This window comes from Cherax quadricarinatus, chromosome 62 (assembly GCF_038502225.1).
Source record: "Cherax quadricarinatus isolate ZL_2023a chromosome 62, ASM3850222v1, whole genome shotgun sequence".
Classification (NCBI taxonomy): Eukaryota; Metazoa; Arthropoda; class Malacostraca; order Decapoda; family Parastacidae; genus Cherax; species Cherax quadricarinatus.
In genome coordinates, this window is record NC_091353.1 from 16701323 (window position 1) to 16845501 (window position 144179).

General features: G+C 41.6%; 1 protein-coding gene across 1 annotated transcript; it reads right to left on the minus strand.

Moving 5' to 3' along the window:
• Positions 1-20849: 20849 nt before the first annotated feature.
• Positions 20850-112192, minus strand: Nelf-A (Negative elongation factor A). Its single transcript, XM_053774569.2, has 10 exons — positions 111977-112192; positions 101017-101138; positions 76652-76796; positions 61752-61917; positions 58582-58745; positions 37917-38157; positions 36102-36403; positions 29135-29362; positions 23348-23447; positions 20850-22639 (listed from the first exon to the last, which is right to left on the minus strand). Exons 1-10 carry the CDS (start codon positions 112184-112186, stop codon positions 22461-22463), a joined length of 1857 nt encoding a protein of 618 aa, XP_053630544.1. The 5' UTR covers positions 112187-112192; the 3' UTR covers positions 20850-22460.
• Between the last annotated feature and the right edge of the window lie 31987 nt (positions 112193-144179).

The following is a 144179-nucleotide window of genomic DNA, read 5'->3' on the forward strand; positions in this document are numbered from 1 at the left end:
TCACTGGAGTCCTGTCTCGCAAAATAACTGTGGAGAGAGCTCTGTTTCTGGCGTCTCTTTAACACTTCCCTAAAATGGCCCAAGACTTTGTCACTGTACATGTTGCCAACATGGCTTGCAACAACCTTGTCAGGGTGATGTTTCTCCATAAAGCTTTCCATCTTACCCAACATAGCAAAAATCTCTTTAATTTCTTCCATCTCTCTTCCTCCTCCTCTGCAGCAAGATTCTGAGCTGCAATCTGTTGCTGTTCCTGCTGATGTTTTTTTTAAATTCAATCGTATTTCTCACCTTCTTTACCACAGACTTGGCACTAGGAGCTTTCTTTGGAGCCATGGTAGCTTATTTAGTACTTGCAAGCACTGAGTGGAAAATTATGAAATATTTCGTAGGAGCACGTGAGGGGACCTTCGCTCACTGGTAAACAATGCCAGACTGGCTGGGTAGGGAGGCCGCCCCGGCTCACACCGTGCGTATGCGCCCCAGATGAACTACTATTCGCGGGTCAACCTATGATTAGTGAGCCCATGTTTATATGAAAATATCCCTATGATTTCCGAAATCTATGATTCCCGAGAACTACGAAAAACGAGGGACCACTGTATGGCACCCACGGAACAAGTGAGGCGGGCTCAGGCCGCATGTGGACGCGTCTCGAACGAATCGCGTTGAGCGAGTTTTTTAGCGCTAGCCGAGGCAAAATTTTTGCGTTAAAATGTATCACTAGGCGGATTTAACGTTATGCGATGCGTTCGTTAGGCGAGGGTCCACTGTATGTACTTTCATGGCACACATAAGTGCGATAAGGCACCTAAACTACTGGGAACAGTTGAAGGGCCTTGATCTGTATTCCCTCGAATGCAGGCAAGGGAGATACATGATAATATACACTTGGAAGGTCCTGGAGGGATTGGTACCAAACCTGCACACGAAAATCACTCCATATGAGAGCAAAAGACTCGGCAGGAGATGCAACATTCCTCTGATGAAAAGCAAGGGCACCACGAGTACACAGACACAACACAATAAGTGTCCGGGGCCCAAGACTATTCAATTGCCTACCAACATACACAAGGGGGATTACCCAGAAACCCCTGGCTGTCTTCAAGAAGGCACTGGACAGGCACCTAATGTCAGTACCTGACCAACCGGGCTGTGGTTCGTACGTCAGCTTGTGTGCGGCCAGCAGTAACAGCCTGGTTGATCAGACCCTGATCCACCATGAGGCCTGGTCTCAGACCAGGCCACGGGGGCATTGACCCCCAAAACCCTCTCCAGGTAAACTCCAGGTAATACGTTTGAATCGTTTATGGGTTAAAGGAGAGGCGAGCGAAATCACCAATTTTTTTTTTGGTCAATTTCAATGAGATTTTGACAGTGGATTAAGCAGCATAAAAAAACGTATAAGCTGTGTTTGTTTTGACTGTTAGCCTTCAAGTTAGAAAAAAATAAATTATGGACAATTTTTTGGATCATAAAACTTTCTTTTCTCTACTAAAATGCGAAGATGTACAATGCTCTAGTTAACATCAGATGAAAGATAAAGGCTAGATTATTATTATTATTAACCCAGGGTGTTTCAGCGATGTCAGTAGATTCCATAAAAAAATTTTTTTTTTTTTTTTTGGGGAAATAAATCATTAAAAACAAAGCTGTAAACAATATCACAAATCCCTCCTGGGAGTTTGTAGAACCATCAGTCCTCAATATGTGTGCAAAAATCTTGACAATCCTATTAATACATGTTGCAGAAGCAGGAAAACTATGTCAATAACTTATATCTGAAACTACAGTTATGACATGCCAAATGTGAGCGTGTTGCACTCCTCCTTCCTTGTTGACAGCCTGCAGGCTACTAAGGGAGACACTGTCTTCTGCACACAAGTTGCCATGTAGAGTATTTAGAATGAAACAATCATGAAAATGGCAATTTTTGGAGGAAAAAAAAACACTAATTTCCAACATGTATTTTTGATGACAGCAAGAACAAAAAAAAAATACATTTAATGAAAAACATACTTAGAAATACATATAGAAACAAGCTGATTACATCAAAATTTTGCACTATTTTTTAGTAAGAAAACATTTTTCTCCATAATTTTTCAATCTCAATTTCCTGATCACTGAAAAATGGCTCGCCCCTCCCTTAATGCTTCCTTATCATTATATTAACAAATCTTGTTGACTGCAGATGTTATACCTGTGGTATACTTGTGATTAGAGTTTTCTTACCCCCACAGGCTGGCCTGGGGCTAAGCTTGTCTGTTGATCATCTCTTCAGTCCAGGTGTTGGTGGCCTGCTGGGTAACATCCATCACAGCCTTGTCAACCTGGCACTACCTTTGAATACAAATACAGTGGACCCTCGATCAACGATGGCATCGTCTAACGTTAAATCCGACTAGCGATACATTTTAACACAAAAATTTTGCCTCGACTAGCGCTAAAAAACTCGACCAACACGATTCGTTCCATCTGAGACGCGTCCACTTCTGGCTAGTGTTTACAATCCAGCCAGCCACCGCGGTCCCATCCAAACATACAATCGGAACATTTCATATTATCACAGCATTTTTAGTGATTGCACCTGCAAAATAAGTCACCATGGGCCCCAAGAAAGCTTCTAGTGCCAACCCTATAGCAAAAAGGGTGAGAATTACTATGGATATGAAGAAAGAGATCATTGCTAAGTATGAAAGTGGAGTGTGTGTCTCCGAGCTGGCCAGGTTGTACACAAAACCCCAATCAACCATCGCTACTATTGTGGCCAAGAAAACGGCAATCAAGGAAGCTGTTCTTGCCAAAGGTGCAACTATGTTTTCGAAACTGAGATCGCAAGTGATAGAAGATGTTGAGAGACTGTTATTGGTGTGGATAAACGAAAAACAGATAGCAGGAGATAGCATCTCTCAAGCGATCATATGTGAAAAGGCAAGGAAGTTGCATGAGGATTTAATTAGAAAAATGCCAGCAACTAGTGGTGATGTGAATTTAAGGCCAGCAAAGGTTGGTTTGAGATTTAAGAATCGAAGTGGTATACATAGTGTGATAAGGCATGGTGAGGCTGCCAGTTTGGACCAAAAAGCAGCTGAAAAATATGTGCAGGAATTCAAGGAGTACATAGACAGTGAAGATTGAAACCTGAACAAGTGTTTAATTGTGACACTGACAATGTTGTGAAACACTTTAGGAATGTCATAAAGGAATGGGAAGTACAGGCCTCTATGGACAGATATGTTGTGCGACAGAGGTCCAGTGACTCTCAAGCTGGTCCTAGTGGCATTAAAAGAAGAGAAGTAACCCCGAAAAAGGACTTGCCACCTCAAGTCCTAATGGAAGGGGATTCCCCTTTTAAACACTAACACCATCAACACTCTCCCCTCCTCCCATCCCATCAATCATCACCAGATCTTCAATAATGGTAAATGCCATGTAACTGCGCATGTCTTCTTCAGTTTGTGTGTATTAAAATTAATATTTCATGTGGTAAAATTTTTTTTTTCCAATAATTTTGGGTGTCTTGCACGGATTAATTTGATTTCCATTATTTCTTATGGGGAAAATTAACTCGACTAACGATAATTTCGATTAACAATGAGCTCTCAGGAACGGATTAATATCGTTGGTCGAGGGTCCATTGTATAGTATTTCTTTGGCAACTCTACAAATATTAAGTTCAGAGGAGGGTGGGTGAAAGGAAGAAGCTAGGTATATGCATGTAAACATTATAATCATGGGAAAACACAAAGCTCTTAGGGATCATACAATGCCTGAGGAATGGGAAGTAATCAAGTTTAATCCAAGAGGAGGGTAGCTCTAATCATGGATCAAAACCTTTCACCAGCATCAAGTCACCCTATGAATAATTTAGTAACAATTAGTCTATACTCCAGACAAGAATATTTTCATTCTTGGGGTAAATTTAGGGATTAAATTGTAAATACACAAAGAAATAAACCTCTCACACTGTACGTGTCCTCTTTAACTGGATAACATTTACAGTATCACAAGCTTTGTCAAGTACTCACCTGTAAAGAACAAAAAGGCAATATACCATGATGAATAATACACAAATAACCCACACATAGAGAAAGAAATTTATGAAGACATTTTGGTCCAACTGGGACCATTAACTAGTGACACAATGGTCCAAGTCAGACCGAAATGTCATCATAAGTTTCTTTCTATGTGCGGGTTGTGTATTATACTCACCTGTGTTTCGAAAGCCAATACATAGCAGTCACTGCCTTTCAACTCTGTGGTGTGGCATCTATGCCACACCACGTGTTTCTCCTTCGAAAATCACCTCTTTCATCAGACTTTTGGACTACCCATGGGTTCGCCACTCAGTGCAGTCCTGGCGAACTTATACATGGAACATCTAGAAGCCGAACGTTTCTCCACCATTATTCCTTCGTCTGTCACCTGGCTCCGTTATGTTGACGACATTCTCCTCATAACTCCTAAACGCTTCAACGTTCAAGCTCTCCAAGACAAGCTCAACCAGGTCGAGCCTTCAATCCAGTTCACACTTGAAGAAGAAGTTGACAACACTCTTCCTTTCCTTGATGTTCTGCTCTGCAAAGCTGACCACGAACTTCGTTTTAAAGTCTATCGAAAACCCACCAACCAAAACGATTTTCTCCACTTCTACTCTCACCACGACACCAAAACCAAATGTGGTGTGATTATAGGCTTCTTCCTACGTGCACTCAGAATCTGCAGCAATGAGTTCCTTGAGGAAGAATGCACTATAATTGAACAAGTATTTTCTAAACTCCACTATCCTCGTCACTTCATCAGAGACTGCAGACGGCGAGCATTAAACATCTTCAACACACCCAGAGAAGACACTGCCAAGAAGAGATACATAGTCCTCCCCAACAACTCCATTGCCAAACATGTTTCCAACATCTTTGCCAAAACATCATTCCAAGTATCTACCTCCACAACCACGACCATCAAGGACATCACCAGTAGTAGACAGGACAAGCCTCCATCCTCTGCAGGGGTATACATAATCCCTTGTAATGACTGCAACAAATTATATGTGGGCGAAACATCAAGAGACCTCCAAACACGCATTTCAGAACACCAATATGCAAGCAGGACTGACGATACAAGGAATGCCTGTGTACAACATCGCAATTCACACAACCATTTAATTAACTACAGAAACTCAAGACTTATAGCCACAGAAGACAACACTCAATACAGAAGAATCCTGGAATCATCGCTTATCTCTATAACCAACAATTTCAACCAGAACAATGGCTTCTATAACATAGCTGAACCACTCGCCAAGAAACTTCTTCATCGCTATCCCACATAAGAACATGGAACACTGCAGAAGGTCTACAACTTGTCCAATACCCCTGCCAAGCTACCCAAGACTCTATAACCCCACCCGGTAGATCAGATGCAGCATTCTCCACCTGACCTCAACATTCTGACTCTAAATACTCTCGTACCTTCCAACCCCAGGTAGATCCGTGTGTGACTTGAAAAAGCCCACTGTGTGGGTGAAACGTTGTCAATAAAGGATCACATTATACTGCATTTGTGTTTATATTTCCATTGTGTCGGTATTTTATACCATTTATTGCCTTCTGGTAAGATGTTGAATCATCTGGAGCAACAGATGTTGATAGTGCTCTCTTATTGTGCCCATTGCACCCCTGCTTTACACCAGGTTTGTTATGTACTTCTTCCCATATCTCTCACTCCAGTATGTTACAGCAGTGTGCAGATTTGGGACATGGCCCTCAAGTACTTTCTTGGTATATTAGCATGCATTTCTTTCTCCTCCACTCCAGTGAACACATATTTAATTAAGAACAAGGATTTCCCAGTAATTTAAATGAACTGCAGTATACAGAAAACTAAACAAGAGTATCAGCAACACCAAAAAATTCACATTAGAGAACAGCATTAGTCATCAATAACCTAAAATTCATTTCATATACAGTGGAACCTCAAATATCTAACTTTCTTTGCTCCAGAAGGCTGTTTGAGTGCCTTTACCGAATTAATTTATTCCCATGAGGAATAATGTAAATTAGGTTAGTCCATTTCAGACCCTCAAAAATACACTTATAAAAGCACTTACAAAAATACACTTACATAATTGGTTGTGTTGGGAGCAGTTCGATTTTTGAGGTTCCACATTTTTTAAAGAATATCTATAGTTTAACATACATATAGTATTAAATGAGTAATACACTACATAAATAAACATTTAAAAATCACATTTACGTACCTTCATTGAAGACTCTTGTTGGCATCTGGAAGATAGGGAGGACGAGAGAGAAGTACAGTGGACCCCCGGTTAACGATATTTTTTCATTCCAGAAGTATGTTCAGGTGCCAGTACTGACCGAATTTGTTCCCATAAGGAATATTGAGAAGTAGATTAGTCCATTTCAGACCCCCAAACATACACGTACAAACGCACTTACATAAATACACTTACATAATTGGTCGCATTGGGAGGTGATCGTTATGCGGGGGTCCACTGTACTTATTATTGCCTCAACCACTGTGCAAGGGAAAAGTTAAATATAGGAGTAAGGAAACTATGAATGTATGGTGATGGTTGTTTGTTGGCAGTCTGCTAGTTAAGGCAGGTGGTGTGTCTAGCTCCTGCAACCCCCCCCCCCTCTTTTCACCCGGTGGGAAGTGAGGTGTGAATTTCCAACCAGTGGAGAAATCACTTGACTAGCTGCTTCCATCAAACCTGTAAGTATGCGTTCCACTCCTGTACTATTTATCTTTTTCTTTGTTTGCTTTAAGAGCTTCACTCTTATTTAGGGCTGTACACTTGTGTTTATTCCTGCCTTGCTTTGAATTTAACGTCACTTTTTAATCCTCACCATTTCTTTTAAAGGCTGTACGCCTATCGTGTGAGTGATTAAGCGAGCAGGTTGTATTTATTTCTTAATTGTAGCCTTGATTTATCGACGTAGGTCATCTGACATGGGCAAGGTGAGGATAAGGACAGCAGGGATCTGGCAAAGATCTAGTAAGCTAGCCACACATACCTACAATCCAACCGCCCCCTTCCACACTTAACTGATCACCCTAGCCAGCTACACACCCAGCGTAACTAAGTGTCTTGTAATAATAGTGGCTATCCAGCATTTTCAGCACTGTGGTGATCAGAGGATAAGTTCACCTTGGCAGAATTGTATTGTGGGAACCGTCTTGTGTCATGAACAGCTGTGACGACCCCCCCCCCCCCACCTTCTCTTCAACAACAACTCCAATGTTTCGACAATCTTCAAAGAGCAGTGTCAACAACAACGGCACGCCCTTGTACAACTACATCTGTACAAATTAGCTTTGAATTCAAGTATTTTATATATTTCATTTTTCAATTTTTTTTCAAATAGGATTAAGTGTTTTACATTTATGCTTTAAATCATGTATGTAATAAAATGTTTATCTTCTCATGTTATTATTATGTTTTCCATCATTTATTTACATAAGGAGGAGCCAGCATTTCAATTCCTTAGGAGCTGACAGGGCTGAGTAAACATAAGAAAGGAGGAACACTGCAGAAGGCCTGTTGGCCCATACTAGGCAGGTCCTTTACAATTCATCCCACTAACAAAACATTTGCCCAACCCAATTTTCAATGCTACCCAAAAAATTAGCTCTGATAACTCTATCCACTCATATGCAAGTCTCACTCAAATCCAACCCCTCTCTCATGTATTTATCCAACCTAAATTTGAAACTACCCAAAGTCCTAGCCTCAATAACCCAACTAGATAGACTGTTCCACTCATCAACTACCCTATTTCCAAACTAATACTTTCCTATGTCCTTTCTAAATCTAAACTTGTCTAATTTAAATCCATTACTGTGGGTTCTCTCTTGGAGAGATATCCTCAAGACCTTATTAACATCCCCTTTATTAATACCCATCTTCCACTTATACACTTCGATCATGTCTCCCCTCATTCTTCGTCTAACAAGTGAATGTAATTTAAGGGTCTTCAATCTTTCTTCATATGGAAGATTTCTAATGCTATGTATTAATTTAGTCATTCTATGTTGAATGTTTTCTAACAAATTTATGTCCATTCTGTAATATGGAGACCAGAACTGAGCTGCATAATCTAGGTGAGGCCTTACTAATGATGTGTAAAGCTGTAATATAACTGCTGAACTTCTGTTGCTTACACTTAAGAACACTTAAGTGTTCTTCTAAACCTTCACACACTGCTTCAACCACTGCTTCAACTGCCTCCACCACTGCCTCAACTGCCTCCACCACTATGTAATTTCTTTGGGCACATGGTGGCTTATTTCACAGTCACAATCAATAAACAAGCACTAAACAAGCACATGAATTTATTTATTATTGTTCGGATGAGAGCGCAGGGTAATGTTCACTCAAGGATAAACAAAGCTAGACTGGCTCATGACGCGTGTGGGGGGAGGTGCGCAGGCGCGGGCAGGTCTGGTACGCCAGCAGAAACACGGGACAAAATTTAGCCAAAAAAAGCGGTTGAAACTCGAAGCTGCTGAAACTCAGGGTTCCACTGTATATATAAATTTACAAATGCAAATGTACATATATACATGTTTAGAATTCGCAGAACAGGCAAAATATTTACAAACACTATTCTCAGGCTGAAGGAGACTCGAACCTATGAACCTTGAAACAGGGTATGCAGTGCACTACCACTGTACCACAGTGGTCCAATACCTTGATGCCCAGCTAACGCTAGATGTGTTGGTCCAAGGTCAAAAGTCTAGTGTTAGCCGAGTGCCAAGGTATTGGACCAGAGTGGTACGGTGACAGAATACTGCATACGTTGTTCCAAGATTCATAGGTTCGAGTCTCCTTTGGCCTGAGATTAGTGTTTGTGAATATACACCTGTATATGTAGGGCCAGAGAACAGGCCAAGTTCCACACTATAGAAACCAAAATTCCCTCCATGTTAAAACCTACAAATCTGTCAAGATTCTTCTGCAAAGGGACTATAAGGTACATTAATGGGAAATGTTAGGGGTATGCAGGTTTGATTCAAGGTAAAGGAAGTGCCAAATCCTCAGCTCAGTGGATTAATGGGGTTTAAACTACACTAGGGTCATTAAGGCTGCATACGACCTTTTCACCACCAGTGGACCCCGGATTACGACATTAATCCATTCCAGAGAGCATGTCTTATAACGAATCTGTCGTATTCCGAATTAATTTCCGCCATAAGAAATAATGGAAATCCAATTAATCCGTTCCAGACACCCAAAAGTATTTAACAAAATAATTCTTTTACATGAAATATACATTTTCCTACACAGAAAACAATGAGACATGCAGAATAAATAAATAAATAAATAATAAAATGACACATACCTTTATTGAAGACGTATTGATGAGTGATGAGACGGAAGGAGGGGAGAGGATGGAGGAGTTTACAATTGTTTGGAAGGGGGATCCCTTCCATAAAGACTTCAGGTAGCAAGTTCTTTTCAGGGGTTACTTCCCTTCTTTGTTTATTAATGGCACTAGGACCAACTTGAGAGTCACTGGACCCCTGTCACACCAAAAATCTGCCCAGAGAGCTCTGTTTCTGGCATCTCTTTAAGATTTCCCTAAAATGGGACACAACACTGTCATTGTAGATGTTGCCAGCACGGCCTACAACAGCTGTGTCAGGGTGATGTTCATCCATAAAGGTTTGCACTTCAATCCACTTTGCACAAATGTCCTTAATCTTTGAAGAAGGCGACTTCCTCCATCTCTCTTCCTCCTCCTCTGAAGGAAATTCCTGAGCTGTTGTCTGTTGGTGTTGCACCTCAAGCTCTTGCAGCTCTGTAGTGGTTAGCTCTTAATCGTCGTCCTCCGCCAACTCTTCCACATCCTCGCCACTAACCTCCAACCCCATGGACTTCCCCAATGCCACAATAGATTCAGCCCCAAACCCTTCAAAATCCCTCTCTTGTACACATTCTGGCCACAGTTTTCTCCAAGCAGAGTTCAAAGTCCTGCAAGTCCCTTCCTCCAAAGCCTTACCTATAAGGTTTATGCAACTGAGGATACTTAAGTGATCTTTCTAGAACTCTCTTAGGGTCAATTCATTGTCTGAGGTCACTTCAAAGCACTTTTGAAACACTGCTTTGATGTACAGTTTTTTGAAGTTTGAAATGACCTGATGGTCCATGGGCTGGAGGAGAGGGGTGGTGTTAGGAGGCAAAGACTTGACTTTGATAAAATTAAACTCCCCCACAATTCACTCTTCCAAGTCTTGTCCACTAGCTGGAGGCACTGGAGTGGCAATTTATTTTCCAGGAGGTATTTTTTCACATTGGGGACAAACACGTCATGGAACCAATCGAGGAAAATGCCCCTAGTGACCCATAGCTTACTGTTGGGTCTCCACATCACATAATTTAGTCTTGACGACACTGTTTTTTTTTGAACACTGGGAGTTTCAGAGTGATACACGAGTAAAGTCTTCACTTTGCAATCCCCACTAGCATTACTACAAAACATGAGAGTTAGCCTGTCTTTCATAGGCTTGTGTCCTAGGAGTGTGTTTTCCTCTTGAGTAATGTAGGTCCTGTTTGGCATTTTCTTCCAAAACAGGCCTGTTTCGTCACACTTGAACACTTGTTGGGGTTTTAATTTTTCAGCCTTATCACACTGTGTATGCCACTACGATTCTTAACTTTCTCAAACCAGCCTTTGCTGGCCTTAAATTCATAAATATCAGCACTAGTTCCAGGCATTTTCTTAATGAGATCATTATGCAACTGCCTTGCCTTTTCACATATAACTGACTTCAAAACACTATCTCCTGATAATTGTTTCTCGTTGATCCACACCCACAACAGTCTCTCCACATCTTCGAGTATTTGCGATCTCTGTTTTGTAAGCATATTTGCACCTTTCGCAACAACAGCTTCCTTGATTGCCTTTTTCTTGGGCAAGATAGTAGCGATGGTTGTATAGGGTTTGTTATACAACTTGGCCAGCTTGGAGACACGCACTTCACTTTCGTATTTTGCGATGATCTCTTTCTTGAATTCAACAGTATTTCTCACCCTCTTTACCACAGGGCTGGCACTAGAAACTTTCTTTGGGCCCATGGTGGCTTATTTAGCAGTTACAAGCACTAAAAAAATGGAATAATACAAAATGTATCGCATGTACGTGTGGAACCGTCCTCACTGGCTTGTAAACAATGGCACACTGGCTGTACATGGAGTGGCAGGGCCGCTCAGGCTGCGTAGACACGTTCGGGACGAATGACTTTAACCAAGTTCTTTGTCGTTAACCGAGCCAATATTTTGATGCAAAAACGTTACTTAATCCAAATTTTACGTAATTCGATGACATCGTAATCCGGGGGTCTACTGTACTTCAAATTTCTAAAATGGGAATTAAAGTAAATTATTTTTTTTTACATGTCTGCCATCTCCCACCAAGGCGAGGCGACCTAAAGAAACACTTTCACCATCATTCACACATAATCACTGTCTTTGCAGACATGCCCAGATATGACAGTTTAGATGTCACTCCACACAGCCAATATCCCAAACCCCTCCTTTAAAGGGAAGGCATTGTACTTCCCACCTCCAGGACTCAAGTCTGGCTAACCAGTTTCCCTGAATCCCTTCACAACATATTACCCTGCTCATGCTCCAGCAGCTCATCTGGTCACATATCCATTCACCTCCATTCATTCCTAACACGCTCACACATGCTTGCTGCATACTTTTATACCTTTGAAGAGTTTCGAGAGTTTCTCTACTCTCTGAGCCCGGCCATGGGCCAGGCTCATTTGCTGCTTGCCCGGTCAACCAGGCTGTTGCTGCTGGAGGCCCGCTGCCCCACATATCCATCACAGCCTGGTTGATCTGGCACTTGAAGATATTTTTCCAGTTTCCTCTTGAAGGCTTCTACACTCGTTCCAACTATGTTTCTGATATCTTCTGGTAAAATGTTGAATAGTCTGGGACCCTGTATGTTGATACAGTGTTCCCTTATCATCCCCACTGCACCCCTGCTCCTCGCTGGGTTTATTTAACACTTCCTCCCATATCTCTCACTCCAGTATGTTGTTATGGCAGTGTGCAGATTTGGGACCAGGCCCTCGAGTACTTTCCAGGTACTGTATATATTATCGTGTATCTCTCTCTTCTCCGCTCCAATGAGTACATGTTCAAGATTTGAAGGCGTTCCCAGTAGTCTAGGTGCTTTACTGGCTCAATGTGAGCCATAAACGATCTCTGTATTTGTTCCAGCTCTGATATTTCTCCTGCTTCGAACAGGGCTGTCAGCACTGAGCAATATTCTAAGTGAGGGAGCACTAGTGATTTGAAGAGTGTCACCATCAGCATTATTTCCCTTGTTTTGAAAGTTCTCAATACTCACCCAGTCATCTTCCTGGCTGTCATGATCTTTGTCTTGTTATGGTCTTTAACAGAAAGGTCAGCTGACATAATTATTCCCAGGTCTTTTACATATTCCTTACATTCTATTTGGTGACCCTCTTGAGTTTTATATATAGTGTTCCTTTTGAGTTCTTCATTCTTTCTATACCTAAGCAGCTGGAACTTATCACCATTGAACGTCATGTTGTTCTCCACTGTCCACTGGAAAGCCCTGCCTATGTCTTCCTGTACTTTTTCAGTATCCTCTACCGCAGTAACTTTTATGCTTAGTGTCATCTGCAAATGATACAAAAGTGTGCCGGGTGTTTTTATCTACATCTATGAGGATGAGAAACAACAGAGGTGCCAGGACAGTGCCTCAGGGCACTGAGCTTTTGACCTTGCTGATGCTGAATTTTGCCCTGTTCACTACTACTTTTTTGTGTTTGTGTTAGAAACCCGAAAATCCATCTGCCTACTTTCCCTGTAATGCTCAAGGCCTTCATTTTGTGCGCTATCATTCCACGATCGCATTTGTCAAACGCCTTTGCAAAATATGTGTAAATCACACATGCGCTTTAGTTGTCTTCCAATGCCTCTGTAATTCTGTCATAATGGTTCAGCAGCTGTGACAGGCATGATCATCCTGCTCTAAAACCATGCTGGTTGTGCTGGTCCATGAAATTTGTAATCTGCCGTCTCATCACTCTTTTGAGTATTTTTATGATGTGAGAGGTTACGGCTACTGGTCTAATTTTTAGCTAGTGCTCTACTACCTCCCTGATCCAAAGAAGCTATGTCTGCACTCTTTAAGGCCTCTGGTATTTCACCTACATCTAAGCTCTTTCTCCAAAGAATGTTGAGTGCTCATGCTAATGGTACTTTACACTTTATAAATAGAGCATTCCGTGAATCTGGTCCAGGTGCTGAGTGAGTGGGCATGTTGACCATTTCTTTTTCAAAATCTATGGGATTTACACTAATGTCAGTTAGTTGGTCTGTGCGGCCTTCTTCTGGAGCGAAAAATATTTCTGCATTTTCTACCTTGCTGTCATTTAGTGGGTTGCTGAACACCAACTCATACTGTTCTTTTAAGATTTCACTCATTTCCTGTTCATCATCAGTATACAAGTCTCCTCTCAGCAGTGGTCCAATTCTACAGGTAGTTCTTAGCTTGGATTTTGCATACAAATAGAAATATTTTGGGTTTCTTGCAATATCATGTATGGCCCTTTGTACTTCTGTTAGGTATGACATCCTAAGTTTTTGCTCTAGTTCAATGATCTCTTGTCTAAGCCTATCTATCCTCTGCTGAAGCATATTTGTGTTTTTAAGCAATTCAATAACCCGTTTTCTTCTTCTATACCATCTCCTACGCTCTCTCCCTATATCTGATCTTCTTCTGGGTTTTCTCAATGGTACGTGCTTCATACATACCTTGCATGCTTCTCTATTCAGCTTCTCTAGGCACTGTGAGAGTAAGACACATGTGCAACATCTGGGTATCTTTATTGTAGACGTTTCGCCATCCAGTGGCTTTATCAATACAAATTCTAGGACATAACTTGAAGACAGTAGAACTATGTAGAGAAGATGAGGTAATCAGTCCCTCAACCTAGGAGTAGGTGCGAACAGCACCATAGTCGTGGAGATTCACTGATGAGGATTTAGGTCGCTCATGTCTGATTCCCAGGATATGTCTGATACCTCTTGGTTTATTTTTTCCCAGTCATTTTTATGGTTGTTAAAATTAAACTTACTGAACAACCCGTCTCTAACATTAGTGACACAGTTTCCTAACCCTGAATTAATACTCGTTTGAACTTCTATGATGTTGTGATCAGAGTATATTGTTTTTGTAACTCTTATGTCTCTAATTAGTTCCTAGTTGTTTGTGAATATCAAATCCAGGGTATTTTCATTTCTAGTGTGATCAGTTATCTGTTGCTTTAATGAATACTTTTCACAAAGCCTCATTAGTTCCCTGGTATGTGGCATGTCCAAGCCCCTTGCACACAAAGCCTCATTTACCCCTCCATCCTTTCCTAGGATGACCCCTTACCCCTCCTCCCCTCTGCTACAGATTTATACACCCTCCAAGTCAATCTATTTTGCTCCACACTCTCTAAGTGACCAAGCCACCTCAACGACCCCTCTTCAGCCCTCTGAATAATACTTTTAGTAACTCCACACCTCCTCCTAATTTCCACATTACAATTTCTCTGCATAATATTTACACCACACATTGCCCTTAGACACGACATCTCCACTGCCTCCAACCTCCTCGCTGCAGCATTTATAACCAATGCTTCACACCCATATAAGTGTTGGTATCACTATACTTTTGTACATTCCCTTCTTTGCCTCCATGGATAATGTTTTTTGTCTCCACAAATACCTCAAAGCACTACTCCTTTTTTTCCTTCATCAATTCTATGGTTAACCTTATCCTTCATAAAACCATCCATTGACAAGTCTACTCCCAAATATCTGAACACTCCCTTCCTCCCTCCAATGTAATATCCAATTTTTCTTTACCTATCTTGTTTGATACCCTCATCACTTTACTCTTATGTTCACTTTCAACTCTTCCTTTACACACACTTCCAAACTCGTCCACTAACCTTTGCAACTCCTCTTTACTCTCAGTATATACATGCTGACAGAAATATATCTGTCAGTGTAAAATAGGCATCATAAACATGCACACACAAGCAGATCACACAGAAAACAAGGCTGCTTACCATAGCCTATTGTTTTAAATATATAAAGCTAAAATATCCTGGGTAGTAGGTTGGTAGACAGCAACCGCCCAGGGAGGTACTACCGTCCTACCAAGTGAGTGTAAAACGAAAGCCTGTACTTGTTTTACATGATGGTAGGATTGTTGGTGTCCTTTCTCGGTCTCATAAACATGCAAGATTTCAGGTCCATCTTGCTACTTCTACTTACACTTAGGTCACACTACACATACATATACAGTGGATCCCCGAGTTTCGTGATTAATCCGTTCCAGAGAGCCTGCCGAAAGTCGAAATTCACGAAACTCAAAACCATTTTCCCCATAAGAAATAATGGAAATAAAATTAATCCGTTACAGACGCCCAAAAATATTAAAATAAGATATTTTTTTCAAATTAAATAAAGATTTACATACTGAAAACAATCAGAAATTAAGTACATGCATTTAAAATAAATAATAACATTACACTTACCTTTACTGAAGACTTTTGGGTGGATGGAAGACGGGAGGAGGGGATAGGAAGAAGTTGTACACTATCGTTTGGAAGGAGAATCTCCTTCCATTAGGACTTCAGGTAGCAAGTCCTTTTCTGGGGTTACTTCCCTTCTTTTAATGCCACTGGGAACAACTTGAGAGTCACTGGACCCCTGTCGCATTAAATATCTGTCCAGAGAGGTCTGTTTCTGGCATTTCTTTATGATTTGCCTGATGTGGGACAAGGTTTTGTCACTGAACATGTTGCAGATATGGCTTGTTTCAGCTTGGTCAGGGTGATACTTTTCAACAAAACTTTGCAACTCATTCCACTTTGAAAACATGTCCTTAATCACCGAAGAAGGCACCTCCTTCACTCTCTTTTCCTCCTCCTCTGAAGCAAGTTCCTCAGCTGTGGTCTGATGCTGTTCCAGTTGAAGCTCTTGCAGTTCGTCAGTGGTTAGCTCTTCCCTGTGGTCCTCCACCAACTCTTCCACATCCCCGTCACTCACCTCCAACCCCATGGACTTGCCCAATGCCACAACACCTTCCACAACAGGCAAAGGGTCAGCAGGGTCAGGGTCTGCCTCAAACCCTTCAAAATCCCTCTGGATCACGTTCTTCGCTTTCTTTACCAAAGGGCTTGCACTAGCTTTCCTTGGGCCCATGGTGACTTATTTAGCAGTTGCAATCCCAAAAAACAATGGATTATTATGTATGAACCCGCGGGGTGATGGTCACGTGTTGGTAAACAATGGCACACTGAGCGTGAATGGCGTGGGAGACTGGCTTTTTATGCGTGGTGACGGGCGGACAGGTACCGGACGGTTGCCAAATCACGAGTCTAATCACGAAACTCGAGGCCAAATTTTGCCGAAAAAATTTGCCGAAAGCCGAATTTCACGAAAGTCGATGCTGCTGAAACTCGGGGGTCCACTGTACATGCATTTACATATACACACTCCTCTGGTTTTCTATTTTCTTACTAGTTCTTGTTCTTGTTTATTTCCTCTTATCTCCATGGGGAAGTGGAACAGAATTTTTCCTCCATAAGCCATGCATGTCATAAGAGGTGACTAAAATGCCGGGAGCAAGGGGCTAGTAACCCCTTCTCCTGTATAAATTACTAAATTTAAAAAGAGAAACTTTCATTTTTCTTTTTGGGCCACCCTGCCTCGGTGGGATACAACTGGTTCATTGAAAGAAGAGAGAATACTAAAATATATATGTGTTCCTCACCTAAACCTGCCACACCTGCTTAACCCTTTGACTGTCAGTGTTGTATAAATACGCCTTACGAGCCAGTGCTTTTGACGTATTCAAATGCCAAAATTCTAGCGGCTTCAAATCAAGCAGGAGAAAGATGGTAGGCCCACATGTGAGAGAATGGGTCTGTATGGTCAGTGCGTGCAGTATAAAAAAAAAATCCTGCGGCACGCAGTACATTATGAAAAAAAAAAAAACTCCAACAGTGTTTCTGGATTAAAATGCCGACTTTGAGATGTACAAGTATTTTCGTATAGTATTCATGGTTGTTTTCTCATTTTCTTGGTCTCATTTGATAGAATGGAAGACATTACAAAAATAGAGATGATTTTGATTGGTTTCATGAAGAAAAGGGCCTTGAAATTGAGCTCAAAGCAGCGGAAATATTCGATTTTTGTCTATGTTCAAGAGTAAACAAATGACATCACCATCCAATAATTGTCCAACTAGCCATTCTAATATACAGTCACGAATGGGTTGACATTATTTATACAATTATTACAATAAAAATTCAAAATAGAAAGCAAGAATAATATAAGAGGGACCTTGAGATGTGACTAATGAACAGAGAAAATGTTACTTTAGTGCCAGGAATGTCTGTATTGTTTATTATGGACCCTATTTTGAAACTGGCACCTTTTTTAATTTGCGTGAAATTGGCCAAATTGCCAATTTCTGACCACTTTATTGGGTAGTTGAAATTGGTAAATGGCGGTTTCTCGTACTCAATCGATAGAACAAATGGAGTCCTAAAGAAATAGCTATGAGTTTGGTTAACTGGAACAATGGAATTGGCCGAAAATAGAGCTCAAAGTGGGCAAAATCGTGTGTGTATATATAGCCAAGACCACTAACTTTATGAGAGCGCAATTCAGTAAGTTTCCTATCAAATTTCGTACTTTTGGTGTCATTGCCACCGGGAAAAGATTCTCTATGATTTCATGAGAAATTTTTTTTTTTTTTTTTCGAATACATGTATTTTGTGACACAGACACACACTTCAGGATTTGGGGTCTTGACAGTCAAAGGGTTAATGATACTTGAAAGATTTTGGGATTAGAGGACATATCTGGGAATCCCCTTTGACCCATGCATGTCAGGAGAATTGATAGGGAACAGTGTAGTAAAGAAAGCGAATGCCAGACTGAAGTTCCTGTATAGACAAGCACAGTGTCTACCTACTGAGGCTCGCAGGACCCTATGTCTAGCCCTTATACAATGCCATATGGATTACGCATGCTCTTCATGGTACTCTGCCTTGACAAAAAAACTGAAAGATAGACTACAAATCACCCAGAACAAAATCGTAAGATTCATCCTGGGGCTGGGACCAAGAGAACATGTAGGCCAGGATGAATTACAACAGTTGGATATGCTGAATGTTGAAGACAGAGTAAAACAACTGAAGCTAAATCATGTTTATAAAATTGCTCACAAACAGTGTCCAGAATATCTTGCTGTCAGTTTTGTCAAGGTTGGGAACCAAAGCAATCATAGTACAAATGTTATAATATTATAATGTGCGAGTGTGGTGAAAGTGTTGAATGATGATGAAAGTATTTTCTTTTTGGGGATTTTCTTTCTATTTTTTTTGGGTCACCCTGCCTCGGTGGGAGACGGCCGACTTGTTGAAAAAAAAAAAAAATAAGGTAAAAGGACCTCAATGGAAATAAGTCACTCTGTCTGACTTTTTTGGGTTATCCCAGGTTCTCTACACATATGCTGCAATGTATGATAACTCTATGTAACTGTATTTGTGTATACCTGAATAAACTTACTTACTTATTCATGCTGCGATGCTTACACTTAAGTTCCCAAGTGTTTTGTCGGATGCAAATCCAATGAGTTTCCATGCCAGTCACTGAAGTGTAGAAAAAATCACAATAATTTATCCAATTCCTCGTCTTTGGTAGTACGGCAAGGGGCACCGTCTTCCATACTTAAGTTGCCCCAATACCTCTTGTATATGTCAGGCAAAAATAGTCTGCTAAAAGCATACTTACAGGTATGCATATTTATGATGCCTACTGTACATCTTATATCCTCCCTCAGCTAAGGAGCTGTTCACCAGCATCAAGACACTCTTTGAAGGCACAGAAAATGAAGTTAGGCTTAGGTTAAGAGAAGTGTCATCCAAACTGAGTTACTTTGGTGCATCTATTTTGAGACAGTTTTGCATCCTACAGTACTGGTGCCCTTATTAACTTTTATCTATGAATAGAGGGATTTCAGATTATAGTAATTTTAGCCAAAAACTTGGAGCCATTACAACAGTTTCCAAATGGACTTTAAGGCAATTAATATCACAAAAGGGAGAGCACTAAATTTATACGAGTCATACAGCTCCTGGAAAAATGGAAAGCAATTAGGTTTGATCCAGGGTGAAAGTGCCTCTCACCAGCATCAAGATACCCTTTTAACCCTTAAACGGTCCGAACGTATATATGTTTTTTCAACATTTGAAAGTATGTAAAAAATTGTACATCATCTTTTGTTTTTTACATTTGAAAATGTGCAAAAAAAACTTTTATCTACATTTTTTTTTGTTATATTTGAAAATATGTAAAAAAAAATAGATCTACTTTTGGAGCACTACGGATTTGAACATCGATCTATTTGGACCGTTTAAGGGTTAAAGGAGAGGTAATGACCTCAGGCATAATAACTAAAGCATACACCCTGCATCGGTGAGAGATGGCCAGTGTTAAAACAAACAAAAATAAGGATAATGAAGTTCAGGTTGGAGGTATGTAGGAAAGAGGGAGATTATTTTCCAAAGAAGCATGATGTCACCAGTAGACAAGATGCGTGATGTCACCATGGTTGACACATTTATAGATGGTTTGTAAAAGAAGCGAATGCTGGGGTGTTGGGGAGAGGTGCAGGATTAAAATATGTGGATTCTAATACAAAATGGGAATTGCCACAGCTTTAAAGCCAATAACACTGCTTCTGGGAGATTCTGAAGGGTAAGTAAAAGGAAATTAAATGCAAATATAGGAAAGAGCAAAGTGAAGAAGTAACAAATGATTTAAGTAATGAAAGACTGGATATCAGATTGGAAGGAGGAAGTATGGAGGAAGTGAATGTATCCAGATATTTGGAGTGGACGTGTCAGCAGATGGGTATATGAAAGATGAGTTTTATTATTATTATTATAATCATGGGGAAGTGCTAAACCCAGTGGATTATACAGTGCCTGTGTAGGGATGAAAGGTATTCAGGATTAATTCAGGGAACTGGAGCACAGATCCAATTCCCTAGATGAAGAGCCCCTCACCAGCATCAAGGAATCTCTCTTGAGCTAAAGAGTTCTTTGTCTCCACTGAGGCATCAGTGGAGACAAAGAACATTATCCATGAAGACAAAGAGGAAAATGTACGAGAGTATAGTGGCACCAATACAGTGGACCCCCGCATAACGATTACCTCCGAATGTGACCAATTATGTAAGTGTATTTATGTAAGTGCGTTTGTACGTGTATGTTTGGGGGTCTGAAATGGACTAATCTACTTCACAATATTTCTTATGGGAACAAATTCGGTCAGTACTGGCACCTGAACATACTTCTGGAGTGAAGAAATATCGTTAACCGGGGGTCCACTGTACTTACATGGGTGTGAAGTATGGGTTGTCAGTGTTGCAGCAAGGAGGAGGTTGGAATTGTAGAATTTGGAATATAGAAATTTGAAGATGTGGTAAGACAGTTATTGAATATTTTTTTTTTAGTCACCCTACTTCAGTAGGGATATGGCCGGTGTTAAAAATCACAAAAAAAACTTTGTGGCACAAAAAAAAAAAAATGAAAAGCACACATCTTGAACTGAAGTGGTCAAATATCTTCTCTGTAAAGTTGAACCACTTAAGGCTAAGAAATGGGTCTCCTTGACTTTTATGGTCAAATATTTTCCCTATAAAGTTAATGAACCAGTAAAAGGCTAAAAATGTCTTTGAAATGTTAGAAAAAGCTATACATGTATTTACTTTCTGATGCACTTGTATTGATAGATACTGAAAGTGCACCCCTGTTTTATTATCAAATCACTTTTTTTGTTACAAGTCATTACAGTATAAATAAATTTGGAGGTTGCTTATGTGCCTCTGCATCCAATTTAAATCAAAATGCTAATAAGAAATAAAAACAACACTTATGAAGCTTAAAAGCATAGCAAAATATGCTAATATAACAACATTATAGGTTACATATTAACGGCAATTTTTTTTTGTATGAATGAACAATCAACTTATAGGTTTCATATATGCTTTTACTGAATAGAGCCATACACCAGGAAAAGTTTATATACAAAAGAAAAATATATATATTATATATATATATATATTTTTGCTATCACATGTGCTTCAAAGAAGCATTGAACTTACACAAGTTACTCGAACATGAGTTTCACTATGTTAAAGTTCCAGCAGTAAAAATGCCATTGAATTATAAGGAAATACGACAAAATGAAAAGTCTGTGTAAAGAGAATGACTTTGGAATGGAGAGTGGCTGTAACTTTCCATATGCAATTCAAATTTGCACAAAAAAAGTGTGCAAATCAGCCAGTACATCTTGATTCATTCTACATGTTGATAAATTTAGTGGATATGGTGACAGAGGCTGGCAATGAGATCTCAAAGGCAGTCATACAGCAGGTGGCAACTATGGCCAATGCTCACCTGCTTTATGTCACCGGACTAGAGGTTGCTTTTCAGTATTCCTTATCCAACATGGCAAGAATTTTTTTTTATGTACAAGAAAGACAACTGAGAGAATCAGAACAGGACAGATTAATATACACTAAACTAAGTTATGCAGGTACAGCATCTGAGGTTAACCTCCCAGGGAAGTCCTCCTCAAGTGGCCTTGGCCCCAGGACCTATTTCACCATTTCTGGCAAATTTGGCCCTCTTTGCCAAAAACTCAAGTTACTCGTTTATCTAATATATAAAAACAATACATATAGCATGTGCTAAATAGTGTAATTCTCCAATATGAAGGAAATAATTCCATTTTCTCTTATAAGTATTTCAGAAATAATGGTCCAAGTGACATGTGATAATTATCTCCCTTAATAGAGATAAGTTTATGGTATTAACAATGACAGCACAAACTATCACAGCAGCTCTGTGTTGCTCTTAGGCAATGACAACAAAACTGTTCTTTGCCAATCAGAAGCTCTTTAAATATACATTTTTCTGTTATACACCATATTCCAAATGTGGATAGTGCTCAGCATGGTAAATGTTCAGCAAAATTCAAGTGTGGTCTCATTTTTCTCTATTGCAACATGGAGAGGTCATTAAATCTCCCACTGTCCAATACATGGGATGAAACTTAAGAGGTCCCCCAGTGTCTCACTGTTTCTTTCAATAGCACCAGAGAACAGTACAAGTGTGCTACAACTTTTCTACAACTAGATAATCCACTTCACTCCATGGGCACTTGGTTACCATCCATCTGCTCACTGCACCGGTTCCTTGGAACAGTAACTCAACAGGCACATCTTAGACACGGTGCTTCACATTCACTTGCAGAACTATGGGATGGCCACGTCTTGCATTATAATCTAAGAAGAATTCTCGTGACATCACTCCGCTGGAAGTGGTCTGTACTTTTTGATGCGTTTCCACTCTCCAGTGTTGTAATTCATCTGGAAGTGTGTCTCGGCAAGCATACTGATAAACGTTCCCTCTGGTTGTGACACAGTCTCTTCTCCTTCACTCAGCTTGATGGTCACTATGTTACCCAGATGTGGACAGGGATTTTCTGCAATGAATATTATGATATTATAGCTTTAGTCCCAGTAGTTCTATAAACTTATCTTCTAGCTACAACATATATATATCTCTTAAAAGACCTAAGGCACATGATTTGGTTTTAATTATTTCTTCAGCTGTACTCTTTTTCTCTTGATCTCCTGATTCTGTTCTTACTGACAATGCGCAATCAGTAATACAGTAGAACCCCCGTATCCATTGATTCGGTATCTGCGGTTTCAGTTATCCGTGGTTTACTGTGGCTCAAAAATACCTCTTAATTTTGAATAATAATGGACCCAAAGCACAAAAGTAAGAGAAGCTGGCAGCTCTTCAAAGTCTAAGAGAAGCCGTAAAGTGCTTCCCATCCACAGCAGGTCCTTGGAAGGTATTCCCGAAGGATATGCAGGTCCTACTGTATACAAAATTTAAAGTCATATGCTTTATGTCACCGCTTGTGCTTTACCTAACACTATTACATCTTCTATTTAAAAAGCTTTACCAAACTAAGGTTCCACTTCTCATTCCTACCATATCCCTGACTACTTGCTAATCACTACATACAATCCCATGGCCACAAAGTAATTGTCTTACAATGAACTAGCATTCATAGATCATTTTCACATGATAATCTCTGCATGAAACAAATTATAGCTACCTGCTGCTCATAGGACTAGGTCTACAAAATATGACTTGCTGCCAGGAATATACAACTTACCTCTGGATCCAGCCATGAAGCCAAGGATAAGGGCCTTCTCTGGTCTTGTAACTTTGTTGCTGGTGCGGAACATCTCCTGTGCCTCCAACATTTGTTCTCTCTGTAAATGCATCGAGGATTATTTATCTGGTGTCAAAAAACACATGCTTCCAAATTCATGTAAACAAATACAAGTTATATGAACATGATACACTACTTATACAGAAAGAAGGGGACAAATGAGAGCATGATGAAAGCCCATAGTTATGCAAAGTATTTCAGGCAAGCTTAAGCCTAACTTAAGACTACATAATTATACATGATTATAAGAAGAAACTTGTTGGGTTTTAGTCTAGTAAGTTTACCCGTACTATTTTTTACATTAGATGGCAGGGGTACTATTTTGTACATTAGATGACATGGGTACTATTTTGTACATTAGATGACATGGGTACTATTTTTTACATTAGATGACATGGGTACTATTTTTTACATTAGATGACATGGGTACTATTTTGTACATTAGATGACATGGGTACTATTTTTTACATTAGTACATGGGTACTATTTTGTACATTAGATGACATGGGTACTATTTTTTACATTAGATGACATGGGTACTATTTTTTACATTAGATGACATGGGTACTATTTTGTACATTAGATGACATGGGTACTATTTTTTACATTAGATGACATGGGTACTATTTTGTACATTAGATGACATGGGTACTATTTTTTACATTAGATGACATGGGTACTATTTTGTACATTAGATGACATGGGTACTATTTTTTACATTAGATGACATGGGTACTATTTTGTACATTAGATGACATGGGTACTATTTTTTACATTAGATGACATGGGTACTATTTTGTACATTAGATGACATGGGTACTATTTTTTACATTAGATGACATGGGTACTATTTTGTACAGATTACTATTTTTTACATTAGATGACATGGTTTCTATTTTGTACATTAGATGACATGGGTACTATTTTTTACATTAGATGACATGGGTACTATTTTGTACGTTAGATGACATGGGTACTATTTTTTACATTAGATGACATGGGTACTATTTTGTACGTTAGATGACATGGGTACTATTTTTTACATTAGATGACATGGGTACTATTTTGTACGTTAGATGACATGGGTACTATTTTTTACATTAGATGACATGGGTACTATTTTGTACATTAGATGACATGGGTACTATTTTTTACATTAGTTGGCATGGGTACTATTTTGTACATTAGATGACATGGGTACTATTTTGTACATTAGATGACATGGGTACTATTTTGTACATTAGATGACATGGGTACTATTTTGTACATTAGATGACATGGGTACTATTTTGTACATTAGATGACATAATAGGTTAAGGGTCATAACACAAAAAGATATAAAGTTTGTTCTCTCTTTTCCATCATTCATACATCAGAATGAGATCAAACACTGGGTACAAGAAATAAATAACTACCTACTAATTATCAAATAAGGTAACAATACAGAAAAACAGAGATGAACAATAACATAAAAATGACAAAACCAAAAAAAATGTTTTCCTTTATCTATCAAAGGTTTCAGGGATCATAGCCTCACTCTACAGCCAGGTCTCACAGCAGACCTCCATTCAATCCCTATGTCAGAGAACAATCATCATTAACCCTTTCAGTGTCATGACCCCTGCTCGCAAACTTGCTCTCAAGGTCGAAGAATTTAAAAAAAAAAATATTTTCTCTTATGAAATGATAGAGAATCCTTTTTCAAAGATAATGAAACCAAAAGTATGAAATTTGACGGAAACTTGCAGAATTACACTATCGCAAAGTTAGCGGTCTGGAGTTTATCTGGAGTTTATCTGGAGAGAGTTCCGGGGGTCAACGCCCCCGCGGCCCGGTCTGTGACCAGGCCTCCTTAGGTCATTGTCCCAGGATGCGACCCACACCAGTCGACTAACACCCAGGTACCCATTTTACTGATGGGGAACATAGACAACAGGTGGAAAGAAACACGTCCAATGTTTCTACTCTGGCTGGGAATCGAACCCAGGCCCTCACCGTGTGAAGCGAGAGCGTTAACCACCAGGCCACCAGAGCCTGGTGGCTCGGCAATATCTATGCATAAGTGATTTCACCCACTTTGAACGCTATTTTCAGCCAGTTCTATTGTTTCAATCACCCAAACTCATGGCTATTAAAGTAGTACTCCTTTTATTCTATTGATTGAGTACAAGAAACTGCCCATTTACCAATTTCAACTACCTAATAAAGTGATCAGAAATTGGTAATTTAGCCAATTTCACACAAAATGCAAGAAAGACCAATTTCAAAATATGGTCCAGAATAAACAATACAGACATTCCTGGAACTAAAACAACATTTTTCTCTGTTCATCAGTCACGTCTCCGAGCAACTCTTATTTTACACTTACTTTCCATTTTGAATTTTTATTCACACACAAAATAGAAGATTTACCACTATGCAGACTACTGCATAACATGTTTATACAGGGCCACATTAACTCTCTCCATATACAAGAAACAGCAACCAGAATTAGGCAAAACAAAATAATTTCTTTTGGCTTTATAAAACTATTTTTAAAAACTTGATTTTTTTTAAGAACTAAAAACAAAACCTTATTTTTCTCACAGGGATGTCACTTAAAATGCAGTTTTCAGGAACATAACTGATGTGTTGTATGAGAGTTTACTGAATGCAAGGCTAGTAGATACAAATGTAATAAAATCTATAAACAAAGCTACCATTTGCACTCTGCTGAAATAAACAGCTAACAGGCAGCTGGTGGTAGCCAGAGCAGTTGCCAAAGCAGACCCCGCCACTACAGTTGTGAAGATGCAAAATAATGGATAATTTTCTTGCAAGATGTATGAGGAAAAACTGAAAGTGTTCAGCACTTGTGAAGTCTTGGTGTAGCTCACTGTTCTCCACCTTTACCTTCTTCCTCATCCATCACCTTCTTTCTCCTCCTTCACCTTCCTCCTCCTCCTCCTCCTCCTCCCTCCTACCATAGCTCAAGACAATGTTTGCATATGTATATACTTAGCATCACATGAAGCATTCAGCAAATGTGCAGCATTCTATTTTACTAAGTTATAGACGAAACCTACACCACTCATGCTATAACTGAAATTAAGTTGCAGTGGCCACAGCCATCCACAAGAGTCACCACCAGACATCGGTGTTACTACTACCAGTCAGCTATTTATTTGAGCAGGACACCTTTGTTTAGTCATTTTTTCTATTTTCTTCAGTTAACAATGCTTGCAAAGTATAATAATGACAACAGTTATGCAGTGAAACCTTGGTTTTCATGATTAATCCGTTCCAGAAAGACTGATGAAAACTGAATTGTACGAAAACTGAAGCAATATTTCCCATAAGAAATAATGTAAATCCAATTAATCTATTCTAGACATCCACAAATATTAAAAAAAAAATACATTTTATAGAGAACAACTATAGTTTTACATACAGAAAACAATGAGAAATAAATATAAATGACTAATGAAATGGAAAAATGAACATCTAACATCACTTTTAAACAAACCATACCACGGGCGGGACTTGAACCCGCGGTTAGAGAGTCTCAAAACTCCAGACCGTCGCGTTAGCCACTGGACCAGCTAGCCACAATAAGATTCGTCCAACTAGGTATATTTCTACACCATAGGAAGGTTAGCATAAGCACCACTGTGATCACAAATGCAAGTTTTTACAGACGAATCTCCAGCTAGCGTGGCCATGATGAACTCTAGCTCAAGTCCCCTCAAAGCCGTTAACATGACTCACGAAATCATAATGACACGATTGCAAACAAACCATACCACGGGCGGGACTTGAACCCGCGGTCAGAGTGCCTCAAAACTCCAGACCGTCGCGTTAGCCATTGGACCAGCTAGCCACAATAAGATTTGTCCAACTAGGTATATTTCTACACCATAGGAAGGTTAGCATAAGCACCACTGTGACCACAAATGCAAGTTTCATAGCATAGGCACCACTGTGGTCACAGTGGTGCCTATGCTAACTTTCCTATGGTGTAGAAATATACCTAATTGGACGAATCTTATTGTGGCTAGCTGGTCCAGTGGCTAACGCGACGGTCTGGAGTTTTGAGACTCTCTAACCGCGGGTTCAAGTCCCGCCCGTGGTATGGTTTGTTTACAATCGTGTCATTACGATTTCGTGAGTCAAGCAACATCACTTTTACTTTTATTGAAGACTCTTGTTGGTGTATGGAAGACAGCAAGGAGGGGAGAGGGAGGAGGAGAGGTTACTGTTTGAAAGGGAAATCCCTGTCCATAAGGATTTCAAGTATCAAGACCCTATCCAGGGTTACTTCCCTTCCTTATCTTTTACTGGCACTAGGATCAGCTTGAGAGTCACTGTACCCATCACACAATAAAACTGTCCAGAGAGGTCTGTTTCTGGCATCTCTAAGATTTACCTAAAATGAGACAAGGCACTGTCATTGAACATGTTGCAGACAAGGCTTGCAACAGCTTTGTTAGGGTGATATTTCTCCACAAAGCTTTGCAACTCGCTCCACTTTGCACACACATCCTTAATCTCTTAAGGAGGCACATTCAGAACTTTCTTTGGCCCCATGGTGGCTTATTTAGCAGTTGCACTCAATAAACAAGCACAAAACTGTTGTCCAGAGGGCTGAGGAAGGGTTGTTGAGGTGGTTCGGACATGTAGAGAGAATGGAGCGAAACAGAATGACTTCAAGAGTGTATCAGTCTGTAGTGGAAGGAAGGCGGGGTAGGGGTCGGCCTAGGAAGGGTTGGAGGGAGGGGGTAAAGGAGTATTTGTGTGCGAGGGGCTTGGACTTCCAGCAGGCATGCTTGAGCGTGTTTGATAGGAGTGAATGGAGACAAATGGTTTTTAATACTTGACGTGCTGTTGGAGTGTGAGCAAAGTAACATTTATGAAGGGATTCAGGGAAACCGGCAGGCCGGACTTGAGTCCTGGAGATGGGAAGTACAGTGCCTGCACTCTGAAGGAGGGGTGTTAATGTTGCAGTTTAAAAACTGTAGTGTAAAGCACCCTTCTGGCAAGACAGTGATGGAGTGAATGATGGTGAAAGTTTTTCTTTTTCGGGCCACCCTGCCTTGGTGGGAATCGGCCGGTGTGATAATAAAAAAAAAAAAAAAAATAAAAAAATAATGGATTATTACGAAATGTTTCGGATGAATGAGCGGAGTAATGTTGTGGGATGCTTTGTGTAGGCACAGGCAGGCAGACGCGTTTGATGCGGCAGACCATTGTCAACTCTAAGAAAACCGAGCGGATGTACGAAAACTGGGACAAAATTTTGATGAAAAAAGTTGTCAAAAACCGAATTCTACGAAAACCAGGGCACACGAAAACTAAGGTTCCACTGTAGCTATAAGCCTTGTGTATAAACTGGTTAATGGTAAGTCCAGTTATTAATGAGCAAGTTTTATCTGATGATGCAAAAAATGTGTGTGAAATTCTAGCATAATTTTAATGAATGTCAGTTGCTAACCCCGGTGTTTCACCTCTTAGCATCACATAGCATATTACTTACATAAGGACAAAACCAGCAGGAATTTATACTGTTTATTTTGCACTTTTATGTTTCGGCTTGTTCATTTTTCCTTGAGAAATTCCTTTAGATTTACCTGCTCAGTACCACTTGACAAAAAAACATCAAGACAGCTTCCTTCCCAGAATGAGCTGAGCTTACAGTGTTGCACTGTATTTACTCTTAGACTGAGGTGTAAAGTACATAAACAAACTCACCGTGAGTGAGAGTCCTCGCTTTTGCTGAGACTGTTGCTGTTGCGTGGTGACAGCTGTTTGGTTGATGGGAACTTGCTGAGTTTGCTGTGCCTCGGGTTGTGGTGTCACAGTGATAACTTGGGTAGCTTGCTGCTGCTGTGTTGGCTGTTGAGGTGCTGGTGATGCTGCTGCAGCAAGAGCTGCTGTGGTCAGAGGGGTTGCAGTATACACCATTTCGGGCTGTACAGGCTGCAATGGTAAAGCAATAATGTACTGTACACTACCACACACACACACACACACACACACACACACACACACACACACACACACACACACACACACACACACACGGATTCTTCAAACCATTATTTTTGATATAAAGATCTGACCACAATACTTAATTCTAATAATACAACAAACATTGTCCTATAAAAACGAAACAGATCACAAACAAACGGCTTGGTTGTACATGGCTAACCAGCACCATTCTGAAATCCATTGACAAGAAACACCAATATGAAAAGCAATACAGACAGGGCTTAATACACAAAGATATTCTTAAACACTATTCATCAGCTCTCACCAAAGTAATAAAGAAAGCCAAACAACTATACTACTCCAGTAGATTCACAGACACTAGAGGAGATATAAAAAGACCTGGAAAACACTCTCTCAGATTCTAGGAACCCACAAACTGAAAAAAAACAAGAATATTGTCCTAACTAAACCTAATGAAACACCACTACATCCCACTGACACAGCTAACAAAATAAACGACTTCTTCTCAACCATAGGATCTAATCTCGCCAATAAAATCCCACATACTAATGCCCATGCCGGGGACTACCTAGATGGGAATTTCCCAAATTCCTTCTATCTTGCACCAACTGAGCCCTCGGAAGTCACCGAGATTATAAAGTCACTTAAAAACAACTCAGGGAATCTGTCTAATGTCCCACCATTACTGTACAAGCGAGTGGCCCATATCCTTTCGCATGCTATTTCATTACTTTTTAACAAGTCCCTAGAAACTAGCACCTTCCCGAAACTACTCAAGATGGCAAGGGTTACACCAATACATAAAGGTGGTGACCCTACAGACTTAAACAACTATAGGCCAATATCAAACTTACCATTGCTATCCAAAATTTTTGAGAAACTCGTGCACAGGAGACTATATTCATTTATAACAGCACAAAACATACTCAACCCCTGCCAATTTGGATTTAGGAAAAATAAAAGCACTAATGATGCAATCATAAAAATGCTAGATCTGCTTTACACAGCATTGGAAAATAAGGAATATCCACTAGGAATTTTTATTGACCTAAGAAAAGCTTTTGACACAGTAGACCACGACATCCTACTCCACAAACTTGACCATTACGGTATAAGAGGCCATGCGCTTGCTTATTTCAAATCTTACCTTACTAATAGGTATCAGTATGTTACCATTAAAGACACAGCATCAACAACACGGCCACTTGATACTGGAGTTCCGCAGGGAAGTGTCCTTGGTCCCCTGCTCTTCCTCATATACATCAATGATCTTCCAAACGTATCCCAACACCTGAAACCCATTCTCTTTGCTGACGACACGACTTATGTCATCTCTCACCCTAATCTTGCCACCCTCAACACCATTGTTAACGAGGAGCTGATCAAAATATCGACTTGGACGACAGCCAATAAACTTACGCTTAACACTGACAAAACCTACTATATTATGTTTGGTAGCAGAGCAGGAGATGCACAAATTAACATTAAGATCGACAACACTCTAATTACCAGACATAATGAGGGCAAATTCCGAGGCCTATACCTTGACAACAACCTGAATTTCAGCACCCATATCCAACACATAACCAAAAAAGTATCCAAAACAGTTGGGATCCTCTCCAAGATACGATACTACGTGCCGCAAAATGCCCTTCTCACACTATACCACTCACTTATTTATCCATACCTCACCTATGCTATTTGTGCTTGGGGATCAACTGCAGCAACACACCTAAAGCCAATAATAACCCAACAAAAAGCTGCAGTAAGAATAATCACTAAATCCCATCCCTGGCAACACACCCCCCCACTCTTCATAGATCTAAACTTACTCCCTGTTCAGTACATCCACACTTACTACTGTGCAATCTACATCTACAGGACCTTAAACTCCAATATCAACCTTGACCTAAAACGCTTTCTTGATAGTTGTGACAGAACCCACAGGCATAACACCAGACACAAACATCTCTACGACATTCCCCATGTCCGACTAAACCTTTACAAAAATTCAATGTATGTCAAAGGCCCTAAAATCTGGAACACCCTACCTGAGAACTCTAGAACTGCAGACACATTCATCACCTTCAAAACTACCATTAGAAAACATCTTATCTCCCTGATAAACCCCATCAACTAACTACACGAATACCACCTGGTGGTTCACACTTACACTCACCCATTTGACCATAAACAGAAATATTAATCTCATGAATCCTATGATACTCCAATACTGAAACTATGTACTGTGCCAAAACAAAAGCATTCACATTGCTAAACTCACAAACTAGTATTTAGTCACTTAGCCATAATACCAACTTACCTCATAATTTGTAATATTTTAAAATAAAGAATTAAACTAAGTCTGCCCGAAATGCCTAGCCATGCTAGGCGTTCTAGTGGTACACTCTGTAATCATTATTTAACTACATGTAAACCACACAACAACCAAATTCTGTAAATTCAACATTGTAATCTTTATAAAGAATAAACTTTGAATTTGAATGTTGTAAGAGTACAACAGAAAAACAATTCTCAAATAAACTATTACCTTATATGATGCATGTATAAAAAAAAATCATATTGGTTTAAGTGCTTATTATAATTCTTCTCAAATCCCCACACACATCAAAAATATACAAGCTATGTAATTAAACTATGTTCTCAAAAATGCTATATAAGCTACATAATTAGGTACTTCAAAAATGATATTAACTAACACAGGTACTACAAAATTTTTATTTATTATTTATTATCACACTGGCCGATTCCCACCAAGGCAGGGTGGCCCGAAAAAGAAAAACTTTCACCATCACTCACTCCATCACTGTCTTGCCAGAAGGGTGCTTTACACTACAGTTTTTAAACCAACATTAACACCCCTCCTTAAGAGTGCAGGCACTGTACTTCCCATCTCCAGGACTCAAGTCCAGCCTGCCAGTTTCCCTGAATCCCTTCATAAATGTTACTTTGCTCACACTCCAACAGCACGTCAAGTATTAAAAAACATTTGTCTCCATTCACTCCTATCAAACACGCTCACGCATGCCCGCTGGAAGTCCAAGCCCCTCGCACACAAAACCTCCTTTACCCCCTCCCTCCAACCTTTCCTAGGCCGACCCCTACCCCGCCTTCCTTCCACTACAGACTGATACACTCTTGAAGTCATTCTGTTTTGCTCCATTCTCTTTACATGTCCGAACCACCTCAACAACCCTTCCTCAGCCCTCTGGACAACAGTTTTGGGAATCCCGCAGCTCCTCCTAACTTCCAAACTACGAATTCTCTGCATTATATTCACACCACACATTGCCCTCAGACATGACATCTCCACTGCCTCCAGCCTTCTCCTCGCTGCAACATTCATCACCCATGCTTCACACCCATATAAGAGCGTTGGTAAAACTATACTCTCATACATTCCCCTCTTTCCCTCCAAGGACAAAGTTCTTTGTCTCCACAGACTCCTAAGTGCACCACTCACCCTTTTCCCCTCATCAATTCTATGACTCACCTCATCTTTCATAGACCCATCCGCTGACACGTCCACTCCCAAATATCTGAATACATTCACCTCCTCCATACTCTCTCCCTCCAATCTGATATCCAATCTTTCATCACCTAATCTTTTTATCCTCATAACCTTACTCTTTCCTGTATTCACTTTCAATTTTCTTCTTTTGCACACCCTACCAAATTCATCCACCAATCTCTGCAACTTCTCTTTAGAATCTCCCAAGAGCACAGTGTCATCAGCAAAGAGCAACTGTGACAACTCCCACTTTATGTGTGATTCTTTATCTTTTAACTCCACGCTTCTTGCCAAGACCCTTGCATTTACTTCTCGTACAACCCCATCTATAAATATATTAAACAACCATGGTGACATCACACATCCTTGTCTAAGGCCTACTTTTACTGGGAAATAATTTCCCTCTTTCCTACATACTCTAACTTGAGCCTCACTATCCTCGTAAAAACTCTTCACTGCTTTCAGTAACCTACCTCCTACACCATACACCTGCAACATCTGCCACATTGCCCCCCTATCCACCCTGTCATACGCCTTTTCCAAATCCATAAATGCCACAAAGACCTCTTTAGCCTTATCTAAATACTGTTCACTTGTATGTTTCACTGTAAACACCTGGTCCACACACCCCCTACCTTTCCTAAAGCCTCCTTGTTCATCTGCTATCCTATTCTCCGTCTTACTCTTAATTCTTTCAATAATAACTCTACCATACACTTTACCAGGCATACTCAACAGACTTATCCCCCTATAATTTTTGCTCTCTCTTTTGTCCCCTTTGCCTTTATACAAAGGAACTATGCATGCTCGCTGCCAATCCCTAGGTACCTTACCCTCTTCCATACATTTATTAAATAATTGCACCAGCCACTCCAAAACTATATCCCCACCTGCTTTTAACATTTCTATCCTTATCCCATCAATCCTGGCTGCCTTACCCCCTTTCATTTTACCTACTGCCTCACGAACTTCCCCCACACTCACAACTGGCTCTTCCTCACTCCTACAAGATGTTATTCCTCCTTGCCCTATACACAAAATCACAGCTTCCCTATCTTCATCAACATTTAACAATTCCTCAAAATATTCCCTCCATCTTCCCAATACCTCTAACTCTCCATTTAATAACTCTCCTCTCCTATTTTTAACTGACAAATCAATTTGTTCTCTAGGCTTCCTTAACTTGTTAATCTCACTCCAAAACTTTTTCTTATTTTCAACAAAATTTGTTGATAACATCTCACCCACTCTCTCATTTGCTCTCTTTTTACATTGCTTCACCACTCTCTTAACCTCTCTCTTTTTCTCCATATACTCTTCCCTCCTTGCATCACTTCTACTTTGTAAAAACTTCTCATATGCTAACTTTTTCTCCCTTACTACTCTCTTTACATCATCATTCCACCAAACGCTCCTCTTCCCTCCCGCACCCACTTTCCTGTAACCACAAACTTCTGCTGAACACACTAACACTACATTTTTAAACCTACCCCATACCTCTTCGACCCCATTTCCTATGCTCTCATTAGCCCATCTATCCTCCAATAGCTGTTTATATCTTACCCTAACTGCCTCCTCTTTTAGTTTATAAACCTTCACCTCTCTCTTCCCTGATGCTTCTATTCTCCTTGTATCCCATCTACCTTTTACTCTCAGTGTAGCTACAACTAGAAAGTAATCTGATATATCTGTGGCCCCTCTATAAACATGTACATCCTGAAGTCTACTCAACAGTCTTTTATCTACCAATACATAATCCAACAAACTACTGTCATTTTGCCCTACATCATATCTTGTATACTTATTTATCCTCTTTTTCTTAAAATATGTATTACCTATAACTAAACCCCTTTCTATACAAAGTTCAATCAAAGGGCTCCCATTATCATTTACACCTGGCACCCCAAACTTACCTACCACACCCTCTCTAAAAGTTTCTCCTACTTTAGCATTCAGATCCCCTACCACAATTACTTTCTCACTTGGTTCAAAGGCTCCTATACATTCACTTAATATCTCCCAAAATCTCTCTCTCTCCTCTACATTCTTCTCTTCTCCAGGTGCATACACGCTTATTATGACCCACTTTTTGCATCCAACCTTTACTTTAATCCACATAATTCTTGAATTTACACATTCATATTCTCTTTTCTCCTTCCATAACTGATCCTTCAACATTACTGCTACCCCTTCCTTTGCGCTAACTCTCTCAGATACTCCAGATTTAATCCCATTTATTTCCCCCTACTGAAACTCCCCTACCCCCTTCAGCTTTGTTTCACTTAGGGCCAGGACATCCAACTTCTTTTCTTTCATAACATCAGCAGTCATCTGTTTCTTGTCATCCGCACTACATCCACGCACATTTAAGCATCCCAGTTTCATAAAGTTTTTCTTCTTCTCTTTTTTAGTAAATGTCTACAGGAGAAGGGGTTACTAGCCCATTGCTCCTGGCATTTTAGTCGCCTCATACGACACGCATGGCTTACGGAGGAAAGATTCTTTTCCACTTCCCCATGGACAATAGAAGAAATAAAGAAAAACAAGAGCTATTTAGAAAAAGGAGAAAAACTTAGATGTATGTATATATATATATATATATATGCATGTGCGTGTCTGTGAAGTGTGACCATATAAATTGACTATATAAATTGAAATAGAATATACTGTAACTGAGAAACAAAACTCAACAATATCTAAAACTAACTTTTTATGGTATTTTTAAATTTCATGAATTTAATGAATCTTTCAATAATTTTTATGGTAAAAATACAAAAAAAAACAAAAGTAAAACTGATAAATTACCCTAGACAATCAAATAATCCTAACCTCCTCCTATGTAGGATACACCAGCATCGAAACTTTTGAAGCCTATCAGAATAGGCTTTCTCATATCAAATAAAAACCAAATCCAGGAGTGGCCTATATAAAATACACCCAAGAGCACCTGCACATGTTGTGTGAACCTTTCTGCAGCTGCAGTACACCAGTGTTGAAAGTTTGAAGCCAATTACATCAGGTGTTCTTAAGCTATAAAAAATACTTGGAGCAAGAAAATAGAAAAACCAGGCAACTACTTCAGGGTTACCTGATGAATTCAAAATTGCTCCAAAATGGTATATATTTTGAGATGTAAAATATGATAATAATGAAGAAAGCATAATCTTTACTTACCTGAAGTGTGGCATATTGTGGTTGTCCAACAGTAGCAGGAGCATCTCCAGTGCTCGGGGTCACAGTAACAGCTGTGGCAGCCTGGACAACTTCTGCCGTCGTGAGCACCGGAGTGTGTGTCACTGTGCGGTACACAACCGTAGGTGATCCTGCAGCCTGCGTACTTGGCGTGACAATGATACGTTGAGGGGTGGTTGCACCAGAAGGGGGTGTGGGAGTAGAGGGAGTAGATCTCCCTCCTGTACTGGAACTCTGCTGTATTGAAGATCGCGCTGCTATAGTGCCAACAGCAACAGCATTGGCTGAAATAATAACCACCTTTGAAACCCTAAACATACTAAATAGCAAGTGGCCTTTTGGCCCTATGATACAAATGGCACTAAATACTATTTTTTTTTTTTTTTACCTCAATGGCTGTCTGCAAAGACATGGCAACCTAAAGAAAAAATACATTCACCATCACTCATTCACTCACAGTCCTTACTGAAGTGTGCTGACATCACAATTCTGATTACCCTCAAGCTCCAATATCTCCATTCCTCCATAGTTCAGGCACTGCCCTTCCCACCTCCAGAACTCAAGTCTGGCTAACTGGTTTCCCCAAATCACATTATAAAAGTTACTTTGATCACACTCCAACAGCACATCCATTAAAATCCACTTGTCTCCAATCACTCCTATCTAACAAGCTCACAAAAGCCTGCTGGATGCTCAAGCTCCTAAAATTCAAAGCCTCTTTTACCCCCATCCCTCCAACTATTCCAAAGATGAACCTTACCCGTAATACCTTCCCACCTCAGATTTATACACCCTCTTTGTCAACGTATCCCTCTCCATGCTCTCTACATACTCAAACAACTTTAACAACCCCTCCTCAGCCCTCTGAATTATACCCTTGGTCACCCCACATCACTTTCTAATTTCTACGCTTAGTATATTCACACCACACACTGCTCTCAAACATGACGTCTTCACTGCCTCTAGCCGCCTCCTCACTGCAACATTCAAAACCCATGCCTCACACCCATGTAAAAGTGCTCGTACCACTATACTCTGCTACATTCCCTTTTTTGCCTTCAAGGATAAGCTTCTTTCTGTTCACACATACCTCTACACCTAACCCAAACATTTTATTCTATGGTTCACCTAGCAATAAAATTTAGATAGTAAAAAGTACTAAAATTAAAGGTGCTAAATTTTTATAAGTTTGTAACTCATGATCTTTGTAAGTTCTTAAATAACAAAAATGTTATTTAATGCCTTGGAAAGTGTTTACCTTGATTTATAATGAGGAGATGTTACAATTTTAATAAAACACTAAATTATTACTGAAAGTATCGATCTGCATTCACAATGTGTAATACACAGTTCTAACCAAGAATACAGTGGTGTGTGTGTTAGATACTAAATGAGGCCTATGAAAATAGGCCTGTTCTCTTCGGAAGAACATACTATGACACAGCTTATATAAGTGTGCTTCTTCTCAGCTTACTAGTTTCATTAACCTTGTTCCTTAAACTTTTTTTAAGTTAAGACAGAAATAGCTGTAAAACACTTATGACTAGTTTTGATAGTTTTATACTATCATAGTCCAACCTGATACAAAACTTCCTAACTGACTGCCTTGTCAACCAGGCTGTGTTGCCAGTGAACCCACAAGTACACACAGCCACCACAACCTGGTTAATCAGAAAGTTACATTAGAAAATTATGAAATGGCCTATTCTTCCAGAAATGAAGAAGTGCTGTTAACCATAGGAAAATGTAACACTGCAGAAAAAAAGGCTGCAAACCTCAGAAAAATGTGGGACTTACTGTGTAGGGTGGATGCCCCTCCAGCAGTAGCAGAAATGAGAGGAGTGGAAGGCGTTGGAGGACCAGGTGTAGGGGGGTTAGAGGGAGTGAGACCAGCAGCGTAATCTGGGGTTGCCTGCTGCTGCGCCTGTGTTGTCTGTGTTGTCTGCTTCCCATCTGTTTGTTGCTGTTCTTTTCGCTTCTCCTCAGCATCTGCAGCTTTAGCATCAGCTGTGTCTTGCAATTTTCTTCTTTTCTTGGCCTAGCAAAGTTGCAAAAACTCTTGATTAAGAAACTAGTTAATTATGATAATATAAGAAGTCTAAGTTACACTCGAAGCATTCATCTTTATTTAGAAAAGTTCATCATGTACAGTCATACCTCACTTTAAAGAACTTCATCAATATGGCTCTTTTCAATTATGACTCATGAAATTGTAATAACACAATTGTGCTGGCCTGGAGTTTTACGACTCACTCGCCGTGAGTTCAGTCCCCACTCACGGTATGGTTTCTTTTCAATTACGTATATTCACATCTATTATTTTTTGCTCTTAAGATGGTTTATAGCGATGATGCTCATTTTTGTATTTATCGTATTTTTGTATCTTAGTATTTATCGTCTTTCTAGACCTACTGCTTTTGCACAGTTAATAAATGATAGTGTAAACATATTTTTAGGCTTTTATATGCACTGGCAAGTGAAAAAAAAAAAAAGGTTGTGATTCACTTTATGTGAAATTCGCTTTATGTAATATTCGCTCTATGGTGAGAGTCCGGAACCTAACCCACTGTATTAGCAAGGTATACCTGTACATCTTTAAATCCCTCACTGCCTTCAGGATCCCTGAGATCCAAGTAAAACCATCCAAAGTAATACAGCTACAAACCATATCTACTTCTCAGTGTTCTATGCTTCAAAAAATAACCTGAAATACTTGCTCAATTATCATAACCATGAAGACACTTTTGACAACAACATGAGAGATCAATTGATGCAAAGAATGAAATAACTAGTGAAATATTGCAAAGCTGAGTAATCTCATAACCACTAAGTGTATTGCAAAGCTGAGTAATCTCATAACCACTAAGTGTAGACAAGTAATTCTATACTATTCATATCACTGTCCCATAATATGCTGTCTATCTTGAAATATCTGCTGTCAATAACAAACATAAATGGCTAAACAAATTTTCATTTAACATTCTTTGTCTGCAAAAAGCTTTGAAAACTATACGTGAAACAGAAAATAGATGTATTCAGACACACAAACAAAAACTTGAGAAAAAGGACCAGACGCTAAAACTCAATCCCTGCAGCCACATACAGGTAAGTACACACACAGCTACTAAAGCCAATGTTTAACAATGAATTTTCAAGTAGGCCTTAACCCTTTCAGGGTCCGTCCCGTAGATCTACGCCTTCATGTTCAGTGTCCAAATCGTAGATCTATGCCAAAATTCTAGCGCTGTCAAATTTAGCGCGAAAACGCTCATAGGTCTACATGTGAGAGAACGGGTCTGCGTGGTGGGTGCGCGCCATAAACAAAAAATCTAGGCGCCCGCATAGCACTGTGGGAACGCCGGCTCAGTTACCCTTGTTCACCATGCCTTGTCGCAAGGCAGCTCTCACTCCAAGGAAAAGCTCTCACTCCCAGGAAAATTGGGACTCTCCTCTTCCTATCTGATAGTTCTGACACTGATCGAAGTGGAAATGAAGACGAATTCTTTGGCTTTGATCAGTTAGTGACCGAAAGGAATGACCAGGATGTCGATAATAGTGCAGAAAACCCTGACGATCCTCAACCTTCTACCTCTGGTGTGGGCACTCCTCAATCACGGTCAGTTGTACCTCAACACAAGAGAAAACTATTATTTTCGCGTGGCCAGGCCTCTGACTTCAGTAATGATGATGATAGTGACATGGATTGTGATTTTATTGCTCTTGACGATCATTCGAGTAGTGATAGTGAGGAAACATATTCACCAGTGAAGCGTCGGTATGTATGCCGCCGCATGCGCTCGGGTAGTGTACCCTATGCAGTGCCCAGGGGACGGAGTACATCCCGGAGTACATCCCATGGCCCTACACCAGGAATAGACAGTGAAAGTGAGGATGATGTGGCTACACTTGGCATGGATAGACCACAGGCATCACTAGATGGTGGTAGTGGTGATGGTAGTGCCACAGCCATGCGTGACTCGCCAGCCTAGGCTGGGACCCACGCTGCTGACTCCACAGTTCAAGGACAAAGCGGAGCGTCAGCCACAAGCCCACCACAACCACAACTACCCGCACAACCAGCCTATGATGTCTAGTAACCACAAGCAAACCGTATCTGGGATTGGCAGCAAAATCCCAATTTTGTTCCCAAGCCCCACCACTTTGATGACTCTCAAAGTGGAATTCTACCTACTTGTCCCCTTGGAAACACAGTCAATGAACTGGAATTTTTTGAAATATTCTTTGACCAGCCCTTGATGGAAATTATTGTCAGGGAAAGTAACAAGTATTTTGAGTACACCATGGCAAATATGATGATATCACCACAGTCAAGACTACACCGGTGGAAAGAGACAACTGTTGCAGAAATGTATTTGCTTTTTGCAACAATAATGCTTATGCCTCATGTCTATAAGCATAATTTAAAAGCATACTGGTCCACAGATCAGCTAATTTCTACCCCAGTCTTCAGTGAAATCATCCCAGTGAACAGGTTTATCTTACTGTTACGTATGTTGCACTTCTCTGACAAAACCAGTGACAGGTTATACAAGATTAGAAATGCTTTTATGTATCTCAAACAAAAGTTCAGCATGTACTTTTATCCATTCAAGAATCTCGTAATTGACGAGTCTTTGATTTTGTTCAAAGGTAGGCTGTCATTCAAACAGTATATACCGAGCAAGAGGAAACACTTTGGTATAAAACTGTTTGTACTCTGTGACTGTGACTGACAGTGGCCTAGTATTGGATATTGTTGTATACACAGGAAGTAAAACATTGAAAGATACCAAGATGTTATTGGGTATCTCAGGTGATGTAGTGAGAAGCATGATGGCACCTTATCTTGGTAAGGGGCATCCATTATATACCAATAACTGGTACACAAGCCCTTTACTCAGTGATTTCTTGCGAGTGAACAAGACAGATGTGTGTGGCACAGTGCGTTCTAATCGTAAACATATGCCCAGGCTCAACGCAGGTGCTCGTGGTGATGACGTGCAGGTGTTTACTGCCAATGACATCATGGCATTACGGTGGCATGACAAACGAGATGTCATGTTGTTGACAACCATTCACCGTAACGAAATGCAAGACTGGCAAAGTTGATCGAGTGACTAATGAAAGTATTCGAAAACCAGTGACAGTGACTGATTACAGTGGACCCCCGCATAACGATGGCATCACATAGCAATTTTTCCGCATACCGCTTACTTTTATCGCAAAATTTTTGCCGCGCATACCGATTAAAAACCCGCTCACCGATTTTCGTCCGAGACGCGTCCAATGTGCATTCACATGTGCCGCCCGTCCCATTGTTTACCAGCCAGCCTCCGCGGTAACATCCAAGCATACACTCGGAATATTTCGTATTATTACAGTGTTTTCGGTGCTGTTTCTGGAAAATAAGTGACCATGGGCCCCAAGAAAGCTTCTAGTGCCAACCCTGTGGTAAAAAGGGTGAGAATTAGTATGGAAATTAAGAAAGATTTTGAAGGGTTTGGGGCTAACCCTGAGAAGCCTATGCCAGTTGTGGAATCCATTGTGCCTACTTCAAAGATTAAGGAAATGTGTGCACAGTGGGTTGAACTGCAAACCTTTATAGATGAAAATCACCCTGACACAGCTGTTGCAAGCCGTGCTGGTGACTATTTCAATGACAATGTTGTGGCCCATTTTAGACAAATCGTAAAGGAACGGGAGGTACAGAGCTCTATGGACAGATTTGTTGTGCGACAGAGGTCCAGTGACTCTCAAGCTGGTCCTAGTGGCATTAAAAGAAGAAGGGAAGTAACCCCGGAAAAGGACTTGCTACCTCAAGTCGTAATGGAAGGGGATTCCCCTTCTAAACAGTAAGAAGATAATGCTCTCCCCTCCTCCCATCCCATCAATCATCACCAGATCTTCAATAAAAGTAAGTGTCATGTAATTGTGCATGCCTTTTTCAGTTTGTGTGTATTAAAATTAACATTTCATGTGGTAAAAAAAAATTTTTTTCATACTTTTGGGCGTCTTGCACGGATTAATTTTATTTCCATTATTTCTTATGGGGAAAATTCATTCGCATAACGATTATTTCGCATAACAATTATCCCTCTTGCACGGATTAAAATCGTTAACCGGGGGTCCACTGTATACATAAAACATGCGCTTGGTTGACAGACGTGACTTGCAGATTGGCTTTGTTGATTGTGTTCGTAAAAGTTACAAGTGGTACATGAAACTTTTCTTCCATCTCATGGACATTTGAATGTTCAATGCATATAATATGTACCAAATGAAGACTGGCAACAGAACACCATATGGTGAATTTTGTTTGTCTCTTGTCAGATAACTCATAATGAAGTACCAGGTAACAACACCTGCTATACAACAAGGTCCTCGAATTCCAGAGAATATACCCAAGCGTTTGAGGAGGGAAGGTGATCATTTCATAGTACAGCTTCCTTAAACTAAGAAGAAATTTGCTCAGAAGCGATGTGCTGTCTGTGCACAAACAAAACGACGGCAACAAAGACGAAAAGACACTCGGTTTATGTGTGAGGAATGTAAGGTACCTCTGTGCATGGTGCCTTGTTTCAAGGACTTCCACAAGCTCCAGCAGTTCTAAAACCATGTCCAGTGATTGAAAATATGTAAATATATGATAGAACATTAGTACAGTGGACCCTCGCCTAACGATATTAATCCGTTCCTGAGAGATCAACGTTAGGCGAAATTATCGTTAGCCGAATTATCTTCCCCATAAGAAATAATGGAAATCAAATTAATCCATTAATGACACCCCAAAGTATGAAAAAAAAAATTTTACAACATGAAATATTAATTTTAATACGCACAAACTGAAGAAGACATGCACAGTTACATGACACTTACCTTTATTGAAGATCTGGTGATGATTGATGGGATGGGAGGAGGGGAGTGTGTGAATGGTGTTAATGTTTAGAAGATGGAATCCCCTTCCATTAGGACTTGAGGTGGCAAGTCCTTTTCTGGGGTTACTTCCCTTCTTCTTTCAATGCCACTAGGACCAGCTTGAGAGTCACTGGACCTCTGTTGCACAACATATCTGTCCATAGAGGCCTGTACCTCCCGTTCCTTTATGACATTCCTAAAGTGTTTCACAACATTGTCAGTGTAATAGTCACCAGCACAGCTTGCAATAGCTGTGTGAGGGTGATTTTCATCAAAAAAACGTTTGCACTTTAAGCCACATTGCACACATTTTCTTAATCTTTGAAGTAGGCAACTCCCTCAATTTCTCTATCCCATCCTCCGGAGCAGTTTCCTCAAGTGTGGCCTCTTGCTGTTGAAGATGATCTAGCAGCTCATCAGTGGTTACTTCTTCATTGTCCTCCTCCACCAACTCTTCCACATCCTCCCCACTAACCTCCAACCCCAAGGACTTCCCCAATGCCACAATGGATTCCTCAGTTGGCATAGGATTCCCAGGGTTAGCCTCAAACCCTTCAAAATCCCTTTTGTCTACACATTCTGGCCACAGTTTCTTCCAAGCAGAGTTCAAGGTCCTCTTAGTCACTTCTTCCCAAGCCTTACCTATAATGTTTACACAATTGAGGATGCTAAAGTGATCTCTCCAAAACTCTCTTAGAGTCAATTGAGTTTCTGAGGTCACTACAAAGCACCTTTCAAACATAGCTTTTGTGTACAGTTTCTTGAAGTTGGAAATGACCTGCTGGTCCATGGACTGCAGGAGAGAAGTGGTATTAGGAGGCAAAAACTTGACCTTAATGAAGCTCATTTCTGCAGAAAGTCGCTCTGCCACGTCTGAAGGATGACCAGGAGCATTGTCTAATACCAGGAGGCACTTAAGGTCCAATTTATTTTCCAGGAGGTAATTTTTCACAGTGGGAGCAAATGCATGGTGTAACCAGTCATAAAAAAAAGTCCCTAGTGACCCATGCCTTACTGTTTGCCCTCCACAGCACACACAAATTAGCCTTGAGGACATTGTTTTTCCTGAGCACTCTGGGAGTTTCAGAGTGATACACCAATAAAGGCTTCACTTTGCAATCACCACTAGCATTAGCACACATCAACAGAGTAAGCCTGTCTTTCATAGGCTTATGTCCTGGGAGTGCCTTTTCCTCCTGAGTAATGTAGGTCCTGCTTGGCATTTTCTTCCAAAACAGGCCTGTTTCGTCACAATTAAACACTTGTTCAGGTTTCAGTCCTTCACTGTCTATGTACTCCTTGAAGTCCTGCACATATTTTTCAGCCGCTTTGTGGTCCGAACTGGCAGCCTCACCATGCCTTATCACACTATGTATGCCACTACGATTCTTAAATCTCTCAAACCAACCTTTGCTGGCCTTAAATTCACTCACATCACCACTAGTTGCTGGCATTTTTCTAATTAAATCCTCATGCAACTTCCTAGCCTTTTCACATATGATTGCTTGAGAGATGCTATCTCCTGCTATCTGTTTTTCGTTTATCCACACCATTAACAGTCTCTCAACATCTTCTATCACTTGCGATCTCTGTTTCGAAAACAAAGTTGCACCTTTGGCAAGAACAGCTTCCTTGATTGCCGTTTTCTTGGCCAAAATAGTAGCGATGGTTGATTGGAGTTTTGTGTACAACCTGGCCAGCTCGGAGACACGCACTCCAATTTCATACTTAGCAATGATCTCTTTCTTCATATCCATAGTAATTCTCACCCTTTTTCCTGTAGGGTTGGTACTAGAAGCTTTCTTGGGGCCCATGGTGACTTATTTTGCAGGTGCAATCACTAAAAAGGCTGTGACAATATGAAATGATCCAATTGTATGCTTGGAAGCGACTGCGGTGGCTGGCTTGTAAACACTGGCACCCACGGAACAAGTGAGGTAGGCTCAGGCCGCACGTGGATACGTCTCGAACGAATCGCGTTGAGCTAGTTTTTTAGCGCTAGCCGAGGCAAAATTTTTGCGTTAAAATGTATCACTAGGCGGATTTAACGTTATGCAATGCATTCGTTAGGCAAGGGTCCACTGTATTATACAAGATTTGTGCATGTTTATTGTAATAAACAAAAGTGGTAAACAATAATATAACTTTAGTGCAGTTATTGTGTTCAATACAGTGAGTTTATATATATACTGTACATTATATACAGTATTGGTCTCTCAGGCCCCAAATGTTAGTAGGAAAAGAAAAAAATTAGAAAAGAAAAGAAAAAACTACAAAAAACGTTAAATAAAGTAATGCGCGCATGTGGAAATCGTCGATATTGCCGCCACCAGGTCATTTTTGGTAAACTTCTCGGCACTGTATCTCAGTAAGTACTGATCAGAAATTTTTTTTTTGTCTTATTACCTTCACAAAAATATACTCTAATTCTGTAAGAAAAAATAATTTTTTTTTTTTTTTTTTTATCAAAATTTCTTGGACACTGGAGCACCACTTCAGATTTTGGCCTTGGACCCTGAAGGGGTTAAAAAGAAGATTTCACAAATAAATAAATTTCTTATTTAATCTAGGAGAATAACAGAATGCTTTATTAAAACTAAATTTAACACAAAAAAATTTGCATTGCATCAACTCAGCCAAGTAAAATGTGATATCATTTCACAACCCATAGCATTTAGTTTTTTTTTATGTAGGATGGGTTTAAAAAAAATACTGTATTCCTGGAAATCTATTATCTCAGCACTTCCCATAGTGTATAAACTGCACAGCTTATTACATTTTTGATCAAACATTAGTAAACAACAAAATGGTAATGAGATGCCTGCAAGATGAGGTACCTCTGCCCATTCTACAAACCATGTAACTGACAAGAGTACAAAACCTCCAGAATATAAAAAGGCAATAAAAAACATGGCCATACATGAAGCACCAGGGCCCGATACATTTTTTTTTTTTTTATTATCACACCGGCCGATTCCCACCAAGGCAGGGTGGCCCGAAAAAGAAAAACTTTCACCATCATTCACTCCATCACTGTCTTGCCAGAAGGGTGCTTTACACTACAGTTTTTAAACTGCAACATTAACACCCCTCCTTCAGAGTGCAGGCACTGTACTTCCCATCTCCAGGACTCAAGTCCGGCCTGCCGGTTTCCCTGAATCCCTTCATAAATGTTACTTTGCTCACACTCCAACAGCACGTCAAGTATTAAAAACCATTTGTCTCCATTCACTCCTATCAAACACGCTCACGCATGCCTGCTGGAAGTCCAAGCCCCTCGCACACAAAACCTCCTTTACCCCCTCCCTCCAACCCTTCCTAGGCCGACCCCTACCCCGCCTTCCTTCCACTACAGACTGATACACTCTTGAAGTCATTCTGTTTCGCTCCATTCTCTCTACATGTCCGAACCACCTCAACAACCCTTCCTCAGCCCTCTGGACAACAGTTTTGGTAATCCCGCACCTCCTCCTAACTTCCAAACTACGAATTCTCTGCATTATATTCACACCACACATTGCCCTCAGACATGACATCTCCACTGCCTCCAGCCTTCTCCTCGCTGCAACATTCATCACCCACGCTTCACACCCATATAAGAGCGTTGGTAAAACTATACTCTCATACATTCCCCTCTTTGCCTCCAAGGACAAAGTTCTTTGTCTCCACAGACTCCTAAGTGCACCACTCACTCTTTTTCCCTCATCAATTCTATGATTCACCTCATCTTTCATAGACCCATCCGCTGACACGTCCACTCCCAAATATCTGAATACGTTCACCTCCTCCATACTCTCTCCCTCCAATCTGATATTCAATCTTTCATCACCTAATCTTTTTGTTATCCTCATAACCTTACTCTTTCCTGTATTCACCTTTAATTTTCTTCTTTTGCACACCCTACCAAATTCATCCACCAATCTCTGCAACTTCTCTTCAGAATCTCCCAAGAGCACAGTGTCATCAGCAAAGAGCAGCTGTGACAACTCCCACTTTGTGTGTGATTCTTTATCTTTTAACTCCACGCCTCTTGCCAAGACCCTCGCATTTACTTCTCTTACAACCCCATCTATAAATATATTAAACAACCACGGTGACATCACACATCCTTGTCTAAGGCCTACTTTTACTGGGAAAAAATTTCCCTCTTTCCTACATACTCTAACTTGAGCCTCACTATCCTCGTAAAAACTCTTCACTGCTTTCAGTAACCTACCTCCTACACCATACACTTGCAACATCTGCCACATTGCCCCCCTATCCACCCTGTCATACGCCTTTTCCAAATCCATAAATGCCACAAAGACCTCTTTAGCCTTATCTAAATACTGTTCACTTATATGTTTCACTGTAAACACCTGGTCCACACACCCCCTACCTTTCCTAAAGCCTCCTTGTTCATCTGCTATCCTATTCTCCGTCTTACTCTTAATTCTTTCAATTATAACTCTACCATACACTTTACCAGGTACACTCAACAGACTTATCCCCCTATAATTTTTGCACTCTCTTTTATCCCCTTTGCCTTTATACAAAGGAACTATGCATGCTCTCTGCCAATCCCTAGGTACCTTACCCTCTTCCATACATTTATTAAATAATTGCACCAACCACTCCAAAACTATATCCCCACCTGCTTTTAACATTTCTATCTTTATCCCATCAATCCCGGCTGCCTTACCCCCTTTCATTTTACCTACTGCCTCACGAACTTCCCCCACACTCACAACTGGCTCTTCCTCACTCCTACAAGATGTTATTCCTCCTTGCCCTATACACGAAATCACAGCTTCCCTATCTTCATCAACATTTAACAATTCCTCAAAATGTTCCTTCCATCTTCCCAATACCTCTAACTCTCCATTTAATAACTCTCCTCTCCTATTTTTAACTGACAAATCCATTTGTTCTCTAGGCTTTCTTAACTTGTTAATCTCACTCCAAAACTTTTTCTTATTTTCAACAAAATTTGTTGATAACATCTCACCCACTCTCTCATTTGCTCTCTTTTTACATTGCTTCACCACTCTCTTAACTTCTCTCTTTTTCTCCATATACTCTTCCCTCCTTGCATCACTTCTACTTTGTAAAAACTTCTCATATGCTAACTTTTTCTCCCTTACTACTCTCTTTACATCATCATTCCACCAATCGCTCCTCTTCCCTCCTGCACCCACTTTCCTGTAACCACAAACTTCTGCTGAACACTCTAACACTACATTTTTAAACCTACCCCATACCTCTTCGACCCCATTGCCTATGCTCTCATTAGCCCATCTATCCTCCAATAGCTGTTTATATCTTACCCTAACTGCCTCCTCTTTTAGTTTATAAACCTTCACCTCTCTCTTCCCTGATGCTTCTATTCTCCTTGTATCCCATCTACCTTTTACTCTCAGTGTAGCTACAACTAGAAAGTGATCTGATATATCTGTGGCCCCTCTATAAACATGTACATCCTGAAGTCTACTCAACAGTCTTTTATCTACCAATACATAATCCAACAAACTACTGTCATTTCGCCCTACATCATATCGTGTATACTTATTTATCCTCTTTTTCTTAAAATATGTATTACCTATAACTAAACCCCTTTCTATACAAAGTTCAATCAAAGGGCTCCCATTATCATTTACACCTGGCACCCCAAACTTACCTACCACACCCTCTCTAAAAGTTTCTCCTACTTTAGCATTCAAGTCCCCTACCACAATTACTCTCTCACTTGGTTCAAAGGCTCCTATACATTCACTTAACATCTCCCAAAATCTCTCTCTCTCCTCTGCATTCCTCTCTTCTCCAGGTGCATACACGCTTATTATGACCCACTTCTCGCATCCAACCTTTACTTTAATCCACATAATTCTTGAATTTACACATTCATATTCTCTTTTCTCCTTCCATAACTGATCATTTAACATTACTGCTACCCCTTCCTTTGCTCTAACTCTCTCAGATACTCCAGATTTAATCCCATTTATTTCCCCCCACTGAAACTCTCCTACCCCCTTCAGCTTTGTTTCGCTTAGGGCCAGGACATCCAACTTCTTTTCATTCATAACATCAGCAATCATCTGTTTCTTGTCATCCGCACTACATCCACGCACATTTAAGCAACCCAGTTTTATAAAGTTTTTCTTCTTCTCTTTTTTAGTAATTGTATACAGGAGAAGGGGTTACTAGCCCATTGCTCCCGGCATTTTAGTCGCCTCATACGACACGCATGGCTTACGGAGGAAAGATTCTTTTCCACTTCCCCATGGACAATAGAAGAAATAAAAAAGAACAAGAGCTATTTAGAAAAAGGAGAAAAACCTAGATGTATGTATATATATATATGCATGTGCGTGTCTGTGAAGTGTGACCAAAGTGTAAGTAGGAGTAGCAAGATATCCCTGTTATCTTAGCGTGTTTATGAGACAGAAAAAGAAACCAGCAATCCTACCATCATGCAAAACAGTTACAGGTTTTTGTTTCACAGTCATCTGGCAGGACGGTAGTACTTCCCTGGGTGGTTGCTGTCTACCAACCTACTACCTATGGCCCGATACATGGAACTTTATAAATAAAAATGCAAAATACAGTACTATTAGCACTTGGTGTTCTTGGAGAAAGAGTTTAAAATCTAGGTGAATTCCCAGAGGCCTTAAGAAGTGCAGATATTAGCTCCTGCACAGAGGAGACAATAAAGTGCTGGCAAAAAAATTACAAGTCAGTAGAACCAACATCACAAATTATAAAGGTTTTTGAAAGGGTGATGATATACCAAATCACAAATTTTATAGAAAAGCACAACTCAGGTCATGCTTATCACAACTACTAAACCATTATAACAATATTATGGAGACTTTGGAAGAAAAGCAAAACACAGAGGTGATCCACATGGACTTCACTAACAATAAGGTCAACAAGTATAACAGGATGAAGATAAATGGTAGAAAATACTGACATGATGGAGAAACAAACACAAAAGCAGTATAATGTGATCCTTTATTATACTGCATCTGTGTCTATTTTTTCCAAGTATAACAGGAAAATGGGGAAGTGCAAAGAATTCTTCCTCCATAAGCCGAGTGTATTAAGAGGCGACTAAAATGCCGAGAGCAAGGGGCTAGTAACCCCTCTTTCCTGTGTAAATTACTAAATTAAAAAAAAATAAAAAACTCTCATATTTCTTTTTAAGTTACCCTGCCTCAGTGGGATATGACTGGTTCGATGGGAAAAAACAGAATAAGAAAAAACGAATATTCAATTTTCTTAAGAAAAGAATACAAAAGTTATTGAAAACAAAGTAAAAAGTTCAGTACTCAAAGTCATAACCATGGTGCTTTTAGTATTTCTCTTCCTTATAGCAGAAAGATAAAAGCACTAACCATAGCTTTATATAATCTGTTGAAGACTATACCAAAATAAACATGAAAGTAGCCTCAGTAGAAAACATAGAAAATTTACAAACAAATATCAACAAAAACTTCCAGAGGATATAGAAAATAACAGAGTACATGCTGTAGGTAGTAGGTTGGTAGACAGCAACCACCCAGGGAAGTACTACCGTCCTGCCAGATGACTGTGAAACAAAAACCTGTAACTGTTTTGCATGATGGTAGGATTGCTGGTTTCTTTTTCTGTCTCATAAACACGCTAGATAACAGGGATATCTTGCTACTCCTACTTACACTTTGGTCACACTTCACAGACACGCACATGCATATATATATATACATACATCTAGGTTTTTCTCCTTTTTCTAAATAGCTCTTGTTCTTTTTTTTATTTCTTCTATTGTCCATGGGGAAGTGGAAAAGAATCTTTCCTCCGTAAGCCATGCGTGTCGTATGAGGCGACTAAAATGCCGGGAGCAATGGGCTAGTAACCCCTTCTCCTGTATACATTTACTAAAAAAGAGAAGAAGAAAAACTTTATAAAACTGGGATGCTTAAATGTGCGTGGATGTAGTGCGGATGACAAGAAACAGATGATTGCTGATGTTATGAATGAAAAGAAGTTGGATGTCCTGGCTCTAAGCGAAACAAAGCTGAAGGGGGTAGGAGAGTTTCAGTGGGGGGAAATAAATGGGATTAAATCTGGAGTATCTGAGAGAGTTAGAGCAAAGGAAGGGGTAGCAGTAATGTTAAATGATCAGTTATGGAAGGAGAAAGAAGAATATGAATGTGTAAATTCAAGAATTATGTGGATTAAAGTAAAGGTTGGATGCGAGAAGTGGGTCATAATAAGCGTGTATGCACCTGGAGAAGAGAGGAATGCAGAGGAGAGAGAGAGATTTTGGGAGATGTTAAGTGAATGTATAGGAGCCTTTGAACCAAGTGAGAGAGTAGTTGTGGTGGGGGACCTGAATGCTAAAGTAGGAGAAACTTTTAGAGAGGGTGTGGTAGGTAAGTTTGGGGTGCCAGGTGTAAATGATAATGGGAGCCCTTTGACTGAACTTTGTATAGAAAGGGGTTTAGTTATAGGTAATACATATTTTAAGAAAAAGAGGATAAATAAGTATACACGATATGATGTAGGGCGAAATGACAGTAGTTTGTTGGATTATGTATTGGTAGATAAAAGACTGTTGAGTAGACTTCAGGATGTACATGTTTATAGAGGGGCCACAGATATATCAGATCACTTTCTAGTTGTAGCTACACTGAGAGTAAAAGGTAGATGGGATACAAGGAGAATAGAAGCATCAGGGAAGAGAGAGGTGAAGGTTTATAATCTAAAAGAGGAGACAGTTAGGGTAAGATATAAACAGCTATTGGAGGATAGATGGGCTAATGAGAGCATAGGCAATGGGGTCGAAGAGGTATGGGGTAGGTTTAAAAATGTAGTGTTAGAGTGTTCAGCAGAAGTTTGTGGTTACAGGAAAGTGGGTGCAGGAGGGAAGAGGAGCGATTGGTGGAATGATGATGTAAAGAGAGTAGTAAGGGAGAAAAAGTTAGCATATGAGAAGTTTTTACAAAGTAGAAGTGATGCAAGGAGGGAAGAGTATATGGAGAAAAAGAGAGAGGTTAAGAGAGTGGTGAAACAATGTAAAAAGAGAGCAAATGAGAGAGTGGGTGAGATGTTATCAACAAATTTTGTTGAAAATAAGAAAAAGTTTTGGAGTGAGATTAACAAGTTAAGAAAGCCTAGAGAACAAATGGATTTGTCAGTTAAAAATTGGAGAGGAGAGTTATTAAATGGAGAGTTAGAGGTATTGGGAAGATGGAGGGAATATTTTGAGGAATTGTTAAATGTTGATGAAGATAGGGAAGCTGTGATTTCGTGTATAGGGCAAGGAGGAATAACATCTTGTAGGAGTGAGGAAGAGTCAGTTGTGAGTGTGGGGGAAGTTCGTGAGGCAGTAGGTAAAATGAAAGGGGGTAAGGCAGCCGGGATTGATGGGATAAAGATAGAAATGTTAAAAGCAGGTGGGGATATAGTTTTGGAGTGGTTGGTGCAATTATTTAATAAATGTATGGAAGAGGGTAAGGTACCTAGGGATTGGCAGAGAGCATGCATAGTTCCTTTGTATAAAGGCAAAGGGGATAAAAGAGAGTGCAAAAATTATAGGGGGATAAGTCTGTTGAGTGTACCTGGTAAAGTGTATGGTAGAGTTATAATTGAAAGAATTAAGAGTAAGACGGAGAATAGGATAGCAGATGAACAAGGAGGCTTTAGGAAAGGTAGGGGGTGTGTGGACCAGGTGTTTACAGTGAAACATAAGTGAACAGTATTTAGATAAGGCTAAAGAGGTCTTTGTGGCATTTATGGATTTGGAAAAGGCATATGACAGGGTGGAAAGGGGGGCAATGTGGCAGATGTTGCAAGTGTATGGTGTAGGAGGTAGGTTACTGAAAGCAGTGAAGAGTTTTTACGAGGATAGTGAGGCTCAAGTTAGAGTATGTAGGAAAGAGGGAAATTTTTTCCCAGTAAAAGTAGGCCTTAGACAAGGATGTGTGATGTCACCGTGGTTGTTTAATATATTTATAGATGGGGTTGTAAGAGAAGTAAATGCGAGGGTCTTGGCAAGAGGCGTGGAGTTAAAAGATAAAGAATCACACACAAAGTGGGAGTTGTCACAGCTGCTCTTTGCTGATGACACTGTGCTCTTGGGAGATTCTGAAGAGAAGCTGCAGAGATTGGTGGATGAATTTGGTAGGGTGTGCAAAAGAAGAAAATTAAAGGTGAATACAGGAAAGAGTAAGGTTATGAGGATAACAAAAAGATTAGGTGATGAAAGATTGAATATCAGATTGGAGGGAGAGAGTATGGAGGAGGTGAACGTATTCAGATACTTGGGAGTGGACGTGTCTGCCGATGGGTCTATGAAAGATGAGGTGAATCATAGAATTGATGAGGGAAAAAGAGTGAGTGGTGCACTTAGGAGTCTGTGGAGACAAAGAACTTTGTCCTTGGAGGCAAAGAGGGGAATGTATGAGAGTATAGTTTTACCAACGCTCTTATATGGGTGTGAAGCGTGGGTGATGAATGTTGCAGCGAGGAGAAGGCTGGAGGCAGTGGAGATGTCATGTCTGAGGGCAATGTGTGGTGTGAACATAATGCAGAGAATTCGTAGTTTGGAAGTTAGGAGGAGGTGCGGGATTACCAAAACTGTTGTCCAGAGGGCTGAGGAAGGGTTGTTGAGGTGGTTCGGACATGTAGAGAGAATGGAGCGAAACAGAATGACTTCAAGAGTGTATCAGTCTGTAGTGGAAGGAAGGCGGGGTAGGGGTCGGCCTAGGAAGGGTTGGAGGGAGGGGGTAAAGGAGGTTTTGTGTGCGAGGGGCTTGGACTTCCAGCAGGCATGCGTGAGCGTGTTTGATAGGAGTGAATGGAGACAAATGGTTTTTAATACTTGACGTGCTGTTGGAGTGTGAGCAAAGTAACATTTATGAAGGGATTCAGGGAAACCGGCAGGCCGGACTTGAGTCCTGGAGATGGGAAGTACAGTGCCTGCACTCTGAAGGAGGGGTGCTAATGTTGCAGTTTAAAAACTGTAGTGTAAAGCACCCTTCTGGCAAGACAGTGATGGAGTGAATGATGGTGAAAGTTTTTCTTTTTCGGGCCACCCTGCCTTGGTGGGAATCGGCCAGTGTGATGATAAAAAAAAAAAAAATGCTGCAAAGGTCACAAAAATGATAAGAGTTGATAATAAAAACTTTCAAAAGAAGAGAAATAATGTCAATGGTGAGTAATATTCAAATCACTTGTGCTCTCTCATTTAGAATACTGTTATGTGATGACAACTCTGTTCAAGGCAGGAGAGACAGATGGAGAAAGTAGATTGTTTACTGCCAGCAGAGACAATAAATCATTTAAATGACTGGTAACACCTGACAGTACTGGGTATGTACTGTCAGACCTGACATTACTGGGTATGTATGGTCACACCTGATAGTACTGGGTATGTACTATCAGACCTGACATTACTGGGTATGTATGGTCACACCTGATAGTACAGGGTGTGTAAAACAGATCAGTGAAAAGTAAGCTTTGATCCAAGACTCTTCGACCTGCTACCAGAAAATATTATGTAAAGTAAAAGGACACAAGTGCAACTAAGGTGACATTTTATTGTGGCAACGTTTCGCTCTCCAGAAGCTTTGTCAATCCGATGACAAAGCTCCTGGAGAGCAAAACGTTGCCACAATAAAATGTCACCTTAGTTGCACTTGTGTCCTTTTACTTTACATATTGTCGGTAATTCTACCAACATTATTACAGAAAATATTAGAAATACTGCTGAAACAAGTGTCGAAGTTTTCAAGAGGAAACTGGATTGTATTGGTAGAATTACCGACAATATGTTAAGTAAAAGGACACAAATGTGAAACAAAACGTTGCCACAATAAAATGTCACATTAGTTGCATTTGTGTCCTCTTACTTAACAGGGCTAGCAACAGCCTGGTTGAACAGCAATCAACAGAAAAGCCTTGGCCCAGCCCATGATAAGCTGCTAGAGTACAAAAATTTTTGAAACTGGTCACAGGTGTATTCCTAAATAATTTCCTGTTTTTCAGTCATTCCCTGAAATAGGATTTAATGGTAATTCTACTAAAAGTGGTCAAGGACAGACAAGGTTATCTGCCTGATGAACTCATTCCACTTCTAAATCGACAGGATGGGGCCACCATTACTAGTAGTCAAGAGAAGGCGGACCTCTTTGCCGAACACTTTGCTACCAAAATGCAAGTTCCTGATCCAGCAAGGGACCCTCCTTGGCTAGCTGCAAGAACTGTGTCAAAACTGTCAGTGGTGACAATAAGGCAGGAGGAGGTGCATTTCCTTCGTAAATTGCTTGACCAAGAAAAGGCTGTGGGCCCAGACAAGTTGAGCCCAAGATTGCCGAGATGTGCAGACCAGCTAGCAGTACCTCTAACTCGCATCTTTCAGCACTGCCTAGTACAGTGTAAATGGCCCTCTCTGTGGAAAGAGGCAAATGTAGTCCCTCTTCACAAAAAGAAGAGCACAGCAGAAATCAGCAACTACAGACCAGTGTCACTCCTGTCAATCACTGGTAAGATCCTTGAGACAATAATCTCAAGACAAATGACAGTGTGTTTTGACTAGCACTCACTACTTTGTGATCGTCAATATGGCTTCAGGAAAGGTTACTCTGCTGCTGATCTGTTGTTAAACCTCTCCACTAAGTGGCACCAGTTACTGGATGAATCCAAAGTCAGCTGTGTGGTAGCACTGGACATTGCTGGTGCTTTCGACTGGGTGTGGCACCAGGGCCTCTTAGCAAAACTTCAAGCACTGGGAATTGCAGGCTCTATGCTATGTCTCCTCAGTGATTACCTTCATGATAGATCTCTAAGGGTAGTTCTCAATGGAACGGAATCAGCAAGACATCCTATTGGGGTAAGTGTTCCACAAGGAAGAGTGCTGGGACCACTGTTATGGAACGTCTACTTCAACGACCTTCTTCATCTCATCCCAGAATCCCATGCATATGCAGACGACTGTACACTGACATTCACTTGTCCAAGAGAAGAAATGCCAGCTGCTCTAAGCTACATCAATCACCAGCTAAGAGCTATATCAGCTTGGGGAAATAGATGACAAGAAACATTTGCACCTGAGAAAACGCAAAGGATGATGATCTCTAGGCACCATGATGGTAATGCTGGTGCAGTAGTAAAGATGAATGGGAGGGTGTTGGCACCTGGAGAAGAAGTTGATATCCTTGGGGTGAAATCTGACTCCAAACTAACCATGAAGAACCATGTTGTAAATCTTGAAAACAAGGCAGCCAGGAAGCTTACAGCACTTCGCCGTATCTCGCATCTGCTTGACAGTAGGGGTTGCAAGATTCTGTACGAGGCACAAGTATGCTCACACCTTGAGTATGCTCCACTTTCTTGGTTTGCCTGCCTCCCCTCTCATCTGCGACTGCTTGACAGAGTAGAGAACAGAGAAAGACGTCTCATCTCTCGCCTGGACCCATCCTGGATAGATCTGGCATTTCAGCAGAGCCTTTGACACAGGAGGGATGTGGGTGGCCTTACTGTTATGTACAAGGCCAATATTGTCAAAGTACCACACTTGGATCCACTTCGAGGACAGCGTGAAACAAACTTTTATGCCACAAGACGGGCAGAAAGCAGCAACTTCACTCTGGCTGTACCCTTCTCCAGAACATCACTTCATCTGAGATCATATACACCTAGGATGACTCGAGTATGGAACACATTCGTACAGCATAATGATGTCAACGAGATAAAGTCAGCTGATCAAATGAAAATGCTGGCCCACAGATGGCTCCAACTTCATCCTGTTCCCTACTTGTATGTCTCATAACAATAAAAATGCTTTCAAATGAGCTGATGTAGGTAACAGCTCTTAGCTTGCCAATAAAGTTAGGAATCCTTAACCTGTAAATAGCTTGTCAATAAAGCTGGGATCCTTAACCTTGTCAAACCCTGTGTAAAAAAAAAAAAAGTGTCTATATAAAGTTATTTTATCAAGAACACTAGACATCATTTTATCTTCAATCACAAAAACCTGTCTTGTAACAAAAAATAAGTGTAAAATAAAAATTAATATCGAAGAAGGTGAAGTGAAAAAAAAGGATGGAAGAGGGAGGAAAAAAGAAGGAATAGGGGAGAAAAAGGAGGGAAGGAGAAAAAAGGATGGAAGAGGAAAAAAAGGATGGAAGAGGGGGAAAAGGATGGAAGAGGGGAAATAAGGATGGAAGAAGGGAAAAAAAGGATGGAAGAGGGGAAAAAAGGAGGGGGAAAGGAGGAAAGAGGGGGAGGAAGAGGAGGAAAGAGGGGGAGACAAAGGAGGGAAGAGAGAAAAGGAGAGAATAGAGAAAGAGGGAAGAGGGAAAAAAGAGGAGGGAAGAGGGGAAAAAGAGGAAAGAGGGAAAAAAGAGGAAAGATGGAAAGAAACTGGCCAGCAGAATGAAACACTACTGTACAATATACTGCATTCCACCACCATAAATAAAAACCTTGAGACTTGTAACAAGACGACCAGCAGTGCTCAGCAACAGAATTCAAGAAGCTTTATCAGAAAAGTTGGTCAAGTAAACACGCTGCAGCCAGTTATGATCCTCAACGCTGAAACTTGGTTCAACTTTCTTCGTATATACACTGTACTTCTCACTGTGTCTTCATTATCTACCAGAAATCCTTTCCCATTATAAAAATATCTTTATAAACAGATTTTAATGTTTCTCAACAACACACTGCTAAAAAGTCCTCAAAATGTGCAACTCGTCAGAATATTTTCAGACCAACTCTTCACCATTTTGGTCTGCTGGTCAGTACCTCAAACCATATAATTTGATCTCAAAAAACTGCAAAAATAAAAAAATAAAAAAAACTTTTACCAAAGCTTGATAATGATATATAACAGAGCATCTTCAGCTGAGACAATGATCCTGGGTGCAAATCTTAACACTGTACAGTAGTAGTTTTTTCTATTGGACATTTCATGCTATAATGAAACAATCAAGATTTTTCTGTAGTGTCACAATTAAATTTTTTTTTTTGTCATAATGTATTCCGGCTAACAGCTTTTAAGGCCTAGTTCCTAGGCCTTTATGTGTACTGTGTATCCATTGGCTCTTGCACTACCATACCTCTCAGTTTCAAGAATTTTCACACCATTTCCCAGATGCTGCATGACCTAGCTTTCTAGCACTTCCCTCCCACAAATATAATAATAATAAAAATAATAATGACAATACTGTAATAATAATAATAATAATAATAATAATAATAATAATAATAATAATAATAATAATAATAATAATAATAATAATAATAATAATAATAATAATAATAATAATAATAATAATAATAATAATAATAATAATAATAATAATAATAATAATAATAATAATAATAAACAACAACAACAACAACAACAACAACAACAACCTCTTCTGTATACATTACTAAATTTAAAGAGAGAACTTCCATTTTTCTTTTTAGGTCACCCTGTCTCGGTGGGATGCGGCAGGTTTGTTGGGGAAAAGAAAATAATAATACTGTAAAACAAACTTGGATAACAATAAGAGGAGACATGAGCCACTTTCCTACTTACTTGCTGAACAGCAATGGGTGATTCAGTGATGTCTAAAAGTTTGATGCCACCATCTTTGCGAGTGACTGTGGCACGCACCAGCGGCCGACTGACAGGGGTAGAGCCTAAACCAGATCCTCTTAGTCCAGAGCCTGGCAATCGGCTTGGGATACCCTTCAATGGTGCTGTTGGATGTAGGATAAACTATAAACTACCAACCACTTAAATCTGACAGTTAAAAGGCCTATAACAATACAGTAAAGATTTTTGTATACACAAAAAAATGTCACCATGGTTGTTTAACATATTTATAGATGGGGTTGTAAAAGAAGTGAATGCTAAGGTGTTAGGGAGAGGTGTGGGATTGAAAAATAGTGAATATGGTATGGAGTGGGAGTTGCAACTGCTGCTTTTTTGCCAATGGCATGGTTCTTTTGGGAGATTCGGAAGAGAAGCTGCAAAAGTTTGCAAATGAATTTGGAAGCGTATGTAAAAGGAGGAAATTTAAAGTAATCATAAGAAGACTTCTTAGCACCTGAAACAGTAACAACAAAGGTTCAGTTGTAAATTGAGAAAAAATGGAAATTCTCAAAAATTTTACAATGAAGAGATTACTGAATATGGGTCCCCATGAACATAGCTTAATTTTTGTAATAGGTAATTACTGTAAGCTCCAACTTTACATGATGGTTATGTTCCAGAAAAATGGAGCTCGAAAACACGACACGTGGAGTAAACAACTCATGGGAAAAATTGAGTTACATTCCATGACACCTCAAAAAAAGCCAAACAATTTTTTTTTTTTTACATTCTTAACTTATCAATATTAATAAAGTTTCTAAATTTACACTGTAAATTTTATTTCTTGCTGACCTACAAATGTGTGCAGAGGGTTTAATGTTGCTCTACTAGGCCTGGTTCAATGTAGTGAGGATTAGGAAATTAAATAAGTGTACAATTTTAAGTTCTCAATGGGTTCTTCAAGGCCAAATTTATATAATGCATCTTTGACCCTGCCTCAGTGGGATATGGCCGGTTTGATGAAAAAAAAAATTATCCACCCATAACAGTGAATGAGTAGGAAATGGCCAATGTGGAAAAAAAAAAATTGTTCATGTTCATTAAAAAAATGATGTACTTGTATGCAAAACCTAAATAAAAATTATTTACTAAATACACTTAAAGCCTCTGAAGGAGGCTTGTGTTTGACACAGTTACAGGAAGACCCCATTTACAGAGCTTCACTTTACAGTGCTTCACTAATACACCAGTTTCCAATTATACCCAATCTTCATTTAATCAGTCAACCTACAATAAATATATTCAAGATTCCATGATGTTGCAGTGTCTGACAGATAAATAAATGGTTTTCAAAACTAACAAGTTGAAGATTATGACACTTATGGAAATTATGGCAATTTATTATCACATCTGTCAGACACTGCAACATCACGGAATCTTGATACAAGGAATTCTTCAATACTTGTCCAACCTTTGGACAAAGACCTACTTACACTAGTGGATGGTTCCACTATGATACCACCTCCTGTTTCCACTCACCTGACTACAGTATATAAGCTAATTCTCCAGCCATATCCTGTACTTTCTACATGAGGGATGGACAAAACACACTGATTCCAGGTTGAGGGACTAATTTCCTCAAACTACTACTCTCCTTACACCTTTCTGCTTTGTATTGGACTGATGAAGCCACTGTGTGGCAAAATATTTCCTCAATACAGACTGCCATATTACGTTGCATCAATGTCTCAATTTTCAAATATATTCAACACTCACTGTAAGACAGGTAGGAAAATATTTTAAGGTAAGCAACATATGTACTACTTTTTTTTTTTATTAACAAATCGGCCATTTCCCACCAAGGCAGTGTGTCCCGAAAAAGAAAAGCTTTCATCACCATTTACTCCATCACTGTCTTGCCAGAGGCGTGTTTACACTACAGTTATAAAACTGCAACATTAACACGCCTCTTTCAGAGTGCAGGTACTGTACTTCCCATCTCCAAGACTCAAGTCCAGCCTGCCGGTTTCCCTGAATCCCTTTATAAATGTTACTATATATGCATTTTTTAGGCCTAGCTCTATTGCTCACTTAATATACGATAGTGTAAACATGTTAGCAGACTTTTATGTACATTTCAAAGTGGAAGAAAAAAAAAAGCTATGTTTTACTTTACAGCAGTAGCATGGAACCTAACCTGCTGTATAAACGAGGCCCTCCTGTACAGTGTATTCCTTCCATAGTAAATGGGCAGGTCATCTTGGAGAAGATATGTACTCTCAAAGTTGTGTATTGAGTGCCTCCACCACTAGCACCAAAAGCCTTATTAATCAGACCATCCACTGGGAGGCCTGGCTTGGGACCAAGCCACAAGTGTGTTGACCCTGAAATCAACTGCCTCATCTGCATCATACCATTCTTCATCCACTCTTGAATTAAGTAAAAGCTTTCTTACATCTCTATGACCCATCTGTCTTTTCAGCTTCCCCCTGTATTCCCTTCACCTGGTCCTCTTAATACAAATTGTCTATCCTTATCTGCTCTATCAATTCCCTTCAAGATTTTGCATGTCATGACCACATCTACCCTCATCCTTCTCTCCTCCGGGGTCATTAAGTAAAGTTCTTAAGCTCTCCTCATAGTGCATTCTTCTCAGTTCTGGTGCTAGCACAGTTGCTATCTTTTGGACCTTTTCAAGCTTCATTGATGGAAAGTTCTCAGGTATAATGAGAGTAAGGGAGTTACGATTTATATAACTGTCTATCTAAAACAATAAAGTAACCATTTATACTAACATATACATCTCATTAAATTCAATTACTTTAATACATCACTGACGTGCTGTTGGAGTGTAAGCAAGGTAACATTTATGAAGGGATTCAGGGAAACTGGCAGGCTGGATTTGATTCCTGGAGATGGGAAGTACAGTGCCAGCACTCTGAAGGAGGGGTGTTAATGTTGCAGTTTTATAACTGTAGTGTAAGCATGCCTCTGGCAAGACAGCATTGGAGTGAATGATGATGAAAGTTTTCCTTTTTCGGGCCACCCTGCCTTGGTGGGAAATGGCCGATGTGTTAATAAAAAAAATATCTAACAAAACCATGTTGAACAGTAAGCAATGTGCTGCAGACTTTCACAATAAACTAAAGATAACGAAACAAAATACTAACTGGTATCATTCATCTTGCGTGGCATGCCTCTTGAGCGCACCGGGACCGTAGGCAGCTGACTCTTCTTCACATTTGCCTGGGCGTCAGCTGAACGGTTAAGCAGCTCTGCCCGCAGAGCTGCAGCCTTTGGTTTTCTCTTAAGAGCAAAGTGTTTGGTGAGAGGTGCCTGAAATGTAAAATTTAACATAGTTATGATCTTGGCAATCATAACTATATGTCTCTCGAAGAATAAAATGTCACAATACTGTGGCTGGAACTTACAAATAGCCTATGCTTAGGAGAAGAAACCTATGAGGACATTTCAGTCCATATCCTGAAGTGCCATCAGGTCACGACCAACCTGAAAATGTTCCAGGATAAACTGAGGCATCGTACATTTACTCTCCTAAGACCAGTTTCTTTGTATCTCTCATTTTACATTTTGACATCACATATTTAACTATGGCCTTAATTTTATTCTCAAATTACAAGGATTAAAAATATATACCATACCAATACCATCTTTAGCTGCCTCATACATCACACAAAATACATACTTTTTACTCTGAGGTCCAAAACTACTACCATGAACTTTCTTCTATTAACCTTAAAAGCAAACATATACACCAATGTTTGAAAAACCATGATTAGTCCATCCATCTTCACTTAGCACTATGTAAAATAATGTGTGGAGAGAAGAAAAGGCATCTGTCACTTTATACAGAAGATCAGTTTCAGGCTCACAGCAACTGTACTAATGTCACTCATTTTATGCAGTGAAGAATTTCAGGCTCACATCTGTACTAAAGTCAATCAGGTCATCAACATCTACATATTAAGAGTCTTCAACATGATGCACAAATCATACTGATCTCATACAGTGAATTCACAAGTGAGCCCACAAAGTGGGGGAAGGGGATGCACCTATTTTATTGATGGATCATTCCATATCAACTGGATTGATCGTCCCTACCTGACCAATTTTGCTGAAACCTGACGAGAAGCTCCATGTAGGTTTCAAATGAAGATCTGTCGAGTTTTAGATCCATGTATGTTATACAATAGCTTCACCCCAAGGGGCCTTAATATAGGGGTAACCCTAAGTGATGTGGATGCTAAGTTTTGCTTGCTACTATGGGATAAACACAGTTACCATTCTGAAGAGTTGTGTTCTTGTTCAACTTTGCTGCCCAGTCAAAAACTGAAATGCTGAGACCCATAAATTTGGTGGACTCAATAATTCTGAAAGTACACAGCCAGGCCAGAGTATATCATCTGTTTACTGCCTCATTTGTGAGCTAACCATATTTGCTTAACCTCTGCTTCCCCCATTTGCATAATCAAGGTTAAAACAAAAGGAAACTGGAGACAGTGTCAATGATGTACCTACTGTAATTACACTGTGCATTGGTTTGGTCGTTATACACGAATTTTGTGATAAAAAAGCAAACACGCCTGAAGTGTAGGTCTGATGTGGTAATGTATATACCATCTGTTCCTCACACTGTTGGCATACCTAAACCAAGTGTGTACAGCAGTACTCTACTGTACCAGAATTTATGACTTACTGGTACAATATGGCAGACCATTTTGTTAAATACTGTATTATTAACTGTGGCAAACATAAATTTAGATATCATTACTTATGGTACGGTAACAGATTTAGTGAAATATGTACTGTAAAATCTTCAATCCCAAACAGCACCCTATGTCAACAACCACTGTACTACAGGTTATTTTAGGTAAAAACTTTTAGCACAAATTCATACAAAAGCATGAGTACTGTCAGTAGACATGATATGGTAACATTTGAGTGAAATCAGCCCAATGATTCAGTTAGAGTCAGAGCTTCTCACAGCAGCTCTGACCTGCCGCACAGGGCACAGGTGTGTTGAGGTCACAAAGAAAAAATATTAAAATATTGAGTAGTTTTAAAAATCAACCCAACAATAACATGGTGGTAAAGATAGCCTAAATATTTTTTTCAATATTTTGCTCATTGTTTGCATAGTTTTTGGGTGATATACACTCATAAAAAAAGAGGGGAGGGGAAGGGAACGTTTACTCTAAGAATATTTATTTAGTAAAAACCTTGCCTTTTGGCTGTTAACATTTGGTACATTGTTCTCCACAATTTCAAAGACTTGCCTTCAAGCAGAGAGCAAGTGAACTATAACAGTAGGACCTGGAATGCACCAACCTTCTCCAAATTTCCATCTTACAAGTAGAACAGAAGGTACAAAAAATTATCAGCTGACCTTAATCACGCATGAAGTACATGTACATGTACTACCACAGGGAAAGTAAAAAAAAAGGTGTTTAGTACCCTTTTACCTAAAAATGGCACAAGAACAGAGGGCAATGGACCACAAAGTGACTTAAGCTCAGCCTAATAACCCAAGAAGAGAGAAGAATCAGGGGAACATAATCACGCAGGACAGACTATTTAAAATGTGAGAAAACTAGGAAACACAGATGGCAGCTAAAAATGTTAATGAACCATAGAGATGTTAAGAAGTACAGTGGACCCTCAAACAACAGTATTAATTCATTTCAGAGAGCTTGCCATTAGTCGAATTTGCCGTTGGTCAAATTAATTTTCCCCCTAAGAAATAATGAAAATAGAATTAATCCATTCCTGACACTCCAAAGTATGAAAAAAAAATATTTTACATGAAATATACATTTCAATACACCAAAACGAATGGGACATGCAAAATAAACAATAATTAAATGCCACTTACCTTTATTGTGGAGTTGTTGATGAGTGATGTGCCAGCAGCAGGGGAGATTCAGGTTTTCTATTGTTTGGAAGGGGAATCCCCTTCCATAAAGACTTCAGGTACCAAGTCCTCTGGTGGGGTTACCTCCCTTCTTGGTTTTTTAATGCCATTAGGACCAGTTTGAGAGTCACTGGACCCCTGACGCACAAAATGTCTGTCCAGAGAGCTCTGTTTCTTACGTGCCCTTAACCCTTTGAGGATCGACAGGCCCTCTCAGAGACTTGTTCTCAGGGTCACCAAAATTTAAAAAAAATTATTTTTTCTTGTGAAAAGATAGAAAATCTTTTCCCGATCATAATGACACCAAAAGTATGAAATTTGATAGAAAACTTACGGAATTATGCTCTCACGAAGTTAGAGGTCTCGACGAAGTTTATGCATCGGCGATTTTGCCCACTTTGAGCCCTATTTTTGGCCAATTCCAGTGTACTAGTCGACAAAAATCATAACTATTTCGCTAGAACTCCATTTTTTCTACCGAATGAGTACAAGAAACCACCCATTTACCGATTTCAACTATCCAATAAAGTGGTCAGAATTTAGCAATTTTGCCAATTTCACACAAATTTTAAAAGATGCCAATTTCCAAATAGGGTTCAGAATAGACAAGAAAGACATTCCTGGCACTAAAATAACATTTCCTCTGTTCATTAGTCACATCCCCATGCCCCTCTTACATTTCTTTTGCTTTCCACTTTGAATTTTTATTCTCACAAAAAATAGAAGATTTACTGTTATGCAGACTACTGTATTAGTGTAGAAATGGTATAAATAATACCAGCGCACTTGTGAAAGAATATTAGATTCACCAGTTGACGTGTATTGGACGTGTGGCATGAATTGTTTACTTTTGAACTTTGGCAAAAATCGAACATTTCTGCTACTTTGAGCTCAATTTCAAGGTACTTTTCATTGTGAAATCAATCAAAATCATCTCAATTTCTGTAATATGTCTTCCATTCTATAAAATAAGACCAGGAAAACTAGAATACAACCATAAATACCATACGAAAATACAGTGCAAAGTCGCTGTTTTAAACCAAAAACACGGTCAAAGTTTTTTTTTCTCATTACGCACTGTGTGCTGCAGGATTTTTTTTATACTGTGCACACTGACCACATAAACCCATTCATTCATATGTAGGCCTACCAGCTTTCTCTTGCTAGATTTGAGGGCGCAAGAATTTGTGTGTACTAGTACGTCAAAAGCCCTGGCGTGTAAGCCGTACTAGTACGGCCAAAACCCCGAAAGGGTCAAGATTTCCCTAAAATGGGCCACAAGAGTATCATTGTACATGTTGCCAATGCGGCTTGCAACTTCTGTGACAGGATAAAATTCATCTATAAATGTTTGCACCTTTGTAAACACTGAACACATTTTCTTAATCCTTGACGAAGTCATCTTCCTCAGTCTCTCTTCATCCTGCTCTGAAGAACATTCCTGAGATGTGATCTGTTGCTGTTGCACCTGAAGCTCTTGCAAGTCTTCAGTGGTTAGTTCTTCCTCGTCATTCTGCACCAACTCTTCCACATCCTCACCACAAACCTCCAACCCCAAGGACTTCCCCAATGACAAAATAGCTTCCACTACTGACATAGCCTCCTGAGGGTTAGCCCCAAACCCTTCAAAATCCCACTCTTCTACACATTCTGGCCACAGTTTCCTCCAAGCAGAGTTCAAGGTCCTCTTAGTCACTCCCTCCCAAGCCTTACCTATAAGGTTTACACAACTGAGGATATTGAAGTGATCTTTCCAAAACTCTCTTAGGGTCAACTGAGTGTCTGAGGTCACTTCAAAGCACTTTTCAAACACTGCTTTTGTGTAGAGTTTTTTTTAAGTTTGAAATGACCTACTGGTCCATGGGCTGGAGGAGAGGAGTTGTATTAAAAACTTTACCTTAACGAAACCAAACTCCCCTGCAATTTCCTCTTGCAAGTTGTGAGGATGAGCAGGAGCATTGCCCATTACCATTACCTGAATGACAATTTCTTTTCCTGGAGGTATTTTGTCAGAGTGGGGCCAAACACAACATAAAACCAGTCCAAGAAAAATTCCCTAGTGACCCATGCCTTACTGTTTGATCTCCACAGCACACACAAATTATTTTTTATTTTTTTATTATCACACTGGCCGATTCCCACCAAGGCAGGGTGGCCCGAAAAAGAAAAACTTTCACCATCATTCACTCCATCACTGTCTTGCCAGAAGGGTGCTTTACACTACAGTTTTTAAACTGCAACATTAACACCCCTCCATCGGAGTGCAGGCACTGTACTTCCCATCTCCAGGACTCAAGTCCGGCCTGCCGGTTTCCCTGAAACCCTTCATAAATGTTACTTTGCTCACACTCCAACAGCACGTCAAGTATTAAAAACCATTTGTCTCCATTCACTCCTATCAAACACGCTCACGCATGCCTGCTGGAAGTCCAAGCCCCTCGCACACAAAACCTCCTTTACCCCCTCTCTCCAACCTTTCCTAGGCCGACCCCTACCCCGCCTTCCTTCCACTACAGACTGATACACTCTTGAAGTCATTCTGTTTCGCTCCATTCTCTCTACATGTCCGAACCACCTCAACAACCCTTCCTCAGCCCTCTGGACAACAGTTTTGGTAATCCCGCACCTCCTCCTAACTTCCAAACTACGAATTCTCTGCATTATATTCACACCACACATTGCTCTCAGACATGACATCTCCACTGCCTCCAGCCTTCTCCTCGCTGCAACATTCATCACCCATGCTTCACACCCATATAAGAGCGTTGGTAAAACTATACTCTCATACATTCCCCTCTTTGCCTCCAAGGACAAAGTTCTTTGTCTCCACAGACTCCTAAGTGCACCACTCACTCTTTTCCCCTCATCAATTCTATGATTCACCTCATCTTTCATAGACCCATCCGCTGACACGTCCACTCCCAAATATCTGAATACATTCACCTCCTCCATACTCTCTCCCTCCAATCTGATATCCAATCTTTCATCACCTAATCTTTTTGTTATCCTCATAACCTTACTCTTTCCTGTATTCACCTTTAATTTTCTTCTTTTGCACACCCTACCAAATTCATCCACCAATCTCTGCAACTTCTCTTCAGAATCTCCCAAGAGCACAGTGTCATCAGCAAAGAGCAGCTGTGACAACTCCCACTTTGTGTGTGATTCTTTATCTTTTAACTCCACGCCTCTTGCCAAGACCCTCGCATTTACTTCTCTTACAACCCCATCTATAAATATATTAAACAACCACGGTGACATCACACATCCTTGTCTAAGGCCTACTTTTACTGGGAAATAATTTCCCTCTTTCCTACATACTCTAACTTGAGCCTCACTATCCTCATAAAAACTCTTCACTGCTTTCAGTAACCTACCTCCTACACCATACACTTGCAACATCTGCCACATTGCCCCCCTATCCACCCTGTCATACGCCTTTTCCAAATCCATAAATGCCACAAAGACCTCTTTAGCCTTATCTAAATACTGTTCACTTATAAGTTTCACTGTAAACACCTGGTCCACACACCCCCTACCTTTCCTAAAGCCTCCTTGTTCATCTGCTATCCTATTCTCCGTCTTACTCTTAATTCTTTCAATAATAACTCTACCATACACTTTACCAGGTATACTCAGCAGACTTATCCCCCTATAATTTTTGCACTCTCTTTTATCCCCTTTGCCTTTATACAAAGGAACTATGCATGCTCTCTGCCAATCCCTAGGTACCTTACCCTCTTCCATACATTTATTAAATAATTGCACCAACCACTCCAAAACTATATCCCCACCTGCTTTTAACATTTCTATCTTTATCCCATCAATCCCGGCTGCCTTACCCCCTTTCATTTTACCTACTGCCTCACGAACTTCCCCCACACTCACAACTGGCTCTTCCTCACTCCTACAAGATGTTATTCCTCCTTGTCCTATACACGAAATCACAGCTTCCCTATCTTCATCAACATTTAACAATTCCTCAAAATATTCCCTCCATCTTCCCAATACCTCTAACTCTCCATTTAATAACTCTCCTCTCCTATTTTTAACTGACAAATCCATTTGTTCTCTAGGCTTTCTTAACTTGTTAATCTCACTCCAAAACTTTTTCTTATTTTCAACAAAATTTGTTGATAACATCTCACCCACTCTCTCATTTGCTCTCTTTTTACATTGCTTCACCACTCTCTTAACTTCTCTCTTTTTCTCCATATACTCTTCCCTCCTTGCATCACTTCTACTTTGTAAAAACTTCTCATATGCTAACTTTTTCTCCCTTACTACTCTCTTTACATCATCATTCCACCAATCGCTCCTCTTCCCTCCTGCACCCACTTTCCTGTAACCACAAACTTCTGCTGAACACTCTAACACTACATTTTTAAACCTACCCCATACCTCTTCGACCCCATTGCCTATGCTCTCATTAGCCCATCTATCCTCCAATAGCTGTTTATATCTTACCCTAACTGCCTCCTCTTTTAGTTTATAAACCTTCACCTCTCTCTTCCCTGATGCTTCTATTCTCCTTGTATCCCATCTACCTTTTACTCTCAGTGTAGCTACAACTAGAAAGTGATCTGATATATCTGTGGCCCCTCTATAAACATGTACATCCTGAAGTCTACTCAACAGTCTTTTATCTACCAATACATAATCCAACAAACTACTGTCATTTTGCCCTACATCATATCTTGTATACTTATTTATCCTCTTTTTCTTAAAATATGTATTACCTATAACTAAACCCCTTTCTATACAAAGTTCAAAGGGCTCCCATTATCATTTACACCTGGCACCCAAAACTTACCTACCACACCCTCTCTAAAAGTTTCTCCTACTTTAGCATTCAGGTCCCCTACCACAATTACTCTCTTACTTGGTTCAAAGGCTCCTATACATTCACTTAACATCTCCCAAAGTCTCTCTCTCCTCTACATTCCTCTCTTCTCCAGGTGCATACACGCTTATTATGACCCACTTTTCGCATCCAACCTTTAATCCACATAATTCTTGAATTTACACATTCATATTCTCTTTTCTCCTTCCATAACTGATCATTTAACATTACTGCTACCCCTTCCTTTGCTCTAACTCTCTCAGATACTCCAGATTTAATCCCATTTATTTCCCCCCACTAAAACTCCCCTACCCCCTTCAGCTTTGTTTCGCTTAGGGCCAGGACATCCAACTTCTTTTCATTCATAACATCAGCAATCGTCTGTTTCTTGTCATCCGCACTACATCCACGTACATTTAAGCATCCCAGTTTGATAATGTTTTTCTTCTTCTCTTTTTTAGTAAATGTCTACAGGAGAAGGGGTTACTAGCCCATTGCTCCCGGCATTTTAGTCGCCTCATACGACACGCATGGCTTACGGAGGAAAGATTCTTTTCCACTTCCCCATGGACAATAGAAGAAATAAAGAAGAACAAGAGCTATTTAGAAAAAGGAGAAAAACCTAGATGTATGTATATATATATGCATGTGCGTGTCTGTGAAGTGTGACCAAAGTGTAAGTAGGAGTAGCAAGATATCCCTGTTATCTAGCGTGTTTATGAGACAGAAAAAGAAACAGCACAAATTACCCTTGATGATATTGTTTTTCCTGGATACTCTGGGAGTCTCAGAGTGATACATCACCACTAGCATTACTACACAACATTAATGTCAGCCTGTCTTTCATAGGCTTATGTCCTGGGAGTGCCTTTTCCTCCTGAGTAATGTAGGTCCTGTTTGGCATTTTCTTCCAAAACAGGCCTGTTTCGTCACAACTAAACACTTGTTAAGGTTTTAAGTTTTCAGTCTCTATGTATTCCTTAAAGGCAGCCAGTCTGAACTGGCTGCCTCACCGTGCCTTACCACACTGTGTATGCCACTACAAATCTTAAATCTCTCAAACCAGCCTTTGCTGGCCTTAAATTCATCAGCAGCAGCACTATTTTCAGGCATTTTCTTAACGAGATCACCATGCAACTTCCTTGCCTTTTCACAATTTATAGACTGAGAAACACTATCTCCTGATAATTGTTTTTCATTTATCCATACCAATAACAGTCTCTCTACCTCTTCAATTATTTGCTGTCTCTGTTATGAAAAAGATACTTGAACCTTTCGCAACAACAGCTTCCTCGATTGCCTTTCTGTTCGCCAAGATAGTACTGATGGTTGAATGTGATTTGTTGTATTGCCTTTCCAACTCAGACATACGCACTCCACTCTCGTATTTTTCAATTATCTCTTTCTTAATTTCCATCGTAATTCTCACCCTTTTTAACACAGGCTTGGCACTAGAAGCTTTCCTGGGGCCCATGATGGCCTACTTAGCAGTTACAAGCACTAAAAACACCGGAATAATCCAAAATATATGGCAGGCACATGTGGAACCAACCACAACAGCTTGTAAACAATCTCACACCGAGTCTTGGAGTGGCTGGGTCCGCTCAGGCCGCGCTCCAGGCGTATGGACACGTTCCAGACGGATGTCGTTGGTAGAGTTTTTTGCCGTTGGTAGATTTTTTTTACGCCAAAAAGCGCCGTTAGACAAATTTGCCGTTACCTAATGCCGCTGTTAGTTGAGGGTCCACTGTACTTTGTCAGTCATGGGGTAGTAAGTGGAATATGCTAGGAATTTAAAATGAAAGGAAAGGAAGCTAGGGGTTACAGATGGTAGCTAAAATTGCAGATGAGACATACATCTGTATTCGATAAATCCAGTATTCGATGCATTTTATCGCAAAAATTTTGCCTCGGTATCTGATCGAAAACCTTGTATTCGATGCGATTCGTACGAGACGTGTCCACGTGTGGCCTGAACTGCCCCGTGTGTGCCAGTATTTACAAGCCAGCCAGTGTGCGCGCATCTAAGGATACATTCGGTACATTCCATATTATCACTGTTTTTGGTGCTAGTTTCTGCAAAATAAGTCACCATGGGCCCCAAGAAAACTTCTAGTGCCAACCCTTCGAGAAAAAAGGTGCTAATGACTATTGAAATGAAGAAAGAGATAATTGCAAAGTACGAAAGTGGAGTGCGTGTGTCGGAGCTGGTCAGGTTGTATAGTAAACCCCAATCAACCATCTCTACTACAGTGACCAGGAAAACGGCAATCAAGGAAGTTGTTCTTGCAAAAGGTGCAACTGTGATTACGAAACAGCGACCGCAAGTGTTAGAAAATGTTGAAAGGCTGTTATTGGTGTGGATAAACGAAAAACGGATAGCAGGAGATAGCATCTCTCAAGCAATCATTTGTGAAAAGGCTAGGCAGTTGCATGACGATTTGGTAAAGAAATTGCCTGCAACTAGTGTTGATGTGAGTGAATTTAAGGCCAGCAAAGGTTGGTTTGAAAGATTTAAGAATCGTAGTGGTATACATAGTGTGATTAGGCACGGTGAAGCTGCCAGTTCAGACCAAAAAGCGGCTGAAAAATATGTGAGGGAATTCAAGGATTACACAGACAGTGAAGAATTTAAACCTGAACAAGTGTTTAATTGTGATGAAACAGGCCTGTTTTGGAAGAAAATGCCAAGCAGGACCTACATTACTCAGGAGGAAAAGGCACTCCCAAGACATAAGCCTATGAAAGACAGGCTTACTCTTTTGATGTGTGACAATGCTAGTGGTGATTGTCAAGTGAAGCCTTTATTGGTGTATCACTCTGAAACTCCCAGAGTTTTCAGGAAAAACAATGTCCTCAAGGCTAATTTGTGTGTGCTGTGGAGGGCAAACAGTAAGGCATGGGTCACTAGGGACTTTTTCTATGACTGGTTACACCATGCATTTGCCCCCACTGTGAAAAATTACCTAATTGAAAAGAAATTAGACCTTAAGTGCCTCCTGGTATTAGACAATGCCCCTGGTCATCCTACAGACTTGGCAGAGCGACTTTCTGGGGACATGAGCTTCATTAAGGTCAAGTTTTTGCCTCCTAATACCACTCCTCCCCTGCAGCCCATGGACCAGCAGGTCATTTCCAACTTCAAGAAACTGTACACAAAAGCTATGTTTGAAAGGTGCTTTGTAGTGACCTCAGAAACTCAATTGACTCTAAGAGAGTTTTGGAGAGATCACTTTAGCATCCTCAATTGTGTAAACATTATAGATAAGGCTTGGGAGGGAGTGACTAAAAGGACCTTGAACTCTGCTTGGAAAAAACTGTGGCCAGAATGTGTAGACAAAAGGGATTTTGAAGGATTTGAAGCTAACCCTGAGAAGCCTATGCCAGTTGAGGAATCCATTGTGGCATGGGAGAAGTCCTTGGGGTTGGAGTTTAGTGGGGAGGATATGGAAGAGTTGGTGGAGGAGGACAATGAAGAACTAACCAGAACTAACTAGATCACCTTCAACAGCAAGAGGCCAGACCTGAGGAAACTGCTTCGAATGAGGGGATAGAGAAATTGAAGAAGTTGCCTACTTAAAAGATTAAGGAAATGTGTGCAATGTGGCTTAAAGTGCAAACCTTTTTTGATGACAATCACCCTAACACAGCTATTGCAAGCCATGCTGGTGACTATTACACTGACAATGTTGTGAAACACTTTAGGAATGTCATAAAGGAACGGGAGGTACAGGCCTCTATGGACAGATATGTTGTGCGACAGAAGTCCAGTGACTCTCAAGCTGGTCCTAGTGGCATTAAAAGAAGAAGTTAAGTAACCCCAGAAAAGGACTTGCTACCTCAAGTCCTAATGGAAGGAGATTCCCCTTCTAAACACTAACACCTCTCCTCTCCTCCCATCCCATCAATCACCACCAGATCTTCATTAAAGGTGAGTGTCAATTATTCTATTGTTATTGTTGTTACTGTAATTATTCTATTGCATTAAACTTAATATTTCATATGGTAAAAAAAATTTTTTTTCATACCTTTGGGTGTCTTGCATGGATTAATTTGATTTCCATTATTTCTTATGAGGAAAATTGATTCACTTTTCGATATTTTCGGTATTCGATGAGCTCTCAGGAATGGATTAATATCGAATACCGGGGGTCCACTGTACTTTTTCAGTCAAGGAAGGTAATCAGAAAATACTAGGAAAGAGGCAACAAACACTATGTGAAGTTTCAAGAATTGTTTATTTCACTATTTCCATCTTTAATAATCCTTTCCTCTTGATTTCTACCTTTTCATGATTCTACACTACTTTTTCATGTGTCTAAGGGCAATGTGTGGTGTAAATATTATGCAGAAAATTCGGAGTGTGGAAATTAGGAAAAGGTGTGGAGTTAATAAAAGTATTAGTCAGAGGGCAGAAGAGGGGTTGTTGAGGTGGTTTGGTCATTTAGAGAGAATGGATCAAAGTAGAATGACATGGAAAGCATATAAATCTATAGGGGAAGGAAGGCGGGGTAGGGGTCGTCCTCGAAAGGGTTGGAGAGAGGGGGTAAAGGAGGTTTTGTGGGCAAGGGGCTTGGACTTCCAGCAAGCGTACGTGAGCGTGTTAGATAGGAGTGAATGGAGACGAATGGTACTTGGGACCTGACGATCTGTTGGAGTGTGAGCAGGGTAATATTTAGTGAAGGGATTCAGGGAAACCGGTTATTTTCATATAGTCGGACTTGAGTCCTGGAAATGGGAAGTACAATGCCTGCACTTTAAAGGAGGGGTTTGGGATATTGGCAGTTTGGAGGGATATGTTGTGTATCTTTATATGTGTATGCTTCTAAACTGTTGTATTCTGAGCACCTCTGCAAAAACAGTGATAATGTGCGAGTGTGGTGAAAGTGTTGAATGATGATGAAAGTATTTTCTTTTTGGGGATTTTCTTTCTTTTTTGGGTCACCCTGCCTCGGTGGGAGACGGCCGACTTGTTGAAAAAAAAAAAAATGCTTATAAAAGGCAGTACTGATTCTTTTTACAATTCTGTTGTCTAATAACAATGGCAATAGCTCCAAGAATTCTTTGATAAATATTTCAAGGCTATTTTAATTATCTTTTAACACAGGAAAACAGCAAAAGTATCTAGGGAGTGCTAACCAGATATCAAATAGTAGAGAAAGATAAATCCAATCACTATAGTACATGTTTAATGAAAACTGCTGTCCTGGAACCGTGGTCACTCTAAATGTACACAAGGGTAGAAAAAACTTATGCTTATGGAATCAAAAGGCCTTTGTGTAAAAAAAAAGTGTTAAGGTGGAGTGAAGTTTGTTTGATGGTTGTGTGCCAGCATGGCGGAGATACTACAATTTCCATTTTTTATGTGCGACTTCTTGGTTTACTAGTTATAGCAAACAATGGTGACAGTAGAGTTTAGGTTCTGTGAAGATCATTCCTCTCAAGGAAGGTTCCTTGATGCTGGTGATCTAGGGAATTAGATCTGTGCTCCAGTTCCCTGAATTAAGCATGAATACCTTCCACATCCCCCACAGGTGCTGCATAATCCTAAGAGTTTAGTGCTTCCCCCTTGATTATAATACTAATAATAATATTGATGTGAAGATCATTTGCACTTTGGTCCAATCAAGTACTGTACACCACACAATGTGTTTCAGGAGTCTCCCTGCTGTATACATATTTGTGTTTGTTAGCACTAGTGGACAAAATCCTGCCTGTCTCTCCTACACATTACTTTTCACACTGACCACATATGATTGTGAAGTCACTGGTGGTATATGTAGGTTGTCATGTTGTGGATCATCAAGTTCTGTGATGGGTAAGGACACAAGGGCTACCACGTGGCTGTTGCTTGCATCTAATGTCAGTGCAGTCTCTTATTGCTCTAACAGTGACACAAAAGGCAGAAAATTATAGTATCATTGCCATATTAGAATTCATAATCAATGAGCTTAACCCTTTCAGGGTTGGTGCCGTACTAGTACGGCTTGCGAGCCAGGGTTGGTGCCGTACTAGTACGGCTTGCGAGCCAGGGTTGGTGCCGTACTAGTATGGCTTGCGAGCCAGGGTTGGTGCCGTACTAGTAAAAGTAAATTCTAGCGCCTTCAAATCTATTGAGAGAAAGCTGGTAGGCCTACATATGAAAGAATGGGTCTGCGTGGTCAGTATGTGCAGTATAAAAAAAAAATCCTGCAGCACACAGTGAATAATGAGAAAAAAAAAAAACTCCAACTGCGTTTTTGGTTTAAAACAGCAACTTTGCAGTGTATTTTCCTATGGTATTTATGGTTGTATTCTCGTTTTCTTCATTTTATTTGACAGAGCGGAAGATATATTACAGAAATAGATATAATTTTGACTGGTTTCATGATGACAAGTACCTTAAAATTGAGCTCAAAGTAGCAAAAATGTTCAATTTTTGCCAATGTTAAAGAGTAAACAAATCATGCCACGTGTCCAATACAAGTCAACTGGTGCGTCTAATATTCTTTCACAAGTGTGCTGATATTATTTATACCATTTTTACAATGATGCAGTTGTATACATAACAGTAAATCTTCTATTTTTTGTGAGAATAAAAATTCAAAACAGAAAGCAAAAGTAATGTAACAGGGCTGGAGACGTGACTAATGAAGAGATAAAATGTTATTTTAGAGCCAGGAATGTCTGTCTTGTTTATTCTGGACCCTATTTTGAAATTGGCATCTTTTGAAATTTGTGTGAAATTGGCCAAATAGCCAATTTGTGACCACTTTATTGGGTAAACATCAGTAAATGAGCAGTTTCTTGTACTCAATCGATAGAACAAATGGAGTTCTAATGAAACAGCTATGATTTTAGTAGACTGGAACATTGGAATTGGCTGAAAATAGGGCTCAAAGTGGGCGACATCGCCGATGCATAAATATCGTCGAGACTACTAACTTCATGAGAGCATAATTATGTAAGTTTCCATCAAATTTCATACTTTTGGTGTCATTACAATCGGAAAAAGATTCTCTATCATTTCATAAGAAATATCATTCTATTTTTTTTCAGAAAATTGTTCGACCCTGAGAATGAGTTTGGGAGAGGGCCTCTCGACTCTGAAAGGGTTAATATAACCTGACACAGCAGTCAGGTGATATGATGCTAAACCTCTCATACTTACCTTCACATACATTCCAAGTGATTAAATTTTTTCTTTTTCCAATAGACTTGTCAGTATTATATACCGTTATATCCATAGGCAACAAACTCTCATATCCACTTCAGGTTATAGTGTAAATTGAGTGCTACTGCAGAACAGTACATACCTGACCACCTGCAGCAGCCATAAATGCATTTCTGTTGAGGTAGTTGCACTCCATGGGCAATAATCCCAGCTCACTGTGCTTCTTGACTAATTTACGCAGCTCAGTGATCAAGTCATGGGTAATTCTCTGATTTTCTGGTGGCTCCCTACAAAAAATAATGGTTATTAACATGAGAGGTTAGAGAAATATGAGATAGAAACATTTATGAAGCCTCAAATTATCTTGGAACACTGGCACCGCTGCTACAATAGCTGCATGTACCTCACACTGGTACCGCTGCTACAATATCTGCATGTACCTTACACTGGCACCACTGCTACAATATTTGCATGTACCTCACACTGGCACCACTGCTACAATATTTGCATGTACCTCACACTGGCACCACTGCTACAATATCTGCATATACCTCACACTGGTACCACTGCTACAATATCTGCACTTTCCCATTCTAGGGCATGTGCAGGTATACTGTACAGTAGATACTCTAATATTATCATTTCTGATCAACCAAAATTCAGATCTTTACTTATTTTTTAGTTTTTTTTTTTTTTTCTAAATTCACATGGGTCAATCAGAGCAAGGAGTGGAAGAGGCTCCATTCTTCATGGTGGCTTGGTTTCTGACCACTGACCAGTCAGGCCAATGATAATCAGGTGTTACTTGAATGTTTAGGAATTCACAATCAAGTAACAGAAAATCTTTGAGGAAAACCCCACTGCTACAGTGAATATTGTAGAAGGCATAGAATTTAAGTTTTAAGAGTCCCAATGGTAAATTATGAAATGGGACCTTCGATTAAACTGTACTTCGAAAATCTTGGTAATAAACAATACATGTGTAAGAACAGCATTTGCTACTGCAGAATACAAATGATAATAAAGTGTGCAATGAAATCAGTTTTGTAAACTATGTTTGGGCAGAAAATAGGTTGAAGGGCAGATATCTAGACACCTTTTAAGAAAAACAACTTCTATCCCATAATTATTTAGCAGCAGCTAATTGGTATCAGCAGTTGAAAGAGAAGTGAATGAGTTCAGTAAGAGAATGATTAATGAGAAGTATGAGTAAATGGTGGATAAAAAAAAAAAAAAAAGTGGGTTACGGGAAGGTTAGGGTGGGTTGAGAGGCCTGGTTGTGGACTGGGCTGCAGGGGCGTTGATCCCCGGAATACTCTCCAGGTTGGGTAATAGAAAGTGATGATGAGGGCAAGTAGGGTATGTATGATATGTAATGCTAATGTTTGCAGCCAAATTATCATCAACATCATGGAAACACTAAACCTGTAGGCATTACATAGCACCTATGATGGGAGGGATGATGGAAGGCATTCAGGCTCAATTTGGGAAATTGGAGCACAGGTCCAATTCCCTAGATCAAGTGCCCCTCACCAGCATCAAGGAACCTCCCTTGAGGGGATCGTTTGCAGTCCAAGTTTGTGGTTATAGGAGGGTGGGTGCAGGAGGAGAGAAATGAGTGGTGGAATGATGAGGTATTATTACATTCCTGGGTAAAGCTAAACCCGTAGAGGTCAAACAGCACCTGAAGATATGGAAGGTATTTAGACTCGATTCAAGGAATTTTTCTCAAATACGTACCAACTTTTTTACCTTTGTTATCATTCCCCTCAAGGGAGGTTCCTTGATGCTGGTTAGGAGCTTTTCATCCAAGGAATTGGGCCTGTGCTCCAATTCCTCAAGAATGCCTCTTTTGATCAGCTAATTTTTAATGCTAATGTATTCTACACTGAGCAAGGTTTGAACTGTGTAAGCGCCAAGTTGCCAATCTTATTTGAAAAACTGGGTGATGTTCATGCAATAATTTGTGAGTGTATCTCCTAATTGGCTTCAAATTTTACAATGTTGGTGCATCTAATGCAAAAGAAGATTCAGATTTGTTTTGGACTGTTAGTGAAAATCTGGCAGATTTAATCAGCTTATAATAACTGGAATTACTAGTTTCAATGTGATACTCTGAGAATGCCTTTTCTGACTGGCTTCACATTTTCAACACTGGTGTTCCTTTTATACAGGAAGGTTCAGTTTGTTATTGGGCTTTGCAGGTGCCAACTTCCCAATTTTCTTCAAAACCAATTGGTGTTTACCATACTTACCCTTTTGGAGCGCCAAGGAATTAAGGGTATCAACACAATACTCGCTACAACTACTAAGCGACTGCATATAAAGCACCTGATGGTTGAACCAGATTAAAAAAATTTCAGACTACTTTTTTTTTCATTTTTGGGAATACATTAGTATAACTTAAACACCTTAAGAAACACACTTTCAATATACAGTAGGGCCCCACTCATACAGCAGGTTAGGTTCCAGGCTACCGCCTTAAAGCAGAACACCATTTTTTCCACTTATAAATGCATATAAATGCCAGACAAGTTTACACTAACTTGTATTAAGTTAGTAATAGAACTAAGCATTAAAAAACACAATAAAAAGTAAAAAACATACACAGTACATTCATTACTTACCTTAAAATATTTGTAGTCTTATTAATGTAGGGCGAGAGGTGAGTAGTACTTATTTGTAGGAAGTAAGGTGTAGGTAGCCTAGGCTCCCTGTCCCAAACTTAATATACGATATTTAAAGCAGCCCAGAGAGATAAAATACACACAGTATACTCATGATTTACCTTAACTTATGTGTAGTCTTAATGCAGAATGAGAGGTGATAGGCGAGTAGTATTTATTTGTATGAAGTCAGGTGTAGGTAGCCAGTAGATGTAGCTATGTAGTCCGCCTGGCTACATAGCTGCACCTACCTACATAGCTATACGATATTTAATGCAGCCCAGAGCCATATTATTACTATCGGCATACCTTGTTAACTGAGTTTAATCGTTTCTAACACCTACCTTTAGATGCCATCGTAAACGAAGGGAGAAGTAATGAATAATACATGCCGAGAATTGTAAACAAAAGCGGAGTGTTAAGGGGAGTGACTGGGCCAAATGCAGATTAATACGTTTTCTCTGGTGCTGGACCAGAGAAGACGTAATGTTTTCCCTCCGCCCAGCTACCACACCTCCATAGCATATACACATGGCATGTTTGTATGCTATGTAATGTGTTTCTTAGATCATTTTAATGTAAAATAAGTCATTTAATGTGCCCAAGAGTGATTATTATTATGTACTACATGTATTAGTATTTCTATGGCGTTAAGACTAAGGGGACACTTAGTGATTTTATTGTGTACCTGCACATCATCACAGTGTATATATAGGTACAGGTACACACAAGTATTATTATCAGAGTACAGATAAAATATGCAATAACTTTAAAACACTTGAAATTTTGGAAAGTTTCCAAACATAATAGAGAGATGTGCTCAAGGAGAATGTAAACAAACCAGGTGGGGTACAGTGGACCCCCGGTTCGTGATATTAATTTGTTCCTGAGAGCTCATCGTAAACCAAAAATATCAGAAAGCAAATCAATTTTCCCCATAAGAAATAATGGAAATCAAATTAATCCGTGCAAGACACCCAAAAGTATGAAAAAAAAATTTTACCACATGAAATATTAAGTTTAATGCACACAAACTGAAGAAGACATGCACAGTTTGTAGCACTCTACTAACAATAGAATACATGCACTTACCTTTAATGAAGATCTGGTGATGATTGATGGGATGGGAGGAGAGGAGAGTGTCAAAGTTGTTAATGTTTAGGAGGGGAATCCCCGTTCAATAGGACTTGAGGTAACAAGTCCTTTTCCGGGGTTACTTCCCTTCTTCTTTTAATGCCACTAGGACCAGCTTGAGAGTCACTGGCAGCCTCACCATGCCTAATCACACTATGTATGCCACTACGATTCTTAAATCTTTCAAACCAACCTTTGCTGGCCTTAAATTCACTCACATCACCACTAGTTGCAGGCAATTTCTTTACCAAATCATCATGCAACTGCCTAGCCTTTTCACAAATGATCGCTTGAGAGATGCTATCTCCTGCTATCTGTTTTTCATTTATCCACACCAATAACAGTCTCTCAACATCTTCTAACACTTGCGGTTGCTGTTCTGTAATCACAGTTGCACCTTTTGCAACAACAGCTTCCTTGATTGCCGTTTTCCTGGTCACTATAGTAGAGATGGTTGATTGGCGTTTTGTATACAACCTGGCCAGCTCCGACACATGCACTCCACTTTCGTACTTTGCAATTATCTCTTTCTTCATTTCAATAGTCATTAGCACCCTTTTTCTCGAAGGGTTGGCACTAGAAGCTTTCTTGGGGCCCATGGTGACTTATTTTGCAGAAACAAGCACCAAAAACACTGTGATAATATGGAATGTACCGAATATATCCTTAGATGCAAGCACACTGGCTGGCTTGTAAACACTGGCACACATGCGGACACGTCTCAGACGAATCGTATGCCGGGTTTTTTAACAGGAACCGAGGTAAATTTTTTGCGATATAATGCATCGCATACCGAATTTATCGGATACCGATAGCATCGTGAACCGGGGGTCCACTGTATTAGAGAGACAGTTAGCCATATAGCAAGTTTTGGCCATAATTTAAAATCACTGTATTAGTGGAAAACCGTAAGGTGAAACGCCGTAAAGCAGGGCCCTACTGTACAATGCACAAAGATTCCGTCATATAAATAGAAACATTCCATAAAATGAAAGTGACATGTGCAACACTTGACTGTCTTTACTAACAAAAAAGAAAGCTTTGCCTGCATAGCAGGCTTCTTTGGTTATGCCTGGAGGCTACTTGAATAGGGTTTCTGGGATCAACACCCCCCACAACCCAATCTGTGACCAGGTTAAATATATCACTTAACAAACCATACCACGGGTGTGGATAGCACCTGCAATCAGTCATAAAACTCCAGACCAACGTGTTAGCCACTGGGCCAGCTAGCTACAATAAGATTCTACCAATTAGGTACGTTTATATACCATAGGAAGGTCTGGAGTTTTATGACTATCTGATCACGGGTTATATCCCTGCCCATGGTATGGTTTGTTTGCATTCATGTCATTACGATTTCGTGGATCATATAACTGAAGACAACAGAAGGAATTTGAGGTGATCAACCCCTCAGCCTTGATAAGTGGGTCAGTTCCTCAGCCTAAGGTACTGAGGCTGACCACCACATGCACATGTCAAAGCCTGTCTTAGCACGAGCCAGTTCAGAAAGATAGCTAAAAGGTACCTAATGAATGAAGCTACAGAAAGAGAGAGTGATTTCTTGTATATTTAACAATCATGTACTTATTATTCTAAGTTAATCCTTTCTCTAATGTTGATGTAAATAACCCAGTTTATTTATTCCTATTCTATATCCTTTTATTGTTACTGATTTTCACACAGCTGAGTTACTTAGCTGTATTAACTTTTAAGGTTATAACCATTACTGATTCCTACTGTAACTTACTGCTTGGCTTTAGATAATAAGGTATTACAAGGACCCCAATGGAAAAAAGTCACTAAGTCTGACTTCTTTTTTAGGTTATCCTACGTAATTTACACGTTAAACTATGCATGATAAGTGTACTTATGTGTACTTGTACCTAAATAAACTCACTTCCCTATCAAGGCTGAGAGACTAATCACCACAAAATTATTACTACTGTCTCTAGCACTATATTAGCTTGTATTAAACTGAAGAAGCCTACTGTAATGATGACACATTACAGCAACAAAGATACCCATGTGTGGCACAGGTGTTTTATTCATCAGGTAGTTGGTATGGTATTTTGTATCATCAATAACATGAGTAGGGGAGTTAGCAGATGGGGAGATGGAGGTATTGGGTAGATGGCGGGAATATTTTGAGGAACTTTTAAATGTCGACGAAGAAAGGGAGGTAGTAATTTCTTGCATTGGCCATGGAGGTATACCATCTTTTAGGAGTGAGGAAGAGCAGGATGTGAGTGTTGGGGGAGGTGCGTGAGGCATTATGTAGAATGAAATTGGGTAAAGCAGCTGGAACTGACGGGATCATGACAGAAATGTTAAAAGCAGGGGGGAATATAGTGTTAGAGTGGTTCGTGAGGTAGGTACCTAGCGATTGGCAGAGAGCATGTATAGTTCCTTTATATAAAGGGAAGGTGGACAAAACAGATTATAAAAATTATAGTGGAACAAGTTTACTGAGTATACCAGGAAAAGTGTACGGCAGGGTTATTATTGAAAGAATTAGAGGTAAGACAGAATGTAGGATTGCGGATGAGGAAGGAGGTTTCAGAGTGGGTAGGGGATGTGTAGATCAAGTGTTTACATTGAAGCATATATGTGAACAGTATTTAGATAAAGGTAGGGAAGTTTTCATTGCATTCATGGATTTAGAAAAGGCATGTGACAGAGTGGATAGGGGAGCAATGTGGCAGATGTTGCAAGTATATGGAATAGGTGGCAAGTTACTAAATGCTGTAAAGAGCTTTTTTGAGGATAGTGAGGCTCAGGTTAGGGTGTGTACAAGAGGGAGACTACTTCCCGGTAAAAGTACGTCTTAGACAGGGATGTGTAATGTCACCATGGTTGTCTAATATATTTATAGATGGGGTTGTAAAAGAAGTAAATGCTAGGGTGTTGGGGAGAGGGGTGGGATTAAATTATGGGGAATCAAATACAAAATGAAAATTGACACAGTTACTTGTTGCTGATGATACTGTGTTTATGAGAGATTCTAAAGAAATATTGCAAAGGTTAGTGGTCAAGTTTGGGAGTGTGTGTAAAGGTAGAAAGTTGAAAGTGAACATAGAAAAGAGTAAGGTGATGAGGGTATCAAATGATTTAGATAAAGAAAAACTGGATATCAAATTGGAGAGGAGGAGTATGGAAAAAGTGAATGTTTTCAGATATTTGGGAGTTGATGTGTCAGCGGATGGATTTATGAAGGAGGAGGTTAATCAAAGAAGTGATAACAGAAAAAAGGTGAGTGGTGCATTGATGGTATATGTGGAGACAAAAAATGTTATACATGGAGGCAAAGAAGGGAATGTATGAAAGTATAGTGGTACCACCACTCTTATATGGGTGTGAAGCTTGGGTTATAAATGCTGCAGTGAGATGGTTGGAGGCAGTGGAGATGTCCTGTCTAAGGGCAATATGTGGTGTAAATATTATGCAGAAAACTCAGTGTGTGGAAATTAGAAGGTGTGGAGTTAATAAAAGTATTAGTCAGAGGGCTGAAGAGGGGTTGTTGAGGTGGTTTGGTTATTTAGAGAGAATGGATCAAAGTTGAATGACATGGAGAGCATATAAATCTGTAGGAGAAGGAAGGCGGGGTAGGGGTCTTCCTCGAAAAGGTTGGAGGGAGGGGGTAAAGGAGGTTTTGTGGGCAAGGGGCCTGGACTTCCAGTAAGTATGCGTGAGCGTGTTAGATAGGAGTGAATGGAGACGAATGGTATTTGGGACCTGACGAGCTGTTGGAGTGTGAACAGGGTAATATTTAGTGAAGGGATTCAGGGAAACCAGTTATTTTATATAGCCGGAATTGAGTCCTGGAAATGGGAAGGACACTGCCTGCACTTTAACCCGTAAATGGTCCAAACGTATATACACGTTTTTACCGCTAGTGCCCCAAACGTATATATACGTATTATGTATCCTACATTTAACATTGCCACGATAACCCTGAGTCACCTAGACATGTAAGAATGGGTGTGAGCACTCACTGTGCACCATATTAAAATAATTGGGGATGCCTGGGTACCATATGTTCTTTTTTCCTATTAAAAAACAACAATGTTTTTTTTCTCAAAAAAAGTTGGGGCAGTACGGTAGTGAACGTATATATACGTTTGGACCATGTACGGGTTAAAGGAGGGGACAGTTTGGAGGGACATGTGTATCTTTATACGTATATGCTTCTAAACTGTTGTATTCTGAGCACCTCTGCAAAAACAGTGATTGTGTGTGAGTGAGGTGAAAGTGTTGAATGATGAAAGTATTTTCTTTTTGGGGATTTTCTTTCTTTTTGGGTCACCCTGCCTAGGTGGGAGATGGCCAACTTGTTAAAAAAAAAAAATTCAAAATGCTTTTCATTGTCTAGAAATTTCTTCATTTAATTATAAACAAATCTGAAAAGTTAGAGAGATTATCTTAACACCTTAAGATACAACACAATAAAAACTGATAAAATTAACAAACAATGAAAAAACTGAACATTCTGAATACTGTGCTATACAATACTCTACCAAAACAGTCATCCTAGTTTTGAAGAAATACAAACCGGGAATAATAAACAAGTACCCCCAAAAGCATATACAGGAGTGCCCTCTGCTTTACAGCGCTTCACTTTACAGCATTTAGCTAATGCAGCTGTTTTCAATTATACCCATTCTTCATTTATTCAGACTTCCTACAATAAATATATTCACCACTCATATGCTAAGGATGAAAATATTTTAACGTAAGTAATGTGTGTACTGTATATGAATTTTTTATGCCTAGCTCTATTGCTCACTTAACGTGTTATAGTGCAAACACGTTATCAGGCTTTTACATGTATATGCATTTGAAAGTCAAAAAAACAATTATGTGTATCACTTCACAGCGGTAGCCCAGAACCAAACCTGATGTATAAGGGGGGCCTTCCTGTATCTATAGTGGTTTTCGGGGTATCTTAATTTTTAATTATTCTTTCATCCTCACGGTTTCCAAGCAATGATTTGAGAAGGCCACACCTGAGTGACTTCAAGTTTTCAGCATTACTGCACTATATTTAAAAGAAAAGTTCAGATTTCTATTAAACTGTGGAGGTGCCAATTAAGAAATTGTTGTATATAGAATTCTGAAATGTTAGAGAAAAGGGGCTGGTGTTACAAAACTGTGCATATTTTTTTGAGATTGTGTGCCTATCAAATCACATCTGGCAATAATTAAGGATTTCAATCCCACTGGAATTATATTTTGAAAATTCTAATTGTTTCAATCAATTCTGAAATACCTGGGATTATCCTCATCATTCATATGAAAATTGGAGAGACTACAATATTATTTACCTGTGATTTACCTGTGACCTATTTCGAGAGTTTTCCTATTCTCGCGACCTGGCCTTGGGCCATGCCTCCCTGCTGACTGCCTGGTCGACCAGACTGTTGCTGCAAGCAGCCCGCTGGCCCATATACGTATCTATCACAGCCGCGTACATCTGGCACACTGCTGAGGTAGTGATCCAGTTTCCTCTTGATAACTTCTACACTTGTTCCAGCATAAGTTTTTGATATCTGCTGATAACAGGTTGAATAGTCGCTGCCCACAGGTGTCGATACACTGTTCTCGTGTGGTTCTCACAGTTCCCCTGCATCGCATTGCATCTATTTTACACCCAAATCTCTCACGCCAGTACGTTGTTACAGTAGGCAAACATCCTGTGTGAGAATTTTAGTTAAAAAGAGCTAGCTCTTAGCCTCACCTTCTTCGAGGCAGGAAAAGAAAGGGTTTTTGATCCAGTGAATTGCCTTACCTTATAGGCTATTTTTCTTTGATCAGCAAGATAGGACAACTGAGCTGGAAAATGATATAGGGATATTCACTAGCACACTTTCATTACTGTCAAAAGTACAGGAGGGCCCCGCTTTACAGTGCTTCACTTTACAGTGTTTCGCTAATGCAGCGGTTTTCAATTATGTATTTATTCAGACTTCTTACAATAAATACATTCACCACTCACTATAAGCTATTGATGAAAATATACTAAGGAAGCAAAAGGCCTAGCTCTACTGCTCCATATATGATAGTGTAAACATGTTATCAGGCTTTTTGTAAGCATTTGAAATTGAAATAAGGTTATGATTCACTTTACAGTGATTTTCACATTACAACAGTAGTCCAGGGTCTAACCTGCTTTATAAGTGGGGCCCTCCTGTACACCCAATACTTCAAGACAGTGGAACACTGCTGAATCCTACTGCTCCTATGCTAAGTAGAACCTGCAGTGCTCACATTCCCCTTTAGTTCACCAGTTTCTACCTACCCATACCTAACCACTCATCCACCCCCACTCATGCAGAACACTCCAGCCCACATGCCCAAATGAATCTGAGTATCATTAATCCAAGTATACCACTCTAACCCACATACCCACTCTACTCCAACCCACATACCCATTCCACTCCAAATCATGTACCCACTCTGTACCATCCCATGTACCCACTCCACTCCAACCCATGCATACCAGTCCACTAATTCACACACACCACTCCAACTCCCCCACACACACATGCAAACTCATACCCCCCCCCTCGCTCTCTCTTTCTCACTCTACCTCTCATACTTTTACTCTTGCATTATCCTCCTCACTTTCTCTACCTCTTGCTCTCTCTATCTCTCTCTCTCTCTATATATCTCTCTCTCTCTATATATATATATATATATATCTATCTCTATATATATATATCTCTCTCTCTGTATATCTCTGTCTCTCTTTCTCTCTGTATATATATATATATATATATATATATATATATATATATATATATATATATATATATATATATAATGTTGGATTATGTATTGGTAGATAAAAGACTGTTGAGTAGACTTCAGGATGTACATGTTTATAGAGGGGCCACAGATATATCAGATCACTTTCTAGTTGTAGCTACACTGAGAGTAAAAGGTAGATGGGATACAAGGAGAATAGAAGCATCAGGGAAGAGAGAGGTGAAGGTTTATAAACTAAAAGAGGAGGCAGTTAGGGTAAGATATAAACAGCTATTGGAGGATAGATGGGCTAATGAGAGCATAGGCAATGGGGTCGAAGAGGTATGGGGTAGGTTTAAAAATGTAGTGTTAGAGTGTTCAGCAGAAGTTTGTGGTTACAGGAAAGTGGGTGCAGGAGGGAAGAGGAGCGATTGGTGGAATGATGATGTAAAGAGAGTAGTAAGGGAGAAAAAGTTAGCATATGAGAAGTTTTTACAAAGTAGAAGTGATGCAAGGAGGGAAGAGTATATGGAGAAAAAGAGAGAAGTTAAGAGAGTGGTGAAGCAATGTAAAAAGAGAGCAAATGAGAGAGTGGGTGAGATGTTATCAACAAATTTTGTTGAAAATAAGAAAAAGTTTTGGAGTGAGATTAACAAGTTAAGAAAGCCTAGAGAACAAATGGATTTGTCAGTTAAAAATAGGAGAGGAGAGTTATTAAATGGAGAGTTAGAGGTATTGGGAAGATGGAAGGAATATTTTGAGGAATTGTTAAATGTTGATGAAGATAGGGAAGCTGTGATTTCGTGTATAGGGCAAGGAGGAATAACATCTTGTAGGAGTGAGGAAGAGCCAGTTGTGAGTGTGGGGGAAGTTCGTGAGGCAGTAGGTAAAATGAAAGGGGGTAAGGCAGCCGGGATTGATGGGATAAAGATAGAAATGTTAAAAGCAGGTGGGGATATAGTTTTGGAGTGGTTGGTGCAATTATTTAATAAATGTATGGAAGAGGGTAAGGTACCTAGGGACTGGCAGAGAGCATGCATAGTTCCTTTGTATAAAGGCAAAGGGGATAAAAGAGAGTGCAAAAAATTATAGGGGGATAAGTCTGTTGAGTGTACCTGGTAAAGTGTATGGTAGAGTTATAATTGAAAGAATTAAGAGTAAGACGGAGAATAGGATAGCAGATGAACAAGGAGGCTTTAGGAAAGGTAGGGGGTGTGTGGACCAGGTGTTTACAGTGAAACATATAAGTGAACAGTATTTAGATAAGGCTAAAGAGGTCTTTGTGGCATTTATGGATTTGGAAAAGGCATATGACAGGGTGGATAGGGGGGCAATGTGGCAGATGTTGCAAGTGTATGGTGTAGGAGGTAGGTTACTGAAAGCAGTGAAGAGTTTTTACGAGGATAGTGAGGCTCAAGTTAGAGTATGTAGGAAAGAGGGAAATTTTTTCACAGTAAAAGTAGGCCTTAGACAAGGATGTGTGATGTCACCGTGGTTGTTTAATATATTTATAGATGGGGTTGTAAGAGAAGTAAATGCGAGGGTCTTGGCAAGAGGCGTGGAGTTAAAAGATAAAGAATCACACACAAAGTGGGAGTTGTCACAGCTGCTCTTTGCTGATGACACTGTGCTCTTGGGAGATTCTGAAGAGAAGTTGCAGAGATTGGTGGATGAATTTGGTAGGGTGTGCAAAAGAAGAAAATTAAAGGTGAATACAGGAAAGAGTAAGGTTATGAGGATAACAAAAAGATTAGGTGATGAAAGATTGAATATCAGATTGGAGGGAGAGAGTATGGAGGAGGTGAACGTATTCAGATATTTGGGAGTGGACGTGTCAGCGGATGGGTCTATGAAAGATGAGGTGAATCATAGAATTGATGAGGGAAAAAGAGTGAGTGGTGCACTTAGGAGTCTGTGGAGACAAAGAACTTTGTCCTTGGAGGCAAAGAGGGGAATGTATGAGAGTATAGTTTTACCAACGCTCTTATATGGGTGTGAAGCGTGGGTGATGAATGTTGCAGCGAGGAGAAGGCTGGAGGCAGTGGAGATGTCATGTCTGAGGGCAATGTGTGGTGTGAATATAATGCAGAGAATTCGTAGTTTGGAAGTTAGGAGGAGGTGCGGGATTACCAAAACTGTTGTCCAGAGGGCTGAGGAAGGGTTGTTGAGGTGGTTCGGACATGTAGAGAGAATGGAGCGAAACAGAATGACTTCAAGAGTGTATCAGTCTGTAGTGGAAGGAAGGCGGGGTAGGGGTCGGCCTAGGAAGGGTTGGAGGGAGGGGGTAAAGGAGGTTTTGTGTGCGAGGGGCTTGGACTTCCAGCAGGCATGCGTGAGCGTGTTTGATAGGAGTGAATGGAGACAAATGGTTTTTAATACTTGACGTGCTGTTGGAGTGTGAGCAAAGTAACATTTATGAAGGGATTCAGGGAAACCGGCAGGCCGGACTTGAGTCCTGGAGATGGGAAGTACAGTGCCTGCACTCTGAAGGAGGGGTGTTAATGTTGCAGTTTAAAAACTGTAGTGTAAAGCACCCTTCTGGCAAGACAGTGATGGAGTGAATGATGGTGAAAGTTTTTCTTTTTCGGGCCACCCTGCCTTGGTGGGAATCGGCCGGTGTGATAATAAAAAATAAAAAAAAAAATATATATATATATATATATATATATCTATATATATATCTCTATCTCTCTCTAAATATATATCTCTATATCTCTCTCTCTATATATACAGTGGTCCCTCGTTTTTCGTAATTAATCCGTTCCTGGAGGAGCTACTATAAACGAAATTTACGATTTGCGAATCAATTTTCCCCATAAGAAATAATGTAAATACAATTAATCCGTTCCTGACACCCAGAAGTATTAAAACAAAAAAATTTTTTACATGAAATATACATGTAGTACAAACAATACAATGGGAAATGATGAATGAAACATTAACAGCATAACACTTACCTTTATTGGAGATTCTTCTTAGTGTATGGGAGACTGGAGGAGGAGAGAGATTGGATTGTTTACAGTTTGGAAGGGGAATCCCCTTCCAGCAACACCTCAGGTACCAATTGCTTCTCTGGAGTTGCTTCTCTTCTCTGTTTCTTAATGCCACTAGGACCACCTTGAGAGTCACTCTAGTCCTGTCTCGCAAAGTAACTGTGGAGAGAGCTCTGTTTCTGGCGTCTCTTTAACACTTCCCTAAAATGGCCCAAGACTTTGTCACTGTACATATTTCTCACCTTCTTTACCACAGGCTTGGCACTAGGAGCTTTCTTTGGAGCCATGGTAGCTTATTTAGTACTTGCAAGCACTAAAATGAGTGGAATATTATGAAATATTTCGTAGGAGCACTTGAGGGGACCTTCACTCACTGGTAAACAATGCCAGACTGGCTGGGTAGGGAGGCCTCCCCGGCTCACACCGTGCGTACGCATCCCGGACGAACTACTATTCGCGAGTCAACCAATGAAAAGCGAGTCCATGTTTATACGAAAATACCCCTATGATTGGCGAAATTTACGATTGCCGAGAACTATGAAAAGCGAGGGACCACTGTATCTCTATATATATGTATCTCTATATATATATATATCTCTCTATATATATCTCTATATATATATCTCTCTCTATCTCTCTCTCTATATATCTCTCTATGTATCTCTCTCTCTATATATATCTCTATATATATCTCTATATATCTCTCTATATATCTCTCTATATATCTCTCTATATATCTCTCTATATATCTCTCTCTCTCTATATCTCTCTCTCTATATATATCTCTATATATCTCTCTCTATATATATCTCTCTCTATATATATATCTCTATATATCTCTCTCTATATATATATCTATATATATATATCTCTCTCTATATATATATCTATATATATATATATATATCTATATATATCTCTATATATCTCTCTATATATATATATATATCTCTATATATCTCTCTCTCTATATATATCTATATAAATCTCTCTCTATATATAAATCTCTATCTCTCTCTCTCTCGCTTATGAGAGGTGTTTACAAAGCAGAAGTGTTATAAGAAGAGCAGAGTATATGGAGAGTAAAAGAAAGGTGAAGAGAGTGGTGAGAGAGTGCAAAAGGAGAGCAGATGAAAGAGTGGGAGAGGCACTGTCAAGAAATTTTAATGAAAATAAGAAAAAATTTTGGAGTGAGTTAAACAAGTTAAGAAAGCCTAGGGAAAGTATGGATTTGTCCGTTAAAAACAGAGTAGGGGAGTTAGTAGATGGGGAGAGGGAGGTATTAGGTAGATGGCGAGAATATTTTGAGGAACTTTTAAATGTTGAGGAAGAAAGGGAGGCGGTAATTTCATGCACTGGCCAGGGAGGTATACCATCTTTTAGGGGTGAAGAAGAGCAGAATGTAAGTGTGGTGGAGGAACGTGAGGCATTACGTAGAATGAAAGGGGGTAAAGCAGCTGGAACTGATGGGATCATGACAGAAATGTTAAAAGCAGGGGGGGATATAGTGTTGGAGTGGTTGGTACTTTTGTTTAATAAATGTATGAAAGAGGGGAAGGTACCTAGGGATTGGCAGAGAGCATGTATAGTCCTTTCATATAAAGGGAAAGGGGACAAAAGAGATTGTAAAAATTATAGAGGAATAAGTTTAGTGAGTATACCAGGAAAAGTATACGGTAGGGTTATAAGTGAAAGAATTAGAGGTAAGACAGAATGTAGGATTGCAGATGAGCAGGGAGGCTTCAGAGTGGGTAGGGGATGTGTAGATCAAGTGTTTACATTGAAGCATATATGTGAACAGTATTTAGATAAAGGTTGGGAAGTTTTTATTGCATTTATGGATTTAGAAAAGGCATATGATAGAGTGGATAGAGGAGCAATGTGGCAGATGTTGCAAATATATGGAATAGGTGGTAAGTTACTAAATGCTGTAAAGAGCTTTTATGAGGATGGTGAGGCTCAGGTTAGGGTGTGTAGATGAGAGGGAGAATACTTCCCGGTAAAAGTAGATCTTAGACAGGGATGTGTAATGTCACCATGGTTGTTTAATATATTTATAGATGGGGTTGTAAAAGAAGTAAATGCTAGGGTGTTTGGGAGAGGGGTGGGATTAAATTATGGGGAATCAAATTCAAAATGGGAATTGACACAGTTACTTTTTGCTGATGATACTGTGCTTATGGGAGATTCTAAAGAAAAATTGCAAAGGTTAGTAGATGAGTTTGAGAATGTGTGTAAAGGTAGAAAGTTGAAAGTGAACATAGAAAAGAGTAAGGTGATGAGGGTATCAAATGATTTAGATAAAGAAAAATTGGATATCAAATTGGGGAGGAGGAGTATGGAAGAAGTGAATGTTTTCAGATACGTACTTGGGAGTTGACGTGTTGGCGGATGGATTTATGAAGGTTGAGGTTAATCATAGAATTGATGAGGGAAAAAAGGTGAGTGGTGCGTTGAGGTATATGTGGAGTCAAAAAACGTTATCTATGGAGGCAAAGAAGGGAATGTATGAAAGTATAGTAGTACCAACACTCTTATATGGATGTGAAGCTTGGGTGGTAAATGCAGCAGCGAGGAGACGGTTGGAGGCAGTGGAGATGTCCTGTCTAAGGGCAATGTGTGGTGTAAATATTATGCAGAAAATTCAGAGTGTGGAAATTAGGAGGTGTGGAGTTAATAAAAGCATTAGTCAGAGGGCAGAAGAGGAGTTGTTGAGGTGGTTTGGTCATTTAGAGAGAATGGATCAAAGTAGAATGACATGGAAAGCATATAAATCTATAGAGGAAGGAAGGAGGGGTAGGGGTCATCCTCGAAAGGGTTGGAAAGAGGGGGTAAAGGAGGTTTTGTGGGCGAGGGGCTTGGACTTCCAGCAAGCGTACGTGAGCGTGTTAGATAGGAGTGAATGGAGACGAATGACACTTGGGACCTGACGATCTGTTGGAGTGTGAGCAGGGTAATATTTAGTGAAGGGATTCAGGGAAACTGGTTATTTTCATATAGTCGGACTTGAGTCCTGGAAATGGGAAGTACAATGCCTGCACTTTAAAGGAGGGGTTTGGGATATTGGCAGTTTGGAGGGGTATGTTGTGTATCTTTAAACGTATATGCTTCTAAACTGTTGTATTCTGAGCACCTCTGCAAAAGCAGTGATAACGTGTGAGTGTGGTGAAAGTGTTGAATGATGATGAAAGTATTTTCTTTTTGGGGATTTTCTTTCTTTTTTGGGCCACCCTGCCTCGGTGGGAGGCTGCCGACTTGTTGAAAAAAAAAAAAAAATTATATATATATATATATATATATATATATATATATATATATATATATATATATATATATATATATCACACACACACACACAGAGCATTGCAAGTCAAGTCTGACCCAAAACTGGTGTATAGCCACATTAGGAGGAAGACAACAGTCAAAGACCAGGTGATCAGGCTGAGGAAAGAAGGTGCGCAACTCACAAGAAACAATCATGAGGTATGCGAGAAGCTCAACCTGAGATTTAAGGAAGTATTTACAGTAGAGACAGGAAGGGCTCTGGGAAGACAGCACAGAGGGTAACACCAACAGGGACTGTACCAAGAAGTGTTGGATGACATACAAACAACAGAGGTGGTGGTGCAGAAGCTGCTAAGTAACCTTGATAACTTAGCCCTTTCCTTGTTTCGGCCGTACTAGTACGGCTTACGTGCCAGTGTCCATGACATACTAGTACGCATAAATTCTAGTGCCTTCAAATCTCGCAGGAAAAGGCTGGTAGGCCTAGGTGTGAGAGAATAGGTGTGTGGGGTCGGTGTGCGTGGTAGAAAAAAATCTGGGACCCAGTGGCACATTGTGGGAACGCCATTTTAGTAGACGTTGTTTGCCATGCCTCGCAGTAAGAAACTCCTCACTCCTCAGCGAATTGGGACACTTTTGTTCCCCAGTGACAGTTCTAATACAGATGGAAGTGCCAGTGAAGATGAGTTTCAAGGTTTTGGTGAGGTTTTCACCGAAACTAATGACCATAATATCGGTAATAGTGAGGAAAACCCAGACGACCCTCAGCCTTCCACCTCTGCTGCTGGGCTGTCTTGTTCACGTTCAGTTGTACCAGAACGAAAGAGGAAACTCATATTTTCCCAAATCCTGGACTCAGATGTGAGCACTGGAGATGATAGTGATAGTGAATATGAACTACAAGCTCTTGAAACCAGTTCCAATAGTGATAGTGAAGTGGAATATTCTCCAGTGAAGCGTCAGTAAATACGACGATATATGCACTCTGGTAGTGTGCCATATGCTATTCCAAGGGGAAGGAGTACATCTCGGAGTACATCCTGTGGCTGTACAACAGGAACAGACAGTGAGAACGACGATGAAAGTGTTGCAATTGGGATGGAAAATGTGCATGGTGGTGGTAGTGGTGGTGCCAGTGGTGAGGCACCAGCAGTGGGCCATGCTGCCACCCATGCCATTGCCTCAGCTGATCTACAACAAAGGCCACCATCCCCCACCCACCCACCACACCAGCCTCCACAACCACAACCACCTGTCATTGTCCAGTACCCACCAGCAGACAGCACCTGGGATTGGCAGGAAGCTGTCAATTTTGTTCCAAATCCCCACCAGTTTGATGAAAGCCAAAGTGGAATACAGCCATGTTGTACACTGGGGAACAATGCCACTGAAGTGGAATGTTTCGAGTTATTCTTTGATGAACCCCTGATGGAAATTATTGTCAGGGAAAGCAACAGATACTACGAGTACACCATGTCAAACACAATACTTTCACCAAGCTCACAGCCATACAGGTGGAAGGAGACAACTGTGGTTGAGATGTATCTTTTCTTTGCCACAATAATGCTTATGCCACATGTGTATAAGCACAGTTTGAAATCATACTGGTCAACAGACCGCCTGATTGCAACCCCAGGTTTCAGTGATATAATGGGAGTGAATCGATTTGTGCTACTATTACATATGCTTCACTTCTCAGACAAAACCAGGCCTGACAGAAACGACAGGTTATATAAGATTAGGAATGTGTTTGTGTATCTGAAAGAGAAATTCAATATGTATTTTTATCTCTTCAAGAAGCTTGTAATTGACGAGTCTTTGATTCTGTTCAATGGAAGACTCTCTTTCAAGCAGTATATACCAAGCAAGAGGAAACACTTTGTTATAAAGTTGTTTGTGCTTTGTGATTGTTACAGTGGTCTTGTACTGGATATTATTGTGCACACTTGAAGTTATACATTGCAAAATACCAGGAAGTTATTGGGCATCTCTGGTGATGTGGTTAGAACAATGATAGAACCATACCTTGGTAAGGGGCATATACTATATACTGATAACTGGTACACAAGCCCCTCACTCAGTGATTTTTTTGCGAGTGAACATGACAGATGTGTGTGGCACAGTGCGTGCAAATCGTAAACATGTGCCCAGGTTTGACGCTGGCACTCGTAGAGGTGAGGTGCAGGCATTTGCTGCCAATGACATCATGGCATTTCGGTGGCATGACAAACGAGATGTCCCACTGTTGTCATCAGTTCACCCTAACGAAACGACAAACACTGGCAGGCAGCATAGAGAAAGCAATGAACCCATTCTAAAACCTGCAGCTGTGATTGATTACACCCTCAATATGCACTCAGTGGACAAATGTGACATGCAGATTGGGTTTGCTGATTGTGTTCGCAAGAGTTATAAGTGGTACATAAAACACTCTTTCCATCTTCTGGACATTTCCATGCTCAATGCTTATAATATGTATAAGATGAGGACCAGAAACAAACCATCATATGCCAAATTTTGTTTGTCTATCATCAGACAAATAGTATTCAAATACCAAGGAACAACACCTGCAATAGACCGCCCACTAAATTATCAACAACTACCTTCTCGTCTGAAGCATGGTGATCACTTCCTAATACAACTGCCTGCTACTGCTTTCAAGAAAAAGGCTCAGAAGAGGTGTTACGTCTGTGCACATACAAAAAACGTCCACAACAACGCAGAGACACTCGTTTTATGTGTGAGGAGTGTATAACACCACTGTGCATGACACCATGTTTCAAAGACTTCCACAGGTTGCAGAACTTCTAGAAACATTCCCTGTGACTGTATATGTGTATATAAAATATAGAAAAATAGTAATAAACAACATTTTTTATTGTTTGTGTGTGTAAACAACAATCATAAACAATATAAGGACAACAGTGTTTGTGGAGTTATTGTGTAATAGAGAAAAAATTATAAAATAGTGCTAATATTGGTCTCACAGGCCATAAAAGTTACTTGGAAAAAAAAATTAAAAAATAATAGAAAATAGTACCTAAAAACAAAAATAATACCAGGTGACGGCAGTCAGCGATAACATATACCGGGCATTTTGTGTCCACTTCAAGCCTCCATATCTCGGTACGTATTGATGGTAAAAAATTTTTGTTTACCCTATAATGTTTAGAAAAAAAAAACTATCTTTTCATAAGCAAAAATAATTTTTTTTTTTTTTTTTAAATTTGGGGGACCCTGAGAACAAGTCTCTGAGAGGGCCTGTGGACCCTGAAAGGGTTAAAAGCAATGGGACCGGACAACATCTCCCCGTGAGTCATTAGAGAAGGAGCAGAGACGCTGTGCATGCCACTAACCACAACCTTCAATACAGTGGACCCCCGGTTCGCGATACTAATCCGTTCCTGAGAGCTCATCGTAAACCAAAAATATTGGAAAGCGAATCAATTTTCCCCATAAGAAATAATGGAAATCAAATTAATCCGTGCAAGACACCCAAAAGTATGAAAAAAAAAAACTTTTACCACATGAAATATTAAGTTTAATGCAATAAAATAGTAATTACAATAACAATAAATAACAATAAATAACGAAAGAATAATTGACACTTACCTTTAATGAAGATCTGGTGATGGTTGATGGGATGGGAGGAGGGGAGTGTGTGGATGGTGTTAGCATTTAGAAGGGGAATCCCCCTCCATTAGGACTTGAGGTAGCAAGTCCTTTTCCGGGGTTACTTCCCTTCTTCTTTTAATGCCACTAGGACCAGCTTGAGAGTCGCTGGACTTCTGTCGCACAACATAACTGGCAGCCTCACCATGCCTAATCACACTATGTATGCCACTACGATTCTTAAATCTTTCAAACCAACCTTTGCTGGCCTTAAATTCACTCACATCACCACTAGTTGCAGGCAATTTTTTTACCAAATCGTCATGCAACTGCCTAGCCTTTTCACAAATGATTGCTTGAGAGATGCTATCTCCTGCTATCTGTTTTTCATTTATCCACACCAATAACAGTCTCTCAACATTTTCTAACACTTGCGGTCGCTGTTTCGTAATCACAGTTGCACCTTTTGCAAGAACAGCTTCCTTTATTGCCGTTTTCTTGCTCACTATAGTAGAGATGGTTGATTGGGGTTTACTATACAACCTGACCAGCTCCGACACACGCACTCCACTTTCGTACTTTGCAATTATCTCTTTCTTCATTTCAACAGTCATTAGCACCCTTGGTCTCGAAGGGTTGGCACTGGGAGCTTTCTTGGGGCCCATGGTGACTTATTTTGCAAAAACAGGCACCAAAAAACAGTGATAATATGGATAATATGGAATGTACCAAATGTATCCTTAGATGCGCGCACACTGGCTAGCTTGTAAACACTGGCACACACGGGGCAGTTCAGGCCACACATGGACACGTCTCGTACGAACCACATCGCATACCGGGTTTTGTATCAGGAAGCGAGGCAAATTTTCTGCGATATAATGCATCGGTTACCGGATTTATCGGATACCGATAGCATCGCGAACCGGGAGTCCACTGTACATCCCTTGAAACTGGGCAACTACCAGAGGTATGGAAGACAGCAAATGTAGTCCCCATTTTTAAGAAAGGAGACAGAAACGAGGCACTAAACTACAGACCAGTGTCTCTGACGTGTATAGTATGCAAAGTCACAGAGAAGATTATCAGGAGAGTGGTGGAGCACCTGGAACAGTAAAAGATTATAAACGACAACCAGCATGGATTCATGGAAGGCAAATCCTGTGTCACAAACCTTCTGGAGTTTTATGACAAGGTAACAGCAGTAAGACACAAGAGAGGGGTAGGTTGATTGCATTTTCCTGGACTGCAGGAAGGCCTTCGACACAGTTCCTCACAAGAGATTAGTGCAGAAGCTGGAGGATCAGGCGTGTATAACAGGAAAGGCACTGCAATGGATCAGAGAATACGTGACAGGGAGGCAACAACGAGTTATGGTACGTGATGAGGTATCACAGTGGGTGCCTGTGACGACCAGGGTCCCACAGGGGTCAGTCCTGGGACCAGTGCTATTTTTGATATATGTGAATGACATGATGGAAGGGATAGACTCTGAAGTGTCCCTGTTTGCAGATGATGTGAAGTTAATGAGAAGAATTAAATCAGATGAGGATCAGGCAGAACTACAAAGAGAACTGGAGAGGCTGGACACGTGGTCCAGCAACTGGCTTCTCGAATTCAACCCAGCCAAATGCAAAGTCATGAAGGTTGGGGAAGGGCAAAGAAGACCGCAGACAGAGTATACGCTAGGTGGACAAAGACTGCCAACCTCACTCAAGGAGAAAGATCTTGGGGTGACTATAACACCGAGCACGTCTCCAGAGGCACACACCAAACAGATAACTGCTGCAGCATATGGGCGCCTGGCAAACCTGAGAATAGAGTTCCGATACTTTAGTAAGGAATCGTTCAAGACATTGTACACTGTGTACGTCAGGCCCATACTGGAATATGCAGCACCAATTTGGAACCCACACCTAGTCAAGCACGTCAAGAAATGAACGAAAGTACAAAGGTTTGCAATAAGGCTAGTTCCTATAAAGAAAGGTTGAGGGAAATCGGACTGACGACACTGGAGGACAGGAGGGTCAGGGGAGACATGATAACGACACACAAAATACTGCATGGAATAGATAAAGTGGACAGAGACAGGATGTTCCAGAGAGGGGACACAGAAACAAGGGGTCACAATTGGAAGCTGAAGACGAGTCAGAGGGATGTAAGGAAGTGTATTTCTTCAGTCATAGAGTCATCAGGAAGTGGAATAGCCTAGCAAGTGATGTAATGGAGGCAGGAACCATACATAGCTTTAAGATGAGGTATGACAAAGCTAAGGGAGCAGAGAGAGGATCTAGTAGCGATCAGTGAAGAGCTGAGTCTAGACCCCTGCAACCACAATTAAGAGAGTACAATTAGGTGAGTACACATACACACACACACATGCATGCATGCATGCACACATACACTATAGCAACCTAGACACAACATTCCAACTGACAAATACTACTTCACATCACTCTCAAGAGCACCAAACCACATACACCACTCCCACCTCAACTTACATCCACCCCATATAAACTTTTGCTTCACCTCACAGCAAACAATAACATTAATAAGAACAAAAACAAAGAACAGGTAGTTAGGGGCAAATGAATTATGGCAAACTCGTCCACAGCTGGAAGGAAAGGAATGATGAAATAAACTGAAATGTTGATTAAGGGTTAATGAAATGAATGGGGGAAATAAATGGGACCAAGGGGAAGCTTGCCTTACAACAATGTACTCAAGCTGATCAATGTACTTATATTGGTAATTACACTTACATACTCACTGATCAATGTATTCATAGCAATCAATGTACTCACATTGATTAATGAATGCATACTTCAATGTAGCTGCAATGACCAATGAACTAATTCCCACCAGGACAGGGTGACCCAAATTAAGAGAGATTCACCATAGCAAACTTTTATTCTCCTTCACCCTCAAGCTGTCCATCACAAACTAGTACAGTATGTGACAGTGATCAGTGTTCATAACATTTTAGTATGCAACAGTCATCAGTTTCCATGATGTACTAGTGCACATAATAATTAAATGCCCTCAAATTTGCCAAGCTGCAAATTTTGGCCTAGACACGAGAATGACTGTGTAGTGGGTGTGTGTACCTTACAAAAAAAAAAAAAAAAAAAAAAAAAAAAAAAACTCAACAGTGCATATTTGGGAAGAGCTAACATCTGACTTTGCACTTTTGTTATAAAGTTAATCTGCGGCATTGCTTGAGATGGTTTTTGTGGTTGTATTGGCTATTTCGTGTGAGACCATAAACAGAACAGAACATGCTGGTGATGGTGGATTTTAGGCGATTTTCCTGGGGAAGGGTACAAGACCCACTACCCCTCCCCCGTGTTTTATGGGATTTTAATAGACCTGTTTCAATTTTTAGGATGGCCTAAACCATGTCCAAGCATTCTTGGTTATGGTTTATTAGTCACAAAAATAGGGAAAAATCTATTTTCAATAAAAAAAAATTCATAATGGAGTGCGCTATAAAGAAGAGGCCTGGGGACATTAGTGAACAGAGAAAAGGTCCCCTTTGTGGCTAGAATACCTGCAGTGTTTGTCCTGAGCTCTGTTTTAAACTGGAATTTGTTGAATATAGTGTAAAATTTGCCAAATGAACAATTTCCCATGGATAAATGGGTAGTTTCTTGCAATAAATGGATAGCATAAAGACAAACTAATAAAACAGTCAAGAAAAGGATGAAAATAGGCCTCAAAATGTGCAAAGTTGCTGTTACATAGAGTGCTTGCTTAATTCTGTATATCAAATTTGGAGTTTTTAGTGTCTTTCACTTCAGAAAAAGATTCGCTACCATTTTAGAAGATAAAATATTTTTTTATTTTTTTTTTTTCAAACCTGAAGACACAAAAATTGGGCTTTCAATTTGAGGGGTATGGACAGCGTAAGCATTCAACAGATTTTCTATACAGACAGAAAAATTACTCTACCAAAAACATACTGGCAATACAACATTACCTAAATGTAAATGCACAAGAACAACATGATAAATTTTAGAGGACCAAGAGAAAACATAATACAGCTTATGATAGGCTTGAGAGCCAGGCCTTACCGGATGTCCAGGTTGAGGTTGCCAGAGGACGGACATGTTCGCATGATCTCCGCCAACATGGCCACCCAGGGTTCACTGTCCACCACAGCCACTTCCAGGATCTCTTCCAGCTCTGACCGCCACTGCAATGGCAACACCCTGGTGCTAGTTCTTGGTTACACTTGTTAACTGCTGTATGTACCAACTGTTAATGCAGTATCTGAGCAAACTTTACTTTCCTCAGTTAATATCACAAGTCGATCTCTAATCTGTTGTAACAGAACTTAAACTCACTTTTCAATTTCAGTAAACTACTGGTACAATAAACTCTCCATATAACGACTTCAGAAATACGGAACAAAATCCACTGGGTGAATCAATTTGGAAACAATTGACAAATGCTGTTGGTTAACAAAATTGTCTGTTATTAATTCAACCAAAGCAAAATCTCTCCTCTATCCAGACATACTACCATTATCAATCATCTGCTTCCCCCTAACTTTCATTATATGGAAGATTTATTGTAATTACCTATGTGTAGCTACAAGAATAGAACTATGCTTATGGTGACCATCTTCACTATTTTTTATATCTTATAATTTTCTAAAATTTGTACCATGTAAGGCTATGACTGTCTCATGACTAGTACAATGAGAACAACACACTACTACCTGTGCTTAATTACTCACACAATACATACTTAGCACTTCATGAAAATATAAAAATTATATCAAGGAACATAGAAATAAAATTAGTCCTCATTAGGTGTTTTCCTCTCAGAGTCTAGCTAAGTCACAGACTTTTCAAATCATCAACATTAGCAAATTATCCAAGCAGTAGTTTGGTAGTTGTTACAAATATAACCACAAGTTACCCAACCGAATAAGTTAGGTTTAAGTCAAACTTATATTAGGTGTGTGTTCGCTGATAGAGTTGCTTAATTATGTTTGGGAAACTTCACCAGTATACCTGGAGAGGGTATTGGGGGTCAATGCCCCCAGAGCCCAGTCTGTGACCAGGCCTCGTTTACCAGTGGGAAAATATCGGAGACAACTTCTACCAACCAATGAGTTAGTAACATCAGTGATATCCCTTGCACTCCTTGGACCCAAACATATACGTATAAACTAACTTCAATTATGACACTGCACTTCAGAAACATCACTTCTAGTACCTGGAGTTTACCTGGAGAGAGTTTCGGGGGTCAACGCCCCCGCGGCCCGGTCTGTGACCAGGCCTCCTGGTGGATCAGCCCCTGATCAACCAGGCTGTTGCTGCTGGCTGCACGCAAACCAACGTACGAGCCACAGCCCGGCTGATCAGGAACCGACTTTAGGTGCTTGTCCAGTGCCAGCTTGAAGACTGCCAGGGGTCTGTTGGCAATCCCCCCCATGTGTGCTGGGAGGCAGTTGAACAGTCTCAGGCCCCTGACACCCACTGTATGGTCTCTTAACGTGCTAGTGACACCCCTGCTTTTCATTGGGGGGATGGTGCATCGTCTGCCAAGTCCCCTGCCTTCGCAGTGAGTGATTTTCGTGTGCAAGCTCGGTACCAGTCCCTCTAGGACCCTCCAGGCGCAATTATATTTTCCTGGTTTGAGGTCGTGGAAATAATGTGTTCTTTATTAACTAAAACTATTGCACACAACAGAAGCAGCAGCAGCAGTAAGGAACCCAAACAAAGTGCACAACCAAAACAAAGTCAATAAACACAACAAAGTGCACAACCAAAACAAAGTGCACAACTAAAAGTGCACAACCCAAACAAAGTGCACAACCAAAACAAAGTGCACAACCCAAACAATATGCACAACCCAAACAAAGTGCACAACCAAAACAATGTGCACAACCAAAACAAAGTGCATAACCAAAACAAAAACAAAGTTCATAACAAAAACAAGAGCACAACCAAAACTAAACGCACAACAAAAACTATGGGGACAATAAAAATGAAACAAAAACAGCATCAGAATAACAAGTATAAAAACAAGGCCCAACAACAAAGCAAAAGAAAAAGAACACAAAAAGAACTCAACAACAAAAAGAAAGATCACAGTAACTTACCAATGCCCAGACACTACAACAGTGTACAGTCAACTTAACAAAATGCCCAGACACTACAACAGTGTACAGTCAACTTAACAAAATGCCCAGGCACTACAACAGTGTACAGTCAACTTAACAAAATGCCCAGACACTACAACAGTGTACAGTCAACTTAACACAATGCCCAGGCACTACAACAGTGTACAGTCAACTTAACAAAATGCCCAGACACTACAACAGTGTACAGTCAACTTAACACAATGCCCAGGCACTACAACAGTGTACAGTCAACTTAACAAAATGCCCAGACACTACAACAGTGTACAGTCAACTTAACACCCAGGCACTACAACAGTGTACAGTCAACTTAACAAAATGCCCAGACACTACAACAGTGTACAGTCAACTTAACAAAATGCCCAGACACTACAACAGTGTACAGTCAACTTAACACAACTACAACAGTGTACAGTCAACTTAACAAAATGCCCAGGCACTACAACAGTGTACAGTCAACTTAACAAAATGCCCAGACACTACAACAGTGTACAGTCAACTTAACACAATGCCCAGGCACTACAACAGTGTACAGTCAACTTAACAAAATGCCCAGACACTACAACAGTGTACAGTCAACTTAACAAAATGCCCAGACACTACAACAGTGTACAGTCAACTTAACACAATGCCCAGGCACTACAACAGTGTACAGTCAACTTAACACAATGCCCAGACACTACAACAGTGTACAGTCAACTTAACACAATGCCCAGCCACTACAACAGTGTACAGTCAACTTAACACAATGCCCAGACACTACAACAGTGTACAGTCAACTTAACACAATGCCCAGACACTACAACAGTGTACAGTCAACTTAACACAATGCCCAGACACTACAACAGTGTACAGTCAACTTAACACAATGCCCAGACACTACAACAGTGTACAGTCAACTTAACACAATGCCCAGACACTACAACAGTGTACAGTCAACTTAACACAATGTCCAGACACTACAACAGTGTACAGTCAACTTAACACAATGTCCAGACACTACAACAGTGTACAGTCAACTTAACACAATGCCCAGGCACTAGAACAGTGTACAGTCAACTTAACACAATGCCCAGACACTACAACAGTGTACAGTCAACTTAACACAATGCCCAGACACTACAACAGTGTACAGTCAACTTAACAAAATGCCCAGGCACTACAACAGTGTACAGTCAACTTAACACAATGCCCAGACACTACAACAGTGTACAGTCAACTTAACACAATGCTCAGACACTACAACAGTGTACAGTCAACTTAACACAATGCCCAGACACTACAACAGTGTACAGTCAATTTAACCCAATGCCCAGACACTACAACAGTGTACAGTCAACTTAACCCAATGCCCAGACACTACAACAGTGTACAGTCAACTTAACCCAATGCCCAGACACTACAACAGTGTCCAGTCAACTTAACCCAATGCCCAGACACCTCAACAGTGTACAGTCAACTTAACACAATGCCCAGACACTACAACAGTGTACAGTCAACTTAACCCAATGCCCAGACACCTCAACAGTGTACAGTCAACTTAACACAATGCCCAGACACTACAACAGTGTACAGCCAACTTAACACAATGCCCAGACACTACAACAGTGTACAGTCAACTTAACAAAATGCCCAGGCACTACAACAGTGTACAGTCAACTTAACACAATGCCCAGACACTATAACAGTGTACAGTCAACTTAAAACAATGCCCAGACACTACAAGAGTGTACAGTCAACTTAACAATGCCCAGACACTACAACAGTGTACAGTCAACTTAACACAATGCCCAGACACTACAACAGTGTACAGTCAACTTAACACAATGTCCAGACACTACAACAGTGTACAGTCAACTTAACACAATCCCCAGGCACTACAGCAGTGTACAGTCAACTTAACAATGCCCAGACACTACAACAGTGTACAGTCAACTTAACACAATGTCCAGACACTACAACAGAGTACAGTCAACTTAACACAATGCCCAGACACTACAACAGTGTACAGTCAACTTAACACAATGCCCAGACACTAAAACAGTGTACAGTCAACTTAACACAATGCCCAGACACTACAACAGTGTACAGTCAACTTAACACAATGCCCAGACACTAAAACAGTGTACAGTCAACTTAACACAATGCCCAGACACTACAACAGTGTACAGTCAACTTAACACAATGCCCAGACACTACAACAGTGTCCAGTCAACTTAACACAATACCCAGACACTACAACAGTGTACAGTCAACTTAAAACAATGCCCAGCCACTACAACAGTGTACAGTCAACTTAACACAATGTGCAGGCACTACAACAGTGTACAGTCAACTTAACCCAATGCCCAGACACTACAACAGTGTACAGTCAATTTAACCCAATGCCCAGACACTACAACAGTGTACAGTCAATTTAACCCAATGCCCAGACACTACAACAGTGTACAGTCAATTTAACCCAATGCCCAGACACTACAACAGTGTACAGTCAACTTAACCCAATGCCCAGACACTACAACAGTGTACAGTCAACTTAACACAATGCCCAGACACTACAACAGTGTACAGTCAGCTTAAAACAATGCCCAGCCACTACAACAGTGTACAGTCAACTTAACACAATGTCCAGACACTACAACAGTGTACAGTCAACTTAACACAATGCCCAGACACTACAAAAGTGTACAGTCAACTTAACACAATGCCCAGACACTACAACAGTGTACAGTCAATTTAACCCAATGCCCAGACACTACAACAGTGTACAATCAACTTAACCCAATGTCCAGACACTACAACAGTGTACAGTCAACTTAACCCAATGCCCAGACACCTCAACAGTGTACAGTCAACTTAACACAATGCCCAGACACTACAACAGTGTACAGTCAACTTAACCCAATGCCCAGACACCTCAACAGTGTACAGTCAACTTAACACAATGCCCAGACACTACAACAGTGTACAGCCAACTTAACACAATGCCCAGACACTACAACAGTGTACAGTCAACTTAACACAATGCCCAGACACTACAACAGTGTACAGTCAACTTAACACAATGTCCAGACACTACAACAGTGTACAGTCAACTTAACACAATGCCCAGGCACTACAGCAGTGTACAGTCAACTTAAGACAATGCCCAGACACTACAACAGTGTACAGTCAACTTAACAAAATGCCCAGGCACTACAACAGTGTACAGTCAACTTAACACAATGCCCAGACACTATAACAGTGTACAGTCAACTTAACACAATGCCCAGACACTACAACAGTGTACAGTCAACTTAACACAATGCCCAGACACTACAACAGTGTCCAGTCAACTTAACACAATGCCCAGCCACTACAACAGTGTACAGTCAACTTAACACAATGTCCAGGCACTACAACAGTGTACAGTCAACTTAACACAATGCCCAGACACTACAACAGTGTACAGTCAACTTAACCCAATGCCCAGACACTACAACAGTGTACAGTCAATTTAACCCAATGCCCAGACACTACAACAGTGTACAGTCAACTTAACACAATGCCCAGACACTACAACAGTGTACAGTCAACTTAACCCAATGCCCAGACACTACAACAGTGTACAGTCAACTTAACCCAATGCCCAGACACCTCAACAGTGTACAGTCAACTTAACCCAATGCCCAGACACTACAACAGTGTACAGTCAACTTAACACAATGTCCAGACACTACAACAGTGTACAGTCAACTTAACACAATGTCCAGACACTACAACAGTGTACAGTCAACTTAACACAATGCCCAGACACTACAACAGTGTACAGTCAACTTAACCCAATGCCCAGACACTACAACAGTGTACAGTCAACTTAACCCAATGCCCAGACACCTCAACAGTGTACAGTCAACTTAACCCAATGCCCAGACACTACAACAGTGTACAGTCAACTTAACACAATGTCCAGACACTACAACAGTGTACAGTCAACTTAACACAATGTCCAGACACTACAACAGTGTACAGTCAACTTAACACAATGTCCAGACACTACAACAGTGTACAGTCAACTTAACACAATGTCCAGACACTACAACAGTGTACAGTCAACTTAACACAATGTCCAGACACTACAACAGTGTACAGTCAACTTAACACAATGCCCAGACACTACAACAGTGTACAGTCAACTTAACACAAAACCAACAACAGCACAAAATCAACAACAGAACACAAAATCAACAACAGAACACAAAATCAACAACAGAACACAAAATCAACAACAGAACACAAAATCAACAGTGCACAAAAACAAAAAATACAAAACCAACAACACACAGGAACACAAAACACAAAACCAACAATACAAAACCAACAACACACAGGAACACAAAACCAACAGAACACAAGAACACCACAAAACCAACAACAGAACACAACACCACAAAACCAACAACAGAGCAGAAGAACACAAAACCTACAACAACACAAAACAACACACAGGAACACAAAACCAACAACAATACAAAACAACACACAGGAACACAAAACCAACAGAACACAAGAACACCACAAAACCAACAACAGAACACAAGAACACAAAACCAACAGCAATACAAAACACACAGGAACACAAAACCAACAGAACACAAGAACAGCATAAAACCAACAGAACACAAGATCAACACAAAACTAACACAGGAACACAAGAACACTACAAAACTAATACAGGAACACAAGAACATCACAAAATCAACAACAAAACACAAGAACAACACAAAACCAACAACAAAAAAACACAACAAAACCAATACCAGAACACAACACCACCACAAAACCAACAACAAAACACAAGAACAACACAAAACCAACAGAACACAAGAACACAACAAAACCAATACCAGAATACAAGAATACCACAAAATCAACAACAGAACACTACAAAACCAACATCAAAGCATGAGAACAACACAAAACCAACACCAGAACACAAGAGAAACACAAAACCAACACCAGAACAACACTAAACCGACACCAGAACACAAAAACAAAACCAACACCAGAACACAAGAACAAACCCAACACCAGAACACAAAAGCAACAGAACACAAGACCACCACAAAACCAACAACACACAAGAACACCACAAAACCAACACAAAAGAACACAAAACCAACAACAAAACAATACAAAACCAACAGAACACAAGAACAGGAAACCAACAGGACACAAAACCAACAACAGAACACAACACAAAACCACCAACAGAACACAAAACCAACAACAGAACACAACACAAAACCACCAACAGAACACAAGAACACAAAACCAACAACAGAACACAAGAACACAAAACCAAGAGAACACAAGAGCACAAAACCAACCACAGAACACAAAACGAACAGAACACAAGAACACAAAACCAACAAAAGAACACAAGAATACAAAAACTAACAATGGAACACAAGAAAACAAAACCAAGAGAATGCAAGAAGACAAATCCAACAACAGAACAGAACACAAAACCAACAACAACATACAAGAACACAAAACCAACAACACACTAGAACACAAAACCAACAACAACACATTAGAACACAAAACCAACAACAACACACTAGAACACAAAACCAACAACACACTAGAACACAAAACCAACAACAACACACTAGAACACAAAACCAACAACACACTAGAACACAAAACCAACAACAACACACTAGAACACAAAACCAACAACAACACACTAGAACACAAAACCAACAACAACACACTAGAACACAAAACCAACAACACACTAGAACACAAAACCAACAACAACACACTAGAACACAAAACCAACAACACACTAGAACACAAAACCAACAACAACACACTAGAACACAAAACCAACAACAACACACTAGAACACAAAACCAACAACACACTAGAACACAAAACCAACAACAACACACTAGAACACAAAACCAACAACAACACACTAGAACACAAAACCAACAACACACTAGAACACAAAACCAACAACAACACACTAGAACACAAAACCAACAACAACACACCAGAACACAAAACCAACAACACACCAGAACACAAAACCAACAACACACCAGAACACAAAACCAACAACACACTAGAACACAAAACCAACAACACACCAGAACACAAAACCAACAACACACCAGAACACAAAACCAACAACACACCAGAACACAAAACCAACAACACACCAGAACACAAAACCAACAACAACACACACGACCACAAGAACAAACAAGCAGAAAACAACATAAGAACAACAAACAATTCACTGCGTACTAATAGCTAGAAATGTGCTATGTGCGGGTTATTTGCGTACGTGTGTATAGTAAAAGGTCTATCCCACAACTAGTTTATAGATCTAACCCACAACTAACAGTTTTTAGATCTACAGCATCCCACAACTAGTTTATATTATTATTATAATCAAGGGGGAAGCGCTAAACCCGGAGGATTATACAGCGCCTGGGGGGGGGATGTGGAAGGCATTCAGGCTTAATTCGGGGAACTGGAGCACAGATCCAATTCCCTAAATCAAGAGCCCCTCACCAACATCAAGGAGCCTTCCTTGAGGGGAACTAGTTTATAAATCTACAGCATCCCACAACTAGTTTATAAATCTACAGCATCCCACAACTAGTCTATAGATCTATCCCACAACTAGTCTATAGATCTATCCCACAACTAGTTTATAGATCCCACAACTGGTTTATCGAGCTATCCCACAACTAGTTTATAGATCTATCCCACAACTAGTTTATAGATCTATCCCACAACTAGTTTATAGATCTATCCCACAACTAGTTTATAGATCTATCCCACAACTAGTTTATAGATCTATCCCACAACTAGTTTATAGATCTATCCCACAACTAGTTTATAGATCTATCCCACAACTAGTTTATAGATCTATCCCACAACTAGTACATTAACAAGCACCTCCAATGGCAATAACAAGGACCTCCAATGGCAATAACAAGGACCTCCAATGGCAATAACAAGGACCTCCAATGGCAATAACAAGGACCACAATGGCAATAACAAGGACCTCCAATGGCAATAACAAGGACCTCCAATGGCAATAACAAGGACCTCCAATGGCAATAACAAGGACCACAATGGCAATAACAAGGACCTCCAATGGCAATAACAAGGACCACAATGGCAATAACAAGGATCTCCAATGGCAATAACAAGGACCACAATGGCAATAACAAGGACCACAATGGTAATAACAAGGACCCCAATGGCAATAACAAGGACCTCCAATGGCAATAACAATGACCACAATGGCAATAACAAGGATCTCCAATGGCAATAACAAGGATCTCCAATGGCAATAACAAGGACCCCAATGGCAATAACAAGGACCCCAATGGCAATAACAAGGACCTCCAATGGCAATAACAAGGACCACAATGACAATAACAAGGACCTCCAATGGCAATAACAAGGACCACAATGGCAATAACAAGGACCACAATGGCAATAACAAGGACCACAATGGCAATAACAAGGACCACCAATGGCAATAACAAGGACCACAATGGCAATAACAAGGACCACCATGGCAATAACGAGGACCTCAATGGCAATAAGGACGTCAATGGCAATAACAAGGACCTCCAATGGCAATAACAAGGACCACAATGGCAATAACAAGGACCACAATGGTAATAACAAGGACCCCAATGGCAATAACAGGGACCTTCAATGGCAATAACAAGGACCACAATGGCAATAACAAGGACAACAATGACAATAACAAGGATCTCCAATGGCAATAACAAGGACCACAATGGCAATAACAAGGACCACAATGGCAATAACAAGGATCACAATGGCAATAACAAGGACCACAATGGTAATAACAAGGACCCCAATGGCAATAACAAGGACCTCCAATGGCAATAACAAGGACCACAATGGCAATAACAAGGACCACAATGGCAATAACAAGGACCTCCAATGGCAATAACAAGGACCACAATGACAATAACAAGGATCTCCAATGGCAATAACAAGGACCTCCAATGGCAATAACAAGGACCACAATGGCAATAACAAGGACCTCCAACGGCAATAACAAGGACCACAATGGCAATAACAAGGACCACAATGGCAATAACAAGGACCTCCAATGGCAATAACAAGAACCACAATGGCAATAACAAGGACCTCAATGGCAATAACAAGGACCTCAATGGCAATAACAAAGACCACAATGGCAATAACAGGGACCTCAATGGCAATAACAAGGACCACAATGGCAATAACAAGGACCTCAATGGCAATAACAAGGACCACAATGGCAATAACAAGGACCACAATGGCAATAACAAGGACCTCAATGGCAATAACAAGGACCACAATGACAATAACAAGGACCACAATGGCAATAACAAGGACCACAATGGCAATAACAAGGACCTCAATGGCAATAAGGACCTTAATGGCAATAACAAGGACCTCAATGGCAATAAGGACCTTAATGGCAATAACAAGGACCTCCAATGGCAATAACAAGGACAACAACGGCAATAACAAGGACCACAATGGCAATAACAAGGACCATAATGGCAATAATTCAGTATGGCTGACTTTTTGTGTTATCCTGGGTAATTTACACTAAGTATGATAATTGTACTTGTGTATATCTGTACCTCAGCAAACTTACTGAGAAACATTTGTGTGCAACACAGACTACCTACACAGTTTCACGTGTAGGTACGATCGGGTCAATTTAAAAAAAAACTGCAAACAAACAATCCCAGTTTAGCTTCAAGAGGAGTGAGTAGGAGCGGTGGTTGGACCCCCTGGGGTGATAAAGAGGCCGAGACAAGACAGAACAAACTCACCTCCTCAACATTGCGTTTAGGGATGTGGAAGAATGATAGGAGTAATTTAAGCTTAACTTGAGTCTGGAGCTCAACAAAACATTCCTTGATGTTCCTGAGCACTTCCACGTTCAGCTGTGCACATATAGAGCCCTCGGACCAGGTGTCGGCGGACGTTCCCAGTTTATTGTGAAGCCACAGCGAAATATCGCTGTCCCGAGCAGCCGCCATTGTGGGTGTCCCAGGTGTGACGTCACCACCTCGCTGCCAGCCATCTTGATGACGTCACAACCCGCCAACTTTAAACAGGTAAACAAATCATTAGCGTGGTCGCCATCTTGATGACGTCACAACCCGCCAACTTTAAACAGGTAAACAGATCATTAGCATGGCCGCCATCTTTATGACGTCACAACCCGCCAACTTTAAGGATAAATCCGCCATTTTGATGACGTCACAACCCGGGAACTTCAAACATAAAGAAATCCGCCATCTTGGAGACTCTACAACCTGCCAAATTCAAACACTTAAATCATTTGCAAACTTCCCTGTAGGGCGGTGTCTTGATGCCCCATAACGAGCTCTTGATCCAAGGTCTTAGCCTTACCTTCCTTGCATTGAACCTGATTATGCCCATTACTCCAGGAGCTGACTGACCAGTGCCAGTGGCTCAACTGGTAGCAGCCTCAGTTCACACATTGAAGTACCGGAGTTCGATCTTCGGAGTAGAAATGTTAGTTATATTTCCTTACACCAGCTGCCCCTGTTCACCTAGCAGGAAGCAGGTACCTGGGTATTCGTCACCTTACATTCCTTACAGTTATTGTTAAAAGTACCTCATTGCATCAATGTGATCTATGCAACAATATACTATGTTAAACAAAACTTGAAATCTGCTGTTTATATCCAGTTATGTTCCTGTTCTTCCAGGATGATGAATTAGACACCTGTGCAACATGTGGGTATCTTTATTGTGGAAACGTATCGCCAGTCAGTGGCTTCCCCGATCCAATGCAGAGAAGAATGATTGATGGAATTTGAGGTAATCAGTCCCTCAGTCTGGAGTCGATATAATCAGCCCATCAATCTTGATAAGAGTACAACATAAGCGTGGAGGAACTTATATACTGCAGACAGGTGATAGGAAACAATAGTAGACGGTGTTACCTTGGACAAATCCACAGGTGGAAGTAGGTCATGGCTATAGGTTAAGCAAGCCTAGAATTCACTGTATCAAGATCCCAAGACGTTGCTGTGTCTGACAGGAATGTAGACAAGTGTCTACATTCACCTGCTTCACTCACCTGTCTACTGTATATAAGCTCCTTAAAAAGGCATATGCTTCACTCTTGCAAAGACTGACGGACTGATCACGTCGACTCCAGACTGAGGGACTGATTACCTCAAATTCCTCCTGATCTTCAACCATTCTTCTCTGTATTGGACTGAGGTTGGCGAAACGTTTCCTTAATAAAAGTACCCAAGTGTTGCACAGATGTCTCAGTAGGTTCTCAGAATCAATTGTCTGCATTCTTCTTCCAGCCTTCCTTCAATGCCTCTATATATATATTGTAATTTTAGTAACTAGTACCACTAACTTTGTTAAACTTAGTAAGTCAGTTTATTCAGATATACACAAATATAAAAATACTGGTGGCTATAGCTCTCACTTCACACGGCGAGGGTCTGGGTTCGATCCCCAGCCAGAGTAGAAACATTGGGAGTGTTTCTTTACACCTGTTGTCTATGGCCCGGTGGCCTGGTGGCTAAAGCTCCCGCTTCACACACGGAGGGCCCGGGTTCGATTCCCGGCGAGTGGAAACATTTCGACACGTTTCCTTACACCTGTTGTCCTGTTCCCCTAGCAGCAAATAGGTACCTGGGTGTTAGTCGACTGGTGTGGGTCGCATCCTGGGGGACAAGATTAAGGACCCCAATGGAAATAAGTTAGACAGTCCTCGATGACGCACTGACTTTCTTGGGTTATCCTGGGTGGCTAACCCTCCGGGGTTAAAAATCCGAACGAAATCTTATCTTATCTTGTCACCCGAAACTCTCTCCAGGTAAACTCCAGGTAAACCCATCAGTAAACTAGGTACCCGGGTGTTAGTCAACAGGTGTGGGTCGCATCCTGGGACAAAACTGACCTAATTTGCGGTAAATGCTCAGCATAACAAGTGTCTTTGTATGTAGTAGTATGTCACTGATGTCAGTTATGACTATACCATAAGATAAGATAAGATAAGATTTCGTTCGGATTTTTAACCCCGGAGGGTTAGCCACACAGGATAACCCAAGAAAGTCAGTGCGTCATCGAGGACTGTCTAACTTATTTCCATTGTGGTCCTTAATCTTGTCCCCCAGGATGCGACCCACACCAGTCGACTAACACCCAGGTACCTATTTGCTGCTAGGGGAACAGGACAATAGGTGTAAGGAAACGTGTCGAAATGTTTCCACCCGCCGGGAATCGAACCCGGGCCCTCCGTGTGTGAAGCGGGAGCTTTAGCCACCAGGCCACCGGGCCACCAATGTATATGTATATGTAGTAGATAAAAATATTGTTATTGTTATACATAGCAGTATATGTGTAGTGAACCTAAGATAACCCAAAAAAGTCAAAGTGACTTATTTCCATTGTGGTCCTTAATTTATTTCCATTGTGGTCATTAACTTATTTCCATTGTGGCCCTTAATTATATCTTCTTATTTTGGTTTTTATTATGAATTAACTGAGTTAAGTTTAAGTACAGTATATACTAGGCTTTCCCAGAGACTGCATTTTTTTCGGGGCTTTCAGTTTATTGTAAGTGTTGGGAAGTAATATTGAAATTTGGATTAGTATTTGTATTTGTATTTGACCACCATTAATACTCAACAAATGTTTATAGCCAATTGTTTCATGCTAAAAATGTATTAGTGACTTTATGTTATAGGTAGTTATAAATTATTTGTTTAAGTCTGCCTGGCATCCTATGCATGATCAGGAACTTTCTGTAATGTCAGAAATAATAATAATAATAATAATAATAATAATAATAATAATAATAATAATAATTTTACTTACTACATGTACAAGGTATACAGACCATAGTTGACATCAATGACATACTAATATATAGAAAGCCCCTTGTTATGCTGAGCATTTCCTGCAAATTATGTCAGTTTTGTCCCAGGATGCGACCCACACCTGTTGACTAACTCCCAGGTACCCATTTTACTGATGGGTGAACATGGGCAGCAGGTGTAAGGAAACACGCCCAATGTTTCCACCCCTTCACCGGGAGTCGAACCCGGACCGTCACCGTGTGAAGCGAGAGCAATGCCACCAGGCCACGGTGCCCCGTAGCCACCAACTGTTAACCCTGTTCACCTAGCAGTAAGCAGGTACCTGGGTGTTAATTACCTTACACCTGCTGTCCCTGTTTACCTAGCAGTAAGCAGGTACCTGTCAGGTAACTATCCCTGGCAACACCCCCCCCCCACTCTTCATAGACCTAAACTTACTCCCTGTTCAGTACATCCACACTTACTACTGTGCAATCTACATCTACAGGACCTTAAACTCCAATATCAACCTTGACCTAAAACGCTTTCTTGATAGTTGTGACAGAACCCACAGGCATAACACCAGACACAAACATCTCTACGACATTCCCCGTGTCCGACTAAACCTTTACAAAAATTTATTGTATTTCAAAGGACCTAAAATCTGGAACACCCTACCTGAAAACTCTAGAACTGTAGACACATTCATCACTTTCAAAACTACAGTTAGAAAACATCTTATGGCAGCACACCCCCCCCACTCTTCAAAGATCTAAACTTACTCCCAGTTCAGTACATCCACACTTACTACTGTGCAATCTATATCTACAGGGCCTTAAACTCTAATATCAACCTTGACCTAAAACGCTTTCTTGATAGTTGTGACAGAACCCACAGGCATAACACCAGACACAAACATCTCTACGACATTCCCCGTGTCCGACTAAACCTTTACAAAAATTCAATGTATGTCAATGGCCCTAAAATCTGGAACACCCTACCTGAGAACTCTAGAACTGCAGACACATTCATCACCTTCAAAACTACCATTAGAAAACATCTTATCTCCCTGATACACCCCGTCAACTAACTACACGAATACCACCTGGTGGTTCACACTTACACTCACTCACTCATTTGACCATAAACAGAAATATTAATCTCAGTCTTAAAATAATGAATCCTGTGATACTCCAATACTGAAACTATGTACTGTGCCAAAACAAAAGCATTCACATTGCTAAACTCATAAACTAGTATTTAGTCACTTAGCCATAATACCAACTTACCTCATAATTTGTAATATTTTAAAATAAAGAATTAAACTAAGTCTGCCCGAAATGCCTAGCCATGCTAGGTGTTCTAGTGGTACACTCTGTAATCATTATTTAACTACATGTAAACCACACAATAACCAAATTCTGTAAATTCAACATTGTAATCTTTATAGAGAATAAACTTTGAATTTGAATTTGAATATCGTGGGTGGCATCCTGGGTAAGAGGACCAAGGGACCGCAAAGGAACTAAACATATATATTAGTGACAATCTTAGTGATCCTGGGATATTCACTCTCAGATTTAGGAACCTGAGTAGTTCTTCTTGTATTAGACATTATACTGATTTTTGACTTTCAGAAGATAAGAAATAAAGTGTAAATAAATCTGTAAGGTACAACAGAGAACCTGTAATGTAATAAAATGGAAAAAAAATTGAAAATAAATCCTTGATAGGAGAGGATGGTTAAGGTTAGTACATAAGTACAGGTACATTAGTACATAGTACAGGTGCACATAAGTACATAGTACAGGTGCACATAAGTACAGCTATCATACATACTAACATATATATAAATTACCTAGAATGACAAAAAAAAGTCTGGGTCCTTGATATTTCCATAATACCCTGAGGCCTCATGGCCTGGTAGTTCAAGTTCTCGCTTCACACGACAAGTGTCCGGGTTCGATTCTCGGCGAGGGTAGAAACATTTGGCGTGTTTCTTTACACCTGCTGTCTATGCTCACCCATTAGTAAAATGGGTACCTGAGTGTTAGTGGACTGGTGTGGGTCGCATCCTGGGAACAAAATTAACCTAAGCTGTAGGAAATGCTCTGCCATAACCAGGTGCTTTCTATAATATAGTACTAAGTCAGCTATGATCTGTATAAGTTGTATCATGTACTGGTAGAAATAAAAATTATTATTATACGCTGAGATAAACACTTCTTGTTGTATGTATCCTGTTATCTCCACCAGGATGCCACCCACACTAATCAACTAACTCCCAGGTGCCTACTTACTGTTAGGTGAATAGGGACAGCAGGTGTAAGGTGATAACACCCAGGTACCTACTTACTGCTAGGTGAACAGGAGCAACAGGTATAATGAAACAAGCTGAACGTGTTCACCCGTGGCGGGGATCGAACTCCAGTCCTCAGAGTACGAGCTAGGCATCTACCAACTCACTCAGGAGCTTTAAACCTAACAAACTAATTAACATGGGTAGTTAGTAAAGTAGTTTAGTAAGTTCTATTATAACATTAACCTATGAAAAGTAACCTGAAGATTAGTCACGTTAGTGAGTCAGTAATTAAGGTTATAATTTACCCACCTGTATAATTAATTTGTCTAATGAATCCAGGTGAGTCATAAAGCAATTAAGGTAAAAATATATCAATATACTTACATAAAACTAATAACAAAAACTTAAAAATATTAACCAAGTTGTTTATTTTGGTTTTCTGTTTTAAAAAGTTTGATTAAATTTTAATAAATTTCTGTAATTTATATTTTTATTATTTAATATATTAAATATATAAGATACTATAAGAAAAGACAAAGTTTTTAAAATCTACAAAGAAAATTAAAACAATTATACATATATATATATATATATATATATATATATATATATATATATATATATATATATATATATATATATATATATATATATATATATATATATATATATATATATATAAATTTTTTATTGGTAGTCATAATGTACAGAAAAACTAAATTAACTTGTTAAAAACAGAATGTTCTGTGTTTTCCTATGATAATTTTTAGTGTGTTGGAGTGGTAAGCCATGGGAAGGTCTCGGTCAGATGACCAGAAGCTCTTACGGCGGGTCAGGAAACACTTGTCCTGTTTCCTCTGATATTCATTGTTTTATTTCTCTAGATATATTTTAGTTGACTGTAAAAGGCACTTAATTATTATTAATATTGACATATTGTCACACATAAACATGATCTCCAACTTTACCTGGAAAGACTTCCGGGGGTCAGCGCCCCCTCGGTCCCGGTCTGTGACCACCACTTGTGTGGTACCTGGAGAGACATCCGGGGGTCAGCGCCCCCGCGGCTCCGGTCTGTGACCACCACTTGTGTGGTACCTGGAGAGAGTTCCGGGGGTCAGCGCCCCCTCGGTCCCGGTCTGTGACCACCACTTGTGTGGTACCTGGAGAGAGTTCCGAGGGTCAGCGCCCCCTCGGTCCCGGTCTGTGACCACCACTTGTGTGGTACCTGGAGAGAGTTCCGGGGGTCAGCGCCCCCTCGGTCCCGGTCTGTGACCACCACTTGTGTGGTACCTGGAGAGAGTTCCGGGGGTCAGCGCCCCCTCGGTCCCGGTCTGTGACCACCACTTGTGTGGTACCTGGAGAGAGTTCCGAGGGTCAGCGCCCCCTCGGTCCCGGTCTGTGACCACCACTTGTGTGGTACCTGGAGAGACATCCGGGGGTCAGCGCCCCCTCGGTCCCGGTCTGTGACCACCACTTGTGTGGTACCTGGAGAGACATCCGGGGGTCAGCGCCCCCTCGGTCCCGGTCTGTGACCACCACTTGTGTGGTACCTGGAGAGACATCCGGGGGTCAGCGCCCCCTCGGTCCCGGTCTGTGACCACCACTTGTGTGGTACCTGGAGAGACATCCGGGGGTCAGCGCCCCCTCGGTCCCGGTCTGTGACCACCACTTGTGTGGTACCTGGAGAGACTTCCGGGGGTCAGCGCCCCCTCGGTTCAGGTCTGTGACCACCACCTGTGTGGTACCTGGAGAGACTTCCGGGGGTCAGCGCCCCCTCGGTCCAGGTCTGTGACCACCACTTGTGTGGTACCTGGAGAGACTTCCGGGGGTCAGCGCCCCCTCGGTCCCGGTCTGTGACCACCACTTGTGTGGTACCTGGAGAGAGTTCCAGGGGTCAGCGCCCCCGTGGCTCCGGTCTGTGACCACCACTTGTGTGGTACCTGGAGAGAGTTCCAGGGGTCAGCGCCCCCTCGGTCCTGGTCTGTGACCACCACTTGTGTGGTACCTGGAGAGAGTTCCAGGGGTCAGCGCCCCCTCGGTCCTGGTCTGTGACCACCACTTGTGTGGTACCTGGAGAGAGTTCCAGGGGTCACCGCCCCCTCGGTCCTGGTCTGTGACCACCACTTGTGTGGTACCTGGAGAGAGTTCCAGGGGTCAGCGCCCCCTCGGTCCTGGTCTGTGACCACTTGTGTGGTTTCCAACCTTCAAAACAACGACAATGTATTCAGAAATAAACTCCAAGTTTAAATAATTTTATAGGTAATAAACTACATGTAGGAAGCTGATACGACTTAGGTCATGTGATATCATAGGATAACAGATAAGAGATAAGATTTTGTTGGGATTTTTAACCCCGGAGGATTAGCCACCCAGGATAACCCTGGGGGAAGCTTTCTTCTGGAAGTTTTCAATTAGCCACCCAGGATAACCCTGGGGGAAGCTTCTGGAAGTGATCAATTAGCCACCCAGGATAACCCTGGGGAAGCTTTCTTCTGTAAGTTTTCAATTAGCCACCCAGGATAACCCTGGGGGAAACTTTCTTCTGGAGTGTTCAATTAGCCACCCAGGATAACCCTGGGGGAAACTTTCTTCTGAAGTGTTCAACTAGCCACCCAGGATAACCCTGGGGGAAACTTTCTTCTGAAGTGTTCAACTAGCCACCCAGGATAACCCTGGGGGAAACTTTCTTCTGAAGTGTTCAATTAGCCACCCAGGATAACCCTGGGGGAAACTTTCTTCTGGAGTGTTCAATTAGCCACCCAGGATAACCCTGGGGGAAACTTTCTTCTGGAAGTGTTCAACTAGTCACCCAGGATAACCCTGGGGGAAACTTTCTTCTGGAGTGTTCAATTAGCCACCCAGGATAACCCTGGGGGAAACTTTCTTCTGGAGTGTTCAATTAGCCACCCAGGATAACCCTGGGGGAAACTTTCTCCTGGAAGTGTTCAATTAGCCACCCAGGATAACCCTGGGGGAAACTTTCTCCTGGAAGTGTTCAATTAGCCACCCAGGATAACCCTGGGGGAAACTTTCTCCTGGAAGTGTTCAATTAGCCACCCAGGATAACCCTGGGGGAAACTTTCTTCTGGAGTGTTCAATTAGCCACCCAGGATAACCCTGGGGGAAGCTTTCTTCTGGAGTGTTCAATTAGCCACCCAGGATAACCCTGGGGGAAGCTTTCTTCTGGAGTGTTCAATTAGCCACCCAGGATAACCCTGGGGGAAACTTTCTTCTGGTGTGTTCAATTAGCCACCCAGGATAACCCTGGGGGAAGCTTTCTTCTGGAAGTGATCAATTAGCCACCCAGGATAACCCTGGGGGAAGCTTTCTCCTGGAAGTGATCAATTAGCCACCCAGGATAACCCTGGGGGAAGCTTTCTCCTGGAAGTGATCAATTAGCCACCCAGGATAACCCTGGGGGAAGCTTTCTCCTGGAAGTGATCAATTAGCCACCCAGGATAACCCTGGGGGAAGCTTTCTCCTGGAAGTGTTCAATTAGCCACCCAGGATAACCCTGGGGGAAACTTTCTCCTGGAAGTGTTCAACTAGCCACCCAGGATAACCCTGGGGGAAACTTTCTTCTGGAAGTGTTCAACTAGCCACCCAGGATAACCCTGGGGGAAACTTTCTCCTGGAAGTGTTCAATTAGCCACCCAGGATAACCCTGGGGGAAGCTTTCTTCTGGAAGTGTTCAATTAGCCCCCCAGGATAACCCTGGGGGAAGCTTTCTTCTGGAAGTTTTCAATTAGCCACCCAGGATAACCCTGGGGGAAACTTTCTCCTGGAAGTGTTCAATTAGCCACCCAGGATAACCCTGGGGGAAACTTTCTCCTGGAAGTGTTCAATTAGCCACCCAGGATAACCCTGGGGGAAACTTTCTCCTGGAAGTGTTCAATTAGCCACCCAGGATAACCCTGGGGGAAACTTTCTCCTGGAAGTGTTCAATTAGCCACCCAGGATAACCCTGGGGGAAACTTTCTCCTGGAAGTGTTCAATTAGCCACCCAGGATAACCCTGGCGGAAACTTTCTTCTGGAGTGTTCAATTAGCCACCCAGGATAACCCTGGGGGAAACTTTCTCTTGGAAGTGTTCAATTAGCCACCCAGGATAACCCTGGGGGAAACTATCTCCTGGAAGTGTTCAGTTAGCCACCCAGGATAACCCTGGGGGAAACTATCTCCTGGAAGTGTGTTGTGATAGAAACACAGGCCTTATCTCTAGGCTTTATTGAACATAGAATCTTCATAGTACTTCTGCAACAACAAAATATAATGACTAGTACATCTAATAATGGCTTCTACAGGGATGGTGATGTCTTGCATATGTCAAGAGAAAAGTTATAACTACAGGCCACATATTTAAACTCACCATGTAATCTGCTTCGCTGATAAATGGATAAAGTAGGAGAGAATCACACACCATGTGTTGGTGCCCATGACACACACCAAACTGTTGTTGTTGTTAAGGGCCCCTAGAGGTGGTGCAGTATTATCCTGCTGCTGCTCCCCACAGGACCAGTATCACTACAATCTCCCCCTTCTAAAATATCAGAGACAGTAATCTCCCAAACTGTTAGGTGGGCGACGTACACGTCCCGACCTTCGTAGCCCTTGAGCCTCTTCACCAGGTTCGATATTTTCCAGCGGGGTTTGATTAACTGCTGGAGCAGAATCCTCTATTTCCATAGGGGTAGTCTCAAGGGGCTTTCCAGGAGAAAACGAAGCATCTTTCACATCTATTGGTGTATCTTGAGATTCCACACTAATAGGGATTTCAACTGGGGCTAAATGTCTTGTAGATACTGTAGTCTCTTCACCATTTTGGTAGCGAATGTGGGCGTAATGTGGATTAGCTTGCAGGAGCTCAACCTCTTCCACTAAAGGATCCGTCTTGTTCATCCTACGGTGACTCTTCAGGAGAATGGGTCCAGGATGACATAACCAAGTGGGCACGGAGGCTCCCGTAGAGGAACGACGTGAATAGTTGAGGAGTCTTTCATGAGGGGTTGCATTAGTAGCTGTGCACAGCAGTGATCTAATAGAGTGAAGAGCATCAGGTAGGACAGTTTGCCAGTGTTGAACAGGTAGATTGCACGACTTTAATGTCATTGTAACTGCCTTCCATATAGTACCATTGAACCGCTCCACTTGACCATTGCCTTGAGGGTTGTAGCTTGTTGTTCTGCTGCAGGCAATACCTTTGCTAGCCAAAAACTCCTGAAGTTCGTTACTCATGAACCAGGATCCCCTGTCTGAATGGATATAAGCTGGCATACCAAAAATAGAGAACAACTGTGAAAGACAACTAATAACAGTTGAAGCAGCCATATTTGCACAGGGGAATACAAAGGGAAACCTTGAATATTCATCTACTATGTTAAGGAAATACCTATTCTGATTTGTGCTTGGTAGAGGTCCTTTGAAATCTATATTCAATCTTTCGAAAGGCTGGGTGGATTTTATGAGATGAGTCTTCTCTGGCTGATGAAAGTTTGGCTTGCACTCTGCACATACTCTGCATGCTCTGATCACTTGTCGCACATCTTCCACTGAGTAGGGCATGTTCTTTGATTTGACAAAATGGTACAGGCGTGTAACTCCTGGGTGACACAAAGCCTTGTGGAGAGCTGAGAGTGATTGCAAATCATGACATGCTGCTCCACAGTGGGACCTAGAGAATGCATCAGGTGAGATGTTCTCTTGACCCGGTCGGTACAGAATATCAAAGTCATAACACGATAGTTCCATCCTCCAGCGTAATATCTTGTCATTCTTTATCCTACTTTTGTGCCTCTTGTCGAACATATACATCACGGACCGTTGGTCAGTCCTTATGGTGAAATGTCTACCAGTTAAATAATGCCTCCAGTGGCGAACTGCTTCTATGATGGCCTGGGCTTCCTTTTCTACAGCAGCATAACATGTCTCTGATCCTTGAAAAGTTCTCGAAAAGAAGGCTACTGGTCGTCCTGCCTGAGATAAGACTGCAGCAATGGCAATGTCAGATGCATCCGTTTCCACTTCGAATGGTAGGGACTCATCAATGGCTTGAACTACTGAGTTTTCAATGTCCTGTTTGAGAGTATGGAAAGCGGCTTCTGCTTCCTTTGTCACAGGAAATGTGGTAGCACTCAATGGGCGGACTTTACTTGAATAGTTGTAGATCCATTGTGAGTAATAAGCAAAGAGACCAAGAGTTCTTCGGAGTGACTTTTTGTCTTGAGGCATTGGAAGTTCCCGTAGAGGTCGTAGTCGTTCAGGGTCTGGGAATATTGAACCTCCTTCCACTACATAACCAAGGATGCTAAGCCTTTTAGTTGAAAAAGTGCACTTTTCCTCATTGTAACTGATATTTTTCTTCTTGGCGGCTTCCAAAAACTTATCAAGGTTTGCATCATGTTCCTCCTGGGTCTTGCCACAAATGGTAACATTATCTAAATACGCGTAGGTTCCCATGAGTTGCTCTTCCTGAATGAGTGAATCCATAATTCGTTGGAAGCAGGCTACCCCATTGGTGACTCCAAAAGGGACTCTGGTAAACTGATACAGGCCATCACTAGCCTGAAACGCTGTGTATGGTTTATCTTCATTCCTTATAGGGACTTGATGATAGGCACTCTGCAGATCAATTGTGCTAAACACGTAGTACTGAGCAATTTTGTTCACTGTATCGTCAATTCGAGGTAGAGGGTACCCATCAAGAAGTGTAAATTTGTTGATTGTCTCAGAGTAATCGATAGCCAGTCTCCGTTTCCTATAACCATCTTTAACAACAACAACCTGTGCATGCCAAGGGGAATCACTCGGTTCTATAATACCCTCCTTCAGCAGCCTCTGAGTTTCTTTCTCAATGAACATCCGATCCTCATAAGAATAGCGGCATGACTTAGCTGATATAGGATGGCAATCCGCGGTAAGATTTGCAAACAGCTTTGGTGGGTCTACCCTTAAAGTGCTAAGTCCACAGACAACAAGAGGAGGCAGTTCACCTCCATATGTTAAGGTGACACTACCATGCAGCTTCTGAAAGTCCTGACCAAGGATAACATCAGAGCACAGTTGTGGCAGAATAGCTAAATGTACATCTTGATAATCCTTTCCATTAACTCTGAGATTTACCTTACAAAACCCTAAGGTCTGAATAGAGAGAGATGTTGATGCCATGGAAACGGTACCTGATGAGTGATGTAGAGTCAAGGAGAGCTGTTTAACTAAGTCAAGGTTGATGAAACTCTCTGAGCTGCCACTATCAATAAGACCATCTACTTCTGTTCCTTTGATGAATACTTTCACAACTGCCTTTGACAGTGAATTTGGAGTAGCCGCAGAAGTCACTGTTGCTAGAGTCGCATGATCACTGGAATGTGTGGAGGCACTAGCTCTTGTTGATGCATTAGCACGACATACTTTAGCAAAGTGACCTTTCTTGTGGCATTTATGGCACATTGCTTCACGAGCAGGACACTTTGGACGTGGATGTCTTGAAAAACCACAAAAGAAACACACCGTACCTGCTGCTGCTGTCACTGAGGCAGGTTCTCCAGTAACTTCATTGCAAGAGTCTTGGTCAGGAATTGCAGCACTTACCACTCGAGAAGGCTGAGTGGTACTGTATACTTCAGAATTCTTCTGGGCTGAATCTAGAGCTCTTGCCTGGTCAAAGGCAGCGGCTAAGTCGAGAGTTTTATTCTCCAATAAACGCTGCCTTATTATTGGTGATTGCAGGCCACTGATAAAAGCATCCCTGATGGACTCTTCACAATACTGAGCAGCTGTCACTGCTTGGAAGTGACAGTCCTTACCTAAAATTTTCAGTGCTTGAAAGTATTCCTCTAAGGACTCATCAATCTGCTGGCGGCGAGTTGCAAGGCGATAGCGTGCAAAGATTTCATTTGTAGGTTTAATATACTGAGACTTGAGGGTTTTGATAGCATCTTCGTAGGTATTACACTCAGAAATAGCCTCATATATCTTAGGTGACACAAAATTGATGAGCAGACTTAGTTTATCTAGATCTTCTTTAGGAAGGGCTCCCAAGAAGTTTTCGAAAGTCTTAAACCAGTGCTTCCATTCCTGAGCAGCCGTTGATAAGCTGGGGTCACAGTCTAGCCTCTCAGGTTTCAGTAAACGCTCCATGTTGTGATGTAGTCTAGCGCAGGATCACCACCAGGTAGCCCAGGATTCTATGTTCAATAAATTGTTGTGATAGAAACACAGGCCTTATCTCTAGGCTTTATTGAACATAGAATCTTCATAGTACTTCTGCAACAACAAAATATAATGACTAGTAAATCTAATAATGGCTTCTACAGGGATGGTGATGTCTTGCATATGTCAAGAGAAAAGTTATAACTACAGGCCACATATTTAAACTCACCATGTAATCTGCATCGCTGATAAATGGATAAAGTAGGAGAGAATCACACACCATGTGTTGGTGCCCATGACACACACCAAACTGTTGTTGTTGTTAAGGGCCCCTAGAGGTGGTGCAGTATTATCCTGCTGCTGCTCCCCACAGGACCAGTATCACTACAAAGTGTTCAGTTAGCCACCCAGGATAACCCTGGGGGAAACTTTCTCCTGGAAGTGTTCAATTAGCCACCCAGGATAACCCTGGGGGAAACTTTCTTCTGGAGTGTTCAATTAGCCACCCAGGATAACCCTGGGGGAAACTTTCTCCTGGAAGTGTTCAATTAGCCACCCAGGATAACCCTGGGGGAAACTATCTCCTGGAAGTGTTCAGTTAGCCACCCAGGATAACCCTGGGGGAAACTATCTCCTGGAAGTGTGTTGTGATAGAAACACAGGCCTTATCTCTAGGCTTTATTGAACATAGAATCTTCATAGTACTTCTGCAACAACAAAATATAATGACTAGTACATCTAATAATGGCTTCTACAGGGATGGTGATGTCTTGCATATGTCAAGAGAAAAGTTATAACTACAGGCCACATATTTAAACTCACCATGTAATCTGCATCGCTGATAAATGGATAAAGTAGGAGAGAATCACACACCATGTGTTGGTGCCCATGACACACACCAAACTGTTGTTGTTGTTAAGGGCCCCTAGAGGTGGTGCAGTATTATCCTGCTGCTGCTCCCCACAGGACCAGTATCACTACAAAGTGTTCAGTTAGCCACCCAGGATAACCCTGGGGGAAACTTTCTCCTGGAAGTGTTCAATTAGCCACCCAGGATAACCCTGGGGGAAACTTTCTCCTGGAAGTGTTCAATTAGCCACCCAGGATAACCCTGGGGGAAACTTTCTCCTGGAAGTGTTCAATTAGCCACCCAGGATAACCCTGGGGGAAACTTTCTCCTGGAAGTGTTCAATTAGCCACCCAGGATAACCCTGGGGGAAACTTTCTCCTGGAAGTGGTCATTCAGGAAGGACTTGTTGATAAACTTGTCAATAAGTATTTTCTGTGTAAGTTCACGAGGGTTACACAAATGTAGTTACATACATATTTGCTAAATGTATATACCAGGAGAGGGTTTAGGGGGTCAGCGCCCCCGTGGCCCGGTCTGAGACCAGGCCTCATGGTGGATCAGGGCCTGACCGACCAGGCTGTTACTGTTGGCTGCACGTAAACCGACGTACGAACCACAGCCTGGTTGGTCAGGTACTGACTTTAGGTGCCTGTCCAGTGCCTTCTTGAAGACAGCCAGGGATCTATTGGTAATCCCCCTTATGTATGCTGAGAGGCAGTTGAACAGTCTTGGGCCCCGTACACTTGTTGTGTTGTCTCAGTGTACTAGTGGTACCGATGCTTTTCATCCGGGGAACGTTACATCTGCCGAGTCTTTTGCTTTCATATGGAATGATTTTCGTGTGAAAGTTTGGTACTCCTTCTCCTCTTGCGCCAGGAAATGTTTTAAAAAATATGCCTGGAGTTTACCTGGAGAGAGTTCCGGGGGTCAACGCCCCCGCGGCCCGGTCTGAGACCAGGCCTCCTGGTGGATCAGAGCCTGATCAACCAGGCTGTTGCTGCTGGCTGCACGCAAACCAACATACGAGCCACAGCCCGGCTGATCCGGAACTGACTTTAGGTGCTTGTCCAGTGCCAGCTTGAAGACTGCCAGGGGTCTGTTGGTAATCCCCCTTATGTGTGCTGGGAGGCAGTTGAACAGTCTCGGGCCCCTGACACTTATTGTATGGTCTCTTAACGTGCTAGTGACACCCCTGCTTTTCATTGGGGGGATGGTGCATCGTCTGCCAAGTCTTTTGCTTTCGTAGTGGGTGATTTTCGTGTGCAAGTTCGGTACTAGTCCCTCTAGGATTTTCCAGGTGTATATAATCATGTATCTCTCCCTCCTGCGTTCCAGGGAATACAGGTTTAGGAACCTCAAGCGCTCCCAATAATTGAGGTGTTTTATCTCCGTTATGCGCGCCGTGAAAGTTCTCTGTACATTTTCTAGGTCGGCAATTTCACCTGCCTTGAAAGGTGCTGTTAGTGTGCAGCAATATTCCAGCCTAGATAGAACAAGTGACCTGAAGAGTGTCATCATGGGCTTGGCCTCCCTAGTTTTGAAGGTTCTCATTATCCATCCTGTCATTTTTCTAGCAGATGCGATTGATACAATGTTATGGTCCTTGAAGGTGAGATCCTCCGACATGATCACTCCCAGGTCTTTGACGTTGGTGTTTCGCTCTATTTTGTGGCCAGAATTTGTTTTGTACTCTGATGAAGATTTAATTTCCTCATGTTTACCATATCTGAGTAATTGAAATTTCTCATCGTTGAACTTCATATTGTTTTCTGCAGCCCACTGAAAGATTTGGTTGATGCCGACAAATATGCAAGACAATGTGCGGGTTATTAATTTTATTTAGAAGTCATTTCGTCCACCAGGAACTTCGTCAGTTGATAAAGAGACGAGAAATATGAAAATATATGGGAGACGAGGAGAGGTGCCATAACCTGCATGAGATGTGTTGATGACGTATTGATCATGTATGTTTCTAGGTCAGTTTGGTAAGCCTTCAGGTAACTAAAGTCAATTTAACGTCAGAAAGTGAAATGAAAATAAAAAAAAAATCGTTCATTGAGGAAATGGTTCCCCGGTATGTGTGAAACTGGCATGTTTCCTTACACCTGCAACCCCACCCCCTCCCCCCATGTTCACCTAGCAGTAAGTAGGTACCTGGGTGTTTATCGCTGGTGTGGGTTATTTCCTGACAAGATTAAAGACCCAACAATGGAAATAAGACAGACAGTCCTCGACGAGGCACTGGTCACTACTGGGTCATCCTGGGTGGCTAACCCTTCCCCTGTGTTAAAAAATCGAACAAAATCATATCACAGATGTTCTCATACATGTACTAATTTACTGTTTCATTCAAGGTTATTGTAGACTAATACAAGAACGACCTAATACACCACTGGTCGCATCATTACATACAAATTAAGAAGTGTTTTAATCGTTTCTTTCTTGCTTGCTTATAAAGTTTGTAGTCCTGATTTCCTACATAAGATATGATTTCGTCCGGATTTTTAACCCCGGAGGGTTAGCCACACAGGATAACCCAAGAAAGTCAGTGCGTCATCGAGGACTGTCTAACTTATTTCCATTGTGGTCCTCAATCTTGTCCCCCAGGATGCGACCCACACCAGTCGACTAACACCCAGGTACCTATTTGCTGCTAGGTGAACAGGACAACAAGTGTAAGGAAACGCGTCGAAATGTTTCCACTCGCCGGGAATCGAACCCGGGCCCTCCGTGTGTGAAGCGGGAACTTTAGCCACCAGGCCACCGGATGATGAACTATACACAGGAAAAACTGTCAGGGACTTAACATGTTTATTTAAACACACATATGATTATTATTGATGATGTGCAACACCGACAGGTTGAAGAATAAGACACATTAACTACACATGAGTATCATCAATGCCGAAAACAAAGAATTATTCAGGAAAGAACTTGCAAAAGATCTCCTGTATAGCAAGATACTATATTACTGGTAGTATATAATAGCGACAAGTTGATGAATAAGACATATGTGCAACACTTGGGTATAATGCAAGTAACTGCTTTCACCAGTGATGATACACAAGTGTTGCACAAGAATCTGATTCACCACAAGTATGATTTCAGATCTGACAAATAATACTTACGTTCAACATAGGAACATTGAACTACTGAATGAAGTGGTGGGAAGCCAAGATAGTTTTCAGGGAAAGTAACAAATTCAAGAAAAAATGTTTAGAAATTTCTCTTTTTTCCACAGTCAACACTTTCTTGCAAAACCAGAGGTTAGGTAAGGTTCGTCAGGAAACAAGACAAGTGTTTCCTGACGCGGGTCTTAGTCATATGAAGACCCACAGCTGGAGCTTTTGGTCATCTGACCGAGACCTTCCACTGGCTTAACAGTCCACCCTTTTCAAAATTACAATAATACAACGAAAACCTCTTTACCGTTATCTAAATAGTATTCGCTGATAAGCTTCACTGTAAACACTTGGTCTACGTATCCCCTACCTTCCTAAAGACTCCTTGTTCATCTGTGATCCTGGTTAGGTTAGGTAAGGTTCGTCAGGAAACAAGACGAGTGTTTCCTGACGCAGGTCTAGTTTAAGTTAGTTTAATATGTTTATTATGCACCCCATACCCATCCTGTGGGCGGTAGTCAAAAGATTACAGAGGTACATAATGGGTCCAGGGACTGGGCCTCAAAGTTTTGATAGCTGAGCAAGTTACAGAGGTAATGAATTCACAATTTACAAAGGTAATGAACTCACAATTTACAAAGGTAATGAACTCCAGGTAGGTCTAGTCACAATCATGACAAGTTACAAAGGTATTTACAGATTACAGAGGTACACAATGGGTCCAGGGACCGGGCTCCAAAGTTTTGATGGCTGAACTAGGTACAAGGTAATGACGCAGGTCTTGACCCGCCGTGTCATCCTACTGCTGTCTCTCTAACTCACATATATAACTTAGTCTTCATGTTATAGAGGCAGAGCAGTTGACAAGTGGCCACATCCTGGCCAGTATGGACATGTCACTTTACCTAAATAAACACACACTTGTTCCTCGCTCCTGTGTCAGTATCTGACCCGCCGAGCTGTGGTTCGTACGTCAGTCTACGTGTGGACAGCAGTAACAGCCTGCTTGATCAGGCCCTGATCCACCAGGAGGTCTAGTCATAGACCGGGCCGCGGAGGCGTTAACCCCCCCCCCCCCGTTTGTCTTGGTATATTTGATTTAAAAAACGTGTTGCATAGGTGAAATATTGTGTAATAAAATTACCATAAGAGTAGTTGTAACATTACAGACAATCAGTGACCAATGTTCCGCTTCATACTATAACACTGTACCATCAGAATTTAGAAATAAAAACTAATTAACGGTTATAATCATAACCATGATTTTTAAGAGGTGGAAGGGTAAGCCAGCGGAAGGCTTCGGTCAGATGGCCCCGTGGCCTGACTGGTAAACCTCTTGCTTCATACACGGAGAGCCCGGGTTCGATTCCCGGCGGGGTAGAAACACTTGAACGCGTTTCCTTACACCTGTTGTCCTGTTCACCTAGCAGCAAGTAGGTACCTGGGTGTTAGTCGACTGGTGTGGGTCGCATCCTGGGGGACAAGATTGAGGATCACAATGGAAATAAATAAGACAGTCCTTGATGACGACCTGACTTTCTTGTGTTATCCTGGGTGGCTGACCCTGCGGGATTAAAAATCCGAAAGAAATCTTGTCTTATCTTAACCAAAAGCTCCAGCTGTGGGTCGTCATAAAGACTTGCCAGTCAAATATCTTTATTATACACCCCATACCCATCCTGTGGGTGGTAGTCACCCCATACCCATCCTGTGGGTGGTAGTCACCCCATACCCATCCTGTGGGTGGTAGTCACCCCATACCCATCTTGTGGGTGGTAGTCACCCCATATCCATCCTGTGGGTGGTAGTCACCCCATACCCATCTTGTGGGTGGTAGTCACCCCATACCCATCCTGTGGGTGGTAGTCACCCCATACCCATCCTGTGGGTGGTAGTCACCCCATACCCATCTTGTGGGTGGTAGTCACCCCATACCCATCCTGTGGGTGGTAGTCATCCCATACCCATCCTGTGGGTGGTAGTCACCCCATACCCATCCTGTGGGTGGTAGTCACCCCATACCCATCTTGTGGGTGGTAGTCACCCCATACCCATCCTGTGGGTGGTAGTCACCCCATACCCATCTTGTGGGTGGTAGTCACCCCATACCCATCCTGTGGGTGGTAGTCACCCCATACCCATCTTGTGGGTGGTAGTCACCCCATACCCATCCTGTGGGTGGTAGTCACCCCATACCCATCCTGTGGGTGGTAGTCACCCCATACCCATCCTGTGGGTGGTAGTCACCCCATACCCATCCTGTGGGTGGTAGTCACCCCATACCCATCTTGTGGGTGGTAGTCACCCCATACCCATCCTGTGGGTGGTAGTCACCCCATACCCATCCTGTGGGTGGTAGTCACCCCATACCCATCTTGTGGGTGGTAGTCACCCCATACCCATCCTGTGGGTGGTAGTCACCCCATACCCATCTTGTGGGTGGTAGTCACCCCATACCCATCCTGTGGGTGGTAGTCACCCCATACCCATCCTGTGGGTGGTAGTCACCCCATACCCATCCTGTGGGTGGTAGTCACCCCATACCCATCCTGTGGGTGGTAGTCACCCCATACCCATCCTGTGGGTGGTAGTCACCCCATACCCATCTTGTGGGTGGTAGTCACCCCATACCCATCCTGTGGGTGGTAGTCACCCCATACCCATCTTGTGGGTGGTAGTCACCCCATACCCATCCTGTGGGTGGTAGTCACCCCATACCCATCCTGTGGGTGGTAGGCACCCCATACCCATCTTGTGGGTGGTAGTCACCCCATACCCATCCTGTGGGTGGTAGTCACCCCATACCCATCTTGTGGGTGGTAGTCACCCCATACCCATCCTGTGGGTGGTAGTCATCCCATACCCATCATGTGGGTGGTAGTCACCCCATACCTATCTTGTGGGTGGTAGTCACCCCATACCCATCCTGTGGGTGGTAGTCACCCCATACCCATCCTGTGGGTGGTAGTCACCCCATACCCATCCTGTGGGTGGTAGTCACCCCATACCCATCTTGTGGGTGGTAGTCACCCCATACCCATCTTGTGGGTGGTAGTCACCCCATACCCATCCTGTGGGTGGTAGTCACCCCATACCCATCCTGTGGGTGGTAGTCACCCCATACCCATCTTGTGGGTGGTAGTCACCTCATACCCATCCTGTGGGTGGTAGTCACCCCATACCCATCCTATGGGTGGTAGTCACCCCATACCCATCCTGTGGGTGGTAGTCACCCCATACCCATCCTGTGGGTAGTAGTCACCCCATACCCATCTTGTGGGTGGTAATCACCCCATACCCATCCTGTGGGTGGTAGTCACCCCATACCCATCCTGTGGGTGGTAGTCACCCCATGCCCATCCTGTGGGTGGTAGTCACCTCATACCCATCCTGTGGGTGGAAGTCACCTCATACCCATCCTGTGGGTGGTAGTCACCTCATACCCATCCTGTGGGTGGTAGTCACCTTATACCCATCCTGTGGGTAGTAGTCACCCCATACCCAACCTGTGGGTGGTAGTCACCTCATACCCATCCTGTGGGGGTAGTCACCTCACACCCATCCTGTGGGTGGTAGTCACCTCATACCCATCCTGTGGGTGGTAGTCACCTCACACCCATCCTGTGGGTGGTAGTCACCTCATACCCATCCTGTGGGTGGTAGTCACCCCATACCCATCCTGTGGGTGGTAGTCACCCCATACCCATCCTGTGCGTGGTAGTCACCCCATACCCATCTTGTGGGTGGTAGTCACCTCATACCCATCCTGTGGGTGGTAGTCACCTCATACCCATCCTGTGGGTGGTAGTCACCCCATACCCATCCTGTGCGTGGTAGTCACCCCATACCCATCTTGTGGGTGGTAGTCACCTCATACCCATCCTGTGGGCGGTAGTCACCCCATACCGTGGCCCGGTGGTCTGGTGGCTAAAGCTCCCGCTTCACACACGGAGGGCCCGGGTTCGATTCCCGGCGGGTGGAAATTCCGACACGTTTCCTTACACCTATTGTCCTGTTCACCTAGCAGCAAATAGGTACCTGGGTGTTAGTCGACTGGTGTGGGTCGCATCCTGGGGGACAAGATTAAGGACCCCAATGGAAATAAGTTAGACAGTCCTCGATGACGCACTGACTTTCTTGGGTTATCCTGGGTGGCTAACCCTCCGGGGTTAAAAATCCGAACGAAATCTTATCTTATCTTATCTTACCCATCCTGTGGGTGGTAGTCACCTCATACCCATCCTGTGGGTGGTAGTCACCTCATATCCATCGTGTGGGCGGTAGTCAAAAGATTACAGAGGTACATAATGGGTCCAGAGACTGTACCTCAACATTACAGAGGTACATAATGGGTCCAGGGACTGTACCTCAACATTACAGAGGTACATAATGGGTCCAGGGACTGTACCTCAACATTACAGAGGTACATAATGGATCCAGGGACTGTACCTCAACATTACAGAGGTACATAATGAACCCAGGGACTGTACCTCAACATTACAGAGGTACATAATGGGCCCAGGGACTGTATCTCAACATTACAGAGGTACATAATGGGCCCAGGGACTGTACCTCAACATTACAGAAATACATAATGGGCCCAGGGACTGTACCTAAACATTACAGAGGTACATAATGGGTCCAGGGACTGTACCTCAACATTACAAAGGTACATAATGGGTCCAGGGACTGTACCTCAACGTTACAGAGGTACATAATGGGTCCAGGGACTGTACCTGAACATTACAGAGGTACATAATGGGTCCAGGGACTGTACCTCAACATTACAAAGGTACATAATGGGACAAGGTACTGTACCTCAACATTACAAAGGTACATAATGGGTCCAGGTACTGTACCTCAACATTACAGAGGTACATAATGGGACCAGGTACTGTACCTCAACATTACAAAGGTACATAATGGGTCCAGGGACTGTACCTCAACATTACAGAGGTACATAATGGGTCCAGGGACTGTACCTCAACATTACAGAGGTACATAATGGGTCCAGGTACTGTACCTCAACATTACAGAGGTACATAATGGGACCAGGTACTGTACCTCAACATTACAAAGGTACATAATGGGTCCAGGGACTGTACCTCAACATTACAGAGGTACATAATGGGTCCAGGGACTGGACCCCAACATTACAGAGGTACATAATGGGTCCAGGGACTGTACCTCAACATTACAGAGGTACATAATGGGTCCAGGTACTGTACCTCAACATTACAGAGGTACATAATGGGACCAGGTACTGTACCTCAACATTACAAAGGTACATAATGGGTCCAGGGACTGTACCTCAACATTACAGAGGTACATAATGGGTCCAGGGACTGTACCTCAACATTACAGAGGTACATAATGGGACCAGGTACTGTACCCCAACATTACAGAGGTACATAATGGATCCAGGGACTGTACCTCAACATTACAAAGGTACATAATGGGTCCATGAACTGTACCTCAACATTACAGAGGTACATAATGGGTCCAGGGACTGTACCTCAACATTACAGAGGTACATAATGGGTCCAGGGACTGTACCTCAACATTACAAAGGTACATAATGGGACCAGGGACTGTACCTCAACATTACAAAGGTACATAATGGGACCAGGGACTGTACCTCAACATTACAAAGGTACATAATGGGTCCAGGGACTGGACCCCAAAGTTATGATAACTGAACTAGTTACAAAGGTAATGAACTCCAGGTAGATCTGGTCACAATCATGGCAAGTTACAAAGGTAATGAATCATCTACACTCCTATACATGGTTATAATAATGAACAAATTATAAAGTACTGAGCCACTCTCACGTCCACACCTGGTCACAACTGTGATGAGTTATTAGTGCAAATATTAATTATTGGGTCACACACACACACACACACACACACACACACACACACACACACACACACACACACACACACACACACACACACACACACACACACACACACACACACACACACACACACGGAAATGGAAGGCATGGACATGATTGGAGAAAGTTAGTTTAATATGTTTATTATGCACCCCATACCCATCCTGTGGGCGGTAGTCAAAAGATTACAGAGGTACATAATGGGTCCAGGGACTGGGCCTCAAAGTTTTGATAGCTGAGCAAGTTACAGAGGCAATGAATTCACAATTTACAAAGGTAATGAACTCACAATTTACAAAGGTAATGAACTCCAGGTAGGTCTAGTCACAATCATTACAAGTTACAAAGGTATTTACAGATTACAGAGGTACACAATGGGTCCAGGGACCGGGCTCCAAAGTTTTGATGGCTGAACTAGGTACAAGGTAATGAACTCACAAGTTACAAAGGTAATGAACTCACAAGTTACAAAGGTAATGAATACTGTAAGAATGGTTACTTACGTTTATACATGGCTGCAATCATGAACAAATTTTAGAGTAATGAGCAATTCACACTTCCACACCCGGTCACAACTGTAGTGAGTTATTGGTGCAAATGTTGATTGCTGAGTCTCTCTCTCTCTCACACACACACACACACACACACACACACACATACAAATTCATACACACACACACATAAACACACACACACACACACACACACACACAAACTCATACACACACGCACACACACTCATACTCACACACACTCATACACACACTCACACTCATACACACACACACTCATACTCACACACACACACACACACACACACACACACACACACACACACACACACACACACACACACACATGCACACATGTGGTAATGCTTTATTTACAGCTAGCAAAGTCAGGGTATTTCTCCAGAATGGTCTGTAATATACCACTGTGGATAAAATACTTAGCCATTTCTTGAACACTTCTGAGTGAGTTGTTTCTAAATTCATTAATTTTATCGCACTCCAGTACATAATGACGCAGGGTGTGACAATAATCCATCTGGCAAAGTTTACATTTCGTTTGGTCTACATCTGGTGGTGGTGATTTAACCTGCCAAAGATACTTGTAACCCAGCCGGAGCCGGGCGGTAGTGACATCCAAGAGTCTGCTTATTTTGTTGGATGCACCATAGACATGTGGCTCCTCCTGCATGATAGAATGATGATAGATGGACTCACTGGTGTCAATCTCCCTGAGCCTTAAGTCCATAAAATTCAGCTGGAGAAAGAGACTACATTGTAGGTACAATTCAGTCCGGAGAACATAAAGTAGTCATTGGAGTGATGTATAACCCACCACAGAACTGCAGGAGGCCAAGAGAGGAGTACGATGAAAACAACAGGGTGATGGTGGACACACTGGCTGAGGTGGCAAGAAGAGCTCACTCGAGCAGAGCAAAGTTACTGGTAATGGGCGATTTCAACCACAGGGAGATCGACTGGGAAAACCTGGAGCCACATGGGGGTCCCGAAACATGGAGAGCCAAGATGATGGATGTGGCACTTGAAAACCTCATGCATCAACATGTCAGGGACACAACCAGAGAGAGAGGGGAGGATGAGCCAGCAAGACTGGATCTTGTGTTCACCCTGAGCAGTTCAGACATTGAGGACATCACTTACGAGAGGCCCCTTGGAGCTAGCGATCATGTGGTTCTGAGTTTTGACTATATAGTAGAGTTACAAGTGGAGAAGGTAACAGGAACTGAAGGGGACAGGCCAAACTATAAAAGGGGGGACTACACAGGTATGAGAAACTGCCTGCAGGAGGTTCAGTGGGACAGAGAAATGGTAGGAAAATCAGTAAACGAGATGATGGAATATGTGGCAACAAAGTGCAAGGAGGCAGAGGAAAGTTTTGTTCCCAAGGGAAACAGAAATAATAGGAAGACCAAAACGAGTCCTTGGTTTACCCGAAGGTGTAGGGAGGCAAAAACTAAGTGCAACAGAGAATGGAAAAGGTACAGGAGGCATAGGACCCAGGAAAACAAGGAGATTAGTAGAAGAGCCAGAAACGAGTATGCGCAGATAAGGAGGGAGGCCCAGCGACATTATGAAAACGACATAGCATCGAAAGTCAAATCTGACCCGAAACTGCTGTATAGCCACATTAGGAGGAAGACAACAGTCAAGGACCAGGTGATAAGGCTGAGGAAAGAAGGTGGAGAACTCACAAGAAACGATCAAGAGGTATGTGAGGAGCTCAACACGAGATTTAAGGAAGTATTTACAGTAGAGACAGGAAGGACTCTGGGGGGACAGACCAGATGGGGACACCAACAAGGAATACACCAACAAGTGTTGGACGACATACATACAGATGAGGAGGAGGTGAAGAAACTGCTAAGGGACATCGATACCTCAAAGGCAATGGGACCGGACAACATCTCTCCGTGGGTCCTTAGAGAGGGAGCAGATATGTTGTGCGTACCACTTACCACAATCTTCAACACATCCCTGGAAACTGGGCAACTACCTGAGGTATGGAAGACGGCAAATGTAGTTCCCATTTTCAAAAAAGGAGACAGAAAAGAGGCACTAAACTATAGACCTGTGTCATTGACGTGTATAGTATGCAAAATTATGGAGAAGATTATCAGGAGGAGAGTGGTGGAGCACCTGGAACGGAACAGGAGTATAAATGCCAACCAGCACGGATTCACGGAAGGCAAATCCTGTGTCACAAACCTTCTGGAGTTTTATGATAAAATAACAGAAGTAAGACAAGAGAGAGAGGGGTGGGTTGATTGCATCTTCTTGGACTGCAAGAAGGCCTTTGGCACAGTTCCTCACAAGAGATTAGTGCAGAAGCTAGAGCATCAGGCGCATATAACAGGAAGGGCACTGCAATGGATCAGAGAATACCTGACAGGGAGGCAACAACGAGTCATGGTATGTAATGATGTATCACAGTGGGCACCTGTGACGAGCGGGGTCCCACAGGGGTCGGTCCTAGGACCAGTGCTATTTTTGGTATATGTGAACGACATGACGGAAGGGTTAGACTCAGAAGTGTCCCTGTTTGCAGATGATGTGAAGTTAATGAGGAGAATTAAATCTGATGAGGACCAGGCAGGACTTCAAAGAGACCTGGACAGACTGGACACCTGGTCCAGCAAATGGCTTCTCGAATTTAATCCTGCCAAATGCAAAGTCATGAAGATAGGGGAAGGGCACAGAAGACCACAGACAGAGTATAGGCTAGGTGGCCAAAGACTGCAAACCTCACTCAAGGAGAAAGATCTTGGGGTGAGTATAACACCGAGCATGTCTCCGGAAGCACACATCAATCAGATAACTGCTGCAGCATATGGGCGCCTGGCAAACCTGAGAACAGCATTCCGATACCTTAGTAAGGAGTCATTCAAGACACTGTACACCGTGTATGTCAGGCCCATACTGGAGTATGCAGCACCTGTTTGGAACCCGCACTTGATAAAGCACGTCAAGAAACTAGAGAAAGTACAAAGGTTTGCAACAAGGTTAGTTCCAGAGCTAAGGGGAATGTCCTATGAAGAAAGATTAAGGGAAATCGGCCTGACGACACTGGAGGACAGGAGGGTCAGGGGAGACATGATAACGACATATAAAATACTGCATGGAATAGACAAGGTGGACAAGGACAGGATGTTCCAGGGAGGGGACACAGAAACAAGAGGCCACAATTGGAAGTTGAAGACACAAATGAGTCAGAGAGATAGTAGGAAGTATTTCTTCAGTCATAGAGTTGTAAGGCAGTGGAATAGCCTAGAAAATGACGTAGTGGAGGCAGGAACCATACACAGTTTTAAGACGAGGTTTGATAAAGCTCATGGAGCGGGGAGAGAGAGGGCCTAGTAGCAACCGGTGAAGAGGCGGGGCCAGGAGCTAGGACTCGACCCCTGCAACCACAAATAGGTGAGTACAAATAGGCAAATAGGTGAGTACACACAGGACTGCAAAGAAACCTGGACAGGCTAGACATGTGGTCCAGTAACTGGCTTCTCGAATTCAATCCAGCCAAATGCAAAGTCATGAAGATTGGGGAGGGGCAAAGAAGACCGCAGACAGAGTATAGGCTAGGTGGACAAAGACTACAGACCTCACTCAGGGAGAAAGACCTTGGGGTGACCATAACACCGAGCACATCACCGGAGGCACACATCAACCAAATAACTGCTGCAGCATACGGGCACCTGGCAAACCTGAGAATAGCGTTCCGATACCTTAATAAGGAATCGTTCAAGACACTGTACACTGTGTAAGTTAGGCCCATACTGGAGTATGCAGCACCAGTCTGGAACCCACACCTGGTCAAGCACGTCAAGAAGTTAGAGAAAGTACAAAGGTTTGCAACAAGGCTAGTCCCAGAGCTCAGGGGAATGTCGTACGAGGAAAGGTTGAGGGAGATCGGACTGACGACACTGGAGGACAGAAGGGTCAGGGGAGACATGATAACGACATACAAGATACTGCGGGGAATAGACAAGGTGGGCAGAGATAGGATATTCCAGAGAGGGGACACAGGGACAAGGGGTCACAACTGGAAGCTGAAGATTCAGACGAGTCACAGGGACGTTAGGAAGTATTTCTTCAGTCAGAGTCGTCAGGAAGTGGAATAGCCTAGCAGGTGAAGTAGTGGAGGCAGGAACCATACATAGTTTTAAGAAGAGGTATGACAAAGCTCAGGAAGCAGAGAAGAAGAGGACCTAGTAGCGATCAGTGAAGAGGCGGGGCCAGGAGCTGAGTCTCGACCCCTGCAACCACAGTTAGGTGAGTACAATTAGGTGAGTACACACACACACACACACACACACACACACACACACACCAACACTAGCACAGGCTGCAGACCTGATCCAGCAATTGGCTCCTGGAGTTCAATCCCACCAAGTGCAAAGTCATGAAGATTGGGGAAGGGCAAAGAAGACCACAGACGGAGTACAGTCTAGGGGGCCAGAGACTACAAACCTCACTCAAGGAAAAAGATCTTGGGGTGAGTATAACACCAGGCACACCTCCTGAAGTGCACATCAACCAAATAACGGCTGCAGCATATGGGCGCCTAGCAAACCTCAGAACAGCATCCCGACACCTTAATAAGGAATCGTTCAGGACCCTGTACACAGTGTACGTTAGGCCCATACTGGAGTATGCGGCACCAGTTTGGAACCCACACCTAGCCAAGCATGTAAAGAAACTAGAGAAAGTGCAAAGGTTTGCAACAAGACTAGTCCCAGAGCTAAGAGGTATGTCCTACGAGGAGAGGTTAAGGGAAATCAACCTGACGACACTGGAGGACAGGAGAGATAGGGGGGACATGATAACGACATACAAAATACTGAGAGGAATTGACAAGGTGGACAAAGACAGGATGTTCCAGAGATTGGACACAGTAACAAGGGGACACAGTTGGAAGTTGAAGACACAGATGAATCACAGGGATGTTAGGAAGTATTTCTTCAGCCACAGAGTAGTCAGTAAGTGGAATAGTTTGGGAAGCGATGTAGTGGAGGGAGGATCCATACATAGCTTTAAGCAGAGGTATGATAAAGCTCACGGTTCAGGGAGAGTGACCTAGTAGCGATCAGTGAAGAGGCGGGGCCAGGAGCTCGGACTCGACCCCTGCAACCTCAACTAGGTGAGTACAACTAGGTGAGTACACACACTAGCACTAGCACATACACACAGGGACTCAATTTCATGGCGTTCTCTCTATCTGATAATTCATATCTTTATCATTTTCTGGGGCGGGGCTGAGGGCGTCTGATTTTCCAGTGGACGTTTAACAGACGTACCAGTCTTCATTTTTGCAAGCATTCTATTCTATACTATTTGATTTGCCGGTATGGATCCCAGCCCGGGTCTCTTCCAATTTGGTGACCCGGCATTGGCTCCCCGGGTAGGGAAGTGTTGTTTAGCTTTTCTTGTACATGCGTGGCAGTTCTTCAGCGGGAAGCGGAAGGGGTACCTCTCTGGCTCTATGGCTAAGTGATGTACCAAAAGTTAGTGTGCACTAACGGCTGCTGGTGTGCGGTGCAATGGAGGCCCAAAGCAGGTCTGCACAGCAACTTCAGCGGGGGAGGATGACGTGCAATGACTGGGAGTAAGGCGTCCAAGTCCCTGACAGCTAAGTACACAAGATGTGCTGCCTCATCCTCCCGGGCTTGCCCCACTGGGGTCATTGGGAAGTGTCTACGGTGAAGGGGCATCGTAGCCGGGCAGTCTAACAGGTAGTGCACCAAGGGTTTCGGAACCATTCGGTCACAATGGGCACAGAGCTCCTCTCTTGCCCATTCAACAATCCACGCAGTGGTGGGATACCCTAAGCATAGGTGGTGGATATGCGCCCTCAGTTTTCTGGATTGCGACCGAATACTTGGAGAGGGTGCCCTGTGGGTCGCCCTGACATACCAGCAGAGGCTCTGTGAATCCCCAGGGTCAGGGAGTGGGCATCTGGCCACACCAGTAGCCCGCAGTGCAATCTGGCTAAGGCTGATGGAAACTGCAGCACGTGGCTGTGCTGCAGTTTCATCTGCGGCATCATTGCCAGGAATACCCACATGGCTCGGGATCCAGTTGACGGTGGCCCTGCGACCCTGGGCCATGAGTGTCTGCAGGTCACCCTGGATGGATGTGATTAAGTGTATGTTGTCCCTTGGCTCTTTGTGCATAATTGCTTGGATCGCTGCCTTGGAATCAACATGGATGACGGGGGAATGCTGATGGTCTGCAAGAGGATGCCACAAAGCTTGTTGGATGGCAAAGAGTTCAGCCTGGAGGATGGTGCAATGGTCCGGGAAGCATCAACCTGCTGTCAGATTGCTGTGGAATATCCCAGCAGCTGTGCGGCCTGCCACTGGGTCTCTGGAGCCATAGGTGTAATATGGTACACACCCTGGGCCTTCCGCATCCACAATGCTAGCCAAGGCAAGTTGTTGCACAATGTGCTGTGGGCAATGCTTCTTACCGCCTGGTAGGGTTGTCCAGTGAACCGCCAACAGCTCTGGTGCCCAAGGGGGCGGCACCATGTAGTTCGCTGCCAGTCTGTCACAGCCTTCTGCCTAGAGCAATGTCATGAGCAGGAGCTTCCGTGTGGCATCTGCAATCGACCACATCCATCGGCGGCCGGGGTGCATGGGAATGACCTGTCCCTGGCAGACCCATAAATCCCTCATTAGTATGTCAGTCCCTGGGCATCGGAGGTGCTTTGCGATCCTCTTGGCAGCTACAAGTTGGATCCTGTCTTAAAGGGGCTGCAGCTGTGCCTCAAAGTTTAGAGCCACTGCATTGGCCCACCTAGGAGCCCCCAGCATGGCCTGTACAGCTGTGTTCTGGATCACACAGGGGGACTTGATGTTTGTGGGTCTGGCGTAAACCAGAGCAAGCGCTCCATAGTCAACGAGTGAGCGTATTGCCTGGATGTCGAATAACCTCATGGCCTCGAGGCTGGCCCCAACCCTAGGGTTGGCCATGGCACTCAATGCCCTGACCCTCTGCAGGGTTCTCTGTTTGATGTGGTGCACATGTTTCTGAAAGGTGAGACGCCTGTCAATGTAGATGCCAAGGTACCTATAACTGTGAACCCAGTCCAGGTCGATGCCCAGGACCCACAGCCTCTGACTGGGTTCCCTTGTGTGAAGGATCATGGCTTTGGATTTTGCCACAGATATCTTGAGCCCCAAGTTATGGCAAGTGGAAGCCAGCAGATCGAGGTCCTCCTGGGCATGCTGCAAAAGCCGTCGCTTCCTAGTACGACAAGTGCCAGGTCATCAGCGTAGCTGAGTAGGAAGGTGCCTGTGGAGAAAGGCAGGCACACCAGCTGGTGCATCAGTACATTGAACAGAGCGGGACTAAGCACTCCACCCTGTGGAGTGCCGTTGTCCAGGGTGTTGAGAGAAGAGGCATGCTCCTGGAAGCATACCCGGGCCCGCCTGTCCTGGAGATAGGAACGAAGCCATGCAAGTAGCCTGCCCTTAACCCCCTTGTGGGCTAAGAGTGAGAGGATGGCAGGTGCACTGGCTAGCTCCAAAGCTTTCTCTAGGTCGAGAAAGACAACAATGTGGGCTTGGGCATCTCACCCAATGCCGGCCAGTAGGGTGGTAAGGCTTTCAAAAGTGCCCACTCCTCTGGTGAAGCCATAGAGGTATTTATGAGGAGGGCCAAGCTTCCACCTCAGGCGCTCCAACACCATCCTTTCAGACACCTTCGAGATGCAACTGGTGAGGGAGATAGATCTCACACTGCCAGGATCCCCAGGCTTAGGAATCGGTATGATGTCAGCCTCCTTCCATACTGCAGGGAGTTTGCCAGTTCGCCAAGTCGGGTTGACGACCCCCAGGACAGCTACATGACCAGAATGGCCAGACCGAGTGATCATGCCATAGGTGATACCATCATGCCCTGGTGCAGTGTCCCGATGAGATGTGAAGGCTGCCTGGAGCTCCTGGTCGGTGAAGTCTTCATCTGTGACGTCCTGAGCCTGGCATGCCACTTGGATCATCATCATCCTCCTAGGAAGGAGGGTGGCTTGGAGGTCCCGGGGATCCTGAGGCAGTTGAGCCATGGCTGCTCTGGAGGCGAAGAGGTCCCCCAGACGTTCTGCCTCTGTTGCCGGGTTTGGGTGCAATCGAGTCACTCTGCGACACTGCCCAGTGGCCAATCGTAACTTGGTCCAAATCTCAGATAAGGTGGAGTAGTAGCTGAGGGAGGCACACCACTCGAACCATTTAGCTTGCCGGACCCTGTGTGAGACATGGTGTGCATGCCGCACCACTTCCCTGAGCAGACACATGGACTCAGCCGTGGGATTACGCCTGTGCA

Coding starts and splice junctions, on each gene's coding strand:
- Nelf-A (XM_053774569.2), bottom strand. CDS start 112,186: ATGGCGGCTGCTCGGGACAGCGATATTTCGCTGTGGCTTCACAATAAA. Junction 101,139..111,976: donor CTAAACGCAATGTTGAGGAG/GTGAGTTTGTTC, acceptor TTGCCATTGCAG/TGGCGGTCAGAGCTGGAAGA. Junction 38,158..58,581: donor CACCCATTGCTGTTCAGCAA/GTAAGTAGGAAA, acceptor CAACTTTGCTAG/GCCAAGAAAAGAAGAAAATT.